The sequence below is a fragment of the Brachycentrus maculatus genome, unplaced genomic scaffold (assembly GCF_059751285.1).
Source record: "Brachycentrus maculatus isolate JH-2025_06_01 unplaced genomic scaffold, ASM5975128v1 h1tg000144l, whole genome shotgun sequence".
Lineage (NCBI taxonomy): Eukaryota > Metazoa > Arthropoda > Insecta > Trichoptera > Brachycentridae > Brachycentrus > Brachycentrus maculatus.
Genome location: NW_028280897.1, coordinates 4,497,593 through 4,628,043, shown reverse-complemented (window position 1 = coordinate 4,628,043; position 130,451 = coordinate 4,497,593). Strand labels below are relative to the sequence as shown.

Here is a 130,451-nt window from a genome sequence, read left to right as displayed (position 1 = left end):
GCGAAGAATGTTTGCAAAGACAAAGTGCAGCTGTCCAAATTTAAAACACAGTGAGGGACATTTTTTTTGTAGTAGGTTTTTTTTGCATTTTTGGACTAAGTAGAGTCTACTTAGTCCATAAATACAAAAAAAACCAACTACAAAAAAAAATGTCCCTTACTGTGTTTTAAATTTGGACAGCCGAGTGGTGTAGCGTTCAATTCTCCCTGACTACCCCAGTGGGGAAGCTGCGTGATGGTTAATTAGTTAGTTTATATATATTATATATTCAGTATATACATAAGTGATTTTTTCACTCTAACATTTATTCAATATTACCCTGGACTGGTACCTGAAGCGGAGGACAGATCACCTTTCCTTCGTGTGTTAACGATCAAGATAACACTGTATTAATATAATGCAGTGCCCTATGCACTATTGGGGTGCGGGATATATTCGGTAGACACATATATATTTGCGGAAGTCATGTTGCTTAGCTAGATTAATCTGTTTTACTTCAAAAACTACACGGTCCATTCAAGTTTAAACATTCTTAAAAAATAATGCAGCATTTTCTTTCTCAGCAATTTTCTGCTCAAAGAATGGCCTTTGTGATCCAACAACTTCTACAAAAGCTGCTTCTGCGGTGAAAATTAAATCAAATTTTAAAGCGAAGCGACGAGAAAACTTACATTTGATATTGCATTATTTATACCTTTTAAACTCTTCGCCTTATAAATAAGATTTTTGATAAATGTCTTGAGTACATCGAAAAGCTTTACCATACGTTTATCCACAATGTATGAGGTTTTGGTTTAATTTCTGATGAAGTTACTGCAAATATTAACCGACTTTACAGTATTATAATTAATATTTTTAGGCTGACTAGCACTTTTTTTTAATATTTATTTGTTGCTTTCGAAAATTCTCTTTGCCTGTTTTATGTAGAAGGATTTATAGCATATTTACGAATAGTGTATGTGTCTTGAAAATGATTGTGGATATGTTTAGTTAATAATAAATTAATAAGGTTGATCCCATAAAACTATACAGTAGACACAATGGGTTCAATATCTTATATCAATCAAGATTTGTCACATAGCTCATTTATTTGTCTTATTCGTCTTGTCATATCTTCTAAATAAGACACTTTTTATTTAGAACTGTATTTTATTTTTACTTAGATATTTTATTTATTGTTTCGGCATTTACTTTGTGGTAAGACTTGATGAAATTATTAAAGAATACACTTGTGTTTTACCACTTGAGTTTAAATTATATAAGGACAGGGGTAAGTTAGGGAGAAGGAGGGTAAGTCAAGTGGGCGGAGTTTGAAAATAAAGAAAAAATGGGAAGCAAAGGTGAAGAATTTTGAAACGATATATTTATTATTAAATTATTTTCAGAATTTAAGTTATTTTGGATTTCTTAATTTTCTAAATAATTCATAATTTGGCTTTTGTGTGGTACTAGACCAAATTATCAATTATTTAGAAAATAATTCATAAAATGGCCCTCCCCCTAACTTACTCCTCTCCTTATTTATATTGTAGAACAGTTAAAAATTTATTATGTTTTAGTTTACATTTAGACCTGAAGATGGAAGTATAGCTTCCGAAACTAGTCGTCATAAAATAAACTCAAGTGGTAAAAAAACGTAAGTGGTATTAAAGTGTTTTCTTTAATAATTACAGGATATGCCATTTGGACATTGTAGCAACAGAAATGGCGCCATTTTACTCAATTCTACAATGACCCTCGCGCCATCTCGCAGCATTTCACCACAAAATCAATTTTGTCCATGTTTCTCCCTATGCAAATAGTCTCTCCGCACATTTTGACATATTTAACTTTTTTTTAAATGGAATTACGTCATTGTTGTACCAAATGAGCGATATGTGAATTAATCGATAAATAAATTTAGAGCTAACTTTTTATATTTATTATCTTAAAATATAAAATATATGTACAACATTTTGAGTGTGTCCAAATACTTGTTCACAAATCGGGATTATCTCCAATTATAGGAGTTATTTACATTATAATAATTAATAATTTGAATAACTCCTATAGTTGGAGATAAACCAGATTTGTGAACAAGTATTTGGACACATTAAAAATGTTGTAAATAAATTAACTGGTCAAATCATAAGCTAGATAATAAAAATGAAAATGATGTTTTCTGGCGTTTCTCATGTATGTGATTATAATCCAGGATTCGGACCTCAAATACTAACAAAAGAGTTTCTGCTCAATAAAAAGCTCCTTTTCATCTCACCAATAGATGTCTAGTGAAATTCTAGTGATTCAAGACCAATGTTTCGAAATTGGATCATGTAAATATATATATATATATATATATATATATATATATATATATATATATATATATATATATATATATATATATATATATATATATATATATATATATATATATATATATTATATATATATATATATATATATTATATATATATATATATATATATATATATATATATATATATATATGTATATATATATATATATATATATATATATATATATATATATATATATATATATATATATATATATATATATATATATATAGAACTTCCAAGAAATTGATAAGTGTGGTTGTCAAACATGGTGAATCATAAAGTGATCACTTAAACCAATCTATGACGGCCGTAAGTCCCGTAAATACCCTGACGTCCATATTCTTCTTCATCTTTGTTGAGATTTCAAAAAATAATAAAATATACGTACCTACTTATAACGTCACAGTTACATTAATTTATGGGTTTCCACCAGGGCCGGGTATAGACAATGCGAATTTGAATTACTACCTTTTAACGCGATTAGCACCACTAACGGGACACACTTCCTTTCACCGGGTAGCCGGATACTTTACTTTGTCAAATGGAAACATTTAACTGTTTCCGGATTCCACCTTTGGAATTTTTTCTCGGATGAATTTAGTTGCTGGCGAAAATTTCAGGACGGTTTTATTACAATAATTGTTATTTGGAAAATGTAAGAGCCACATAAATAAAAAAGTTCAGAAATTGATAATTTCCTCTAATGATTTCTTTACTAACCGAATATAACTTTCTCAATGTGTTTCAAGTACTTAAATCTAATTCAATTCCACTTTTTACCTGATATATCGCTCACTCCTTTCAAGAACGACATGAATAAAAAAAACTTGATTTTTCAGGAGAACGTTTTTAAAGTTTAAAAATATAACACAATGTATAAAATATAAAAATCAAGCAACTTATTAAGCTTTTTACTGTGTAACAGATCTTTTTATGTAAAACCTGAAGGTTTTATCCATTTAAAATATATTGAGTGCATTTGAAAACAAAAAAAAATCAACAATACCTTTTCTTCAAAATGCAAAAACAACACTTTCTGCCCTGTAACGGGTAAATATTAAGTTAACAAATTGCCTCTTTTGCTGGTATAAAGTACATTTTCAGGGCATTCCGAAATCATGCATAACTGAAAATTAGCGATTTTTTATTTTGACGTTCTTGAAAGGAGTGAGCGATATGTAATGTGTAAAAGTAGCTTTATCTGATATAATGTCCTTTATATTTTGTATATTAAAAGCATTGTAAACATTGTGGTATGGTAATATAACACTCCCCTTATCATCCATCGTTCACTTTGTGTAATACCACTTTAATAAAAAGTAATTCGTAACTACCGGTTTCGGATTAATCATCCCATCATCAGGTCAAAATAAAATTATTACGGTGTGACATTTAGACAAAAATAAAATTTGAAAGAGAGAAAGAAGACAAATGAATCACAATGGGTATATTTTTTAATGTGGACTTGAAATTAAATTAAGTAAGTTATTTACTATTGGTAAGTCTTTATTTATTTCCATTGTGATCCCTTTCCCTTATCCACACCCAACGGTGCATAGGAGACTGCATCGTATCGATGCAGTGTTATCTTGATCGTTATTTATATGAAGGCTATGTGGTCACTCCTGCGCTGCAAGTACCAGTCTAGGGTAGTATTAAATAAATATTTGAGTGTAAAAACAGTAATATTTATTTTTACCCCTCTCCGGTAATTGAACCCTGGACCTCTAGCACGGTAGCCAACCTACCTTTGCATACTTTAAATATATTAACAAGATTCGCTCATGAATGTACAATAAATTAAATAAGCTAAGCGACCTCGGATTAATCCGTCTATAGGCAAAACACTACCCCCTTGCACAATTAATGCCAATTTTAGGGCGAAATATTGCAGGCTATTCGTGACATTTGTCGACAGGTAAATAAATTGCAAAAATACTCCTGTCCTGCTGTCAGTGCCTTCTAGATAATAAATGCGGTGAGTACTGATTTGGTACAAATCTCCATGTAGCTAAACCAGGGATGGCGAACCTTTTTGCGCCTGAGTGCCGTTTTTTAAATATAATATGTCACGTGCCACATATTATTAGATCCATTATGTATTTCTTTAGGTTAGGAAAGTACTTTATAAATCTGGTCACGTTTAAGTACAATATTTGTAACATAGCTTCAAATGCTTTTACGGTATGAAACATTAATTGTTTTGCCACAGGTGCTATAATTTTAAATATAGATAATTTAAATGGGTCATTTTATATTAAACTAACTAACTAACCATCACGCCGCTTCCCCGCAGGGGTAGGCAGAGAGAATCGAACACCACACCACTCTGTCTTTGCAAACATTCTTTGCCTCTTCTACATTCATGCATCTCCTCATACATACCCGACGATTATTACGACTCCTGACCCGGCCGCTTTCAAGTATTTGACATACCTGATTGTGCCAAGTTTTCCTCGATCGTCCTCTGCTTCTTTTTCCATCTACATTCGCCTCATAAATTTGTTTAACCGTTCTTTCTCCACTCATACGCTCCACATGTCCAAACCATCTCAACACACCTTTCTTAATTTTATCGATAATGCTTATCTCAGCCTTACATTCTTTCCTTATTTCATCATTCGAACATCTATCAAATATCGTTTTGCCACACATTCGTCTGAGCGATCGCATTTCGACTGCATTTGACTGCATTCGATTGCATTCGACGTCATTTTATATTAATTAATTTAAATATGCTTTGAATATTATTAAGAGTATTTTTAAAACTTTTTTGAATTTTTTGTATGATCACTTTTATTTTGTTTTCTCTTCATTCGCGTGCCATGCAAAATCATCTCACGTACCACCTATGGCACGCTTGCCATAGGTTCGCCATCCCGTTTAGATCTTTAACATTTAGGACCAACGATAAAGTTTAGGACCAATGAAATACATTGTGACAGAGTCCTCATTCAGTACTGTATGTTTTTATCGTACTATACTAACCAACCATCACGCCGCTTCCCCAAAAGGTAGGCAGAGAGAAAAAAGGGCCACACCAATCTGTATTCGCAAACAATCTTCGCCTATTTCACTTTCATGTATCTCTTCATACTCTTTTCATGGTGAGATACTTAACCAAGTTTTCTTCAGTCTCCTCTGCTTCTATTACCCACAAAATTTTCCCCCTTAAATTTTTTATACTACATGTTATTTATTATATCGATTTGGCGATAAAGTGGGTTATAATTTGTTATGCCGTATAACGGGGCTACTTGAACTTTGATGTGTTATTTGAGCCCAGTACAAAAAAATATTTAGATCTGTATTTGGTCTACAATAATGAATGTATCGATATGATTCATTTTTTCCCTGATTGTCACGATACGTTCATTATTGTGGACCAAATAAAGATTTATTTATTTTTTGTACTGGGCTCAAGTAACACATCAAAGTTCAAGTAGCCCCGTTCTACGCTACTATTTTTCTTGCTTTCACACATTCGATTCACATGCCCAAACCACCTAAACGCATATTTATTTATTTTGTGAATAATGTTTGTAAAAGCCTTGCATAATTTCCTTATATCATATCGACGAACATTTATCATACATAATTTCCTTAATATCTTGGAAAATCCTGAAAAAAGCATTTTAAAGTATATTTATTTCATCACAATCATGATTACAAATAACAAATTACAACAAAGTAGCCTCACTTTGTTCTCCTGTGTCGAAGGCACATTTCAAAAAATATTTAATTATAAAATGATAATGATTATGTTGAAAGAAAGTGGTTAAAGCAATCAAATCCGATATGGCCGAAAAAACTTATACTTTCACGTTTTCAAATATTCCCAATAACATACACTAATTCTTACTATTTGCAGATAATGAAACTCAATCAAACCCTCGGCCAATCAAGAGCATACTCCATTATGCATTACTGAACCGTCTCTGTGGTGGAAAATTTAGACCTATTAGGTCACCAGTTTATATATTTATAAATATAAACTGGTGACTGGTGACTGGTGGTTGTATATTGTAATTACTTCGTTTTGTCAGATTGCGTTTAAAAATTAAAAAAAAAAAATTCGTGAAAAAAGGTGGCTATATATTAAACTGGAAATGATATGGCATCTTACGATTAAGTGCTAAGTTAAGTGGAAGTTTAAAAAAGAGTTTAAAATTACATTTACGAAATAGCACTACTTTGTCGATTTAATTTAATGGCATAAATAATTTCTTGCGTAAGTTTTAATTTCCAATTACATTAATATAAAAGATTCTCGCCGAAATCTCATTTTCTTAAAGATTAAATTTTCCAGTTCTGTGGAATTTAATTATTCGTTGATATAACCTTTATTCATTAACGATATTCTTGTTTATTCTTTGAATGTTTTTGGTAGATTAATAAATTTTATTCCAGAAATGAACTAAAGATTTAATAATATAGGGTGGCACAAAATTAAACGCACTATCGGAAAATTATAATTTTTGCAAATGGTGTCATACGTCATTAATATTTGAAAATTGAAATCAAGACAGCTGCATTATAGAAATGAATTGATAAAACGGGCACAGCAGCTACTTGATGGAGATCATATTTTCTACTTAACAGAAAAAATTGGTCCAAACAAAATTTTTCAATCCCATTTTGTTTTACTTTTTAGATTTGTTTAGTTTTTTTAGTTCAATTATTAAAAGTTATTCATAAATGAAATCGGATGATTGCTATTGCACCACTATGAGTCTGTTTATATACTGCAGATGTCTACTATACAAATGTCACATATCGCTCACTCCTTTCAACAACGTCATATATAAAAAAACTTGATTTTTCAGGAGAACGTTTTAAAAGTTTAAAAATATAATAAAATGTATTAAAAATAAATATCAAGCCACTTACTGAACTTTTTACTGTGCAACAGATCTTTTTAGGTAAAACCTGAATGTTTTTTTATCCATTTGAAAAATATTTAGTGCATTAAAAAAAATAATAAACAATACCTTTTCTTCAAAATGCAAAAACAACACTTTCTGCCCTGTAGCGGGTAAATATTAAGTTAAAAATATGGCGCTTTTGCTGGGATATAGTACAATTTCTGGGCATTCTGAAAACACGCACAACTGAAAATTGACGATTTTTGATTTATGACATTACTGAAAGGAGTGAGCGATATGATTGACGTACGACGCCATTTGCAAAAAATATAACATCTTCCCATAGGGTGATTTATTTTGCGCCACCCTGTACATCATGCTTTCAATCGAGAGCAAGTTCAAAAGCAGTTTCAATATTCAGTTCGAATATTTTATTAATTTAAATAGTTTCCAAATAAATAAATACACAAAATATCAGTCTTCACTCGACAACCCGGTTAATAATTTCACCCGGGGGTAGAAAACATACTCTTGCAAATTAGGTCATCTCTCTAATATAATGATATAAGGCTTCATGTCATTCGAACGTAAATATTTTCGCCTGCAGTCATATGACAGAACGAAAATTTCGCCGACGAACATAATTTGAATATTATTTTCCAATCGTCGTATCCGCACCGCAATGGTTCATACGGCACTGCACCATATAAACGCAGTGTTATCTTCACCGTTAACACATGAAGTGTTTGAGTTACCAGTCCTGCGTAATATTGAATAAATATTTTATGGATAAAATCACTCAATCATTATTTGACCCCCCCTCCCTTATACTTATATATGTTACCTATAAATAAGCTACTCATTCATTATTCAGACCCCTAAAATGCGTGATGTTCTTGTGCTAAATTTGTGTTATTGGTGTTTGTTGTATAAGGTAAATGGTAAATGCAAAAGTTCATGTTTTATTTACCTTTTTTACTTTAAATATAATTATATATATATATATATATATATATATATATATATATATATATATATATATATATATATATATATATATATATATATATATATATATATATATATATATATATATATATATATATATATATATATATATATATATATATACATACATATATATATATATATATATATATATATATATATATATATATATATATATATATATATATATATATATATATATATATATATATATACGTTTATATTTGTATATATTTGTTCATATTTTACAAAAATATTTAACCATTCTGAAAGTCATGAAATAGCGCATATGAATTTTCCATTCATCGTATATTACGTTTTGATTAAAAACTTGTCTACTTGTCCATAGATTCATGCATGATCTCATAAATATGAAAGGAGTTTTTTCAACCCTTGAGAAAAGGTGGAATACACGAGCGATAATGGAACACATGTAGGTAGATGGATATATCTAAAAAATTTTAACTTTGTAGCTATCTTTTCACTTTAAAAAAAATTAACTACCACTTAAGGTCCAGTATTCGATAAGTGACCAATAATATGTCTCTAAATTCAGGTAACATAGTACATTATTTGTATTTACTTGAAACATTGTTTTTGTGTCGAAAAAAATAAGTTATTTTCTAAATAAGTATGTTTCTAAAAAGAAACGATTTATTGTCAGGTCATATTTAAATGGCGATAATTAAAAAATATTATTAAAATATTTAAAAATTTGTTTTCAATACATATTATGAAAACAACAAAAAATGTTATATATCGTAGTCGTACAGGAGAAAGTAACCAACTACCTAAACGTAAAATGTTCAGGAGGGTTATTTAAGTCACTTTTGCCTGGCAAGAAAATAAACACCAATGCAGTTAGTCGTTTTTAACAATATATTATACCTGCAATTTAAAATCACTTTGTTTTTTTTTTCATGGCAATATTAATCTAGTAACATATCAAATAGTCAATGATCATGTTTTTGCAAAAAATGCACTTGGTCACTTTCTCCTTTATGATCACGATATATTCTAAAAAAATTGGGTGTGAACCAACGACTAGCTCTATGCGTTGCCGGAAGGCAACTAAGTTTTATTAATGCGATTTTGTCCTTAGTATATCTACAAAATTATAAAAGCACAGATCTACAAAAATGGTAATGGTAAAAACTTACCAAATCGGGATTGCGCACTTTGATCTCAGAATCACGGCACGGCCGGCAATCTTCTCCATCATGACATCGGATGGAGGAGATGATCCCCATCATCACCACACAAAGCACCAACATTTTCACTGCTCCGGAAAGCATCTAAATAAAATAAAAGTCTAGTGTTATATTATACCTTCATAACATTTCTAGTGTGTTCAAATACTTGTTCACAAATTTGGAATATCTTTTATGATTAACAATAAATATATTCCACTCCTAGAGAAGACAAGATGTCAGTGTGAAATTATTAAGATTTGGGAACACTTTAAATGTGAATTATTTATATTGTTAAAATTCCATATGTATTTAGTACGCTCCATATATTATATAACTCTGAACAAAATTCTCGAAGTTCATCTTAGATTCTAGATACATATCTGTATCGCTGAGAAAGTTTAATTTATTTTTCTTACAATATTTTCAGTGTGTCCAAATACCTGTTCACAGATCTGGATTATCTCTAGTAAGGAGTTATTTTTAACATTATTTTTGACATCTCAACATAGATGAAGAAGAATATCTGTCTGGGCATTTAGGCACTAACGTGTGTAAAGTGATAAATTAAACCAGCCTATGACGGTCGTAAGCCCTTTAAATACATAGACTTCTATATTCTTCTTCTTTTATCTCATTACTCAAAGTTTAACAACATTTTGAGTGTGTCCAAATGTGTTGTTCACAAATCTGGATTATCTCCAATGACAGTAGTTATTTTTCATATTGTTTTTTTGGCATTTCAACAAAGATGATTATTTATATTTGTTGAGATGCCAAAAAATAATACTCAAAGTATATTCAATCTTTTTAAGTATTGAATCATTTTAAAAAGTCTTCCTTACATTTATACTGCGAAATTTTTATAAGGCATTCATTCTACGTATATCAAGCTTAGCCCTGCAATGCGTACTGACGCATTTATAAATTATCACTTTTACTTTGTATTGTATTTTGCATTAAAAAGTACAAATAGCAACTTAATAATGTTTCGATATTACATATTATTTTTTGACATCTCATCAAAGATGAAGAAGAATATGGAAGTCTGGGCATTTACGGGGCTGACGACCGTCATCAGCTGGTTTAAGTGATCACTTTACACACGTGTAACATTCACCAATTGTACCCATTATTGACAACCACACTACTCAAATTCTTGGAAGTTTTTTATATATGAACCAATTTAGAAACCTTGTTCTTGAATCACTAGAACTTCACTAGAGACATCTATTGGTGAGATGTAAAGAAGCTTTTTACTAAGCAGAAACTCTTATATTAGAATGTGAGGTCCAAATCCTGGATTATAATCACACACATGAGAAACGCCAGAAAATACCATTTTCATTTTTATTATTTAAGCTTATAATTTGACCAGATAATTTTTTTACAACATTTTGAGTGTGTCTAAATTCTTGTTCACAAAATCTGGATTATCTCCAATTACAGGAGTTATTTTCATATTATTATTATTATTATTTTTTTTTTTTTTTTTTTTTCGATATTACATTTTTTAAACCAAGTTTGGCAGTAAAGAAACCAGTTTTGTCGACTAATTTGATCGTTTTTGAGAATGCATTCAATATTAGTGCTTTTTGTAGTATATCGATACTACACTCAAAAGTTTTTGTTTGAATTGTGAATATGTAATATAAATACATACGTTTTTTTCACTAACATGATTTATTCTATGTTTGAATAAATAAATAAAAAATTTAAAATGCGTATCTTGAATTTATATTGGAGATAATGTATCAATTTAACAGAAGACTCTGAAATTACGCATTTGGCTCTAGCAGAGAATATAAAATTTCTACATCTTTCCGGCACACAATGCGTGCACATCAAATACATGATGTAACGATTTCAAAAAAAGTCAAAACATCCCAAATAATACCGCCTGTCTGAAGTCTTAAAAGTTGACGGCATGAGCCATCAAATGTCAATTCAATATTTTCCCCAATATTTTGGCGTATTTGCGTATTTTAATCTTCGGAGAAAAATGTTTTTTTCATTCGAGACTCATTTTATTTCATCGTATCAATAATCTTAGACTAGAAGTAGACTCGAGAGTGGCTCGATTATTTGGGGGCCACACGAGCTTAAGTACTCTCTTATGGTAGAGAAAGTCCAAAAGAAGTTTTTGAGGTATCTCTACATGAGAGAGTACGGCTATTATCCTTGGCTCTACCCGACCCAGTTTCTCCAGGGTATGCTTGGCTACAATAGTTTAGAGACTAGAAGGAATGTGTATTTGATTACGCATTTTTATCGATTGTTGCGCGGTATGATCGATAATCCTGAAATTATCCAGAGCATTGGTCTGTATGTTCCCGATAGTTACCTAAGACAGCGTCGGCATAGTTTGTTTCAGATTCCTATACACAGGACCAACCTGCCGATGGTTATGCCTGTAGGAAGAGCTACCGCTATGTTGAACAATATCACATTGGATATTGATCTGTTCCATGTGTCCGAAGGAGTTTTCCGAAGCGAGATTCTTCTACACATTTAACAAGAGTCTTCTTGCGTAATTTTTAATTTGTTTTTTTAATGTATACGCCTTAAATGTTTGTTTGTAATGTATATATTAATTATTGAATAAATTGAATTGAATTGAATTGAATTGAATTGAATCTTTTTCGGTAAAGGAAAGAGAAAATAGTGATTGGAACTTTCCCACGTCTTACTGATTTTACATATTCATTTCTTCATAATCATTAACCAGATTTTCTTCATAGATCTCCCCTTTCCTCAGATCTAAGAGAAATTAATTGATCAGGTGATTTTTATATATTTTTTTTAATAATCTCATAGGAATAATAATTTTAAATTTCTTTATGTAAAACATTTTGCTCGTACATATTTTATTTTTATGTTTTCATTTAGAAAGTTATATAAATATTCCTTGAGATATTTAAAAATATGAAGATAATAAAATGTTAAGAAACAAATTAAATTAATTTTTTACATGTTAATCTCAGAAAGTAAAAACACACTAAAATAAGTAAAATAAAAATCAATTATACTACCAACAAACATGAAAAAAATATATAAGTGTTCATCCCTCTCCAAGCACAAGACCTTAGTCTCTTTATTGGAGAGAACTGCGTTATTAATTTTAAGATTGTAAAAGTGAAAATGTCAAAAAATTAATTTTTTTAAACGTTTATTACCATATTAAATAAAAAACAACAGTTTTTTTTTAAACACAAATACGTCGATAATTACAGATTATCAATGGATTAATTTTATGAATGCCATCGTGTATTTACTGATTACGGGAAAGCTGAAAAAAAAATATATAAAATTGGATGCTTTGAAGTTTGATTAATATCAAACTCAGTTGAGATCTTTTATAGGAAAAATAAATTAGTAAATTTTCCACCGCATTTTATGTGACTATATATAACTGGTATACCCACTATGTATCTTTTAGCCAGGGGCGTGCATTCCATATAGGCAGAAAAGCAGTGCCTATCCTAACTTACCCGCGTGATATATAAAAACGCAACCAGTACCTACCTTACCTTACTGAGTAGTACCTAGCTCACCTTACTACCTACCTCTACTGCCTACTTTAGTAAGTAGTACCTAGATTACCTCACTACCTACCTCTACTGCCTACCCTAATTAATTCTCTGTGCACGCCAACGTATATAGCTAAGGTAATCGGATTTGTTTAAATATGATATCAAACATAAAGGTCTTACCGTTGGTGATATGCTGTCTTATGATTTCTGCCAAAATTCGTCGACCAATCGGTAAAACTTCTGAAGGCTTGTTGTAGTAATTCTGAAAAAAATAAATCCCCATCACACAAATCGTCGCAACAAAATAAGAATGAAATTAGTTGTGTTTCACACATTGTTGCTAATACATCGAAAAATGTTTTCAGAGCGCTTCGCAGATTAAATAAATAATCCTTCAAATTAAAGTAACTTTTCTGAATCTCAGAATTGATGAATCGTTAACGGCGCACAGATCTTTCAAAATAAAATCTCAAACAAAAAACGTGTTACAAAGTAAAACAAGGCAACGAAAGAGATAATGGTATGCGTATGTGAGGAAAATGAAACCATCTAGATTTTCTCACATTGCACTGTTCAGCCTACCTCAAGGTAGACTACTTCCGGACCAAAGAGACGGATCAACAGCTAGGAACCGACATCGCAGGATGCTTATCCATCTTGAAAACAGGCCACAAGGTTTACTACACCAAGCATAAGAAGAGAAGAAGAAGAAGAAAATACACGATTTTACCGATTTTTTGTAAGATTTTTAATGAATGATGTTGCATAAAGTTATAAACGAATATTTATACTAACATGAAAATGCTGTATATATATCGGTAGTGTAATGGCAAAGGGTTATATGTGTCAAATTTTTCATTTTCTAAGTTTGCTCCACAAAATGTCTAAAATAGTGTATTCCATAATCTGGCAAAAGGATAAAGCTGTAGTTGTAGATATGTACATATAAAAATACATAAAAGAAAGAGTTAATTTCACAAGTTTGTTTTTACTCTCATGTAAAATTTGGTTTGAGACAGATTTACCCCTTTGCCTTATATATAAATATTTATATAAAAAAATTATATATATATATATATATATATATATATATATATATATATATATATATATATATATATATATATATATATATATATATATATAACGTGGTAATATTTTCCTTTTGAAAATTAAGTGTAAATAATATGTAAAGTGGGTGTATAATAATAAAATAAACAATGTGTTGCTTTGTAATTAAAGAAACGACAATAAAAGTTTATTCTTAATTAATCTTTACAATAATTTTTATATCTATATGATTCTGACAGTTAATAATATTATCGGAAGTCTTTTGTTTTCTACTGAGCGACGCATGCGACATCTGGTGGTAGAACTGTTTTATGTAGGTACTAATTGTAGGTACTTAATAAAATGTATAGGTAGGTACCTAGTTATTTTATTACATCTCCCCCCTTGGGGATGAAAATTCATAGTAAAATTTTCACTCGTCCTCCGGATCATCTTCTTGTAGTGAAGGGACTGGTATAAGTTTAGTGATATGATAAAGGTTTGATTTTATTTTTTTGTGACCTGTATCAATTCTGTATATTGAGTTAGAAATTTTTTCAATAATTTTATAAGGTCCAATTTTTAGTTCATCCAATTTTTTTCTGTTTAGCTTGTTTCCATTTTCCACATACACCATGTCTCCTACGTTGAATTCGCAGCCTATTCTATTTTTGTCAAATAATGTTTTATTGTAATTATGTGATTTTATTGTATTTTCAAGCGCTATTTTCCTGTCTCTAATCCAGTCATTATTAGATTTTCCTTGTTTTAATTCGTTGGGTAAAATATTTACATCTGTACCATATAAAAGATAACTTGGGGAAAAGTCAGTGACTGAGTGATTAGTATTATTATATTTACTAACACATTCTTGAGCTATTGTGGTCCATGCTCTTCTTTTCCCTTTTTCATTTATTTTGCATCTGATTTTGTTCACCAATGTTTGATTCAGCCTTTCATTTAGGCCATTTGAGAATGGTGCATTTACTGCAGTGAAGATTATTGGGATCTGCTTGTCATTTAAGAATTCCTTGAATTCTTTCGAGTTTATTCCTGGGTATTGGTCGGTAAGAAGCATACCAATATCCTCGGTTTCTGTTATTTTCATGACTAGTTTTATAAAATCATTTGCATTCTGAGTTTTCGAGGTTAAAATAAATGCGTATCTTGTAAAGTGATCCACTAAGAGATGTAGATATTTTTTTGTTGATCTTGAACCTCCTAAACCTCCAATTGTGTCTAAAGATATTATTTCAAAAGGCTTTGTGGCCGGGCCTAGATGAGACATAAATCCAAATTTCTTTTGTCCTCTTGATTTATTTTTAATACAAATTTCACAATTTCTACAAATTGTTTTTATGTTTTTCGTCAAATTTTTGGCTGTGTAATGTGGACTAATAGTCTTTTGCATTTGTCCAATTCCAATATGGCATAGGTTTTCATGTATGTCTTTTATGATTTCGATGCTAAACGGTTCTGAAAGAATTATTTTTTCTTTTTTCTTGACCTTTTTAAAATAGACATTGTTTTTTTCAATCCATTTGTTTTTTTTCTGTTGAATTCTTTCATTTTTATTCTGATCTCTTAAAATATCTTCTAATTTAACCAAATTTACAACTTTTAATTGTTCATCTGCATTTTCACTCGATTCTAATACTGGATTCCTGCTTAGACAATCTGCTTCTAAATTCTTCTTTCCTGGATTATATTTTATTTCAAATTCATATTGCGATAAATAATATGTTAAATCACCTAACTCTTCATCGGTCCTAGATTTCAGATTCATATTTTCCAAAGGTTTGTGATCTGAATGAACCGTAAATGATTTACCTATTAACCAGTATTGCCAGTATCTTACTGCTTCCTTAATTGCTAAACATTCTAAATATATTGCTTTTTTTTTCTTCTGGGCTTCATTTAGTTTTTTTGAAAAGTATGCCACTGGTTTTTCTCTACCATTGGGCTGCTTTTGTTTCAAAATGGCCCCAACACCTTCTAAAGAAGCATCGGTATAAATGTTGATTGGTAAATCCTGATCAAAAATTTCTAGAACGGGCTGTGAGCAAAGCATGCTTTTTGTTATTTCAAATGCTTTTTGGCATTTATCACACCAAATAAATTTTTGATTTTTCCTTAGTAAGTTATGCAATGGATCTAGTATTATTGCACTCTTTGGTATGTATTCATGGTAAAAGTTTATTTTCCCCAGAAATTGTCTTACATTTTTTATCGTTTTTGGAACAGGAAAATTCTTTATTGAAATCAAATTATCCTTTACTGGTTTTATTGAATTATTTTGAATTATATGACCTAGATATTTTACCAAGTCTGACGCAAATGCGCATTTTGTAAATTTTAACCTGAAACCTTCCGTTTCGATCGCTTCCAGCAACTGTGTTAGATGTTTAATGTGCTCAGCAAAAGTTTTAGAAAATATAAGAATATCATCTATGTAATTAACGGTGAAATCTGTAAGTTTATACTTTCTTAATATGTTACCTAGTATCCTTTGAAAAATTGCTGGTGAGGTCTTCAATCCAAATGGTAGGCAAGTCCATTGGAAATGTCCTTCTTGTGTAACAAATCCCGTCTTTTTTCTGTCTTCGATTCGTAAAGGAATAGACCAAAACGCTGAGTTTATATCTAGTGTTGAAAAAAATTTGCAATTCCTGGTCTTTATCATTAGGTCTTCAATTAAAGGAAATGGTTGAGCTTGAGGTACTACTATTTTATTCAAGTCTCTGAAATCTATACACAGTCTGGATTTTTTGTTTTCCTCTTTTTTAAATGCCAATGTAACAGGTGCAGCAAATGGACTGTAGGATTCTTCTATTAGCTTATTATCCAGTAATTTTGCAATTTGTTTTTCTATCTCCTTTTTATCTTCTACAGTACATCTGTAAGGCCTCTTACTGCAATATCTGTCTACTAGTAAGTCTATCCTCGCTTCGTATCCACTAACAGTGCCGATATCATATTTGTCTTTTGCAAAAACGGATTTATATTTGCAAATCAGTTCATTTATTTTAGATTTTTGAAATTGATTTAAATGATTTATTTTTATTTCAAAATCTTCTTCTTTTACATGTTCATTATAATTTATTTTGCATTCCTTGCTGTTGTTATTTTCTATATTTTTAAATTCACTATTTTTAATTTTATATTTTGTAGAAATTTTTTCTACTTTCTTTTTATTTTCATTTTTCAAGCATTGTCTTTGTGTTATTTTTAAGTCTTCATTTTGGATAAGTTTAAATTTTTTTATCATATCTAATCCTATCAAAAAATCATATTTGAAATTTTCTTCATCAATAATATATACATCAACGTTTTTTTCCAATTCAAATATTTTTATTTTCAAAGTCGTCAAACCGTTTGTCTTTTTAACACCATTAATTGTTACTAAATCTGCTTCATTCATATTGTTTCCTTTTCCTTTTAGTTTTAATAACTTAGAATTTATTAGAGAAACATTTGAGCCTGAATCGTAAATTCCAAATATTTCAATTTGATCATTTAGTAATAGTTTGACATTTATTAATGGTGTTACTATTCGTTTTTTTTATCGGTTTCGTTTAACTTAGCTTCTATAACTGAATTGTTTACATGTCTGATAGTATTTTTATTATTAAACTTATCATCCTCCTTTGTTCTAAACCAGCACGTTACTTCAGGGTGATATCGAGTTCCCTTATTTAATTTTTCACAAATCTTACATGGACTCTTATCTTTAATTTTACCACTAGTTCTTAGATTTCCATATCTTCTTTGATCCGAAAACCTTTTTTTATTTACAATGTTTTCGTGTTTTTTTACTTCATTGAATAAATCGACTGTATCTTCTAATTTTTCTCTATCAATCTTATTAATTATAAATTCTGGTAAACCAGCCACAATAAGATCTACTAAGGTACCCATGTCGATCGTTCTTCTCATCTCCAACAAAAGTTTTTCCTTCCTTATGGCATAGTCTAACAAGGAACCGTCGTTATATTTAAAAGATAATGCAAACATTACATGGTTCCATCCCTTGTTTGTAAATGTTTTACAAAAGTTGTTTTTCCATACTATCCATTCTGAGTTCATGGAAAATTTTATCATCATCGAACTGTACCAATCTTCACAACTTTTATCCATAAACAATCTTAATATTTCAATTTTTTTCTCATCCGTTGTCACCTCAAAACGTGTACATTCTTTTTCAAAAATATCCATCCACTGGTTTGCATTAGGATTTTTGCTTGTAAATTTTTCAATGATGAACTTCTCTGAAATATCTTTTAAATTTTGATGTTTGCTTACCTGAGCATTTTGTATTAATTTTTCTAGTAAGTTTTCTAATGTTTGAGGAGCAGTATCCATTTTTTTTTATTTTGTTTCTTTATTTTTGATTAACAAAATTGTCGTTTTATAACGTGGTAATATTTTCCTTTTGAAAATTAAGTGTAAATAATATGTAAAGTGGGTGTATAATAATAAAATAAACAATGTGTTGCTTTGTAATTAAAGAAACGACAATAAAAGTTTATTCTTAATTAATCTTTACAATAATTTTTATATCTATATGATTCTGACAGTTAATAATATTATCGGAAGTCTTTTGTTTTCTACTGAGCGACGCATGCGACATCTGGTGGTAGAACTGTTTTATGTAGGTACTAATTGTAGGTACTTAATAAAATGTATAGGTAGGTACCTAGTTATTTTATTACATATATATAATTTTAAATTGGTTATTCTTTGCCGCAATATGTACTGTATGTGTTCTAACATATCAATATGAGTTTGATATTTGACGTACTAATATTTTGCGCGGATAATAGCATTATTTGCGAGTCAAACATTTCATACCCTGCACCGAAGTGGGTTTTAAGGATAATTAATGCTCTTAATTTGGTGGTTTATACATTAAAATTACATTCGCATTTTATAACTATAATTTTTTTAATTGGTTTGCTTTATCTTTTTTAATGTGTATTTATATACTGATAGTATTTTTTTGGGTTATTTTTGCATAAATCGTTAGCACTTATCGCTAAAATTTCATATCAGGGCTTATACCTATGACAAACATCAACCATGGCCCAGAAAAAGCTGGTAATGTTCGGATGGCCAAGAAATTCGTTAAATAAATTTATTTAGTTCAAGTACTTATATACTCGTATTTAAACTAAACACTTTATGCTAGATATTTTATTTTTAACAATTTGTGGTTTAATAATTAACTATTAATTTTTCTGGAAAGAAATCTGCTTTATTCTAGGAAATTATGGGAATGGGAATATTTTCATAGATTACCTTGCGAATTCAAGAACACTACAGAAAATAAATGTTCGAGAAAGCGGAAAATTTAAAGCGAAATATAATCAAATAATATCTCCTTGTTTTAAACCATTCGCCTGGTAAATTAAAAAATAAACCATTGACAAAAAATATATTTTTTAATAATTCGTAAAGTTTCCGCTCGAATCACTTATTCTAATAGTGTATCATAAGATAACAACGAATATTTTACATAGACCAGCTCGGAAAATATACGAAAATACAAAGGACAATTATCCACGAATATAATGCGTCCTTTGATAAAAAAAATGTAATAGCGTTCCAAACAACATAATAAGAGTTGAATATTTATCCTTTCTGCAGACTCCACTTTTTTGACAATCGTACATACCACTGGTTCAACGCCAAAGGTCTACAACGCAAAAAATAGCCTCTTTATTCCAAAAATGGTATCCAAATCGACAACATTTTCACATTTGAAAAAGACACCCGTGATTCTAGCGACATTCTAAAGACACTGTAAAAAGAAATGTAATAAATGACACTTAAATTTAAAATTTAGGTGACATAAATAAATTAACAAGCAAATATAACAAAATTATTACAAAACAGATTTTTAAAGGAAAACATAGAACACAGTTATAATGAAAATACACAAAATAATACTTAAAAAATAAATGAGACTGAACATGTTATGGCATACAATTTTTTTCCTTGGAAAAAGTCTAGCAAAATGCATTTAAATGGAAAAGACCATATGCATACCATATGTAAGTTTAAATACATATTTAATGCATGCAAATAATAAGGTGTTTATAAAACATTACCAATTTGTAATAGGTCATTTAAAAAGTCTTCCCGGTTTTTACCACTAGATGTAGTGATGGGATTCAAAATTTTCAAGAACCGGTTCGCCCTTTAGGCATTATCCATCCCTCCCCCCTTTAAAAAAATAGTTTTTACATTTATTCATTTATTTGTATTTTATTATGTACATAAACTGAACATTTACATAACAACTGAGAATGCTCCAAATGCTGAAGCGTATATCTTTCACGATATTCTTTTTAGTAAGTGCAATAACTTAACTGAATTTTTCTACTATTTTTTTTCATCTTTCGAATATTTTTTTCTCTTCGTGTGGTTCAAATATTTTTACAACGTGGCGGACCAAGTAACCGAGCGTGCTCCGATAAATGATCTCAATCGGAATATTGTGTGACAACAAAGGGTTTAGGACCGGTTCGGCGTACTCTAAAAATTTTAGGCACCGGTTCGCTAAAACCGGTGCTTAAAAATTTTGGCGAACTGGCTGAATCCCACCACTGGCACTGACTAGATGGTATTAATGCCTATATCGAGCAATACTCAACCGATTGTCTCAATCAAAAATGTTATTATAAGGTGACATTTTAACTTACATTTCTTGTCAAAAGAAGTTTTATTAATCGTTATTTATGTAAAAAGTGATATCGATTTGAAAAACTGTGTTTTTTTACTATAAAAAAAATTAAAACGCTGCAAAAACAGGCCGAAAATTTTGTGAAGTATACGGTAAAAATGCAGAGAGTGAACGAAGAACCCAGGAGTTGTATGCTCAATTCCATTCAGGAAGTTTCGATGTCAAAGATGCACCTCGCTCTGGTCGGCCAGTCACTGAAAAAGTCGATGAAAGGAGCAAGATTTGCACGCACGCTGTCAGGAAATAGCAAAAGCACTAAACATCAACAACATGAAGTTCGGAATCATTTTAAAAGACTATGCCGCAAAAAGAAGGTGCATTTTTGGATGCCACATGAATTAACGCAAAGAAATTTGATAGACCAAATTACCGTCAGTGAAATGCTGCTGAAACGCAACGAAATCGAACCATTTTTTAAGCAAATTATTACAAGCAATAAAACATGGGTGTAATACAAGAATATCAAACGTAAGCATTCATGGTCAATGGCTAGTGACCCTCCACAAACGACTTCAAAGCCTAGATTGTCAGCAAACAAGGTTTTGTTGACCATTGGGTGGGATTGGAAGGAAATTGTGCATTTTAATCTGCTAAAACTGTGCTGTACTGTGCACAACAAGCAATCCGAGCAATCCAGAAAAAAAATTACCAGAATTTCCAACAGAAAGAGATTTATGTTCCATCATGACAATGCGCGGTCATACACATATTTGATGACTTGGAACGAATTAACAGAACTTGGTTCGGAAATTTTGGTTCATCTACCATATATCCGGATCTTGCACCGTCTGATTACCATTTGTTTTGGTCTCTCCAAAACTCTCTTGAAGTTCTACACCGATAGAGTCCTGAAGCTACCAGTAAGTCAATATGTACCTACTTATTGGTAGCTTCTACAGCCAATATAATTTTTTGACATATTCTTCTCATCAAAGATGAAGAAGAATATGGAAGTCTGGGAATTTACGGGGCTGACGACTGTCATAGGCTGGTTTAAGTGATCACTTTACACACGTGTAACATTCACCAATTCTACCCATAAATGATAACCACACTACTCAAATTCTTGGAATTTCTATATATATATGAACCAATTTAGAAACCTTGTTCTTGAATCACTAGAACTTCACTAGAGACATCTATTGGTGAGATTTAATTTATCTAATTGTATATAATCCAGATTTTGTGAACAAGTATTTGGACACACTCAAAATGTTGTCTACAGCTAATAATTAATTTTCAATACAGTTTTTTTTTAAATGTACCAAATACCGCGGAGACTGTTTATATGATCCAATATTAATGTTATTATTTTTTTATTTATTGGTGCATGCACACAAATATTGATTTTAATTCAATAACGATCAGTGGCTTCAGATTCGCAAATGAAATAAATAGACTTTCAATCAAGTGTGGAATTGAAATACGTGTTCGAGATCTGTGATATACCTTGTACTTGAATTTTATTTACAATATATTTTTCACAATAGATTTACTAACCAGAAACAATTGACAATGCGAATCCCGGCTGTAATTGGAACACTTATCGAAGTAGAATTTTTCTCGAAATTGAAAATATTCACAAAAATCGAGACAGGTTGTCGGATAAAAATATGACGAACCATTAGAGTTGTATGCTTACCAAATTGCCAATTGGTTTAATGGTAATAAATGGACGAATCGGGAAAAAAATATTCATAAAATTTAAATATGGTTTTAAAATATAGGAGTACTTTTTAAACTATTGGCTACTAAGACTCTTGGGGTAACAATGCTAGAAATATCGTGATTTCAACACAAATAAAAAGTAAAAAGTAAAAAGTAATGCGTTACATATTTTATAAACATTCCATGTACCATTGTTGAAATAAATCTATTTTTTCGATTTGTCATTCGGTGAGACACGATAATAACCAAAGCCTATGGCAATCGCAAGCCCTGTAAATGCCCAGACTTCCATATTCTTCATCACTTATGTTGAGATGTCAAAAAAAGTTTCAGGTACATTTTGGATTGTGCAAAATTTTCAATTAAAAAATGTAAAAATAGCTTCTAAGTGGAGATAATTGAGATCTGTGAACAAGTATTCAAAAATCATCTGATACTTGTGTAAATCATGACGTCAGTCCAGATCCGGTATTTCTCGTTAGAAATACCATATATCGGATTTTAGCAGTCAAAGGGTTAAATGTCATATTTGGACATTTATATAATTTTTTACATGTACTAGTAGTATACTTTCTTTAAAATAAGAAATAGGTAGTTATTTTTACTGCATATACTTTTTTTTATAATATCGCTCACTCCTTTCAAGAACGTCATAAATCATACAAACTTGATTTTTCAGGAGAACGTTTTTAAAGTTTGAAAATATAATACAATGTATTAAAAATAAATATCAAGCCACTTATTAAACTTTTTACTATGCAACAGATCTTTTTAGGTAAAACCTGAAGGTTTTTTCTCCATTTGAAAAATATTTAGTATATTTGAAAAAATAATTAAACAATACCTTTTCTTCAAAATGCAAAAACAACACTTTCTGCCCTGTAGCGGGTAAATATTAATAAATAAATGGGATATAGTACATTTTCTGGGCATTCCTAAAACATGCACAACTGAAAATTTACGATTTTTGATTTATGACGTTCTTGAAAGGAGTGAGCGATATGTTTGCAAATATACTCTTACTACAACTTGAATGTATCCCCGAAAGTGAAAAAGTTACCCCGCCTGAAAGGGAGGTGACACGGTTTGTCAAACAATGACGCGCTAATATTTTTCACCTGATACGAGAACAAACATAGAAATAAGCTTTAAATGCAGAAAAGGGTAGAACGCACTAAATATATTGATTTTCGTAGTATAAATCAGTTCAACAAATCATAACGCTCACGTGTGACTCATACTTTTGAAGCGTCAAAGGCGTTCAAATTCAACCGAGTTATAAAAATAAACTGTCTCAATAATTAAAGAAAACACTTCGTTTTTTACCACTTGAGTTTAATTATAGACTACATGTTTCAGAAGCTAAACTTCCATCATTCAGGTCTGTATAATAACTAAAATATAAAATATAAAATTGTTCTATAAATAAGGATTATCTTGAAAATTTAGAAATACAAAAAAACCTGAATTCTAATAATAATTTATTAAATAATATATTGTTTCAAAATTCTTCGCCATTGCTTTCAATTTTTCCTTTGTTTTCAAACTCCGTTCCTTGACTAACCCCTTCCCCTTACTTTCCCCCTATCCTTATTTATAGAACAATTTTACATTTTATATTTTAGTTATTATACAGACCTGAATGATGGAAGTTTAGCTTCTGAAACATGTAGTCTATAATTAAACTCAAGTGGTAAAAAACGAAGTGTTTTCTTTAATTATTGTAACATGTCTTACCACAAAGTTAATGCCGAAACAATAAATAAAATAAACTGTCTCATAAAATTATAATTATTACTGTTTTAACAATAAATATGTCACATATAACTATTGCGCACGTATTTTATCGAGGGTCTAGATCAGAAATGTGATAAATTAACAAGAAAACTTGAAAAAATTACTCAGTAAAACATTATACCTGGGACAGGTGATTGAAATATCAACTAAAATCCATTAAGTTGACAGGTTTGAATTAATATTTTAATCAGAAGATAATTCTATCCTTACAGGGACATCTTTGGTGAAGTTCCGTTAATAATTTGCATAAAAAATAGAGAAAATAAATTAAATCAGTTAGAGCAAATAAAAACTTATCAGCGTAAGCTGAACTGGTGGAACATATCGGAGTCCTTGTACCAACCCTAATGTGCGGATGTAAAACACGTAATTGGCAAAAGATGGATGATGGAGTAGATTGAATGCAGTCAAAAAGCGATATCTCAGACGAATGTGTTTGAATGGTGAAATAAGGAAAGTTGCAAGCCTGAGGTAAGCATTATCGATAAAATTAAGAAAGGTATGTTGATATGTTTTGGACATATAGAACGTATGAGTGAAGATAGAACGGTAAATTGTTGAACGTTGTAGTAAATACGAGCAGAAGAAGACCGAGGAAAAATTGGCCTTATAGTTTTTTTCAAATACTTGAAAGTGTTCAGGTCAGGGGTCGGAATAATCAGCGTGTATGTATATAAAGAGATGCATGCATGTGGAAGAGGCGAAGTATCTTTGCAAATACAGAGTTGTGTGATGTTCTAGTCTCTCTGCCTACCCCTACAAAAAGGGGTGTGATAGTTAATTAGTTGGATGTACAGTGATTTAAAATAAACCTTTAAGTACACTGCCATTAATTAAACTACGGAAGCCTCCATAAGATACCAGAAATAAACTGGTTATCATATCTTCTTGAGAGTGCTTCGACGCTACTGCACCTTATTTGTTCCAATTAAGTCAGGTGAAAAAGCTAATCAAATTAGTTTTATTATTTTTACATCTCAACAAAGATAAAGAAGAATATGGAAGTCTGGGCATTTTCAGGGCTTACGACCGTCATAGGCTGGTTTAAATGATCACTTTACACACGTGCAACGTTCACCAATCCAACCCATGATTGAGAACCACACTATTCAAATTCTTGGAACTTCTAGATATATTGATTTCACTCGATACACAGTTCTTGAACTAGATAGACTTTACGAGAGACACCTATAGAAATGAAGCAATCTTTTTATTAAGCAGAAACCCTTTCATTTGTATGCGAGACCCGAACCCTGGATTATATTCACATACTTGAGAAACGCCAGAAAATACCAATTTCATTGTTGACTAAAGCTTATAATTTGACCAGTTATTTATTTACAACATCTTGAGTGTGTCCAAATACTTTTTCATAAATCTGGATTATCTCCAATAACTCCTAAATGGAGATAATCTTGATTTGTGAACAAGTATTTGGACACACTCAAAAGGTTGTAAATCAAATTAGTGTTTATTGAAAATCTAACTAACTAACTAACTAACCATCACGCCGCTTCCCCGCAGGGGTAGGCAGAGAGAATCGAACGCCACACCACTCTGTCCTTGCAAACATTCTTTGCCTCTTCTACATTCATGCATCTCCTCATACATACCCGACGATTATTACGACTCCTGACCCGGCCGCTTTCAAGTATTTGACATACCTGATTGTGCCAAGTTTTCCTCGGTCGTCCTCTGCTTCTTTTTCCAACTACATTCGCCTCATAAATTTGTTTAACCGTTCTTTCTTCACTCATACGTTCCACATGTCCAAACCATCTCAACACACCTTTCTTAATTTTATCGATAATGCTTATCTCAGCCTTACATTCTTTCCTTATTTCATCATTCGAACATCTATCAAACATCGTTTTGCCACACATTCGTCTGAGGGATCGCATTTCGACTGCATTCAGTCTGCTTTCATCCTTCTTTTGCCAACTCCATGCTTCGATTCCATACATAAGGGTTGGAACCAGAACTCCATTGTGTACTGCCAGTTTAGCTTCCGCTGATAGATTTTTATTTGCTAAACTGATTTTAGTGCACCATTCACTCTGTTCCCAGCATTCACTCTCCTTTCTATGTCTTTATTAATCTTTCCATCCCTAGAAAACATACTACCCAAATATATGAAATCATCTACCTGTTCCAAATTTCCTAATAGCGCAAAATTATTATCAATTTGACAATAAAATTTAGCAACAATACCTTATCATTTATAAGTAGGTAAGGTATTATTTATTGATTCGGCATTAAGTTTATGTGGATATGTGGATTGTTTAAAAAAAATAACATTTGTATTATACCACTTAATGTGTTTTATTTTATTATATTCGTCTAGTTTCGAAAACTACAGATGTTTTTATCTACAGGTAAATAGTTAAACCAACCTGTAGTTGGAAACATCTATAGTTTTCGAAACTAGTCGTGTGCAATGAAATGAAACTCATCAAGTCGTATTATAGAAGTGTGTGTGTTTTTTTTAATACATGTATGTATGTAAAATGTTTTTTTTTAAACGACTTACGCTGGCCCAGGGTGGTGAAGGTAAAGAGACAATATATACTAACTTACCAGTTTCGCCAGAGTTACGCATATTTATTCCTAAATAATTACATTAAAAAATATAAATATTACAAAACAAAGATAGTTTTTGAAAGATCTGTGGCGTGTAAAAAAAAATTATCATTGGACACAATAGATTCAAAGCAACGGAAATAAATATTTAATGTTATATAGTTTGAAAAAAATACATTAAGAAATTAATCAGCATGGAAAATTCACTTTAAAATAAGTTTAAGTTTTCACGAACTCGCTCGACAGTAGGAAACAGTGTATTTAACGTAGAGAACGCGACATACCTTTGCTACGCCGGGGCTACGACTGACGTAGCCAGAGCCGCAAACGGAATACGGTTTGCTGCTAGACCTCTACCCTTGCGCGCGCCTCTTCTCGTTTTGAGACATATAGAAAATATTTGCGGGAAATATTAGTTAAGAGGATATTCGCAAACACAGAATTCATTCCACCGGAGACCACGGGAGATGTCACATGACTATCAACGGCCGATTTTTTAAAATAATGTATAAAGGTTTTTTTTGTTTTTTTTTTGTATAAAAACTAGTACCACTACTACTACTACTACCATCACGCCTTTTCCCCGCAGGGGTAGGCAGAGAGGATGGAACGCCACACTCTTCTGTCCTGACATACACTCCTCGCCTCCTTCACATCCATACATCTAGTCATACATGCCCTCCGATTACGCAGACTTTTGACACCGCCAGATTTTAGGTTCTGTTTGATCTGATCGTGCCAAGTCTTTTTAGGTCGTCCACGTTCTGTTTTCCCTCTCACATTCGCCACATATATTTTCTTAGTCATTCTCTCGCTATCCATTCGCTCCACATGTCCATACCACCGCAAAGAACTCTTCCTAATCTTTTCAATTATTCCTCGTTCAGCCTTACATTCCTTTCTTATATCGTCGTTTTTAATTCTGTCATACAATGATTTTCCACACATTCGTCTGAGGGAGCGCATTTCAACAGCGTTCACTCTGCTTTCATCCTTCCTTTGCCAGTTCCATGTTTCGCTTCCATACATTAGTGTCGGTACTAGCACGCCGTTGTGAACCGCTAGCTTGGCTTCCATGGACATATTCTTATTCCCAATCACTCTGTTATATATTATAAGTATGTTATACATTATATTTTATCAATTAGTTTTTATATATTTTTTAAAACTCCTTTCCTTTCAATAGATCTTTTCTTTTCAAAACCATATAATTATTATTTTGAAGAAAGGCTTATTTTTTCAATGCAATAACGGTGTTTTAAGAAAAAAAAATAATTACGTAAAATGTTACCTGGATTTAGAGAAAATTAAGTTTTGACAACGAATACTGGGCTTTAAGACCTCATATTCGTTAAATAGCGATTTTATTTTCTTTTTACCCAGGTGACAATTGACGTAATTGTTTTTTTTGTTGTTTTTCTTCGAAATAAATATATGGTTTTGAAATGAGTTTACTTAATAAAATTCACTATTATGAAAAGTTTTTTTTGGAAATTTTTTTTTTTAATATTTAATAACTCACATTTCGATATCTCTTTACATTTCAAAACCATGTATTTAATTCGAAGCATACGTAAAACTGACTTTTTTAATACAAAAAAGGTGTTTTAATCAAAGAAAAACAATTTTGTAAAATGTTACTTGGATTTAAAGAATATGAATTTTTTAACGAAAACTATGCCTTAAATAATATCCATCATTCATTCTTTAAAGTTTTTTTTTATTGAACTTAAAATTATTTTTGCTTATTGTTGTATTTTTTCAATTTCCAATTAATGATATTTGAAATATTCATATTTTCTTTTTTGTTTAAAGGATGAATGAGAAACGGTATGGCATCGAAATAGGAAAACTTAATGTCACCCGCTTTTCAAGTAGGTACCTAGTCCGGAGGAAGATGACCAACTACTAAACACAAATATAATTAACATAACTTTGATTATAAATGTTGACTGCACAATACGGTAGTTAAAAGAAATAAGAGCTACTTGCTTCATGACAATTCCTATTACCATATTTAGCACAGAGTTAAATAGAAACTTTACTTACTAACTACTAACTTACCATCACGCCGCTTCCCCGCAGTGGTAGGCAGAGATAATAGACTGCCATACCACTCTGCCTTTTCATTTATCGCCTCTTCTCTTTTGCAAACATTATTTCGACTCCTTACCCGACCGTGAAAGTTAATCGTGAATTTTATGAATACCTCACCAAAAACACAGTTTTTCAATATATTTCTTCAGAAATTCTAAATTTATTCAGGGTTTATATCTACCCTGTAAAACAGGGTAAGTATTGTGCAAGTAAAATTTTATATTTTTAATGATATCGTTGAATTAATCAAATTTATTGATTCGTTTTCTGCATAAAACTAAATAATATAGAGAGTGCATTTTTTTAAATGATACCATCGACCAATAGCCACTTATGGGATTGAGACAAAAGTGATACTTCTAAAACAAAATCTCGACTTCGAACCTCCGAGATGAAGACTCTCCGATCCATAACCGGAAACACATTGCGAGACCGAGTAAGAAATACCGACATCCGGAGCATGTGTAAGACGGAGGATATCGTGAGGTGGGGACGACAACGAAGGCGATACTAGAATGATCGTGTTAACAGAATGTCAGATGACAGTCTTCCACGTATCGCCCTTAAAGGAATCCCTGGAGGACGCAGACCCCCAGGCAGACCTCCAAAAAGGCGGAAAGACAGCTGGGAGTCAACATCCCAAGAGCTACAAGCGGAGGCACAAACAGATCCTTAGGATCTAGAAAAAGAAGAAGAAGAAGATACCATACCTAAAAATACATTACATCTCTTATTTGACCTTTCTTTGAAAAGTGATAAAAAATGTATTTTGTTGTACAGTAAAATACTGTTATTTTTTTCTATGTACTATTTGTTTTTCAATGTACTATGTAGTACCTTGCACCTTCTACTAATGAATTCATATTTCCAAACATTTTTGTTGGATATATGAATTCAATGTAACTCAGACAATGCAATGGTTGATAGTTTTATGTTTATCTACGAAACGTTTTTACTAGAGTATTTAAATTTTGCAGCAAAAAAATATCAATCTGGGATGCAATTTTGATGTAAACATAATATTTCATGGGGACAACTTCAATAACACATAACCAATGTCCGTTTTGTTTGTTTGTATACATAAACAACATTTTATTTAAAATTATATTATATTCATGCATAAAACGCATGGTTTCTCAAACTATGGGTCGCAAGCGAGTATTCAATGGGCCCTCGCCACTGTATACATGAATTTAAAAAATAGGATGATTTTGATATGTTAACTTAAAAGGTGGGTCCCAAGTTTATAAATGTTCGTTAGATGAGTCCGAAGCCCAGTCAACTTTGGGAACCTATGATATAACGTATATATACATATATTTATAGGTATTCTTTAATTACATACACACAAAGATATTTACGTTATCTATTTGAAAGAAATGTTTTTTTCCGGGACTACACCACTTCCTGTTTGGTTGGACGATTGGATCTAAGCAATAATCCCGACAACGTTCCAATTTATTGTACTGATTAACACCAAAAATAAAGACAAAAGTTCAATTAAGGAAACCCATATATACCCGAGTAACGGGTGATTATGATAAAACTAGCTAAGAAAAAGTAATACCGTTAACTTTCAATAGAAATTATATTGAATTAATTATTTTATTTTATTTATTAATTTTTATCTGGAAATTTTACAGAGCAGTTCCATAAATATATTTACATTAATGAGTAATAAAAAATAAGTATTTGTAACATTCCAGTTACAAAATTTCACATATCGCTCACTCCTTTCAACAACGTCATATATCAAAAAACGTTTTTTTAGGAGATCGTTTTTAGAGTTTAAGAATATAATAAATGTATTAAAAATAAATATCAAGCCACTTATTGAACTTTTTAGTGTGCAACAGACCTTTTTAGGTAAAACCTGAATGTTTTTTCTCCATTTGAAAAATATTTAGTGCTTAAAAAAAATAAACAATACCTTTTCTTCTAAATGCAAAAACAACACTTTCTGCCCTGTAGCGGGTAAATATTATATTAAGTTTAAAATATGCCGCTTTTGCTGGGATATAGTCCATTTTCTGGGCATTCCGAAAACATGCACTTCTGAAAATTGACGATTTTTGATATATGACGTTCTTGAAAGGAGTGAGCGATATGTAATTTAATATAAATACCTGGAAGAGGGACGGGAGGGAGGAAAAGGGGAAAAGGGAAAGATCAAAGCTCAAGTCCAAGACAATGTGAAAATTTGGATAAACCACGATATGAATATCGACTTACTACTTAAATATTAAAAGTTTTATCAAAATTGCCAAAATAAAAAATACACAACATTTAGTTGATAACTCAAATCAAATGATAGCCTATACCAGTGGTCAGTAAACTCATTAGTCAACAGAGGTAATGTCCACAGCACAACGATTGAGGTATATTTTTTAGAATATCTTAATCTCCAAACACAGGGGCGTGCATTCCATATAGGCAGAAAAGCAGTGCCTGTCCTAACTTACCCGCGTGACAAATAAAATCAAACCAGTACCCTACCTTACTAAGTAGTACCTAGCTTACCTTACTACCTACCTTTACTGCGTACTCTAGTAAGTAATACCAGCTTACCTTACTAACTACCTCTATATTATTTGTCGTTTTTCTTCCAGACCAGCGATAAGTGGTTAGGGGTTAATAGACCTATAAATTCATATACGAGTACCCACCTACTAATTAATATCAAAATTGAATTGTTAATGCCAGTGTTTATACAAAATATAGTACATAGGTACCAAATGACTTATGGAAAGTTGTTTTGAAAATAAAATTGTTCAAGCATTTCTGAGAAACCTTCCTTATAGTGCAGTGATTCCCAACCTTATATGTATGCATGCTCCACTTTTAACGAATCAAAAATCTCTACGCCCCCCCTATAAATTTTTTATTTACCAAAGAAGTTCTGAAAAAATTTAATTATATCACAAAAATGCACACATAGAATACTCGTATTTTTGTTTAAATTTCATAAATAAATAATATGTATGGATATTATATTACATTACAACTCCAAAGAAATTAGTGCGATCCTTGGGCTTGGCTTGAGAAACCGAAATGCGAATAATCTTCTGAATACTGATGAACTTTTTTCATACTATTTATTTTTGCACGGTGTTGGAAACTATAATTAATTTAATTTTATAAACTTTACAAAATGCAAACGAGCGATCATGTCAATCACAAACATACGAAGTACCCGACTGCAATCTCAAAAAATTACGTTAGGCTAGTATTTCGAAGATGCTGTTAGGTGGGGAAGGCAACGAAGGAGGCAATGGTATGCGGATTTGAGGAGAATGGAACCACCCTGACTCCCCCCCCCCCCCCCACATCGCAATGTATGGCCAACCCCGAGGTAGACGACTCCCGGGCAGATCACCAAAGAGATGGATCGACAGCTGGGAATCGACCTCGCAGGAGGTTAATTCCTCTTAAAAACAGGCCACGAGGCCTGCACCAATAAGAAGAAGAAGAAGCTAGTATTTCCATCTGTAAAAATAATATTAGAAATGCAAATAAAACAAACAAACAAAAATGTGCTGCCATCATATTCCACAAAAGTCAGAGTGCGTTTTTCGACAACAATGTAACAAATATTAAAGAATTGCGAATTGCCCCCATAGACATTAAAATTGCCCCCGGTGGGCGTGCGCCATACGTTGGGAAACACTGTTACAGTGTATACGAGCATTTTATTCCGGTAATCTATCACTGAAAAGTCACGCAATCTACGTGTAATTCACCACAGAAACCCGTGCCACTACCGTCGGAAAATTTGTACCACGATTCATCTGTGAAACGGATGTTAGCTTCGAAAAAAATTCGCACGGTTTTTCTAAATACTCGTATGATATTAAACGTGGTAAATATTGGCTGTTTGTATTCTTAAGGGGATATTCGCTAACACAGACCACCGGAGAGGTCACATATCGCTCACTCCTTTCAAGAACGTCATAAATCAAAAATCGTCAATTTTCAGTTGTGCATGTTTTCAGAATGCCCAGAAAATGTACTATATCCCAGCAAAAGAGGCATATTTTTAACTTAATATTTACCCGCTACAGGGCAGAAAATGTTGTTTTTGCATTTTGAAGAAAATGTATTGTTTAATTATTTTTATAAATAAATTAAATATTTTTCAAATGTAGAAAAAACCTTCAGGTTTTACCTAAAAAGATCTGTTGCACAGTAAAAAGTTCAATAAGTGGCTTGATATTTATTTTTAATACATTGTGTTATATTTTTAAACTTTAAAATCGTTCTCCTGAAAAATCAAGTATTTTGATTTATGACGTTCTTGAAAGGAGTGAGCGATATCTGTTTACGCCCGATTTTTTTAAAGAATGTAAATTGGAAAAAAATTATACAGAAAAAATTATATTTATATATTTTTTTAAAGCCTTACCTTTCAATAACTGTATTCTATTCAAAACCATATATCAAAAACAATGTTTAAAGAAAAAAATCAATTACGTTAAGTGTTTCCTGAATTTAGAGAAAATTAAATGAGACTTAACGAATACTGAAATTATTGAGAGTACATATTTCTATTTTATCCATCGTTTTACCGACATCTTTTGTTGACATCATTAAGTTTTTTCACTTTCATTTCCAGTAAATATAATTATTGACCATAGATGTCAGTAATCTATGATGGTGTGAAAATCAATATACTCATGACAATTAAAAAATAGATCATGTTCTATGTCTATGAAACTCAATGACTTAGAACTACGGATGCAATGTTCAAAAAATTACTATTGAAGGCTAAACAGATATTTAGTAATAAAGTTCATCAATAAATAATAGAGAATAATAAAAATAATAAAAACAACAAAAAATCTTGAATTTCCTTTTATTTGTTTCAAAATGTAATTAATGCCAATCTATAAATAATACTAATGGTGATCACTTTTTGCCTTTGACAGTTTTATTTTAACTCTAGTGGAAGGGTAAGTTGGGGGGGTGGGGGGAGTTGTTGTTGTCTTTACTATCCAAAATGAATAATATTTTTTTTAAATGCTTAATATGCACATCAAATGACAAATCATAGATATGACTTTTTTATGTTAGAAAATTATTTAATTGAACTAATAAAAAAAACGAAAAGGTTCTTTTATTGCGCTTTCCTCATAAATACATTTCTTAAGATGTTTCAAGAGGCAAAAAAATTTTATGTTTCATAATACATTTAAACCAACCACTGAAATTGGATTTATGCACCGATTTAATCAAATAATATTGATTTCTCTTGATTTAACAAGGGGCTCGCCGGCCCAAGTCAAATTTAACAAGGGCCTCGGGCGAGCCCCTGCGAGCCCCCTGCAGCCCACCGCAGCAAAAAACAAGGACACTGATATATTTCGGGGTTAGGGAAAGGAGCGGACAGCCAAGGGTACGGACTTTTAAGGGGATACTTCTAGGGACCTAAGAAAGAATTCTGTCAAAATATGAAAAGGTTTTTTCTAGATCGATGCTTATATTGCCTATACTAAAAAAGTGCGAATGGCGGTGGATCTCACTTACATAACATTTAAAATAAATATGTATTGTCCTAATATTTAATTTATTTTTTTCACAAATTTTATCTTAATTCATTTCTTAAAAAGAAAAGTAACACAAAAATATTCATAACACTTCTTAACAAGTTGACTGCCACGGTAATTTTCAGAATTCCGGTCTAAAAATTCAATTCCATTTAATCGTTTTCAAAAACGCAGACCCCCAGTCAGCCCTCCAAAAAGATGGAAAGACAGCTGGGAGTCAACATCCCAAGAGCTACAAGCGGGAGCACAAATACATCCTTAGGATCTAGGAAAAGAAGAAGTAGAAGTGTTCAATAAAAATATTCTTCTTCTTCTTGATATTGAATAATTTTTTTATAATTATATTTTCTGTTCATTTATTAACAAATTGTCTGTTCATGTTATGATTTTTTGTTTTCCTTCCAGAAGCCATCTATCCATATTAGCACTAGTACACTAGGAATTTTATCATAGCTGCACGAATATGGCAAGTAAACACAGTTTGAGATAACTTGTAGTCAGCGTCCTAGTAAAGAACTCAATCTACGAGTTATCTCGTAGTTGGCAGTTGATGTAATAAATTTATCCTTTCCTGAGATAGACCCTTTTTATTTTCACCAAAGCAAACAAAACAGTGTGTTGTTTTTGTCAGCATATTTTAAATATTTCGGTGAAAATAAGGTAAAAGAAAAAACTTAAATATTATCTATAAAATGATGTATGACTCGTTAGGCACTCGAAGGGATGGGTTCAAATCAGCCTTTTGGTGATACACACCCATAGATTGGAGACGGGAAGTAATCATGTCTCTATTCAAGGATAAGGGGTCTTACGCAGAGTGTGGGAGTTATAGGGCATAAGCCTGTTTAGCTCTGTCGGAAAACTCTATAGTTAGATTATAATTTAAAAAGTTAGAATGGTGATGAAGAAACGGATTTAGGATGTACAAGGTGCTGTATGAGTGGATGATGTTGCACAGATCAAATTTTTGCACTACGAATGATTTGAATAACGAGAGAATGACTAAGAAAGTATATGTGGCGAATGTGCGCGGGAGAACAGAATGTGGACGGTTGAAAAAGACTTGGCACAATCAGATCAATCAGAACCTTATATTTGATTGTGTCAAAAGTCTGCGTAAAATCAGAGGGCATGTATAACTAAATGTATGGATGTGAAGGTAGCAAGGAGTGTATGTTAAGAGTGTGGTGTTCCAACCTCTTCGCCTACACCTGTGGAGAAATGGCGTTATGATAGTAGTAGTAGTAGTAGTTATTATTGTGGTTCATCTTAGTTAGTGGTGTTAAATATTTTGATCGCTTTTTATGTTTTTAATTAAATGAAAGATTTGAATAAAAAGAATCTTATTTAAAAGTTCAAGCGGGTAAGATAATTTATCACGTGGATAACTGCGTGACCCCTTGGTCCTTTGTTTGCCATCCCTGTCCTAGCATTTCTATTATTTTTTATTGTGAGTAGTTACAATGGCTCAACAATATTGTTTTTTTTTATGTAGATTAAAACCCTTGATCATCGACAAAAATCTTCTTCTTCTTCTTCTTCTTCATCTTATTGTAGGCCTTGTGGCCTGTTTTTAAGAAGAATTAGCCTCCTGCGATGTCGATTCCCAGCTATCGACCCATCTCTTTGGTGGTCTGCCCAGGAGTCGTCTACCATGAAGTGTAATAAAAAAAATTAATATATAAAATGTTTCTAACGAGATGAATAAATTGAAATTATTTAGAGGTTTAATCAAAAATTTGTGTTGAGTATAATATTCGTATTTAGAGCAGGCACTTTATTTTATATATTTTTTTCTCTGATTTCTGTGATATTTTATTAGCGAGGTACCTTTCTAAAAATACATTCAACAAAATTCAATTAGTTTAACGTTACTAACTAAAAAAAAATATAAAAAGTAGGTAGTTACTTACTTATTTTTTATAATAAAAAAAACGTATTATTTAAGCAATTAGGTACCTTTAAAAAAAACTTGTAGATATGACAACACTTCTACGTCATAGATATTTCCATTGTCAAGAAAATGCTTGGATTATTAAGATTACAAGGTACATAATCTTTGGTGTCGCCTATCGCTTTTTGCATTTCTGCTCCCGTGTTTGGTTGTTAATAGAGCTGTCGATCATCGAAAATATGGCGAATATCGCCATTCAGCGAATAAAGCGCGAGTTTCAAGAGGTTATCAAGAGCGAGGAGGTAAACTACTATATATATTCTTAATTTTAGTGATTATATGTTATTCCCCCCGTATTTTCCGTTTCGACGTAAAAGTGTATTGGCGGACACTCGTCTGCGTGCGTGAGTAGATTTTTTGTGCGATGTGATTTCCTCACTGGTATTTGACTTCATTGTGACGTTTTCAATATCGTGTCCATCAAAATGACTTGTCTTTTTGTTTGTTTTCTTCTCCGTACCGTTGAACTTCGGCGGAACGAACTTGTATTTGTCGAAGTTCTAACGATATCGAATATTTTTAATTGAACATACAGCTTTAATGATATAATTTAAATATTTTTTTCTTTTACACGGACATTATTTTTAATTAGTATTTTTCCGAGATTCGTTTATCATAATATCGATTTAGGATTTCATCTAATAGAGCGCATTGGAACATCCAGTACCCAATATAACAACAATAATTAATAAACATTTTTACCCAAGAACTTTGCAAGCACTTGAATACATTATTTTGTGCTGTAAATTTTCGGAATTTCAGAAATGACAAGCCCTTATAGACATTTTTAATTATTTGTCTCGATTTTACTCCAATGAATGAAAGTTGGCTTCATGTTACTTCAGTTTTGGTGATGTTTATTGTTAGACTCATTTTAATCAACTTCAAGAAATCTGCTGCCGAATCGCATAGAATGCTTGTGGAGATCCACGCTGACAATATTCCGTCACAACGGACTTATTTCATCACAGATATTGGTTCAGTGAAAATAATTTCCAGAAATGGTAAAATCAGCCAAGGACACTGAATTGCAAGCTCATTTGGATGAAGACAACACTCGCAAGAAATGCTTACCGTGCAACTGGGTGCTTCTCGCCCCGCCATTTGCAAGCGCCTTCATGCCATGAGATAGATTCAGAAGATCAGGCAATGTGTGCTTTAGGAATTGTATGAAAGATAGCAGGGATGACGTCGCAACACCCGTTACATGCTGCTCGCATTAACAAAATAAAGCATTTTAGCATCGAATTACTACTGATGACGAAAAGTAAATATTTTTCAAGAATACCAAGTGCATGAAATCGTTGGCTGACCCCTGCAAACCAGCGACATCGACTGACCCGATCGCTTTGAATAAAAATGTGCCCTCGGCACGGGAAAACTCAGTGAGGATACATTATTGTAATTTGTAATTGTGTGTTGATGTTTCAACATTTAAACAAAAAAAACTAAATGCGTGCCATCATCCTATTAACGCAGTGTTATCTTAATTGTTACTCACTTAAAGGCAAGGTGATCACTGCTGCGCTTCAGGGACTAGTTCAGGGTAATATTAAGTAAATATTCGAGTGTAAAATCACTAATATTTGTTATAAACCCCCGGGAATCGAACCTGGGACCTCCAGCATGGTAGCTAAGCCAGACATACTACCTACATATTTATATTTTGGACTGGTTGGTAAAAAAACATAAATCAATAACAAAACATAAAATTATGTTTAACATAGTTTTTATTGATTCAAACATTTGTAACAAATCATATTACAATAATTATTACAGAATTTTTATTGTTATGTGTATAATATTAAAATACTCAGGGTTTTTTTTTTTAACATAAAAGGTCCGGAACTGGCTGCTTTTTACTAAAACATATTATATTCTCTAAGAAGCATATCATGTAAGAGTCTTCGAGATGGAATAAGAAACGCCAGGATCAGGGAAATAAGCGAGATCGAAGATGTCGTTAGGTGGGGAAGGCAACGAAGGAAACAATGGTATGTGAGGAGGATGGAGCCATCCTGACTCTCCCACATCGCACTGTACTGCCATCCCCATGGTAGATGACTCCCGGGCAGACTACCAAAGAGATGGATCGATAGCTGGGAATCAACATCGCAGGAGACTAATCCCTCTTATGAACAGGCCCCAGGCCTACACCAAGAAGAAGAAGAAGAAATTAAATTAAAATATCATTTAAATTAAATATAACGCAACATTTACCTACCTACCATTTTCAAAAACTATATAAATATAATTATTGAATTACATAAGCGCAAACATTGTTACGTCTAATTGATTTTGAAAATTAAAAAAATATATCCGTGAAAAAGGGTGCCGGAACGCCGTTCCATCAAGTTACATGGAAAAATAGCCCGGGAAATCCTCCTTCATTTTACAAAAATAGCATTTTGGATGGCGTATCTGTACTAATATAGAAAAGAAGCTCTAGAAATAACACGATTGTTTTCAGTTGGGCGGTTTATCCCGTATCACGCAAACTGCCATCTCTGCAATTGCAGTGAAATCAGTGCCTCACTAACTACCTCTAAAATAGTATTATATCTTTTGTTCTTTTAGTGGGTGTAACCACTTTTGGTCACCACTTTTGGTGATCTGGTTTTGGTTGTGTAGTGAAGTTGGTGCACAGAAAGAAATGAAAGAATGTACTTGCAGTTTTCTCCTTTATTGACGCAAATAGAAACTCAACTTAATACTTGAATAAAATAAGGGCAAATAATTTATGAAAAGGGGAGATAAAGAAGTGAAGTTAAAATAAAAATAAAATCTAAATTAAGCGTGCGTTACCGAAGGTGCTCCAAACGATTCTCGTGGTTTTTCGTGTCCGCTATTTGGACTTCGGACGCGTTCGGCTCGGTGCGTTCGGACTTGTTCGGGCTTGTTCGGTTCGGCACGTGACGCGGCAATTTTGGCGCCACATTTTTCATATTCCAACCCTTCTGATTTGTTACTACCACATTGACGTTGATTTTCTGTATCTTGGCTTTCTGCTCGCAGACTAATGTTTTTTTTATCCAAGGGTCGAGATTTTTTTTTTTACGGCTTTCCATATAATGATATGAGACAATAATATAAGTATTTATTTATATAATTTCATAGCATTATGTGATAAATTGATAGCTACAAAAGAAGACAAACATACTCTAGTGCAGTGGTTCTTAAGCTGTGTTCGATCGAACCCCAGGGGTTCGGTAAGTTAGTGACTTGGGTTCGGCTGGCTCACACTACTTTGCAGGGAATATTCATTATTTTGTTTTTGGTTTTATGTGGAAATCATGTTATAACGGTTTTGTTCATTCCGTGCACCTATGTATAAATATTTACCTATGTTTAAAATTTAAAAAAAAAAACTATATTAAAGAAATAATCGAGCTATATGAACTATTAGATATATATGAAATTAGTGGTGTTCGGTACCTCCCAAATTGTTAAAAACCACTGCTCTAGTGAATGCAAACAGGGACTTGACATTTTTATGGCTTTCTCATAATTAGGTTAAAGTAATTAGGTTTTTTCATAAAACTTATTCTATATCCTTTTGTTACAATAAGAGACTGTTGAAAGATCTCAGGGCATACTATTGTGCCCGTATGGAGTACCAAGATAAAAATGCACCCGGTCGCTCTGGCTGATAGAATGAGGTTGAAGGTCAAAATCATTTAGATGTTTAAAAAAAAAACTGAAATTGTCTACAGTATTATTATTGAATGGCATCATTATTAATGACTCTTTCGGCTGTGGTAATTGGGTAGATAAACATTTGTACATAGTCTTTTTTTTAAAGTAGATATATGTGGAGTTACACAGATACAATGTAATAATGGCCAGTATTAAAGAGAAAATACATAGATTGTAAAAATAAATGTATTTATTACAATAACTGCTACAGATCAAGTTGCCAACATTTTTTTTCGTCGAGTTGTAGTAAATTCATATCACCGGAAGGGAAGGGTTAAGAAAGTAGATTTCATCTGTATTAGATTTATTATAATTTTTTAAAATAAATTAAACCATATCCGCTCCCTGTGTGAAGCATATGGAGTCCACTAACTGTCTCCAGGCTTTGTCGTCTGCCAGCTCCCTTGCATCCTCCCAATTCGGGTCCGCGTCCCGAAGTTCAGACGAGAATTTCCGACGAATTGTCAGCATTGGTCGTCCAGGGCGCCGCGAACCTGATGCCTTGTAAAAGACACAACCTTGATTAAAGCTCTCGGGAGGCATGCATATATATTTTTTATTATATCTAAAGTAAAAAAGTTAAATATGACATGAATTTTTGCATTTACCATTTACCTCATACAACAAACACCAATAACACAAATTTAGCACAAGAAAATCACGCATTTTAGGGGTCTGAATAATGAATGAGTAGCTCATTTATAGTGGTGAGCGGGTAGACAGAAATGCCTGAGGGGATGATCCTCCCACACCCCCCATTCATCGCCACCCAAATTGCTCTACTGTGCTTTGGTAGATATTCCACTTTGTAAAACCACTCTTCAATTAGCTCGCTATTCACTCACAGATATAGCATTTTTCTCTCTTGTAGGGTTCGAACTACTTTTCCTTCATTTGTTTAATTAGAAGGTGGCAGTTCAATGAAAATTCAACATATTGAGTTTTTAAATATGCAGAGAACATACTCTTTAAAATTATGTCTGTATGAACTTCATATGATATGAAATTTTAAATTATGATTCGTATTCATTCCTGTAATTTATTTGATTTCTCAGAATTTACTTTGCAAAATTATGTAATTTACTATCGACTTTCTGAGATCCAAAAATAGTATTTTTAGTTTCATAATTATCAACTGTTTTTTTTAATAAATATTTTGCTTTGATTTAATTTAAAATAAAATTAAACGTTACCAGTACCAGGAAAAATAAGACACAAATTAACTTGTTTATGATGAAAGAATATTGATGGTGATCAATGGTGCACTAGTATTCCTACCAAGAATTATTACTTTATTGCCTGCCAATTGTTGGAATTGATTCACCCATTTGCCTCTTTATAAGAGCGAAAGCTATTCTCCACGGCCCATTCAATATTAAGCTTATTCAATATATTTTCTAGGTCCCCCTATGAGTGATTTATTTTGCATACTACGCATAATAAAAGGAAATGATTGGAATTTTTTCTATTTTCACACTTTTATTGCAAAGGTTACCTGGCACATTATGTTTTATATTACTTAAAAATTACTTCATAAATACTAATACAGTGAAACCTCTATCTATCGTTCCTCGAATAATCGTTTTCCCGGGTGTGTCGTTTTTTTTCTTCTATCCCGAATTAATTTCATACTAAACTAAACCGCGTCGATCGTTTCTCTATCACTATTTACCGCATTTATCGTTCGAATAAAGCTGCATATTTGATACATTTTGTCTGTTTTTTACATTATTTTCAATTTTCTTACATTCAACGGCAATAACGTATGGGATAGAAACTACCGAAAGCTTGTGTAACCGATAGCAGGAGGGGTCGATATTGATGAAAAGGAGCCGCTGCCTGTACCTGCATTTCCAGAAGCGTGCATACTCTTTGAAAGAAAACTTTCTACCACGCACATTCAATAACCGATTCTGAAAAAAATACTATTTGCGAAGCCGAAAATATACTATTGACTTATGGAAATAAAACAGTTAAAAAACAAATTTTGATCAATAAACTTTAGTTTTTTTTTAATTCTTTTTAGATTTTTTTTTTTTTTTAATATTTCATTTGAATCTGAAACCTGTATTCTTCTTAGAATTTTAGCCTACGGTATCTTTACTCGGTCGTATCTACTTGCGTATTGACCTTTTAATCCCGCATTCATTGTTTTCCCGCATTCATAGTCCCTTTAAAAACGATAGAGAGAGGTTTCACTGTATTTTATATGCATCCCGCACCTTGTACGTATCACAGAATACCAAAAAACGGCTAGAATTATTTGTCAATTACTTTCTGATCAATGAATTTTTTAAAGTACAATGAATAAAAATTCAAATAAAAATATTCACCTACCTGGAATTTTTAACACTAATTCTCTATTAGAATTTGTAAATTTTACTTTTACCTGGTAAATATTACCAAATATTAAAATAAATTGTGATTGTGTTTTAATGTACTCAACATGTCTCCTAATAATGTCGAGTGCATTGTGGAACATTTATAACAATTCTATTTGAAAAGTAGCGGTATTTACCAATTAAATAAAATGTGTGTAAAATTACTTTTCATGTATATTTTACTTTTACCCTTTATAGCATGATGACAGAGTTTACTTTTTGTCCTAATACGTGAACAAAAGGAAAATTATCGGCCACGTATTTTCACGGGTACTAAGTATTACAAATGTATGTTATTGTTAAATTATTCTCTATTTTACAGACAAAATGCTCCATCAAAATTGAGGTAAAGGATAATTTGTGGACAGAGCTGTTGGGTGAGATTGTTGGACCCACGGATACTCCCTATGAGGACGGGAGGTTTATCCTCGAGATCACAGTCCCAGAAACTTATCCCTTCAATCCACCGAAGGTATGGTTTATTCCCTGAGGCACTCCCATTCATGAGTCATCCCCTTTTCATTTTACCTTACTGTGTTCAATAGGATAATCGATAAAATGAATGTTCATATCATTATACCGCCTTATAATATGAAGGAATGTAGAAATAAAATACGTCAAGTCTTATGAATTTGTAGATATGATTCTCTACTTCACCGACAGGGTAGTTCTGTAATTTATATCTTATCTTGAAGATATGCGAACATATATGCTTTACGGTTCCTTATTTCATACACCTGTTATTGAAGAGTATTCACTGAATTATTTTCTACTGTAGCAAACATTAAAAAAAAAGTAATCTGTTTTATTTTTCTTGATATTGGATTAAAATCTCTTATTTATTCTAATTAAGTATCTTAGAATTGTATATATTTGTTATCTTTCCTTTTATTTAATAAGATTAAAATAAATACTAAACAACAACTGCGTAACAGCGTCCAATTCAAAGTTGCTATAATAAAGATTACATAACATATTACATTTAATATTATTCAAATTCATTTTCTTCATTTAAAATAGTAATAATTTGCATTATTATTGTTACAAAGAAATGGCAATTATTATATATGAATTATTCTACGTATCTAATATTGGGATGATAGTGAAATGTCTTATTGACCCTAATTTAGCCTGGGTATGCGATAACATGCGACAACACTAACTTACTTTCCAGCAATTATAGAGCGTACTGCAAAATCTGACCATGTAATATTAAAAAGTTAATGAGTTGATACGACTAAATACTTATTGATTCTGAATTATGCTTTGAGGTTCAGCATATTTTGAATCTTGACCTATCCAGAAATATAGCTGCAACAGTGCGGTCTATGATTCATGTTTTTTCCCATCAATTTTTAAATTATTCCTTCTCAGTCCAATTTTTTGTAAAAGTTTCTATTTAAAAATAATTATATTTCCTATGATTCATTACACATACTAAGATGGTCCAACGACATAGCCGCTGTCTTCTCTAGCCTGGATATAGACCTCTTCCATATCCTTGCATTTCCTTCGGTCAGTTGCTGTTTGCAACCATATAGAAATGGGGTAAAAACTGGCTGCAAGCACCAACGGACCAAACGAAGTAGAAAAATAAAAATGAGGCCTATATCCAGCAGTGCAGGACAAAAGGCTAAAGAAGAAAGAAAAATTATACAAATTTAAAAAAAAGAGAAAATTGTGTCATAAACATAAAATACTCACTCTCTTGGCACCGTTTTGTTTGTAGAAACTCAATAATAAATAGGAAGTATGAGCTTTTTCAAAACTGAATATGAGAAGAAAAAAACTCAGGAAATTTCCATGGCTAAAATCATTTGTATGAGCTTATGTCTAAAGTAAATTAGTTGAGTCAGGTTTTATTACGATGCATGCTCACGGCATGTACTCCGAATCTAAAAAATTTTAATATAAATTTTTTATAAATTTTGCAAAATTATATATTTTTAAACTTCTATATGCGCCAAATTTACAGTGTGCAGTTTGAAATCGATTATAATATACTTTCAAAACAAGGGTTTCAATATTTTCTTACCTTGCTTAATGATCATGGAATGCGTATCATAATGTACTTTTTCATACTCGTAAGTTGCATGCTCTTTACAATAAAAACCTAATTTCTGATCTAACTCTTGAATAACAACTTGTTAACACACTAAAGACGGGAAAGGTATTTCTACCCGTTCGGTCGATTGATGCTTAAGGACGGAAAGGGTATTTTTACCTCCTGCGCCGGCCTCATTTCAAAGTCAGAAAAGAAGGAATTATTTAATGTTTTTATGTGAATATTATCTACCAACCTCTTTGTTAAGGTCTTAACTATATGTATACAATTATAGAGTCCCGTGGCCAGCGTTCCGCAGGCGTAAAAAACACCCATCCTTAGTATGTTAATTAATAACACTTTTCGCATTGTAAAATTATGAACTGACATAATTTCAGTTTTTGTTCGGTATGGTTTATTTATTTTTGGTAAGATTTTATATGGAACTTTATTCAATTGGGATATTCAAAAAATCATTTCGCATTTTAATACATAGATAATAATTTGAAGTTGTAGTTGGCGAGGGCTTGTAGTTGTTATCTAGGACACCTAATCATTTAAATGTGTTATCAACTAAATAATCATCGGGGGCATTTCACATTACAGTAAACATCGCGGTGTCTCGGTTACAAGAACGGTGACGTAGATTTTTTTATTGATTGCCTCTAAAGATTTTATGATGTACAAAAAATATTATCTGGGACTACTTAAAAGGGTCTTTCAAGCGTAGTACTAAAAAGGAGCAATAAAATTTCCCATAGCCTATATTGTAAGAATGTTATTGTAAGAAAAATATACTATGAAAAAATTACTCATTTTGAGAACATACTATTGGTTTTGTTCATAATTTGATATTTTGTTTGTTACTGGCGCTTGTAATCCCAGACTCCAGTGTAACTTTAAAAAAATAGACCCATTTTTTCAAACCCTTTTTTTTTCAATTAATTGCTTTTTAAAAATATGAAACATGTTGCGGTGGCCCAGTATCATGAAAGTATTAAATATAAGAGTGTAACATATTTATTTTAACCCCCCCCCCTCCTAGGAATCGAACCTTAGACCTCCGGCACGGTAGCTCAAGACGCTAACCATTACACCACGGAGGCGGACTTTAATTTTCTTTTGAATTAAATAAGACAATACTTATACGATTAATATTTTATTAATTAGATTAAGTATGAATATATTTTGAATATTTAAAGTACTAACTTTGTGGATCATTGTAATATTATTTTTTTTTTTTGATCCACTCACTTTATTATAAACCAACTAGTTGGTTTATAATAATAAAAGTGAGTGGATCAAAAAAGTTATTTTATTTCTCCAAATAATAATGTATTAATATTATTAGTCATTGTCACTAACTCATTTTACTAGCAAAAAAATTACTGAATATCGCGGATTGTTATATTTATATGTAAGTTGTATGTATTTATTGTTGTCTTTTATTTTAAGAAAAAATTGTTTCCATTTGTAAGCGGATTTACTAACCCCTTTCAATATAATGTACTCAATATGAATAGCGTGAATTCCAAATATAATATTGGTCGGGATGTTTTGTACCAAGACACTTTCCCAACATTTGCAGGTGAAGTTCATGACTAAGATCTGGCACCCCAACATCTCGTCCGTGACGGGGGCCATCTGCCTGGACATCCTCAAGGACCAGTGGGCAGCGGCCATGACGCTGCGCACCGTGCTGCTGTCCCTGCAGGCGCTGATGTCAGCCGCAGAACCGGACGACCCGCAGGACGCCGTAGTCGCCAAGCAGTTCAAGGAGAACCACGACCTGTTTTGTCTGACGGCTAAGCACTGGACCCACAAGTTCGCCGGAGGGCCTCACATCAACACTGCCTTCGAAGAAAAGTCCAAGCATCTCACCGATATTGGCATCGAAGAATCACGGGCTATCGTCGCTTTGTCCACTTGCAACTGGGACAAACAGAAGGCCTTGGAATTCCTTTTCAGTGAGTCCATTTTCTATACTTTCAAATGATTTAATACTTAAGAAACTCGTAAATCCAATGATTTGTGTAAGTTTAATATATTTTAATAATATATAAAATATTGATCGGACAGGTCACTCAGAAGTTCATAATTGCGATAACTTGACTATTAATAAGTTTTACGATTTGTTCATCACATTAAATGGTGTATTAAAGTACAACTAAGTTTATGTTATTTTGTATTTCAATAATAAATTTCTGTATGAAAAACCAACCAATGTGACATTTCAACAAAGGAAGAGCTTCACTTTTATCAATTCTTTGATATTTATAACTTCCACTTTGCTTTGCAATGTAATGTGTATTACACTGTATTTCTGTCCCCTCATAAAATGACCCAAGTGCTCTAGCTTTCTTTTCTTTATAGTGTCTATAATTTTTCCATCTTTTCCTGATATTTTGAGCATTATTCTATTGCACCACATTTCGAATGCTTCAATATTTCCATTTTACTTCATATTTTCTTTATAATTGAAATAACTTGTTCATTTTAAGGTATTTCATAATGTCCAATAAATAATTCAATTTGAATCAAATTCCAGTATTTGAGGGTGTGAAAATAAATTTTTAAATTTTCTTATGGAGTTCTATTAGAGAATTCTAATTTTGCCCCTATCGCTCAATTTTCTTCTCCCTTGTTTCTGGAGTTTAATAATTTGTGGATAAGGAATATTCTAATGTGTGTGTTTTTTTCTAGCTGGAGGCTGTTAATAAAATACTGCATCTGCACGCAGAAGGGATTTATTCACTGAATTCGCTGCAACTACCAACATTTCGTTTCATTTTAGCAATAAAAATCTATGTGCAATAAATATTTAACCTGTTAACCGCGTTGACTTTGTTTCCAAGAAACGCCCGTGCGCGGCGGTATTTTGTCATTTTTTAAATTATCACTTGTCTCATGTATTTAGTTAAGAAATGATTTATTTTACTAAACAAAAACGTTCAATGGGATTCATTGTGCCTTTTGGGTACTTTATAATGCACTTGAGTCACAACATTTTTGAAATATATCGTAATATTAACAAATAAGATAAAACCACGCATCGTGCGTCACACTTACCTACTGGCGGTGACGCATGTGTGTGTGCTGTAAGTATGTATGTGTATATTTGGTCCGTACAGACACGTTACAGTCACACTTCATCGCACTCACTTCAAAGATTTTTAATGATTTACACTTAACATATTGTTTTTATAATATAAACGAATACACTTTAAGTATACAGCCATAACCCTAGCTGAATAATTACTCTAAATATAAGGGATTAAAATTTATTACAGGTGTCAAAGGTGTTTTTTCATGATATGTGAGACAGATATGATATGAGTAATGGCGCAAACGAATAATTAACTTAAAGAAAAATCAGGGATCTGTTATTTTATTTACCCTTGTAAAGTTACAAATTATTAGTCAAATATTTCAACAGATGTTGTACGACCAAGGATTGACGTATTATTTTACCTAAAGTTCCACACCATAAACAATTCCCTCCGAGTTGAATTGAGGTTCGAAATTTAGAGTAAAGTAAAAACACATACGCTTATGAGAGCCGCGTACGGGGCTTGTTTTGTGAAAACACACACGGTTATCCCAAGACGCGGGGATTGAGTTGAGACTCTGTTGTCAACAATAATTATTGACCACTTTTACTACAAGCAATTCTATGAGCAATACTTCAAGTAATTCTACAAGCAATATTTTGATGTTCACTTAAATATGAAATTAATGTGTTGATCAACCGAATAGTTTTAATCATACAACCATTAAAAGGGCAAAAAGTTATGAAATAGTGTATTTTCTTCTTAACACTCTGCTATCTAACGTAACACTATCAACTCATTATCCACACCAGGTAAATAGAGTGTTTCGTTGCCAATTTTTTTTTTTTTTTTTATGTATTAGTCTTATGGTATACATGAAATATCCTTATAAATAGATGAATAGCTACAGTATGTTTCATCTATACTGTGTACAATGAGGAAACTTATCAGTAGCAATTTTATTTTAATTGTATTCTATTATTTTATTTGCCCTTTTAATTCTGGATTTCATATTTTTTATATAAAAAAAATATGTCCTCAGTGGTGGTGCCCATTGATGCAAAGCTATATCCTCTCAGTTGGTAGTGATGGAATTATGATCCCATGCGTATGAATGCGTATTTTGTGATGTCAATATGATGTTAAAAATAAAACGCATGCATAAGACTATTTAAAAAATAATTATTAATGTAAACATAACTGCAGATTTTCTCATCGACAGATGAAAATACAATATTTATATTTTCATCTGTAGTTCTCGAAATAGTATTGCGATTACATTGATAAACTTAAAAAGTGGTCTTATACAAGTGTTTTTAAATATTTTTTTTACTATTATTTAAATGGTCATGTTTTTTCCAAAAAAAAGTAATGCCAAATCGATATATAATATTTTTGTGTCATACTGTATTTAATATTTTAGTGTTACTTGGTTCATGCGATGGGCACCGTTGATATGTAAAATGTGACGATCTACTCTAGTGGAAGCTCTGTATGTAAATATCACCTCTGACCTTGACTGCTGTGCAAATTTTTTATTTTGATTTATAAATTCCAGTAAAACCTTATTTTTACATTTTTCCAACAACTGAAAAAAAATTGTGTAAAATCGAGGAATCTGTTAAAGTAATAAAATCTTGAAAATTGGAATTCTATAATTTTTATAGTGAAATAATGATTTAGCATCTCTTTGATTTGTTTTTTATGTTCATTTAATTTTCTTGTATATTTCATACAAACAAAACCCTGGTTTAATGCTATTAAAAGCCCCGAACACAAACATTTGAATATTTTTGTATAGTCACCTACTGTTACTATTCAGCAAAAGCACAATTTCCAGACCACCAAACCCATTATTTTCTTCACATCTGTTTTACCTGCAATAGCATCAAAATTGTTTAATTTTCCCCCAATTCCGCTAGCACTTTATTGTAGAAATTCAATAATTTCAAACTATTTATGTAAAATATAGCAAGTTACAAAATTACAATTTTGGTACCTCCGGAGAATCTTTTTTTTAATCTGCAATTTTTGTTGATTGTCTTTTATGGTATTTGTTATTTACCTAAAGAATGCAACATACAAACATCAACAAGGGGTCTGATCATACTCAATTTAGTATGTTTACCTGATTTTTTGGATTCAAATTCTTAACACATTTCAAACGGGAATTTTTTACGCTTTCGAATTTGATTATGTACATATAGTTAAGATCTTAACAAAGAGATTGGTATATAATAATCATAAAAACATTGGATAGTTCCTTCTTTTCTGCCTCTGAAATGAGACCAGCAAAGAAGGTAAAAATATCCTTCCTGTCCTTATACATCAATCGACCAAACTGGTAGAAATACCTTTCCCGTCCGAAGTGTGTTAACATAAGGTGAACGATCAATATTTTCAGAAACATTTTTCCCGGTCTTTTCAAAATTAGACTTGCGTGAAGATTAATGAAAATACGTAGAATTGTTCTGTATATGAAGCGGGAAAAGGTAAAAATGAGGTTTTACTGTAGTTCACAGCAGGCACTTTGACATACCCTTGAGTGAGAAATAAACTTTTGTAGGATAAGAAAATGTATTTTATTGTTGTGCATGACCCTCTATGATTCAAGAGCACAACTTCATTTGTAAAACCAGAATGGACATTATTAATGTTTAATCGAAATTTAATGACAAATTAAAATGTAGTATGTAAAATGACAACGTTCACTGATGTAAAATTTTATGCAAAAAGAATGATCTTAAATAATAAAACTTGTTGTTAAAAATGCTTATTTATATATCCAAATTATTTTCCCATAGTTGTGGCGAAGAAGGCAGTTGTCACCCGGCATCAATCTTATTGATCTAGTGACTATTATGTATGAACTATTATTTTGTTCATTATCCTAAATACTTTTTATATAATATTATTACTAACATTGTTTACATTGTGTTGTAGTTGAGAACACTTAATAATCAATTCATAATTAATTAATTAAAATAAAAAGTTTCATCAAAATTGTTCAGACAAAAACAGAAATTCAAAAGACAGAAAAGAAACTATATTTTTTATTACAAACACATATTGTAAATTATGTATTATCTGCTTATTAATTGAAACTTCATTTCAAATTGCATTTTGTTACGAATGAAATGAGTTTAAGTACATTGAGTTGTGTATAATTATTATTTAATAAACAAGGGAAAGAGTACTGAGAGCATTTTTCTATTATTATGGTTTCCATTAATTCACACATTCGGAGGCTATATGCAGTCCAAATAAAATGTCAGCACAAAGTTTTGACAACATATGACACCTAATAAGTGCTACCAACTCCTGCTTCTGAAAAGCCACTAGTCTAAGAAATTTTATAACAAAAAATATATTTAGTTTGAGTAATGGGTTTTTTATTAAAAAATATGTCTTAAGTGCATAGTTCAGGGCTCAGCAAAAAAACTGTTCTGTTCCAGAAATAGTTCTGTTCATAGGAAAACTATTAAAGCTTGGGTATCAAATTTTAGAGCTACGGGTTCTGCATTGAAAAGAAAATCACCTGTCTGATCTCAGACCGCATAACGACACTGAAAAATGTGGCACGTTTGAAAGTGTCCATCCAACAATCGGCCAAAGCATCGAGCACTTAAACAGGCAGTTGCCCTAGGACTTTCTAATAAGAGCGTAAGAAGAATCCTGCCCAGAGATCTTCACATGCATCTGTTCAAAATGGTGGCTACCCAAGAATCAACTGAGACAGATTTTGAAATTCATAGCTGTATATGAGGATACTCTTCATTGCATGGGAGTTCTCTTTGCCAGACCCTGATTGAACATTGACTTTTTTCTCTTAAGACTTATTAAAAAATTACAGTGATGCTTCACTTACCATACTAAATTCGTTCCAGGAGCAAGTTGTATATGCAAATAGTTTGTTATATGAAACGCGTTTTCCCATCAAAATACATGTTTAAAAAATAATTCTTTTGTACATAGCATAAAATATGGTACTTAACATAACAATGATACATATTTTTTTTCAAATCTTTTAGTCAGACTCAGATATAGGAGAATCTACTGAGGCTTGCAGGGTCAAATCCTCTTGTTTCATCTTTTGCTTCTTCACAAACTTTTCAAAATTGTACGTTTCTCCCTTTTCTTCATCACCTGCCAGAAATAATGGGCAAGGAAAAGTAGAGATTGTTGATCATGTTGGCCGTAGCTGAGTTTGAATAGCGAGTGTTGGTGAAGTCCTGAACCTCTCTCCATTTGACCGGTTGTCCTTGATGGCAGCAGATGAAATTGGTTGAATTGATTGCTCCTATCATTGTCAGATGAAGCTTACCTTTAAGCTTCGTCATGTTGCTGCACTGAAAGTACTTGGAGCTCTCAAGTTGCCAGCTCAATGTGTGTGCATTGGCTGCGAGCAGCAAGGTGAAATACAATACAGTCTGTTATGTGACATGAGGTTTGTTGTGTGGGTCGTGTAATGGACAAACAGCAAGTTTGTTGTACGCAGCGTTCGTTATACGAGGCATTACTGTCTAAAGGGTGTTGTTCCCAGATGAGCATGTGATACGCATTTCCGATTTTCACATGATATAACTTCTCAATTTTAAATCTACTTAATGAAATAGGTTAAAAGTATCGTAAGTTTAACTCTGTACGATGCACCAAAGACAAATTTTGTCACGTGTGAAATTTATTTTATTTAAAATGTAAATTCATTTTATGTGTTTTTAATTCCTCAGATATTTGCAACTATTCGGCCAGGGCATATATTTTTTTACTATAATACGTTTTGCTCCATTCTTATTCAGTAAAATATTTTCGATTCAAACTACACACTGAACTATAATGAACACATTAGCGCTGGGGAATGCAGACTCTACTGGTGCGATAAACTTTGTCTGGAAGCTGGGATTATGTGTTATATGTATATGGGATTTTATATGATAATATGGATTCCGCATGATCCATTTCTTTCACATTTATTGTTAATAAGTATAACTAATTACAATGAAAATAAATAAAACTTCGAAGTTAAACTAAGTTATTAAAATAATTAAAGGTCTATTTTATGCTTTGTGAACTTTATTTCTTTAATGTATGGTTTGAACATATAGATTTTTGTCCGTAAAATTATTATCAACCCGTCGAAAAATACTTTTTTTTGTGTTACCTAAAAGCTTCAAAATGAAGTTTGGATACATATATTGATTTTATTATAAAGATAGGTTTTTGAGTTATTTCTAATTTACGTTTGTATAAGTTAAATTTTTATAAAACCATCCCATCCCGAAGCATATTTTCCAATAATTATTTCCAGCTTTAATGTGTTAATGCATATATGTATACAATTTTAGTTAATGCATATATGTATACAATTATTAATTATTCTTTCTATCTTAGTTTCATATTTTATGGACAATTTTATTCGAGTGTCATTTGAAAAAGAATGGTTAATACACTTTACATTATAAATATGTATTGTTCATTCAATATGTAGGTATTATATTGAATTTTCAAATAATAAAATGTGAAAAATAAACCGTGTTTCATTTTAAAGTTTTTTAGCCGCAGCCAGCAATATAGAAAATCCTATTTGTATGGATTCAATAGTGAATAGCTCTTTCACATTCCTGGTTTGAAATTACAAAATTACTTTTTTTACTACTTTTGCCTTATTCAACAGCTGAAAATTTATTTTACCCACAAAAACCAGTTACCTTACACACGTAAGTCCTTAGAATCTTTATAATAATAATTATAGATAATTTATATAACTCGTAAAAGTGAAGTCTTAGTAGTTTCGTCTTTGTTAGACGGGTTTTGTTAAGATTTGTTCAAACAATCAAGTTACAGGAGATGGGGTGATACCTTTCAGGGTCATTTGATGGTTTTACAGGTATCAAGATCGCTATAACCCCGGCTTACAGCCAAGCCTTTGGAAATCTGCCATTATTGAGTGCCAGTGAAATGAATTTTGTTATTTCTTACCGAGATGAATTAAAATCTTTCTTCTCATGGGTGTTGTTTCCAAACGTGTTGACAATGGGTGTAGATAAATTTTACATTACAAATAAAATTATCACGATTTGAAATTTGTAAAAAAATTTAAAAAAATTAAAAAGAGAAAGAAAGCAAATGAATCACAGTGGGAAATTTTTTAAAAGTATACTTGAAGTTAAATTTAGTTGGTTATTTATTATGGGTAAGTCTTTGTTGATTGCTTTACTTATTATATTTCTAATTTAATAGGAAAGCAAAGACCAGTTTTATAGGAAAAACATCGCGTAAATTCAATATTATAATTAAAGAATATCGAAGGTGCCTTAATGATAATGGAATGATTTATATTACCATACCACAAAGTTAACAATACTTTTAATATACAAAAAAAGATATATTTATATTCTACAGTTAAACATTATGGAAATATTTGTATGCAGTTTTCCTACACCTAAGTGCAATCGATTCCTTATTAAGGTAGGGACTGATCGAAGCCATTTGGTCGTAACGTAAAACGTTACGATGCGAGCATTCATATAGTAAGTACAGGGGGCCGAGCGCTCCATCCATAGTCGGAGCGCCGCGAGTGACGTTACGACAAAATGCTCCAGAACAGCATACTGCTCCTAATTCAATCTGTTTTCTCATTATTGGCATTGATAACAGCGGTTATTATTTTGGTGTAATAAATAAAACGAAATTCAAGCAAATCAACATTTATTTACAAAGTTGAACATAACGCTTAGAAATCAATATCGCTATTGTAACAAATTATTCACATTTACTAAGAACTACATTCATAAATATGAGCCGCAAAATAATACTTTATTAGAAAAAATAATAATTTATTACCATTCAAGATACTACAGATCCTTTATTTTGATCGATTTGTCCCTTCATCCGCATAAACCAGGGTTTGATTTTGGAATATTCCATCAAATCTTTAAATGCATCGCACCCTTCAATACTGCTGAGGATTCCATATACAGCGAGGTCTGAAAGATCTGGAGAAGAACCTCCCATAAACGGAGTTCCATTTTCCTTCACATTTCGAGCCCATAAATTGCATTCATCGTATAGAGACTGGCGAACATCATCCTTCAAATTATGCCTGAAAAATTCAATTCATTACTTTTGTATTACAGACATGACTCATCATCAATCTGGCAAGGGTAGAGTGAAATGTTTATAATTTATATTTTATTTATTGTTTTGGTACTCACTTAGTGGTAAAACATATTGAAATTGTAAATGAAAACACTTGTATTATTTTTCAACATCTCATCAAAGATGAAGAAGAATATGGAAGTCTGGGCATTTACAGGTCTGACGACCGTCATAGCCTGGTTTAAGTGATACTTTACACATGTGTAACATTCACCAATTCTACCCATTATTGACAACCACACTATTCAAATTCTTGGAAGTTCTATATGTATGATCCAATTCAGAAACATTGTTATTGAATCACTAGAACTTCACTAGAGACATCTATTAGTGAGATGAAAAGAATTAATTCATTAAAAGAATTAAGAAATTATTTGGACACACTCAAAATAATGTAAAGAAAACACTTGATTTTTACCACTTGAGTTATATTTATTTTAACGACTAGTTTTGGAAGCTACAGATGCTTCCATTTTCAGGAACTATATAAACTTAAATGTTTATATTTAGACCCGAAGGTGGAAGCACCTGTAAGCTTCCGAAACTACAGTCGAACTCGGTTATTACGAACATGATTTGGCATAAATGTGTTGTGAATAAAATTTCTGGTTCAGAGGTGTTGGAAATGTTGCAGAAAGCCTACAATGACTCTTTTTATATTGAGGACAAGATCGTTTGGGACAGAATTTCATAAATTCTACATTAAATAAATATTTTGTATGAAATTACTTTCAATATCAAAAGGTAAAAAAAAATCTAACCCTTATCCGCATCCCAATGGTGTATAGGGCACTGCAGTGTTATCTTGATCGATAACACATTAAGTAAAGGTGATCAACCCTTCGCTTCTGATAAATATTAGCGTGAAAAACCCACTTATGTTTATTTTAACCCTCCTGGAAATCGAACCCGGGACCTCCAGAACGGTAGCCGAGCATGCTGATCAATACGCTACAGAGGCGGACAATTTCATGAATTTGAATTGGAGAACTTCTGTTTATTGCGGCCAATGTTAAAAATGTATTTTCTAACCTTTTTTTCAGAGTTTTGCTGATCATCCACATGGCGTATGCTCCCACATTGATCATCAAAGAGCACTCCCAAGATGGAAAATGCTTTCTCCAATCTCCCACTTCAGCAAACCAGTTGAATGCCTGATAGGCTTCGTCGACAGTGCGATAAACATTGGGAGAAAGAACATGGACGAGGACATCGTCGGACCACCTTCTCCAATGTCGTTCATCTCTGAAAGAATACATTTTACATCTTCTGACCCTGATCCACGCTGAGCGGTGTATGGGACATTAGACTGATGCAAGTTGATTGGTGTTCTCAACTTGATCTTTATATGAAACCGAGGTAATCATTCCTGCGCTTTAGACATAGGAATGTAATGTATTAAGGTGGAGACTGACCGGAGCATTTCAGCGTAACATAACATCGTAACATTGCTCGCGGCGAGCATCAGCGAGCATCCGAAACAATGGATGGAGCGCTCGGCTCGCTGTACTGACTGCCTGAATGCTCGCATCGTAACGTGTTACGTTACAACGAAATGATCCGGTCAGTCTTCACCCTTAGATGGGCTACAGATGACATGAGTGCATGAGTTTAAAATTAAGCACATTGCTTCTATACTGGAAAACAAATAGAGAACAAATAGTAAGTAGAATTACAGCCAAGTGGCTAAGTGACTCATACTGTGATGTTTTATACTCCACTGACAAGACACGTAAGGTGGCTTGGTGGCACTCCGCAAAAAAAATGCATATAAAACATTTATATATACATATATATATATATATATATATATATATATATATATATATATATATATATATATATATATATATATATATATATATATATATATATATATATATATATATATATATATATATATGTGTGTGTGTGTGTGTGTGTGTGTGCATTTATATGTATGCATGGATGAATGTATTTTTAATGTAAAAAAAAATTCTCAAAAAAAACTGCATACTTACTCTAGTTCTTCAGGTTTTTTGTTTTTGGGAACACTGTTGAACATAACGAAATATTTATTTAAAATTTCACTCCTATCTTTTCCATTATCGTCAACAAATGATACAGAGGGATAATACTTGATAATTTCACCAATATCTTGTGTTCTATCCAAGAGATATGAGGATAGAATTGATATAATAGCCGTGCTATCATTCATTTGCTGCAAGAGATAAAAGCAAAATTACATAACACTCTCAAATGAATAACGAAACCAAGTGATCGAGTGCATGAACGTACCATGTAACCTGATGCAGTTTTCACTAGTAGAATAGGAACTTTCTTATAATTAGACCATTTGATGGATTGGCGCAACACCGCGTCAACCTCCACCACGTCGTATGACAACCCATTGCCATCTAGGAAGGCCCGAACCTTGCAGCAAAATGGACATGTCTGGTATTGAAACAAGACAATTTGCAGATTGGTGGCATCGGTAGGGCTGACAATCTGCAACACATATTTAAAACTATATTTCCTAACAGTTTTTTGCCATAAATTTTCTTCCTGTAACGATGCATTCCCGTATTTTAATAATTTGGGACAATACAGTAACCCCCCATATCGTAGTCGTACAGGAGAAAGTGACTAACTGACAAAATGTAAAATGTTCAGGGGGGCCATTTAACTTGTCCGGGAGTATGGCCGTACATGTACGGCCATACCAAACTTTTCTCAAAGGAGTTTGGACGTACATGTACGGCCGATACAAAATATGATTTATGACACGATTTATATCAAAACATGTTAAAAACATGATTTATCGATATTTCGATAATTTTGATATAAATCATGTTTACTGGGGTAAATATCTTTGTTTATTCAAGAAAACATGTTGCTTATAGCATCGACTATAATATAAAAATTTAAAAGTAAAAAAAAAACCACAAAAACAAATTCACTCCTCAGATACAGTTTTGTCCGGAGAAACTCACACCCAGACAGGTTAAGTAACTTTTACTAGGTAATAAAATAAACATCAATGCAGTTAATCATTTTTTATACTTCTAATATATATTACTTTCATGTTTAAAATCCTTTGGGATTTTTTTCAGGGCAATATTAACCTAGTAAGATATCAAATAGTCAATGATCACGTTTTTGTAAAGAATGCACTTGGTCACTTTCTCTTGTATGACTACGATATAATGTTGAGGTAGGTACCGCATTACCACAGGGAGCATTATAGGTACCGCATTATCACAGGGAAAATTATCAAAGAGAAGATTGTAGGGGGTTAATGTTTTGAAATTGTATTTTAATTTTAAATTACTGATTTCATAGTTAAAATGTAAAAATACAATTTAAAACATTAACCCCTTATAGTGTTCCCTGTGATAATGCGGTACCTATCTCAACATTATAGGGGTGTTTACTGTAATGTATTAAGGTGGAGACTGACCGAAGCATTCCGTCGTAACGTAACACGTTACGATGCGAGCATTCAGGCAGTCAGTACAGCGAGCCGAGCGCTCCATCCATAATTTCGGATGCTCGGTGATGCTCGCTGCGAGCGATGTTACGACGAAATACTCCGGTCAGTCTTCACCTTTATTTATTATACATAGAATGCTTAATAAAAATTAATGACTTCATAATATGTGGCCATCGACCATTTCTCATGCTATATAGCTTCATGTATCATACGAAAGCTCTTCTCTTTATAAATTTATCCCAGCAAATATACGACTATTACAAATAGACCAGGTGATTTCTTACCTTTCGGGTAGGTGTGACATTTGGTAAGCTTTGCAGAACCACAGGGTGGTTATTATCTGTTTTGGGATTTCGTATGCGGGACTGATTTATCTGATAATGCGTGTACCCAGAATATCCAGCTCCCAGAAGAACTCCTACGCTCGCGCTCACCAGCGTGAACTTAACCATTCCCTTCGATTTTGGAGCCCTCGAAGAGTAGAACGCAACATGCTTCACAATAGTAGCTGGTCTGACAAAAGAATGCGGAGGATTAGCTGCTTTTGCTATTATATGAGGACGTAATAAGTTAAACAGAGACATTGTTATCAACTGATATCGAGTAAAAACCAATATTATTTAACGCTCTCGCATAACCATAATATAATACGTCAATGCACTTCGCGGGATAGATAAATTAGGTAGTCTGTGGGATAGATACAAATAGAGTATAGAGTAGAACAAAAATTAAGAAATTGGAAACATATTTTGACATACTGGGTACCTACCTATTTAACTATTTTACTAAATAACTAACTAACGCCGCTGCTCCACAAAGGGCAAGGGTGGAAAGAAAAAAAAGAATGCCACACCAACCTGTTTTTTTAAAAAAACTTCGGCACTTCCACATTCATGCATCTCCAATTTTTCCAACTCTTAACCTGACCACTTTTTGTTATTTTTCTGTCCCTTTTTTATTGTATACAATATATTTTTGTCACGATATTGGTTTATTAGCTAATAAATTAAATTATTATTGAGATATTAAAGTTTAAACTTTAGATATTTGAATAAAACGAAAAACGTGCGTTCTAAAGAAATGTTATAAACTCAAAACGAGTCCAATACAATCCTTTATAGGTTGAGTATGTTAGATTAAATATTCTTCCCGTCTAATAATGATCGATTATTAAACCCGATCCCTTGTAAAATAGGAAAGCTCAATTACGGCTCTCAGTAGGCATGCCAAGCATGCTTAGCTAAGAAAATCACCTATTCTTGACGACAGTTGTGCCATGGAGTCCCACACCTTATTTCCTTGTTCTTTCAATTAAATCCCAAAGCTAAGTGAATGGCCCCTCTAGGTGGTACCATGTTTCACAGCCGTTTGAAGAAATAGGACCAATGCAAGCATTTTATTGGCAGCAATAGGTCTTCCATTTCTTTGGGAAAAAAAACCTACCACCTTAATTTTCAGTTTTCATGTTTAGTTTGGGATTTATAAATTTGGAAAACCAGAATAGAATACCGTAGACTGATTAAAACGTAAACGATATTCATTGTGCCTCGAATATTATTGAACGAATATGAATAAACGATTTTTTTTAATTACTGATTTTTATAGCTGGAAACAATTTTGACTAGAAAAGAGAGAACAGTAAAAAATGACCAATAAAAAATGAAACAACATGGCATTTTATCTTTGGGAAATTATTTATAATGAAATGATTTTTCGTTTTTCAGGTTTGTATTGAAAATAAGTAGGTAAATGCCAGTTTATTCAAGTTTGCCCATAGATATTGTAAAAAGGCAGAAAATAAGGTTTGGCATACTAATTACTTAGTCTTTGGAGTATAAAAAAAAAGTATATAATTTTTAGTCTTTGGGCTCGGTCTAGGATTTGTCTTTGCATTTGTTGCTTGTCAAATGAAAATTTGCCGATTTTGGATTTTGACTTGCCTGTTGATATCTCTTATCGAGTTAATTTGATTTATAACAATAGTTCTAAATATACACCTGAAAAATGGATAAAAACAAAGAAAATGATGAACTCAGCATTATGGACAAATCGATGCGGTCGGTTTTTGGTATGTACAAAAAAATGGTATTTACTCGTTTGTAAAAGTATATTTCGTTATTGTTTCGGCATTCATTTTGTAATATGACATGATTAATTTAAAGAAAAAAACACTTGTTTTGTTACTAATTGAGCTTTATATCTTATTACGACTAATTTCGGAAGCTATGGATGCTTATCTACATATATATATATAAATATAAACAACTTCCGAATATGGGGTTAAATTTATAAAACAAAAGTGGTAAAAATAACAGGTGTTTTATTTTTAATTTAAAGTATGTTTTAATTTTATTACTTTTATTCAATCTAAGTTGTTATTGTTCAGCTGAAATAAGTATACAGTCTCAGTCTAATAATTTAAACAGTATTGGCATGCTGTTTCGATGAGAAATACCGGGATTTTTTTTGTACGTCATCTTTGTATTGTATCATTGTATTTAAAAAAAAATATTTATGTAAACGAGATATTTCAACTATAAATGTTGACTTTTGAAACCGTCAGATTTTAGGTTTTGATTGATCTGATCGTGCCAAGTCTTCTGTTCTCCCGCTCACATTCGCCATATATACTTTCTTAGTCATTCTCTCGCTATCCATTTGCTCCACATGTCCATACCACCTCAAAGAACTCTTCCTAATATTTTAAAATATCTTATGTTCAGCCTTACATCTTCGTTTTAAATACTGTCATACATTGATTTTTCACACATTCGTCTGAGGGAGCACATTTTAACAGTGTTAACTCTGATTTCATCCTTCCTTTTCTAGTTCCATGTTTTGCTTCCATACATCAGTGTCGGTACCAGCACTTTGTTGCGAACCGCCAGTTTGGCTTACACGGAATTAAAATTTTAGATTAGATTCATATTTTTATTGAGATTGATATTTTTATTTGCATTCACTCTATTCAAAGCACCACTTATTCTATTCCCTGCATTAACTCTTTCAATATCTTGTGTTATTTTGAGGAATAAAATAACAACTATGTATTTTTTCCACATGAATTTTATTTGACCAGCAACCATGTTTCCCGCAACCCGATTGCTGGTCAAATAAAATTCATGTGGAAAAAAATTACATAGTTTTTATTTTATTCTATAAAATGCAGTTCCACTGCAGAAATGTCAGTACAAAAATTAAAAAATTATTTTGAATGAATTTTTTTCTCTTTTGCAGTTGGCAACATTCCTTACGATGTGACAGAAGAAAAGTTGAAAGATATATTCGGGGAGGTTGGTGCGGTTATGTCACTGAAGCTGGTATTTGATCGAGACACAGGAAAACCAAAGGGCTATGGTTTCTGTGAATACAAGGACCAGGAGACAGCTCTTAGTGCTATGCGAAATCTCAACGGATTTGAAATCAGCGGACGCTCTTTAAGGGTCGACAATGCTTGTACGGAGAAGTCCAGAATGGAAATGCAAGCATTAATGCAAGGACCATTGGTAATATTTTTATTAAATTTACATGCACATTGTAAACTTTCCTCTCTATTCATGCGATTGTTCCGATGCAGTTTTATCTTGAGTGTTAGGTACAAGAAGGCCAGGTGATTAGTCGTGTGCTTTTAGATATAAAATAAATATCACTATGGACTGGTACCTAAAGCTTTGAGCAATAATTATTTTGACTCCCTGGAGACCACTACGCTACGGAGGTGGAAAAAATGTGCTGAGATAAATTGATCACAAGACAATTGTTAGTATTCTTAATGAACTCTGTGAGTTCATAAAGAATACTCAGTTACTGAGATATGATGAGATATGAAGGCTTGAAAAATTAAAATTGCAAACAGTAGGAAACACTGCAACTGGCCTACATCACTATGTGACAACATTATAAAAAAATCCTTTATTTCCTGTTGTGAACTTTGACATCTTTATATGATTGGCAATCGGGGAAACTCGTTTTTAACATATTAATCTCTGGGTGAAAGTAAATTATTATTTTGTATCACCATCTAGGTATAAATTTTGTACAGAGGTTACCCTGCTTATTTGATCATCAAACGGCTTAAACATTTGTTTTGCTACAATGAAGTATTTTTAAATGAGCGTCAAGTGTGTCCACCCAACCTTTGTCAAATGTGTCAACCCAACAGAGGCCACCCTGCTTATTTCCTCATCACACGGCTTGAATATTTGCTTTGCCATAATTTAGTGTTGTTAGATGAGCGTCAAATATGTCAACCCGACCGTTGCGTTTTTTCACAGGACACGATCCATTTCAAGCCACAACAGGTTTGGTGTTAACATAACATTTTACTTTTGTAAATTTTGCGACTATAATTTATGTTTTTATTAGAAATAAAGGGTTCAGATGTAACGTTATACCTTTTAATAAATAACATTGTTCCTTAATGGGTGAAATACAGTATCCTTGCAATCTTAAATGACAAAATCATTATTATTTACTTTTAGGTTGAAAAGCCTTACGGAGCTGCTGTAGCACCAGAGAAGGCACCGGAAGCCATAAGCAGAGCCGTGGCTTCCTTGCCACCGGAACAATTGTTTGAGATCATGAAACAAATGAAGGCTTGCATCAAGGTTCGTTCAATACTGTTTACTCTGTGTTCATTGGCAGTGGAAGTACAGTGAAACCTTTATCGTTTTTAAAAGGACCTATTGAAATAAACTGTGAATGCGGGATCAACAGAGACATAATCATGAGGAGATATGATCGAGTAAAGATACCGCCTCCCAATCTGCATAACTATTCGTAGGTTAAAATTCTAAAAAGAATACTAGTTTTAGATGTAAATAAAAGTATTTATTAAAAAAAAAAGTTAAAATCTGAAAACAACCTAAAAACATTAAAACTTTATTGCATTGTATTTGTGATAGGCATTTGGTTTTTTTACTGTTTTCAATTCTGTAATTGCAACAGCATATTTTCAGGTTTGAATGTTTTTCCGCATCAGTTATTGAATGTGCGTTGTAAAACGTTTTCAATCTTTCAAAGAGTGTGCATGCTTCTGGTAAAGTCAGCGATTGCTCTTCATCAATATCCGCTATTCTTCTGTCTCCGTCAACCTTGCATCACACAAGCTTTCGATAGTTTCTATCCTACACATTGGAATATGTATTGTCGTAGAATGTAATAAAATTGAGAAGAATGTAAAAAACTGAGATAAAATATATCAAATATGTAGAGTAATACAAACGATGGAGATAGAGAAATGATTGATGCGATCTATTTTTGTATGAAATGAATTTGGGATAGAAGAAATAAACATCCGGGAAAACGATTATTCGAGGAATGATTGATAACGGTTTCACTGTATTCTCATTCTTCCTGCACTGAAATCATGCATGAGTTTCTAACTTTATCAATATGGAAGTGTCTATACAATAGAAAATGTGTAATATTTTCAGAATAATCCTAGTGAAGCAAAACAGATGCTGCAGCAGAACCCGCAACTTTCATATGCTTTACTACAAGGCCTCGTTGTCATGAAGGTTATTGACTCTCCAACAGCTGCGGTAATATTCTCATAGTTTTTAAATTTATTTACTGTATTTGCGATATTTATCCCCAAATTTTGAAATCACTTCAGCAACCATCATTCAGATATTCAAAATACATATCACCGAAACGCACAGAAGTTTTTAGTATTGTAAGGGAAGGGTTAACTACTGTACGTCACTCTTGAATGGAAGTGAGAAAGCAATTAAGAACTGCATTTTCCTGATCATTCATGCCACGATTCTCCCAGTCGATCTGTGAACATGCTTCTGGCTGCACTTGTTTGTCACAGACTTCATATTATTATGACATACAGAGGCGTGCATTTTATATAGGCAGAAATGCAGTGCCTACCCTGGATTACTCAGGTTCAGGACCAGTGCCTACTATACCTTTTCTTTATCCAACCCTACTGTCTACCCTGATTAAAACCTCTGTGCACTCCACTGATTGTATACAGTATTTTATGGATACGAATGAGATCTTTCAAATACATACTCTCTTTCGGAGCATGCTTAATTTTTAGGGACTTCAGGTGAAGAAAGCTAAATAATCTTGAAGCAAAGCAAATCACATTGAACTAAAATAATATGGGAAAGCTAAAAAAAACAGAATTATGAATTAGATTAGTCATTTGACAAATCAGGCATTATTCTTTTTACTTTGAAGATAGTATTTCTTATTATATAATAAGAAGTAATGTCTAAGTAAAGTCTTCTTCAAATCATTATCCGCACCCCAATGGTGCATAGGGCACTGCATCATATAAACGCAGTGTTACCTTGATTTGTTAACACATGAGGCAAAGGTGATCAGCCCGCCGTTTCAGGTACCAGTCCAGGGTAATATTAAATAGAGTGAAAAAATCACTTATATTTATTTGACCTCTCCTGGGAATCGAACCCGGGACCTCCAAACGGTAGACGAGTGTGCTGACCATTATACTGCTGAGGCGGAGTAAAGTTCTTCTTAGTATTTATTATTATGTAAGATAAAATCAAGAAAATAGTTACAATGAATCCTTTCTATGTAGACAATGCTGCAGCCTGTAACGCCGACACCTTCTGTACTTCAACCGTCGGACAAGCCTCCCAGTATGGCGACTGCCCCCCCCACTGTGAGAGGGGCTGCGGGCCCCATGAGCATCCCACCTCCAGTTCAACCGACAACTCCATCATTCCCTGGTAAGCAATCTATGTTTTTCCAAACTAATCTAAGCTTAAATGTTTTTATTTTCCAATTCAACAAACAGACTTTTAAAATTTGTTTGTGGCCATACTGTTGTATTATGAAATAAAAACATACTATATTTAGATGAAATACTGCCTGAACCGTTTAGCTTTTTCTTTATATGTAGTACATTTACAGTTTTCTACCATGTAGGGGCTCACCTGTCACTTACAGCACCTTTTAGGTATGGGACAGCTTTGCTTATGAACACTATGCATATATCATAAACTAAAAACTTAAAATCGGCTGCATAGTATTTTCCTACCTAGAAAAACTATATGTATTTATATTTATATATATTTCCTACATAGAAGTTTTGCCATATTTTTGACAACTGACAAAAAAACTGTCTAGTGTCAAATTCATACCCTACATTTTTGTACTGCTGAAGTTTACTGATTATTTTTTATACACGATATAATTAACTATTTGATGATTTTCTTTTATACGTAGTAAAAAAAAATATACATATTTTTATTGTCTACTTCCAAACTCTTCTTTAATCCGTACTAAAAGGTGCATAGGATCCTGCGTTGTATTGATGCAGCATTATTTCCTGCGCTTCAGGTACCAGTCTAGGATAATATGAAATGGATATGTATTAGTGAAAAATCGTTAATATCTAATTCTATCTCTTGAGAATCGAACACGGTGCCTTCATTATGGTTGCTGAATGCGCTAACCATTACATTACAGAGGTGGAATATCATTTCAGGCTCAAAAAAAAAACAATTTTTGTAAGCTAATTTTATCTGTTGGCTGTACATATCTAGGTAGACTAGAGAACTAATTTTTTGTCTTGATTATCAGGGCGGGGAGTGCACGACATGGATTTGCGTTTCCTGGAGTCAAGAGTCCCCCCAAGGCCTTCTTTGCCCATGAATCTGGAATGGGATATGAGAAGTCCTCCGCCACCAGTGGACAAGTTAGTTGACATAGTATTTATATTATTTCGAGAAATAAAATACTTTGTGTTCTGATCCACTCACATTTTTATTAACCAACTAGTTTCGGCAACAACCTGTTGCCCTCTTCAGGGTTACATTAATTACAGGGTAATAAATGTAACCTTGGGGTTTTCGAGATTGAAAGTAAATTTCTTGTAGATGTATTTTAAGCACTCAATAGTCCTACATATATAGCAATAATAATATGTCATTGATAAAAGTAAAACAAGAATATATCGTGGGTACACTGGCAAAAAACGTTAACTCTATAATCCCTGTTTGAATAATCCCCGTTATTTAAAGCTTGTAGCCTGAATTAAATACCCGCTATTAAACTTAAAGTTGAATTTGCTTTTAAAACCACATACATATATATATGACATTTCAAACGACTTAGTGTATTTTGCCAGTTTATAGAACGTTGAAAACTATATGTAATATTCATCATTAAGTCAAAATAGCATATTTTCTAGTTAAGCTTGTTTACAACATTTTGAGTGTGTCCAAATACTTGTTCACAAATCTGGATTATCTCCAAATATAAGAGTTATTTTTCATATTATTTTTTTGACATCTCAACAAAGTTGAAGAAGAATATGGAAGTCTGGGCATTTACGGGGCTTACGACTGTCACATTTTTTGCCAATTCACCCACAATATCATAAGAACAAAACATGTAGTTCATCATGCTGATTTAGATAACTTCAATCTCGTTTCCAGAGATTTATAGATATTAAAATTTAGATTTTTTATTTGTGTATAATTTTTAGCTAATATATATTTAGCCGTATGTCAAAAAACCTTGTTAATATGCAGTAAGAAAGTTATTTATAGTCTATTTTACACTCTTCTGTAACATTTAACTGGCTTTTGCTGAATAGAATCGTATATTTTGTTGTTTTGTAATTTAAATTTAACAATAAGTTACCTAAATAAAGAAATAGCTAAAAACACATACAATACAAAGTTTACTGTTGATAAAATACTATAACAGTTCTTTGTTTCAGTTGTTTAAATCTATTTCTTTTAATTTTTAATTTTAATTTTACTTGGTAAATCCACTATTTCTAAAAGTGTATTGTGATTGTGTTTGAAAATGATGCGGAATGCATCGAAATATGTGCCACAATAAATTTAAAGAAAAAGTGGTATGTATCAAGTAAAACTTAAAGTTAAAATGAATAGATATTACCATAAAGAGACAGCAGAATCAATCAATGAAAGTATTCATTTTCTTTTGAAGGCACTTAAAGAAATATTTTACTACCAACTTATTATTAGCGGAATACAACACAACTTCCGGGAGTGTGATTCTAAATTTATGTTGATTTACTTTACGCACATGTATATCTATAAGAGCAATTGCAAAAGCAAGTGAAAATCGTTTCTTAAGAAAATTGATAATACAAGCAATATTCTTTTTTTCTGTCAAATAAAATTTTCATATTTATAACCATTCAGAGGCTGGCTTTCGCAAATGTGTTTTCGCCTTTTACTTGCTGTCCAATATATAATTTTAAAAAATAACTGTAAGATCTTTATACATCATTTATAATATTCGTCATCTAAAAGTTCGATGATGCAATTTAAAAGCCATACTGTACCATGAATATGCTTGCCATGTGTATATTTAAATAAAAACTTATTTTAAAATTTGTAATTACTTTCAAGCATGGCTTTTCGTCCGTGGATTGTTTACGAAAAGTAAGTTATTTTGAGTACTGATATTGTTGTATCGTTTACAAATAAAACCGCTTCTCTGCAATGGTAGGCACAGAGAATAGAATGCCACGCCACTCTGACTTTGTAAACAATCTTCGCCACTTCATTTTCATGCATCTCCTCATACATACTTGCCGATTATACTGAATCCTAACCTGTTTCAAGTATTTCACGGTCGTCCTCCGCTAAAATATATATAAAAATATTATTCTCCAATTTAACTATGTAGATTCTTTATCACTGGCTTTACCTGCTGAGATTCAATATATTTTTAATAAGTTTTAATAATTTCAATTAATTTTATAATTCATTTAAGGAATAATCCAATAGGTGCCATAAATAAAAAAAATATGTGTAAATGTTACCATAACCGAATAAAGCCTTGGACGGTTATGTGATTGAAAAATTGTTCTTGTGTTTAAAAAAAAAAGAATCATTTATTCGTAGGTATTTAAAAAATAAAAGTTTTATGTTTATTTATAGAAGCTTCAGACTCAGATGCACCAAAAATGTTGAAATAATAATAATTTATAAATTTTTTGTCTAGCTTTAATCGCAATCCTCATACACAAATGGGCATGCCATTCCCACCAAACCCGAGACAATGGCCGTACAACCCTTGGCACGCCAAACCACCCCCGCCAGGTAAATCAACATTATTTTACAATTTTTAATTTTTTTTCCGAATGAGTTAAAACTGAAATATAATGCAACATTTTTGCTACATAGTATAGTACAGTATCTGTCCGCTTTCGTAGTGTAATGGTCAGCATACTCGGCTACCGTTCTGGAGGTCCCAGGTTTGATTCCCAGGTTAAATAAATAAAAGCGATTTTTTCACTCTAATATTTATTCAATTATTCCCTGGACCGATACCTAAAGCGGAAGCCTGATCACATTTCCTTCATGTGTTAACTATCAAGATAACACTGTGTTTATATGATGCAGTGCCCTATACACCATTGGGGCGCAGATAAGGGTTTAAAGAAGAGAAGATGAAGATAGTACAGGGATCAGCAACGTATGGTTCGCGAGCCACGTGTAGCTCTTTAAACAATTTGTGTGGCTCTAATTCAAAATGAATTTTTTTTACAGAAATTTCGATATTTAAAAAAAAAAATATTCTGTGCATATTCATTTTTAGTTTGGTTGGGAAGGAGGAATGGTGCCGTTTAAGTAAATATGAGCCCTCATGAAACTTTTCTCCTGTAAAAAAACTGTTTATCTTAATAGAAAAGGACGTCATCAAAATCTTTTTTGCGCTGTTTTATACATCTATGATAGATGTATAAATTTGCGCTAAAAATATCTCTGATTGAAAATCTGTTACTTAAAAAATACTCGTATGTTCCTTTTTATATTCAATAAATTAAATTAAATTATCGTAAATAAAAAATGGCTCCCTGAAAATTTCCAAACTGTTTTGATACATATTTTGGTCCAAAACGTTGCCGACCTCTGGTAGAGTAACTTAACTAATTGGTTGGGATATTCAGTGTGAGCACATTTAAGTAGTCTACTTGCAAACCACATTATGTTAAAAAAAGCTTTTTAGCCAATGGAGGCAGCCCGGTAGAATATTAAGTTTTTTACCGAATTGAGCGTTTTTGTTAGTTTGTATAATTTGATTTTAGCTCCCGTTCCTCCGATGCCCCCGCAGAATTTCCAGCGTCCACCGGTCGCAGTACCTCCTACAGTAGCTCCTACGGGTGCTTCAGACCAAGAGAAGGTAGGTTCAAGATTATTGTACCCGGATATAAGTGAATCAAACTATGACTATAAAGGAACTGACCGGAGTCATTTTGTCGTAATGTATAGTCAGTACAGCGAGCCGAGCTGCTCGCCGCTCGTTCTGAGAACTCCATCCGATGTCGGATGCCATCCGCGAATGTTACGTTAAAATATGGAGGTCAGTCCCCTTTATGTGGCTAATAGAAATGCTCTGTTTGGTGTTTTGAAGTTGGTCATTGCGAACATAGAGAACAGTCCTTTATTGTCAAAAAAATAGAAAGTTTTAATTTACATAGAAGTACCATAAAACGATCCAAGTTTTACATTCAAATTGCTTCTATAATGTTTATTACAATATGTGAAACGACCGACAGTCGAAATGCGTAATTCCTTTAATACTTAGTTTTACTTTAAGATTTTTCAAGTAAACGCTTTTATATTTATCTGAAAAACGCAACTACGAAAATTGAATGATTTATTTCATTTTACAGCATACACTTTAAGTTTATTGGGTCAAAAAAAAAACATAATTTTTTATCTTCAAAATACAATTCCATGAATATTATAATAATGCGTATTAAATTTATGCTTACTGTAAAATTTTATGTATCTTCTTTCTTTCACATTAATAAATACCATATTCATCTTTATAGGGTGTCCTTTATGTCCGCCTCCGTAGTGTAATGGTCAGCACGCTCGGCTACCGTTCTGGAGGTCCCGGGTTCGATTCCCAAGGGGGGTAAAAATAAATATAAGTGATTTTTTCACTGTAATATTTATTCAATATTACCATGGACTGGTTACCTGAAGCGGAGGGCTGATCACCTTTCCTTCATAAGTAAAACGATCATGATAACACTGCGTTTATAAGACACAGTGCCCTATGCACCATTGGGGTGCGGATAAGGGTTTTATTATTATTATGTATTATAGGGTATGTAATTATATGATTGTTTTCCAGGCTGCCTTGATTATGCAAGTGTTGCAACTGTCGCATGAGCAGCTGGCGGTTCTTCCTCCGGATCAGAGAAACAGCATCCTCCTTCTGAAGGAGCAAATAGCCAGGAACGCACCGCGTTAAATCGTTTATAAATATTTCCGGCTTTATTAGATCTTATGGTATATTCAGGTGTCATTACATGTTTGTGATGACTTCTTACTTTTATAAAACCTCTCAGTTAAGAAAAATTTTGTTTTTCCTCATTATATAAATGTGCGTTTGGTGTCATTACATGTTTGTGATGACTTCTTACTTTTATAAAACCTCTCAGTTAAGAAAAGTTTTGTTTTTCCTCATTATATAAATGTGCATTTGGTGTCATTACATGTTTGTGATGATTTCTTACTTTTATAAAACCTCTCAGTTAAGAAAAGTTTTGTTTTTCCTCATTATATAAATGTGCATTTGGTGTCATTACATGTTTGTGATGACTTCTTACTTTTATAAAACCTCTCAGTTAAGAAAAGTTTTGTTTTTCCTCATTATATAAATGTGCATTTGGTGTCATTACATGTTTGTGATGATTTCTTACTTTTATAAAACCTCTCAGTTAAGAAAAGTTTTGTTTTTCCTCATTATATAAATGTGCATTTGGTGTCATTACATGTTTGTGATGACTTCTTACTTTTATAAAACCTCTCAGTTAAGAAAAGTTTTGTTTTTCCTCATTATATAAATGTGCGTTTGGTGTCATTACATGTTTGTGATGACTTCTTACTTTTATAAAACCTCTCAGTTAAGAAAAGTTTTGTTTTTCCTCATTATATAAATGTGCATTTGGTGTCATTACATGTTTGTGATGACTTCTTACTTTTATAAAACCTCTCAGTTAAGAAAAGTTTTGTTTTTCCTCATTATATACATGTGCGTTTGGTGTCATTACATGTTTGTGATGACTTCTTACTTTTATAAAACCTCTCAGTTAAGAAAAGTTTTGTTTTTCCTCATTATATAAATGTGCATTTGGTGTCATTACATGTTTGTGATGATTTCTTACTTTTATAAAACCTCTCAGTTAAGAAAAGTTTTGCTTTTCCTCATTATATAAATGTGCATTTGGTGTCATTACATGTTTGTGATGACTTCTTACTTTTATAAAACCTCTCAGTTAAGAAAAGTTTTGTTTTTCCTCATTATATAAATGTGCATTTGGTGTCATTACATGTTTGTGATGACTTCTTACTTTTATAAAACCTCTCAGTTAAGAAAAGTTTTGTTTTTCCTCATTATATAAATGTGCATTTGGTGTCATTACATGTTTGTGATGATTTCTTACTTTTACAAAACCTCTCAGTTAAGAAAAGTTGTATTTTTTCTCATTATATAAATGTGCATTTGGTTAAATCTTTAAATTAATAAATATTTTTCCAGCAAAAAATGTTTTCAATCATTGACTTTATATAACCTTTAAGCAACTTATCCGCTCATACGACGGTGACCCATAAACCTACGCAAGACAAAAACGCAAACATCCACATCATTTTGAAAAACTACAAAATTAATTCAATGGAAAATTAACATTTTTGGCCTCATTAGATCTATTGACACATTCAAGTGTCATTAATACTTGTGATGACTTCTTACTTTTATAAAACCTTTCAGTTAAGAAAAATTGTGTTTTTCTCATTATATAAATGTGCTTAACTCTTTATAGTGTCTTGCGTAGCTTTGTCGGGGTGAATTAGAAGAAATATAACATATTTTTCTAAAAGCATGAATTCATTTTATGTATTTATGAAAAATAATGATATGGTTATATCAAAGTGAACATAGTATCCCTCACACATTACACATGATATAAAAAAGAAAACTCTTAATAGAGTGAGACTCAACATAACATGATACGCACCGTGACACGCTCTGGAAGATAGTTAGTTAACTGTGGCAACAGTGTCCAAATGGAAGATTGAAGAAAAATCATTTTTGGTATATGTTTTACTTGGTAAATACTAATATTTCTTAAAATCTGTTGTGACATGTATTTCGATGCATTAGTGTAGGGTACTGTTAGCATGATGTACAGTGCTTATCTCAGTTGTAGCGTCTTCTTCGTTTTAACCAAATCGTTTGTCTTTTACTAAAGAAGCTATGAAACCGCCAAAACTCATTTTCATTTCTTCCACTCCAAAGAGACATCTGCTGCCACACTCAACGCAGTACTGCATTTACCCTGAAGCATGGAATTATTTTTTCTGAATAGTCTTTAAAAAAATACAAGCTTTTTGAGAACACGGTTTACTTATTTATTTTCTATACATGAAGTTTAAATAAATAAATAAATAAAATAAGTTTTCCTTCGAAATAAATTATTTGTTTTGTTATGAAAAGAGCTATTGAAAGATATAGAGTATAAAAAAATATTGTATCTAAACGTATTCTGAAATACAAAAAAATTCAATATGTATTCTAATAAAAAATAGGGCGTGACCTGACGACCAGCTCTATGCATTGCTGGAAGATAACAATTTTATTATTGCGAGTACGGCCTTAACTCGCTTCAGATGGGTGTTTTTTATGCCTGCGGACCGCTGGCGACGGGATTTGACAATATAATTTAAGACCTTAACAAAGAGATTGGTAAATATATAATATTTATATAAAACATTAGATATGTAATTCCTTCTATTCTAGATTTGAAATTAGGCCCGCACAGAAGGTAAAAATACTCTTCCCATCTTTAAATATATATCGACTGAACGGGTGAATCTATCCCGTCCAAAGTGCGTTAATGAACTATATCTTTAAATTTACTAGCCTAATAGTATAGCCGCGCGAATAGTATGAAAATTTCATAATTTTTTTTATAACATCACTCTGATACAACCTCACAATTTTATTGGTCCTTTCAATGCTGTTATAACCGAGTAGTTCCACTGTGTTTTGTAGTTATTTTGGAATGGGGGAAATTGAAAAAGGTAATATTTTCTCAATTTTATTTTGTAAATCTAAACAAATGATCGATAAATATGTATTTACAAATCAAAAATATGAATTTGATGAAAACAGATTTAAAAATCACATACTTATATGTAAATTATTCCAAATATATAATATTTCTATAAAAAAATACAATTAAGTACATTTTGAATAATTGAAATTTCCTTCCCAAATCCACATTGTGTACATTTATTTTTGACATAAATGCAATTAGATTATTCCTACTTGTATCCATCCATTCTTTTCATTCCCTAACAAATTTCTAAACCAGTCATACACATGTATACTGTTTACAATTTTTTATACATACTGTTAGTTCAAATAAATAAGAGACTGTAATTTCTGGAATAAAAATGAACAATTATTTTATGACACAAGTAATTAATTTATATAAAAGTTTTTAACTCATAAATTCTAAGCCTTTTTATGAAAAACTTTTATAGTTTGTTGGATAAAACAAAATTTATTTGAAATCAGTGATTGTCAAGAGTTATATTCTCTAATGTAAAAAAGTCAAGTGCATGCACCATTCATTATTATTTAAAGATTAAAAGAAAAAACCCACCTCTTATGTAATACTACTAAAAAAATCTCTGTATGGTGGTTTATCTAGGCAGATAAGTATGTAAAAAGTTTAAGCATAAAGTACAATAGTAGAAGAAAATATTTAATGTAAGAGTAATGAATGTAAATTATTTTTCATACACAGCAGACTTTCGATTTGACAGAATGTATGAGAAAAATAAATCCCGATTAAAAGAACGTCTTGGTAAATTCAATTGTTTAAATGACCGAATGATCATTCTCAATTTTTTTCAAATATACAAACCATGCAATCAGTTTTAAGATTTTTTGCATTCGTGCTTTTTATAACATTGTATTGTTAATATTGCATTGAGTTCTTTTCTGAAGCTAATAACTTTACAATGATTTTTTTTAATCAGGCCAACATTAAATTTTTTTTGTATTTTATATTAATTTCTGGTCAAGTCAGCCTCAGCGTATCAAAAGCTAATGTACACGTATATATTTATAAAGAATAATAATCTTTTTTACATTTTATTATGTAAGAGTATTTTGAATCCACTTTACGGCATTCCGCTTTCTCACTTTAAGTCCTTTATCTGGTATGGACAGGCGGGTAACTTTTTTATTAACGTTTTTACTTTTATTTTAAACACAATATAGGAATTATAAAAGGTTTTTGATGCAGTTTACATTTTGATTATTTCCATTTAAAGGATGGTTCCTGGTTTTCTGTTAAGCCGTCTTCTTCCGGCCAGGAGAGAAGAGAGACCTCGTGGTGCTTCCGTGGCTGGTTCCTCGCTCGCTTCTCCCGCCTCCTGACTCTCCTCAACCGATCCCGAGCTTCCCTTCTCGGTTGCTCCAGCGTCATCTGAAGATTCAGTTATCACCTGACCTTCTGTAGTAGATGATGCTTCAGCCTGAAAAATAAAACAAATAGCATCTTATTTCACTTTTCTCTGGGTCAATTAGCATGAGGGATTTTTACTTTACCTTAAACAATATGTGAAATTCAATTCTTCGCATAGATATGGTAAACTTTAGCGGGATCATAAAAAAATATCAAGTAGTTTAATTATACCTGAATCGCATACCTAAGTTCTATAAATCTTAATTTATTTTAAACTGTATAAATGAAATTTAAACTTATGAATAGCTTTGATTTTAAATTAAGATACACAGATTTTTTTTCTAAAAAACTGGGGAAATTTTGTTCTGAATCTTTAGCATGGTGAACGTTTGAATTTTGAAGCATTTTATGAAAAAGGGCGTTCAAATCAGAATGCATTTTGTGCATTTCGTGGTGTGATTTAACACCGTTGGACTTCTTTCTTTGGTGGTACAATATTTTCAAGAAAAAGTGTACGTTAATAAGGCAAGAACAATTCAAGAGCTAAAAGATTAGATAATTCGGCGCATTTACGACATTGAACCTCCATTATGCCTCTGCGTCACTGAAAATATGGACCATTGGATAGAGATATGCCACCGAAGCCTTGGCGAGCATTTAGCCGATATTTTGTTTCACACATAATTGTGATAGATCTTTCTATCATAATAAAGAAAATTAAGATAATTCTCTGAAAATTTGTTGTTTTATTTACAATTAACGTTGTGCGCTTTAATAATCTGCATTGTGGTTGGACCACCCTATATAATAGTGTCGTATATACCTCTGGATGCAGTTGCTGCCTTCTTGCCAGGAGCGGACTAGGTCTGCGTGCCGCTGGAGCAGGGGTGGACTTGGGCTTCGCGGCGGCTACTTGGAATCGAGGACGTCCCCTCAACCTAGTTAGGGGATTGCTGACTGTGGCTTCACCAGTCTAGTCAATTTAAGAAAAAAATATTGTAATATTTAAACATTTATATCATTGTAATATATAGTATAAATGAAATTTGAATCATTTTGGATTTCTTTAATTTTTAAATAATATTAGGTTTTATTATTTTTTGAAATCTCATCAAAGATGAAGAAGAATATGGAAGTCTAAGCATTTACGGCTGACGACCGTCATAGGCTGGTTTAAGTCACTTAAGTAAATGGTTTATAAAAAATAATATGAAAATAACTCCTGTAATTGGAGATAATCCAGATTTTGTGAACAAGTATTTGGACACACTCAAAATGTTATAAATATTAAGTTATATTAAAGTGATATAAATCACATTCAATATATATTTTTACTGTATTTTTTATCTTCAGTGTTATTTAAACCATATCCGCTCCCTGTGTTGAGCATATGGAGTTCACAAACTGTCTCCAAGCTTTTCTGTCGGCTGCCAGCTCCTTTGCATCCTCCCAAGTCAGATCCGGGTCCCGAAGTTCTTACGAGAACTGCCGACAAATTGTTAGCAGTGGACGTCCTGGGTGGCGCGAACCTGATGCCTTGTAAAAGAGGCAAGCTTGATGGCGACTCTCGGGAGGCATGCGGAGTACATGACCAAACCAACTGAATCGCCTTTTCTTGACGGCAGTTATTACTAAGATATGTTGCTTAATTGCTAATTTTAATTAAAAATTAGTGTAATTGCTAATTTTTAAGTAAAAATGAGTGTAATTGCTAAATTTTAAGTAAACATCAGATGTTTCAGAGGTGTCGGAAGATCCCAAAGGAGATGGCCTGATGACATAGTCGTTGTGGGGGGTAAAAACTGGCTGCAAGCAGCAACCAACTGGAGGAAATGGAAAAAAGGGGAAGAGGCCTATATCTTTTAGAAGAAAACTTTTTTTTATATTTGATTTGTTAATTTTGTTAAAATACCTGTTGAGTTGTAGCGTCAGACTGTTCTCCGCTGGATGGCGCTTCTGGTGCGTCAGGGGTATGGTCGGCAGAGGCGCCTGAAGCCTCGGTAGTGCTACTGGACGTCGAGGGGCCTAGGCGACCTCCCAGAGCCAGTCGAGGGTTGGGCCTCAGAGGTCTTACGTTTCCACCAACTCGACGCCTACAGTATATTTTATTATATTTTAATAAAAAGAGTGAAAAAATACTTAAATCTCAAGAAAAGTTCATCTTCCAGATACCAACATGACATTACAATACCAAAATGCAATACAAAACAATTCCAACAAAACTTTAAATATTTGAGAACCAAATACTTCAATAACTTTATATGTTAGTCTACTACTACTACTACCACTACCATCACGCCGTTTCTCCTCAGGGGTAGGCAGAAAAGATGGAACGTCACGCTCTTCTGTCCTGACATACACTCCTCGCCTCCTTCACATCCATACATCTAGTCATACATGTCCTCCGATTACGCAGACTTTTCCCCATTTACTCGTATACTAGCTGTGCTGCGTCGTGTCGTATACTAGCTGTGTATAAGTTTATTGTCTATTCCATATTTTTCCAGCACGTTCCATAATTTCATCCTATCAACCTTATCATACGCTTTCTGTAAATCCACGAAAGCACAGAACAGTTTCTGATTTTTAACCAAAAACTTTTCCGTCAGCATTCATAGTGCAAAAATTTGATCTGTGTAACCTCGTCCACTCATAAAAGCACCTTTCACATCCCAAATCCGTTCTTTCGTCACCATTCTAACTCTTTCAATTATAATTTTACTATAGAGTTTACCGACAGACCTTAACAAGCTTATTGCCCTATAATACCCACACTCTGCGCGAGACCCCTTTCCCTTGAATAGAGGCATGATTGCTACCCGTCTCCAATCCAGAGGTGTGTATCCTTCCTCGAGACACAGGTTTAATAGTCTGTGCATCCATGTGAGGGTGGTTAGTCCACCACATTTTAAAAAACTCTATATCAATACTATCATACCCAACAGCCTTACAGTTCTGCATTTATTTTAAGGCATTCGTTATTTCTGACATACTTATCTCACAAACCATACCCTTATACATCCCTCTATTGGTACCTCGGTGGAAACGTTTCCATTAAATTCATAAATTTCCATAATGTGCTCTTTCCATCTTTCTTTCACTTCACTTTCATTCGTCAATATTTTGCCATCATTTGATTTAATAACTTTCAAACCTGCATTTTAGTCTTGTTTTTTACGTTCTTTACCTCTTTCCTGAAAAGCTTAATGTTATCTTGAAAGTGGGTTGAAATTTTCATACCTTCTTCTTTCTTTAGACGATCTTTCTGATCTTTCAGTCCCATTTTTACTTTTCTCCTACATTCTTCATTATTTTAAAAAGTTCACTCCTAACATCGTTAACTGTTAACATATTTAGCCAAGCATTCTTCATTTTAGAGACAAGTTCTTTCATGCCCTCATCCTACCATGCATATCCTTTTTTCCTACCTTGGATCGCAACTCCACACACACTCTTTGCCGACTCATACATACATGATTTGATGTGTTCCCAGGTATCGACTTCTTTCATATCCATATTCTTTAGATTCAATCTTTCACTCACTTCCTTTGCATACGTCTTGCTGACCTGACCACCCTTGGAATCGAACCCAGGACCTCCACCACAGTAGCTATAGAACAGAATAAGTGCTAATCTATTTTTACCCTAAAGAGGGTCTCGCTGTTGTTGATGACGGCTCAGATGAAGAAGAGGAATCAGGGCTGGACTCAGATGGAACAGGGTCAGCCGAGGCAGGGGCGGCTGCGGTACTGGCACCTGGAAGAGGCCTTCGCCCCCTGGGCTTCAATCCTGGTCGACGCAACCTAAAATATATTAGGAAAAACTATGTCTTTGTACTCTCACCTCCACGCACAAATAGTATACAATAATTTGTTGATTTTCTACGCAGATATAATAATAAAGCAGACAAGATATTATACTTCCTAAAAAAATTATCACTTCTGATCTTTTGGCATTTTGGATTTATAATTTTTTACCCCACACCTGTAGGTGTTGCATATTATATAAATTGACAAATATACGCTCGAATATGACTGCCAAAAATAATCAGATGGTGCAAAATTCGGGCTATACGGTGTATGCATCAAAACATCCAAACTATGTACGTTCCGTCAATTTGTTCCGAGTAATCAAAAATGTGTGTGGCTGCGCATTGTCTAGTGTTTTTTTAGCCTGGTACCTGAAGCGGAAGGCTGATCACTTTTCCTTCTAGTATTTAGCGATCAAGATAACACTGCTTCTATGCGATGGAGTGCCCTTTGCACCATTGGGTGCGGATAAGGGTTAGAATATGTATTCAGATAAATATAATAAAAACTGCATAGAAATATGTTTATATGTTATACGGTGTATGCATCAAAACATCCAAACTATGTATGTTCCGTCAATTTGTTCCGAGTAATCAAAAATGTGTGTGGCTGCGTATTGCCTTGATGGAACACAACTCCCTTTCTGTTGGCCAATTCTGGTGACTCTTTCTGAATTACTTAGTTCAAATGGCCAAGTTGTGCACAGTACCGAACCAAATTGATGGTTTCGCCAGGTATCGGTAGCTCATAATGGACAATTTCCTTCCAATCCCGCCAAACCTCAACATAACGTTGTTTGCCGACAATCCAGGCATAGAAGTCGTTTATGGAGGGTCACCAGCTTTTGACCATGACCGTTGCGTTTGATATTATAGTATTTCACCCACTTTTCATCGCTTTTCATCATTCATTTTAAAAATGGTTTGATTTCGTTGCGTTTCATCTGCATTTCACTGGTGGAAATTTTATCAATATAATATCAAATTTCCTTTTGTTAATTCATGTGGCAAATATTGAGCTTCTTTTCGTAGCCTCGTCTTTTCAAATGATTCCAAACTGTCATGTAGATGATGTTTAACGACATTTTGAGTGTGACCAAATAATTGTTCACAAAATCTCCTATTACAGGAGTTATTTTCACATTATTTTTTGACATCTCATCAAAGATTAAGAATAATATGGAAGTCTGGGGATTCACGGGGCTGACGACCGTCATAGGCTGGTTTAAGTGATCACTTTACACACATGTAACATTCACCAATTCTACCCATTATTGACAACCACACTACTCAAATTCTTGGAAGATCTATATTTATAAACCAATTTTGAAACATTCTTGAATCAATAGAACTTCACTAGAGACATCTATTGGTGATCAGCGTGGTTGCAAAATATACATATGTTTATAAATATTTATATACAGATATATGCTTTTCTCTAGATTGTTGCCAAATTATGCGGTATATAGTATGTATTATATATATGATAATATGCGTTTCGCGTGACAATTAAATAATGATGACACTCACTGTACTCACTGATGACATTCTCTTTAATTACCGCTATCCAGTTACCATTGCCAAATTATGAATGTTTAATTAATTTTATTAAAAAGAAATGCACCTTATATCGGAATCGGCAAGTGCGAAAATAAGACACCTTGAAATACAGTAAAACCCCCTATAACGCTGAGATAGGTACTGCATTATCAGAGGGAATGTTATAAGCGGTTAATTTTTACATTTTAACCAGTGGGATAGACTGAAATTAATAATTTAAATTAAAAAAACATTAACCCCCTACTAAACGCGGTACCTATTTTAACGTTATAGGGAGGTTAACTGTAATCGACAATTTATTCTCAAACGTACCCACGCTGTTTTTCTAAAAAGAAAATAACGTCTCAAAAGGCTCGTCTCGTATGTGAATTTATTTACCAGTCGAGAATTTTTTACAGCACCCAAATCCCAAATTAACTTGTATTAGGGCCATTTAAGATGCCTTCAGCTAGTGAATTTCTAACAATACTGTATTTCCAAATGTTTCAGACCATAGACATCATCAAATAGAGCGGCCAATAATTTAGCAATGTCACCAATATTAAAATATGTCCATTGTTTCTGGGACCTCATTCATTACCAACTTACGAAAACAACGTTTTTACGAACGTGAATTTCGCAAAAGATAATTATGAATGAAAAAAATTATTAAATCGGTTGTTATAAACACAAAACGAGCCTAATAGAATGCTTTATAGGTTGAGTCCCTCTGCAAATGATCCATTAGGAGTAAAAATGAATGAATTTCATTTACATCTGTGTATATCATACCTTGCTCCGACAGATTCTGTGGTAGAAGATACGTCATCAGACGATGGTGATGATGTGGTGGAGGTAGTTGGGCGGGAACGGCCGCTAAATCGGTTGCGGGTCAGCGATGGCTGAAATACAAATTTCGAAATACTTTTATTCTATGATTTTTAATTTTTAATTTACATTATATATATATATATATATATATATATATATATATATATATATATATATATATATATATATATATATATATATATATATATATATATATATATATATATATATATATATATTTATATATATATATATATATATATATATATATATATATATATATATATATATATATATATATATATATATATATATATATATATATATATATATATATATATATATATATATATATATATATATATATATATATATATATATATTTATATATACATATACATATATATATATATATATATATATATATATATATAAAGTCCCTTTTTTAAGATTCCCAAGAGGGTAAAAAAAGTGATTTTTAGTCTGGTACCTGAAGCGGAAGGCTGATCACTTTTCCTTCGTGTATTTAGCGATCAAGATAACACTGCTTCTATGCGATGGAGTGCCCTTTGCACCGTTGGGTGCGGATAAGGGTTAGAATATGTATTCAGATAAATATAATAAAAACTGCATAGAAATCTGTTTACTTGCTATTTGAGAATTGATACTGAAATGATTAAAGAAAACACTTGTTTTTTACTACTTGAGTTTTATTAAAGACTACATGTTTTAGAAGTTAAACTTCCATCATTCAGGTCTGTATGGTAACTAAAATATAAATTATATAATTGTTCTATAAATAAGGAGAGGGAAAGTTAAGGGGAGGGGGTTAGTCAAGGGGCGGAGTTTGAAAACAATGGAAAAATGGAAAGCAAAGGTATAGAATTTTGAAACAATATATTATTTAATAAATTATTATTAGAATTTAGGTTTTTTTGGATTTTTAAATTTTCAAGATAATTCATAATTTGGCCTTTATATGGAACAAGGTGTAATAATTTTAATTTATGAGAGTGAAATGAGTGATTAGCATCTATCATGTGATTTGCATATGATCCATATTTTATGTACTTCGATTACATCCATAATTTATTATCCAACAATCCCATGAAGACAATGCAATATCATTCTTATAAGTCGTTAAACATGTTTCAAAATTTATACTATTATAAATTTCGAAGTAAATAAATAACAACGTCAAAAATGCGAACATACTGTGTGAATATAATGTTATTAGGTTGTAATATTCGGTACTCGATATTACAATATTACAACCTTGGATACTTGAAATTCTTTGTGTTTTATTTTAATTTTCAGATTAAGCAATTGTTATTTGGTTTGGCATTTTACTGATATCAACTTTCATTTCACTTTTCTCGGTTTTAACGAGATTTCAACCATCAGGAATTTATATGAGATTTCCAAAGAATAAAACAAATGACTGAAGATAATAAAAATATAACTATGTATAATATTTACTTAAATTCCAGTCAATGGCTGGTATTTTTAATAAATGAAGGATAAATTACTTATTACTATTAAGGGGGTATTCGTAAACACAGAATTCAATCACCGGCCGACCTATATGTAAAGTATTTTTATAATTTTATCGACATCTTATCCTTCAACAACTAACTTTGAAAACCATATAATTATTTCTAAGAAAAACTTATTTTTTTAAATGCAAACGATGGTTTAAGAAAAAATCAGTTATGTTAAATGTTGCCTGGATTAAAAGGAAATTAAGTTGCCACTTAACGCATACTGGGCATTTCGTTAGCAATATCTACTTTCAATATGAAACTACAGTCGAACTCAGTTATTACGAGCACGGATATAGCGAGATCTCGAATATAACGAGGAAACATTCGTTGACATATCGCTCACTCCTTTCAAGAACGTCATAAATCAAAATACTTGATTTTCAGGAGAACGTTTTTAAAGTTTAAAAATATAATATAATGTATTAAAAATTAATATCAAGCAACTTACGGAACTTTTTACTGTGAAACAGATCTTTTTAGGTAAAACCTGAAGGATTTTTCTCCATTTGAAAAATATTTAGTAAATTTAAAAAAAATAATTAAACGATACCTTTTCTTCAAAATGCAAAACAACACTTTCTGCCCTGTAGCGGGTAAATATTAAGTTAAAAATATGCCGCTTTCGCTGGGATGTAGTACATTTTCTGGGCATTCCGAAAACATGCACAACTGAAAATATATGATTTTTGATTTCTGACGTTCTTGAAAGGAGTGAGCGATATTGGTTTATGATTTTCTTCATACATTTATTTACGGTTATAACGAGCAACTTCTCGGCTATAGCGAGCAAAACGAGATCGTCTTTTTTCAAAAATGTTGTAAATACATATATAGTTTATCATACCTTAGCAAGGCTTTGGGCAGGCGCTGCCTCAGTTTTGGTGACCTTTTCTTCCTTGACTTCAGGTCCGCTGGTGGTACTGGACGCCTTATTTCTTCCGAATGATGGTCTGGAGTTACTATAACGCCCTAGTGACAAAAATGTATTTAACCAAATTAAAAAAATAGTCGAATTTTTTTGTGTTTAAAGCTTACCGATGGACTGTGAGGGAATTCTAATAGCTTCTTAGCGTAGTTTTTTGTTGTTTTTATATTTGTGATCGAAATTGGTTCGAAAATAATATATGTATTCTTATTGGCGCAGATATTATTATATTTTATGTAGATGATCATGATGAGAATGTTTCCCCCTTTAAAAAAAGCATATGTGTATCACAATTGCGCAAGTTTTTTTTTCTTCAAAATATTATAGAAAAATTACATATGATGTGAAAACCCCACGCGTTAAAATAAGTTCGTCCAATTCTTTATGCTCGATCCACACTGGTCAAATAAATTCGCGGGAAGGGGGAGGTGTATAATTATGTTTTAACTACCCAAAATACATAATAATTAAAAAAATACGTAATATACGCGTCAAACGACAAGATATAGATATCAATTGGAGAGAACTGCGTTACCAATTTTAAGATTGTAAAAGTAGAAATGTCTAGAAAAGAAATTAAAATTATAAATAATAAAAATTTTGTAACCATATTAAATATTAATAAAAAACTTACCTTTTTATGCTAAATGTATTCTTTTATGCATTCTTATGCGATTGCAGGCAATTGTTACATTATATGGACAAAAAACGGATAGGTCTCTTTAATTGCGAATCCCTAATAAATATGTATATTTCTCGAGAAATTTCAAAAGGCAACAAAGTTTGATGTTTTATAATGCATTTAAACCAGCCACTAAAATTGCATTTATGCACTGATTTAATCAGAGAATATTGATTTATCTTAATTTAACCAGGGGCTTGTCGGTCCAAGTCGAATTTGACAAGGGGCTCGCGCATGCCCCTGCGAGCCCTCTGAGCTGGTTACGGTCTTACATAATGTGCGATCCAATAAATCAGGAATTGTGATCAAAATGGCGGGATGCTGGCAAGATATGCGGATATTCGTTAGTTCCCGGATGGACAAACGGCAGTCTGGGGCAGGAACACTTTCACAATATTGCTTTCACCGCAGAAAGCATCCAAGAGTTAGAATGATACATCTCGAATGTGTTGACCACTTAGCGATTATTGACTCTGAGCATAATTTAGTTACGTAAAAACCATTACGACTACGTCAAAATAAATTAAATTCTTAACTTTTGCAATTATCTGTAAATATTTCGTGAAAATATCGCGCGAATAATATATGCATTCGTGACATTTTACTATTTCGCAACCGTCTTGGTAATAATTATTGTTATTTAGGTACCTACTACATTAGTATTATGTGACTTGGGATTTTCGTTTGCGAAATTAATTCTTATGTATTATATAAAACACATGAACTTGTTTACTGTATTATTGAACAGGGTTATTGTCGTAAAGAGAATGCGTACTTCTTACGGCGCTTGTGCACTACACGGAATTTTACTGTCCGGCAGTCCGGTTAGCATGATAAAAAGGATGATTGGCTTGTCTGTCCGTCTTTCTTCGTATCGGTGCGCTCGATCGGTGCGTGATCACGGTGCGTGTGAACTCAATAACGCTAAGATGTCGTAGTCGCATTTTTTTGAAAAAACCGGACTGCCGGACAGTAAAATCCCGTGTAATGCACAAGCGCCCTTAGGGCGTTTGTGCACTACACGGAATTACACGGAATTTTACCGTCCGGCACGTCAGTTAGCATTTTAAAACGATGATCGGCTTGAATTGGCTTGTGCTTTTGTCCATTTTTCTTCAGATCGGTGCGTGAACACGTTGCGCCTAAATCGATCGGCAACTGTCGTAGTAGCTTTTATTTTTCAAAACTGGACTGCCGGACAGTAAAATTCCGGGTAGTGCACAAGCCCCCTTAGTCCAGTGGTCAGGTCCTGATAAGAAGGATACAACGCACGAATAGGATGCAACGGACATCCAAAATTGCGAGTGTTGCATAATGATATGCAGTAGATACACCTTGATCGTTCAATTATATAATTAAGTATCACGAGAATGAAGAAAAATTGATTGTGAAACTTCGAGGCGCCTCCGCGACGCTCGCTCGAATGGCTCTTCACTTTTACACTGGTTTATGTGATACAATTACTTTATATCACGAATTGTATCATGTCATCGCGCTAGAATCATGCAAACTTACTAATACCCCAGTGAAATATTATATTACCAACATTTCTTAGCAAACACTAATTCTTTAAAAGTATCAAGACAATTCCTATTACTCTGAAATTAGCAAAATGACTTCATCACAACGAACTATTGTAGGTGCAACCTGCAAGTAACATATACCTAACAGCGCTTGTGCACTACACGGAATTTTACTGTCCGGCAGTCCGGTTAGCATGAAGAAACGGATGATTGGCTTGTGTTTTCATCCGTATTTCTTCGGATCGGTGCGCGTGAACTCGATCACGCTAAACTGTCGTAATCGCTTTTATTTGAAAAAAAAAACCGGACGGCCGGATAGTAAAATTCCGTATAGCGCACAAGCGCCCTCAGGCTCTGTTGGTTGGATATTTACCTTTTCCTTTAGTCACGGCGGACGTGGGGGGCTCGGTAGAGGTAGTGGAACCCGATCCGGCCCTGATCTTGGCGCCTCCGCGCGTCTTGAAGCGGTTGCCGCGCACCGTGCTGCTCGGGGCTGGGGCGGGCGTGGTGGTAGTGGTGGTGGTGGTGGTGGTGGCCTCCGTGGTGGTGGTGGTGGTGGTGGTGGTGAGGTCCTCGGTGGTGGTGATCAGCTCCGTGGTGGACATGGCCTCGTCCTCGGTGCTGGAGTCCTCGTCCTCCTCAGCGGTGGTGGTGATCTCGTTCTTGAGGTTCTCTCCAGCCAGGATGGCGTACAGCTCTAGAGCTACCTTATCCATGGCGGCCATGGTCGTGTACTCGGTAGTCTCTCTCTCCGCGGGCACCGTGACCGCCTCCTCGCTATCCTTCTCTTCCTTTTCCTCGGAAACCTTTTGTTGTTCCGCAGATTGGTCGGCCTTGACTCTCGAGTGAGTGGAGTCGGAAGAGAGAGTTGACTTTTGGGATTTTTCACTCTCTCTGTCTTCTACGCTGTTAATTTTTGAACGAACTCCTTTATTTTGAGCTACAGCAACGTCACTCGAGTGGGTATTGAAGCTGGCAGAGTCTACCAATTCTAAGCTTGGTCTTCTGAAATATTGGAAACACACGTAAAATTCTTGAAATAAAACCAAATATAGAGGTCTTCGCCATAAAGTTACATTTCCAATATTGCACAAAAATGCTTTAAACGCAAATCTGTTCTGTTTACTGTATTCTATCGAAACATTAACTAAAGATACGACAAGAATCCTTTGTGAAACCAACATGAAATCATTGAATCCCACCAAAACATAACAATTGTAGAAGCTAGAATTCTTGATAACTTAAAATCATTCATAATGGAAATGTAACGTTTTAGTGAGGACCTCCACAAATAGAGATTAAAAATATCACTACATTCTGAATATAAATATACAAACATTCCACTAACCTTAAGTTCGATACAGTACAATTTAAGTATGTAACTAAATCAAAAAGAATGATGGGGCCATGCCCGCGAACAACCTGTGACTCATAGGTAACAAACAACAGGTTTTTGTATACCAGCTGGGAATCGATCCCGGGACTTCATTCAAGCCTGTTATTATATATTGAATACAATACAACGCCACGAAAATATAATTATTTAGCTTATTATTATTTTCTACGTATGGTATTTTTAATAATTTTCAATAATATTTATGGCATTCCTACATCAAAAATAAAACCAGGTAAGTATTATGGTATATTTTTAGCATATTTATTTGCAATTACAATATACCTATACCTTGAAAAAAAATCCTTGGTTTTCATTTTTTAAATTCAATTTAATTGTGTTAAAAGATGTTTTGTAAAAATTCAATTTTGTGCCTTAAAATTAATTATATTTTTTTATTATTTCAAAACGATTAATATTGAAACCATATTTTTTTAAATTTGTTTATTGTGATTTAAAAAAAAACATAATTATATATATATATATATATATATATATATATATATATATATATATATATATATATATATATAAATATGTATATATATATATATATATATATATATATATATATATATATATATATATGTATATATATATATATATATATATATTTATATATATATATATATATATATATATAAATATATATATATATATATATATATATAATATATATTAAATTTGTTTATTGTGATTTAAAAAAAAACATAATTTATATATATATATATATATATATATATATATATATATATATATATATATATATATATATATATAAATATGTATATATATATATATATATATATATATATATATATATATATATGTATATATATATATATATATATATATATATATATTTATATATATATATATATATATATATATATATATATATATATATATATATATATATATATATATATATATATATATATATATATATATATATATATATATATATATATATATATATATATATATATATATATATATATATATATATATATATATATATATATATATATATATATATATATATATATATATATATATATAAATATATAAATATATATATATATATATATATATATATATATATATATATATATATATAAATATATATATATATATATATATATATATATATATATATATATATATATATATATATATATATATATATATATATATATATATATATATATATATATATATATTTATATATATATATAAAGATATGTATTTATATATAAATATAAATATATACACATAAAAGTGTTTTGGCTTTGTCTGAAGAATCAAAATACGCATTTCAAAAGATTAGTGTAGCGTGTTATTTATAATATACTCATAAATATATTCTAACAATTAGCAATGAATTAAATACTATAGGAAATGCATCCATTCAATGAACTTGAAAATGAATGTTAAAATATGATTAAGAAGATTATTCTTTCTATTCACTTGCATTGACATTGCGGTACATCTTAATTTGAAGAGCTTGCTTCTTCTCTATAAAGCAGATTTCGTTGCTCGCATTAGATTTGTGAGGTCTTTAAACGAAAAGATGCTGCCTTCTCTTTTATCCGTTCCAAATATATTGAAAACGTTAAAGTTTGTACACGTAAGTTAACCCACGACTGCCCCTTGGGTCCATATGGGTCAGAAATTTTTGACTGCTTAACTGCCCAGGTTTTTTTTTCTATTTTCAAGTTTTTTTTTCGTTAACGAAAAAAAATATTGGAAATTAGAAATAACGGAATAAATGTAAACTGGTATGAAGCAGTATTGTCAGTGTTTCAAAAGAAGTATTGCCAGCCCAAAAAAAATAAACGGTAGTCGAGAAATAATGAATAATATAATATGTTTTGAATATTGAAAGCATTTACTTTGTGGATCATATTCATATATTATTTTGAGAAATAAAAAGACTTTGTGTTTTGATCCACTCACATTTTTATTAACCAAATAGTTTCGGCAACTACCTGTTGCCCTCTTCAGGGTTCAATTTATGACTCATAAATTAAACCTTGAAGAGGGCAACCCTGAACAGGTAGTTGCCAAAACTAGTTGGTTAATAAAAATGTGAGTGGATCAAAACACAAAGTCTTTTTATTTCTCAAAATAATATAATAATATAATACTTTACATTTGGGCCCATATGGACCCCGTGGGCATTGGAGGGGTTTCCATGGCCCGGGCAGTTAAGAGTTAATGTAGGTTAACACTATTATGGCACCTACCGCACGTTTGCCCTTGTTCTGCTTTTATTGGCACCGGTTGTTTCTTCCGCGCGGTTATCGGACGATTTAGATCGATGCCTCGATGACTTCTCGGAGCTTTCTTCTTCGATCTTATCGTGCGCGCTGGGCGTTGTGTTACTCCTGGATCTAGGAGGGAATCGTGTATTAGCAGGAAGTCTGAAATATCACGGTAAGTTGCCGTCAGTACCTCCAGTCTGTCGTACTAGCGATGCCTAGTAACAAGTTACATCGTCCGTCAGATTATTCATGTTTCAAGTTAATTGTGTTTCAAGTTTTGGAATAATCAAACAGTTTTTCTTACCTTTCGTCTGCGGTGTCGTTATCAGTGTTAGTAGAGGGAGCCAAATTCCTGCCGCGGTAACGGCCGCGAGAGGACCCAGGAAGGATTTCATTGTTCTCTGGAGCGGCTGTTGTCGTCGTGGTGGACGACGTTCGTTCGATGGAGTTGTAGCGGTTCTTGCTGCGATTGCTCGAAGACGTGATTTGGTTGGCCGTAGCATGGTTTTGTGGTCCATCGTGGGAGTTCAGTACCTGCGTTGCCTCCTCGGAGGAAATGTCGGTTTTATCGAGTTTCGCGTCTTCCGAGTCGTCGTCCGAGTAATAATATACGTATTCGTACTCGTATTCCTGTCCGTTGGGTCCCTTCTTGATGGCAATTTTGGAGTGCTGCTTTTGCTCGGAGCCCGCAACCTCGAGGGGCATTCCGGAATCAGCAGATACGGCTAGTAAGCCAGTATTGATGGCATCGGCTGACCCCAAATTAACGGGTAATACTTCGAATGACCTCGGCGTGGAGGGAGCTCCGGTAGTAAGTACTGGCCTCTGGGTAGTAACATCGAGTTTCTCAACCAGTTTGCCCGAAAGTGACATTGGCTCTAATTCTACTTCCATTTGTGCATTCACTTCCGAGTTCGAAGACTTCTCCGATATTTTGATATTTTCGATCTTGGAGAGCGGTAGATCGATTTCGATTTCCGTAGGCTTCAGGGGCAGAGAAGATGCTTTTTTCTTGTTTTCTTTTTTTATGGCTTTTTTGTCTTCCTCGATCTCGATAATTCCTTCGCCACTTTCCCTCTTAACAGGGTTTTTGGATAAACTCTGACCGGATTTAAAAGCATCTATAAGTGGGCTGTATTCGGGCTTCGTTTTAATTTTGCTAAATTTGTCAGTTCTCTCTTCGGTGTCTCTGCTCACGTGGTGCGTAGGAAGCTTTTCTGGGATTTTGTGAGCGGTTTCGAATTGGAGCTGCCTCGCTTCCTCGAGCTTAGGTTGCCTCACCGGGTGGGGCTGCCCGCCGGACACGAATACGTACTCCTCGCCATTTCTCGGCTGGGTAATGATTTCCACCTCAGCCTTGCAAGCCACCACCAAACACATCATCGCGAGTCTGAAACCAAACATAACATGACGCCATTAACAAAATTTGAAAGCATTTTCTAAGGGGATACTTTTATCAATCGAAATTTAAAATGTTTATTACAAGAATTCTCCTCAAAATTCAATTCATCGCCGCTTTATTATAAGAATTCTCTTCAAAATTCAATTCATCGCCGCTTTATAATAAGAATTCTCGTCAAAATTCAATTCATCGCCGCTTTATTATAAGAATTCTCTTCAAAATTCAATTCATCGCCGCTTCATAATAAGAATTCTCGTCAAAATTCAATTCATCTCCGCTTTCATTAAAATATATACGCATGTTATCAATCAAATGTTCGAGTGATAATTGTTCTCAATTATTTCTATGTCGAGTTCAATTTGTGTACAAAATACAAAGCGCACATTATGCTACCTATAATTTAATCACTTTCCTTTCTTGGTGTAATTGGCAAGTGCAAATATTTTTTGTGAACTTATCAATTACAAAAAATATCTGCCATCAATGATATAATTCGAATATTTACTAATTAAAATATAAATCTCTTATTCATATTTAACCTCAAATTATTATGCAAAATAAAACTTCGCTATACGCACTTCCACTTTTTCAGGCACGTTGCGTGGTATTATTGAAGGTAAACTGAATAATTTTTATTTTAAAGGCCACGGGCAAGTTATTATTCGTATTAGAAAATAAAAATTCTGTATGATCAAGGTGAAAAACGTTACTGAGCGTGTTTATGCCAATAGGTTATAATTATAAAGAAAGTTGTAAGATTAATTGGTTCTTCTGGTTTAATAGGACGGAGCATTGATCTGATCTGGGAATGTACCGTTAAATGTAAATGTATTTTTTGTGAAATACATCAAGTAAACGTAAAATTATCCTTCAAAATAAGATTTCGGAAAACAAAAAAAAAATAAACTCACTAACTAACTTACTAACAGGGAGTTAATAAACACTGTGTCTTTGCAAACATTCTTCGCCTCTTCCACGTTCATGCATCTCCTCATACATACCCGCCGATTATTTCGACTCCTAACCTGACCGCTTTCAAGTACTTGGCATACCTGATCATGCCAAGTTTTTCTCGGTCTTCCCCTGTTCCTTTTTCTAAATACATCCGCCTCATAAATTTGTTTTACCGTTCTTTCCTCACTCATTCGTTCTACATGTCCAAACACACATCTCAATACACCTATATGAATTCTATCGATAATGCCAATAATAAAAAAATATTTATTTATTTATTTTTATTTATTTAAACTTCATGTACAGAAAATAAAAAGTACATTGGCGGGCTTATTGCTAAAAAGCAATATCTTCCAACCGACCAAAGACGGACTAGTGATATTGATCAAAACGTTTGATACCATATATAGCCGTTTGCAATCAATCAATATATAATAATTTTTATATTCTTCATATTAAATTAAAGTACTTTTTTTTAAAATTATAAATTATTCAAATAAATAGGATGATGGGGAAGGTCAAAATACTTAAAAAAATAAAAAAAACGAAACAAATTTATGAGATGTTTTACGTATTTATAAATTTTATTCGAATAATGTTGTGAAAATTATTATTGGCCTCCGTAGTAAGGCCATATTGCAACGAAATGGGCTGAGAAAAAATTAAAATAAGCTTATTGCGCATGTTTACTATATGCACATAAAAACCTTTTTAGTAGTTAGGTAAAAACAAAACAAAAAAGTCGATTGCTACAATTTGTCGTAGGCGTGGAATGATATTAAAATATTGGTAAATGCATTTTTATATTCACGATACATGATTTTCTACTTTCATTAGAGAAACGAATTAAAACCATCCTACAATTTGATACCTATTTTTAATAATGAGCCGCTTAGGCTCACAGAAATATGTAGTATGAAATTTAAATATTTGTGTAAATAAATTATTTTTTTTAATTAAATTAAAGAATTAAGAAGTCTTACATATAGGTACTAAATCTATACTGTCATATAATCCTAAGAATTTGTTTGTATGAACACGTAAACACTTATACAGGGTGGCGCAAATTTAATAATCTTATTGAAAGGAGTTATAATTTTTTTCAAATGGCGTTGTACGTCGATCATATTTGACATTTGTGAATAAGACAGTTTCAGTATACAAAAAATAGAGTATCGCAAACTTTATCATCCAACTTCGTTATTTAGTAATTTTTTTACTAAGTATGAAAATATGATTTTGAGTGATGGTCATCTTAATTTGGACGTTCACATTTTTTTCTGTTAAGTGGAAAAGATGACATCCGTCAAGTGGCTGCCGTCTGTGTTGGTTCGTATTTGTGCCCGTTTTATCAATTTGTTTGTATACAGCCTCCGTAGTGTAATGGTCAGCACGGTCGGCTACCGTTCTGGAGGTCTCGGGTTCGATTCCCAAGGGGGGTAAAATAAATATAAGTGATTTTATCACTGTCATATTCATTCAATATTACTCTGGACTGGTACCTGAAGCGGAGGGCTGATCACCTTTCCTTCATGTGTAAACGATCAAGATAACACTGCGTTTATATGACGCAGTGCCCTATGCACCATTGGGGTGCGGATAAGGGTTTTATTATTATTATTATTCTATACAGCAGCTGTCTTATTTTCAATGTCAGATATGATTGACGTTCGACGCCGTTTGCAAAAATTAATACATCTTCTCATAGAGTGATTAATTCTGCGCCACCCTGTGAATGGAGACATTTAAAAGCGCAGAGAAGCACAGCTACTGCATGCTGTCCGGAATAAATTTATATAACGTTAAATGTGATATACCACATACTAAAAACACATCGTCCATCGTATATTGAAGAAACACTAAGCTTCATTTGAAAAACAATACTTGAGGATAATCACACTGAAAACTTCAACTTTCATTTCAATAAATTCTCTGTCTGCGATTACCTGGTTTGAACGTACATATATAAACTAAGTAATGAATAATTTAAGATCACTTTCCTTAATATTCTAAATACTGGAAAGTAGATAGTGTATCTATTGTTAAACAGTCTTTATTCTCTGGGCATCGATTGCATATAGTGGTAAACGTTTTAACTAAGTCGTGTAGAAAACTTTAATTTACTTCTAGACTTAAATCTTCACTACAATTAATGGAATCGAAACATTGTACTTGATCACTAGAATTTTCACTAGAGGCATCTATTGGTGAGACGAAGAAGCCCGGTAAATGCGCAGACTTCCATATTCTTCTTCATCATTTGTGTTGAGATGTCAAAGAATAATATGAAAAAATAACTCCTTTAAATGGAGACAATTCAGATTCGTGAACAAGTATCACACACTCAAAATGTTGCAAATCACTTATTGTGTTACACATAATGTTCTACGGCACACTCTTCTCTCATACAGGTAATAAAAATCATAATTCGTCTAATCAATTACCATCTCTTTGTACCACATTAAAGAACAAAAAAATATGGCCTTCCAAACGTTTTTGAACTTTATTTTCAAATAATTAAATATTAATTACGATAGTTTTCCGCTTTTTTGTGCTTTCGGTCATATATATATATTAAATATCAATTAGTTTTTGTCGTTATATCAAGTAATTACTCTCTATTCTCTATATTATGGCATTTTTAAAATAAAAAATTATTTTTTCTGTATGAAAAATTGCGTTTGATCCCTAATGATATTACTGGGATGCGTGTGTTGACGGTTTCTAGCCTAAATTCACAAATAATATATTCAAAAATAAACTCTTGGCGATGTGAAAATGGTATGAAAATTTGATTGAGGCAGGTCGTTTAGCGGTTGATAACTATACCTACGATAGAACCGGCAATTCAACATCAAAATATGTCATCAAATTGTTAATCTTACCAATAGATGTCGCTAGTGAAGTTCTAGTGATTCAAGAATAATGTTTCAAAAATAGGTAATAAATATTTTTTTTTTTTTGAAAAGAATTTGAGTAAGTGTGGTTGTCAATAATGGGTAGAATTGGTGAATGTTACACGTGTGTAAAGTGATAACTTAAACCAGCCTATGACGGTCGTCAGCCCCGTAAATGCCCAGACTTGAATATTTTTCTTCATCTTTGATGAGATATCAAAAAATAACATCAAAATAATTGAAAAGTTTTAAAATAATTAACATTTTGTGCCAATACAAAAGTAATAAATTATGTCCCTCTTGAAAGATTTATAGTAAGTATATGCTTTTGTAAGGAGAATACATAATACATGGTAGGTATGGTATACACTGAAATCAAGTACGTAAGATCATTGTCCGACCTTCGAGTCTGATTTTCACCATATTTTTTGTAACTTATTCATGCAAAATGGTCAAGTGAAAATAACTTCTGAGTAGAGAAAACCCCGCATCGCCTCCATAGTGAAATGGTCAGCACGCTTAGCTATCGTACTGGAGGTTCCGCGTTCGATTCCCAGGGAGGAGTCAAAAAATAAAAGCGATATTTCACTCTAATATTTTTTCAATATTTCCCTGGAGTGGTACCTGAAACGAAGGGCTGATCACCTTTCACATCATTTTGTTTTAAGTATCCTAAAAACATAATAATTAAAAATACTTAAAATACCCATCAAATGACAAAACCTCGGCAATGATTTCGCGGACCATATCGATATCTGGAATATCTCACTTCCTAACTTCTTCTTTTCCGTCTTATTCCAGAGAAGAAGAAGTTAGGAAGTGAGAAGAAGTCCTAACTATAAAGCAATAATAATAAAAATATTTCAGGCTAATGCAAAAATCCTTTTTTTTATGTTCATCCTGGTTTAGAGGACTTTTCGAACCGATAATATAAAGAGAAAATGTATTATTTTATTATAAAGTATACATGTAATGTAAAATTGGCTGGGGCCGTTGATAAAGAATTTTTTTTAGAAAAACAAGCGTTACCCTGACTTGGTACAATTTTTTTTCTTCTTACATTTATTGAACAAAGTTGCAGTCATCTCAGGATGCCTGAAAAATGCTCTATGGAAAAACCTTGAGATGAAATAATATAAGATATAAAACTTGTGTCCGACCCATCATGACGTATGGAATCGAAAGTAGAACAGACACCACTGCCACAAAAAACGCGCTTAGAGAGTCAGAAACGAAGACTCTAAGAAGCATAACAGGCAAGAGTCTTCGAGATAGAATCAGAAATGCCAGGATCAGATGTCGTTAGGTGGGGAAGGCAACGAAGGAGACAGTGGTATGCGCATGTGAGGAGAACGGAACCATTCAGACTCCCCCACATCACACTGTACGGCCAACCCCATGGTAGACGACTCCCGGGCAGACCACCAAAGAGATGGGTCGATAGCTGGGAATCAACGTCGCAGGAGGCTAATCCATCTTAAAAACAGGCCGCAAGGCCTATAAAATTAATAATACGAAAAAGAACATTCATTAACGATAGGGGTTGCAAAAAATTTAAATAAACACCATCCTTCTTTTACTGCCTGTTAAAAAGCAATTACGATCAACCATTTCTATTGTGCAAAAACTTTTGGAATTTTATATCAGGTAACATATAATTAATGTGTATTTATGTAACAAGCATACTTATGATTCATTAATGGGCTTATGTTATCACCCATACACGTATTTTGTCACTTTTTTATTCACACATTTAAGTATCAAGTTAACCTCAAAATTAATATATTTAAATTACTTCAGAATAAATTATAAATAAGTACTTATATATTGCATTTTTTTTCAAAGAAATTTGATTTGTTTCCTGAAACTGTAAAACAAGTAAATTGTAAAAGGCTTTATTACATATATATGTATATATATGTAATAAAATAACTAGGTACCTACCTATACATTTTATTAAGTACTTACAAAAAGTACCTACATAAAACAGTTCTACCACCAGATGCCGCATGCGTCGCTCAGAATAAAACAAAAGACTTCCGATAATATTATTAACTGTCAGAATCAGATAGATAGATAGATAGATATAAAAATTATTATAAAGATTAATTAAGAATAAACTTTTATTGTCGTTTCTTTAATTAAAAAGCAACACATTGTTTATTTTATTATTATACACCCACTTAACATATTATTTACACTTAATTTTCAAAAGGAAAATATTACCACGTTATATATATATATATATATATATATATATATATATTATATATATATATATATATATATATATATATATATATATATATATATTTATATATATATATATATATATATATATATATATATATATATATATATATATTTATATATATATATATATACATATATAATACAGGTCCCAGCAATAAATCCCTGAGAAACACTAATTACATATTTATTGGTTTTGACATTGACTTCTATTTACTGAGATTTACATTTAAACCATAATATATTATCATAAAAAGAAATAAATATCGGTTTATTTGATGTTAATTAATTAAATTGTGAAGAAATTGTCAAACAATGATGTCATTTGCAGTTATGACCCTTAGTTCCAGCTGTGTATGATAATTTCGATTATTAACTTTTTCGTAAAATCCTCTTTTACATATTTTCATACGATCATCTCTCACATACAATATTATGCTTGCCACAGACTGGTTTGACATTTAAGTAACATAACAATATTCTGATGAAATAGTTCGAAATGATCGGCTATGGGAAAGATATTACTTTTGAAAAAAACTACAGTTTCAGAGGTCGGCATAACGCAGTGTACATGTATTTATATATATATATATATATATATATATATATATATATATATATATATATATATATATATATATATATATATATATATATATATATATATATATATATATATATATATATATATATATATATATATATATATATATATATATATATATATATATATATATATACACATATTTATACCATATATCATACACCATACACAAAAGCATACATCGCAAATAGCACTTTTTCCTGAGGTAGGAAACAATCCAAGGCGACAAGAAAAGTCAAGACCAGTCGACATTAATCCTCGATAGGTGAATGATATGGTTAATGGCGACCACACCTAACCTAGCCCAGTCGCCGTGTACCACGAGAATGGAATTAATTAATGGTAATGTCATGTGGTGTGTCACAAAGTAACAATCAGTGAAATGACTTTCAGCTGACTGATATTTGTAATTTAATGTTTTGGGTAAACGGTAATAATTTTATATAAATGTAAAATAAATAATGATCATGTACGTATGTACATAAATGTAAAAAAACGCATACATAAATAAAATAAATAAAAATATTAATTAAATGACAAACAAAGATCAATGGTTGCCCCCAACGACTACAATTGATGTACTTAATTAATTCAATTTCAAATGAATAAAACATAGCGACTGGCCTACGCTTGTAGTGTAATAAGACATTTCCCAATCATCTGTGCAAGTACTGGTACGCAAAACACATACATAGTTCATGCAACACGGTTCACCTTCATCTCGACAAAACAGTGAATGAGGAAAAGGTGAGGCGATTGTATTGTAATAGACTGTTAGGTACTTAAACCTCATTCTCTTGCTATTAATTCTCTCGGCTAATGCCATAATACTTCCATTGTAACTAAGCCTTATAGACAATTGTTTTTGTATATGGTGTTTAAATTTTATTAAACAAGAAAAATCTATTGGGGTCTTTTGGTAAAAAACAATACAATGTGATTTGCAACGCTGGAATATATATTTTTAATGAAAAAATAATATATTACGTATAAAACTCTTATAAAACTGTGAATAGAATACTCTATCTCTAGACTCCTAGTGTAATTCTCACAATTTAATGATTGCAACGAAATTCAATATACAAATATAAACTCTATATATATATATATATATATATATATAAAAACAATATATATGTATGTATGAGTATATGTGCAATAAAGAACTACCTCTGAAAAAAGTCGCATTGAACATTGTTCAGTTTACTTAATTTTGACACAATTACTTTTTATGTTACAATTAACGAAGTTTTGTAAAGAAATCATTACCAAATATTGCTACTTTTATGAAAACATCGAATGGGAAATAGTTTTGCAAGTAAAAAAAAATATTGTGGCAAAAGTCTGCTTGATAGGAATTTAATTCTAAAAATGGCAATAACAGAACGTGATTAACCTCTACAAAAAAACCTAACATTTCTAGGGCTTTTTTTATTTCCTGTAGTTGAAAACAAATCAATAGATTTCTGGAAATGTGAGCATCATTTTATTCTTAAATTGAGACATAGAACTTAGTCTTCTAGATAACTTATTTTTTTCTTTTAAACTGCGTTATTAAAAAAAAACGATAATAATTTTCACTTACTTTTACATGTCCGTATTGTTTAGTGCGTTGAGTAACGTATTATACAGGTATGTGAAATTTCCTTCCAATCCCGATAATCCCGATCTTGAAAACTTGAGATTCTGGGATTTTCAGATATGAAAATCGTTCAGGATCCCGGATTTGTGTTTTCTTGTCATAAAAAGAGAGGTGTTATTACACCTGAAGAAAGATATTTTATGAATGATCGCAGAAAATCAGCAGATATGATCTTCTTTTATAGATTGTTAGACTCATACATTGATTCGCTGGAGTTGCTGGAACGTAAAAGTTTCAGATCACCAGGACAACTGACACCTTAGCGCACCCCGCGAGTAGAACAAACTCTAAACAAGGTTCCTTTATTTACCGTTCATTAAAATTAGTCGACGATGAATATGTGAATTAAATTAAATTAAATCTACTAGACATGGTCAGCACTGAGATCGCGTACATAGTTAGTCGATATACATATCGTGATGTGTCCCAATTTTCACATAATTTGTCTTGGCTTTGATCATTCCTTTTTCCTCCTTTCCCCTTTTCCTCCCTCCCGTCCCTCTTCCAGGTATTTATATTAAATTACATATGTGAAATTTGGTAAATGGATGATACAAATACCTGTTTTTGTTACTCACTAATATAAATGCATTTATGTAACTGTCATGTAAAATTTCCAAATAAAATAAAATACAAATAACCCATCATGGAGCAATAACCATCACTGTGGAGTCCTTGGAAATGTAATAGTATGTTTTATATGTTTCTTTTTCGTATTATCAAGGCTGATTAGATGTTTTACGAGTGAGTAATTCATGTTCATCCAGTAATTATGAAATTACTTCGTGTAAGCCACCCACAGCGAGTTCCCTGGCATAGAAAGATTTATGGAAATGTGTGGCAACAAAATGTCGTAGGTGAATTATTCATAGTTGCAATGTCACATGTCAACTCAGGCTAAATCATTTTACTGTTTTGAAAATCTTTAATTTATTACAATTTGTCATAATTTCAATGAAATTCTAAAAGAAGGCGTGGAATAATTTCCAATTTTTTAAATGTAATAAAAAATAAGTAAATTATATTGTAAAGTATCTCTCCACTTTTAAAAGAATATAACATATTTTAACAAGCTTTTCATTAGTCAGACTATCGAGTGTCGACCCATCACCAAAAAATGACCGCAATATTTACTTTCTTCCATGCTTTGAATCGATATGAAATATACTTAATTATTTCGATTTGATTTTTAATGACTAAAATTATCGAGGTAGTGATAGAAAAAATATCGCGAAAACCCCGATTCACAAATACACTGAAACGTCAATCCTAGGCTTGCCAACGTACTTTCGTTGTTTGATACAAGCCAAAATAGATTTATTAATATTTTGGTGTTATAAGTATATCCATTATATTTTTGTTTGTATTGATCGGCAAATATTATAAAATTACTTATATTTTTTATGATTTGTCATTTAACATAATAATATCAAGAAATAAAAACCCTTACCGCACCCCAATGGTGCATAGGGCACTGCTTCATTTATGCAGTGTTATCTTGATCGTTTCCACATGAAGGAAAGGTGATCAGCCCTCCGTTTCAGGTACCAGTCCAGGGTAATATTTAATAAATATCGTAGTGAAAAAATCACTTATATTTATTTGACCTCCCTGGGAATCGAACCCGGGACCTCTCGAACGGTAGCCGAGCGTGCTGACCATTACACTACGGAGGCGGACAAGACTTCATTTAACATAAACGAGTATAAAAAGTTTACTATTATTATTATTAAATTCCTTCTTGGGTTTAAGGTTAGTTAGTATTTAGTAATTCTAAATGAAATTAAGAAAACTCATATTATATATATATATATATATATATATATATATATATATATATATATATATATATATATATATATATATATATATATATATATTTTTTTTTAATAAAAAAGCTTCTTTACATCTCACCAATAGATGTCTCTAGTGAAGTTCTAGTGATTCAAGAACAAGGTTTCTAAATTGGTTCATATATAAAGAACTTCCAAGAATTTGAGTAGTGTGGTTGTCAATAATGGGTAGAATTGGTGAATTTTACACGTGTGTAAAGTGATCACTTAAACCAGCCTATGACGGTCGTCAGCCCCGTAAATGCCCAGACTTCCATATTCTTCTTCATCTTTGATGAGATGTCAAAAAATTATATGAAAATAACTCCTGTAATTGGAGATAATCCAGATTTTGTGAACAAGTATTTGGACACACTCAAAATGTTGTTAAGAAAACTCCATACCGTTGTTTGTAATAATACACAACTACTAAACATCATTATGGTTACGTGTTATTTAACAGCGACAGATTCGGTTGTATTTGCACAACGAACTCACCCGATTACACCGTAAAATTATTGTAAGTACCTACATATTTATGTGTTGCGGTCTAATGTAATAGCCAAAAATAATAGGAAGTACATTCATGAATGAATATGCGCATACAGTAGCCTTCTACTGGCGTTTAAAATTTTGAAACGAATTTAACAAGTATTATTTATAACGCCTACTAATAAATTCATAAGTGTACTAGGAAATGATTTTTTGTTAAATTAAATTGAATTTAAATTTTAACTAGAATTTAAATAGAATAGTCAATATTGTGTAGTTTAGCAATTATATCTCTAAGTTTAATATCTGTATCTATAAGTATTCACTGTGTTCAGTGATATCGTCAAATAACGTAATATCGGTATATTAGTTCATTGTTCAAATCGGGTCTAAAGGCATTATATCTAGTAATAATCGGGTAAACCTTATGAAGCATTTGTTTGTTCTGACTAAATCGTAATCATTGAGCATTGTCAATTATTACGTACATAAATTGAACCCACACCTTTTTTACAACTCAAGTAAGAGTGGTGCAATACTAATATTGTTCCCGCTGTAATGTATTGTATTGAAATATCCGTACGCTGACAGGGTAAGCCGATCGGTGAAACAGTCTGAGAATACTATGACGAAGAGCTGGTTAGACATCTCTCGTGTGAAAACACTTTTTCGGAGGTGTGCTTGCTCAATGCCCCGCGCCATTACGTTGCAATTGCACTCAAAAACAGTAGCTGCATACCTTCGGCATTCCTATCGAAGCACGCAGAGCGTGGCTCGATATTAGGAAGCTGGCCCATTTACCGACTACGCATACTATCCACGTAAAACTGAACTGGCTAGACGAGAATAATGCCCTCGAGTTTGAATCGGTTTTCGCAGACGTACTTGAATGTCTGGCTGGTGCGGTGTTTGGTCGTCACTTTCACGACATTTGCGGGCAGGATGGAGACACGAAATTATGCGCGAATCGCTTTTTGCTGCCGATTAGATAAAAAGCTGTAAAGATTTCCTTAAATTGAGGAATGTGTATGCGGCGATTACTAGGTAAAGTGGCTGAAATGTAGATACGGGCACGTAAAGTTCAGAGAACCGACTCGATCCAACTCACATCCGCATACAAACGCCAACGAAAGCACCGAGAGTTAACCTACCGACGCGACGGCGATACACAGTTACAGGTGTGTGAGTATACCTAGCCCGATAAGCAACTTTTCGTCATCTTATTAACACATCTGCACGACCAAGCCACTTTCATTTTCCATACTTATACGTGTATGATTTGAAAGTATTTTCTGGTTTGACCTAGACATTCTTTTGTATGGGAGATAAATTATCACCAAATTAAAAAGTTGTCTGATATTTAAGTTACAAGTTGATATGCGGTCTCGATATAGAAGTTTTCTTATTTAGTTGTGACTTATTTGCAGCTTCTTCTATAACAAATATCTACGGTGACTCGATAGTAGCTGTATTTATCTTTCCCGTAAAATAATAATACTTATAAAATAAAATAACAACCTTGTAGTTTTTTTTACATTAATTTTATTTAATATATTATTAGATTAAAACCAATATTTTTAGCTTTTCCACTTTATTTTTATTTGACCAGCGACCGGGTTTCCCGGGAAATAAAATAAAGTGGAAAAGCTAAAAATATTGGTTTTAATCTAATAATATATTAAAAATGCAATTCCATCACGAAGTGTCAGTAGATAATATAAATCTATTAATTTTATTTAACCGGGTTTTGTCGAAACCGACATCATCAGACTGGTGACCAGTCTGCTGATGTCGGTTAAGACAAAACCCTGTTGCTGGTGAAATAAAATTAATATGGAAAGAAACTACGTAGTTATTTTTTTAGTCTTTAAAATGCAGTTCCACCAAGAAATGTCAGTACAAAACTTAAATCTAATAAAATTATAAAAGAAAAACACCTGTTTTTTACCACTTAAGTTTATTTTATTATAACGACTAGTTTCGGAAGCTATGCTTCCATCTTCAGGTTTGAATATAAACATGATAATAAAATAAATTCAAGTGGTAAAAAAACAAGTGTATTTCTTTTACAATTTCATCATGCCTTACCACAAAGTGCATGCCGAAACAATAAATTAAATCTTATAAAAAGATTTAATCTAAAAGGTGAATTGGTACAATTATTTAAGGTTTTATGCGGTAAAGGAGATAAATTTGTGATTCAATGTGTTAAAAATCTAACACCTATATTATTTGCTTCTTAGAAGTTTTTTTCTAACCCAATTACTAAATTTGATACCGGCTGCAGTAAATGTGTTGATAAAGAAAATATATTGAGATTAAATTACCAATTGAATAAAAACAAACGCAATCACATAATAACTGTCTATTGTCCAATATACGTAGTTGAGTGTCTAGTTGCTATTCGTGTCGTGGGATAAATATTGCAAATGCAAGACCTTACAAACATTTTACAAGATTTTTACTAATTAATTCCTCAGTCGCTTTGCAGTAATGTGTATACATTTTTAAAATGAAAGTTCTTAGGCGGCGATTCGATAATCGAACGAGAATTGAGATAAATTTCAAGGACGCGTCACTTTTATTAGGCACATTTCGTTACATGAGAGAGAAGGATAAAGATACTTTTTGAGATTCCATGGGAACAAAAGAGAGCGACGTACGAGTGTTAACAAAGCGGCTAATTTAAACTATGTTTCACATACGATGTTTGATGACGATATTGAATGCATCGAAACACGTGTTGGAGTTTTTAAACAAATTTTATAATGTTGCAACAACTAAATGTGACATTGGTAAAATCGGTGTTTTTAGATATTAAATAATTTCCGATAAGATAAAAATTATAATTATATAACGACTATGTAATCTTTTCCACATAATATTTTTTGACCAGCAATTTGGTTTCATCGTAACCGACATCATCAGACTGGTCAGACCATGATTTTATATCATTTTTGTGACAAAATGAATTTAAATTGAATGAGTCTTAGTATTGTATTACAGTAATAATTACATGTACCTAAGTTATGGTAAAGGTTTTAGGCATGATTTGATATAAATATGTAAGAAATGGATTTTGATGAATTTTGTCTAGCTTCACACTAGTCTGATGATGTCGGTTACGACGAAACCCGGTTGCTGGTCAAATAAAATTCATGTGGAAAAATTACATAGTTGTTATTTTATTATATAAAATGCAGTTCCACCAAGAAATGTTAGTAAAAACTTTAATCTAGATAAATATTAGTATGAAATACGTAGCTGTAGGTTATACATACTACAAGTTGATAATTTTGTATCACTTCATAAGTAGAATAGCTAAGGAAATAACATAATCCGGATAGAAAGTCCAATTCGCTTACATTTGACTCTCAAACGATAGCTACATAATTATATTATATGTATGTATGTATGTATAAAGTACGTATTTATAAATATGTATATATTTATATATATATATATATATATATATATATATATATATATATATATATATATATAAATATATCTATATATATATATATATATATATATATATATATATATATATATATATATATATATATATATACATATATATATATTTATATCTATATATATATATATATATAAATACATACATAAATACATATGTAAATACATATATAAAACCCCCTTATGACAGTGAGATAGTTCCACGTTAAAGGGAGTTAATGTTTTAAATTGTATTATTACATTTTAACTAGCGGATAAGGCTGAAATGAGTCATTATAAAATTAAAATACGAACTAAAAACATTTACCCCTTATGACCTTCCCTCTCATAACGCAGTACCTATCTCAACGTTATAGGGGGTTCACTGTACATAAATATAACATTAAAATGCGTGTGTATTATTAAAAAGAGGTGAACAGTGTTAATTAAATCGTTACTACACGAAGTCTTCTTCTAACCCTTTTCCGCACCAAACGCAGTGTTATTATTGACTGTGACCAGTCCAGGGTAATGTAAAATACATATTGGAATGTAAAATCGCTAATATTTATTTTCACCCCGCCCGCGCCCTGGGAATCGGACCCTGGACTCCAGCATATGTAGCCAAGCGTGCTGACCATCACACTACGGAGGCGGACAAGAAGGCTAGTCCTTATTAACTTTCCTATCAACTCGTCAAAATACATAAATTACGACGAACTGGAAAACGAGTGCAGATTTTAATGGCGACCAGTGTAATTAACAAATTATTTTCCGGTACAATTAGTCTACATCGTTGGATTTCTTTAGAGATATAATCATTGGTCATCGTTTTATTAATTATTACAATGACTGTTGATCTAGTTTACCTTGACAAGCGGTTACCTACACTCACTCGCATGTAGGTAGTCGAATTATCGACGATAAAATAATTGGTTACTTGGCATTTAATACATTTTAACCTGTCCGGGAGTATGGCCGTACATGTACGGCCATACCAAACTTTTCTCAAAGTAGTTTGGACGTACATGTACGGCCGATACAAAATATGATTTATGACACGATTTATATCAAAACATGTTAAAAACATGATTTATCGGTATTTCGATAATTTTGATATAAATCATGTTTACTGGGGTAAATATCTTTGTTTATTCAAGAAAACATGTTGCTTATAGCATCGACTATAATATAAAAATTTAAAAGTAAAAAAAAAGCACAAAAACAAATTCACTCCTCAGATACAGTTTTGTCCGGAGAAACTCACACCCAGACAGGTTAAGGGACCGCAGCCTACAGCTAAGTAGTAAAATTACAATTTCATTAGTTGGTTCGGTAGTCAATTTGTAGTTAAATCTATCAAATTTTAATTTATGTTTTACTTACTACTGGTATTTACTAAGTAAAACTTAAATTAAAAAAAGTAAAATTACATTTTGAAGTGCTCATTATAAACTTTATAAAATTAAACAACTTGGTTTTACCCACTTTTTCATTATTATTAGTACACTTTAACCTACCGGTTTCAACAAGAAGCTTGTCATCACCAGGGTTTATTAAATTCTAAAACATTAAAAACATTAAAATACGCATAATTAATTACATTTCATTACCAAAAACTTCCACACACTCCATAAAAAATGTAAGGGTAAGGGAATGTAATTAATTATCTTACGTATTAATGAGTATTTTAATGTTTTTTTATTATTTTTTAGTATTTAATAAACATTTGATGACAAGGTTCTTGTTGAAACCGGTAGGTTAAAGTGTACTAATAATAAAAAAAGTGGTTAAAACAAAGTTTTTTAATTTTATAAAGTTCATAAAATGTGCCACAAAGTATCTGCGAAAACATTCGAGAACTGTTCATTATAACAAGATAACTACCCCTTTTTTCTATGTATTGTTGCTACGCACATTAGGGATTGCATATGCACATATATTGTTTAATCATGGAATTGTATGCGTCTTTATTGCAAACGCGCTTGGAATTTCAATCAGAATCACAGAGAGAGTGCCATTGTATAAGTAATGAAAATGCATATAATAAATAGACAGGTACTTGTAAATGTCAGTTTTTTTTTAATAGGCACTTTCGTATAATTTAGAAAACACGAACATAATAACAGTTTTGTTAATTGATGGGTCGATTTTTATTAGGTATGCCAACCGTTTAATAAAATAAGAAATGTATTTAAGTGTTTTATACAAAACTGGTCCAGTAAATATTGGTTACGAAGTAGACCCAAAAACGCAGTTGAAAATTGGCCAAAAAAATAATACTGAAAAACAATTTATTTCATATTCTAAAAATATTTTAACATGCGCATTCATGCAGGGGCGTACATTCAATATAGGCAGAAAAGCAGTGCCTATCCTAATTTACCCACTCGCGTGACATATAAAAACGCAACCAGTACCTACCCTACCTTACTCAGTAGTACCAAATTACCTTACTACCTACCCTAGAGAATAGTACCTGTTTTACCTTACTGCTTACAACCTACCTCTACTGCCTACCCTAGTAAGTAGTACCTAGCTTACCTTACTACCTACCTCTACTGCCTACCCTAGCAAGTAGTGCTTAGCTTACCTTACTACCTACCTCTACTGCCTACCCTAGCAAGTAATACCTAGCTTACCTTACTACCTACCTCTACTGCCTACCCTAGTAAGTAATACCCAGCTTACCTTACTACCTACCTCTACTGCCTACCCTAGCAAGTAAAACTCAGCTTACTTTACTACCTACCTCTACTGCTTACCCTAGCAAGTAGTAACCCAGCTTACCTTACGACCTACCTCTACTGCCTACCCAAGCTTACCTAACTACCTACCTCTAACCTACCCCAATTAATTCTTGAAGTTGACAGAAAGATGGAAGAAAGTCATTTAAAGTAATTAAAATTATGTATGTAATTAACTAAATTAGTAAAGTATATGCGAAGAATTTTTTTCTTATTGAAAAAATATAATACAACGTTACTTGTGAATTTACCTAATAAATGATTGATACGCATTTGAGTTTCTACATGAAATTACATTATTGATCATGAAATAATTTAACAACATTTTGAGTGTATAAATACTTGTTCACAAATCTGTATTATCTCCAAGGGACTGTAGTTACCAATAGTTAGAGATATTATTAATGATCTTGATAACAATGCATTTGACTACAGGGTGGCGCAAATTTGATCACCCTATCGGAAGATGGGATAATTTTTTCAAATAGCGTTGTATGTCAATTATATTTGACATTTGTAATCTCCACAACTGCACAATATTTAAAAAAAAAATCAAGCACAAGTGCGTATTTAACACTTTTATCATACGGATATCATCTTTTTTACTAAACAAAAAACAATTGTAAAGGTTTAAATAAAGATTTTCTTAACTCATTTTTTTTAAATTTAGTTAAAATGTTGTTTAAAAACAAAATTGGATGATTAATTTTGCGCCACTTTAAGTTTGTTTTTATACTGCAGCTGTCTGTGTTGTTACAAATATCAAATTTGATTAACATATGATGGCATTTTTCAAAAATTATAATATCTTCCCATTTTTTGACATCTCATCGAAGAAGAATATGGAAGTCAGGGCATTTGCGGGGCAGACGACCGTCAAAGGCTGGTTTAAGTGATCATTTTACACACGAAGATAATCCAGATATGGACACACTCAAAATGTTGTAAATAATATCTTCCCATAGGGTGATTAATACCCATGGTAGACGACTCCCGGGCAGACCCCCAAAGAAATGGGTCGATAGCTGGGAATCGACATCGCAGGAGGCTAATCCCTCTTAAAAACAGGCCACAAGGCCTACAAGATGAAGAAGAAGAAGAAGAATTGTGGTTAACTTTGCGCCAGCCTGTATTTAAAAAAAACTCGAATATGATATTACTTTCACGAATCTTTATATCGCTCACTCCTTTCAAGAACATCATAAATCAAAATTGCACAGCATGTTTTCGGAATGTCCAGAAAATGTACTATATCCCAGCAAAAGTGACATATTTTAAACTTAATATTTACCCGCTACAGGGCAGAAAGTGCTGTTTTTGCATTTCGAAGAAAAGGTATTGTTTAATTATTTTTTTAAATATATAAATATATAGAAAAAACCTTCAGGTTTTACCTAAAAATATCTGTTGCACAGTAAGTTCAATAAGTGGCTTGATATTTATTTTTAATTAATGTTTTACTTAGTAAATACCACTATTTCTTAAAATCTACTGTGACACAATCATTTTCAAACACCGTATATGCGGATGATGCGGAATGCATCGAAACACGTGTCACAGTAGATTTTAAGAAATAGTGGTATTTACTAAGTAAAACGTTAATTAAAAATGGATAGATTTTACGAATCAATTAATGAAAACATTGTATTATATTTTTAAACTTTAAAAACGTTCTCCTGAAAAATAATTTTTATTTTATTTATGACGTTCTTGAAAGTAGTGAGCGATATGTTAAACCCCTATGCACGTATGATCATCAACCTCGAGTATTGTGAATGCAAACAACGTAAGGCATCTTCAAACATGTATTTACCGTCGTAATGAGATTCAATTGTGCGTGTTGAATATTCAATGTGAACGTTTTTAAACTACAACATACCTACGCATAGCTTCTCGGAGATTATTTTTTTATCTATGCAGCGAATGCAAAAGAGATCATTGGTATGCATTCAAATTTATCACTATTCAAATGCACTTTTTTAAAGAGGTATGAGAACGTAATATTATAATATTTGAGTATTCTGTGTCCGCCTTCGTAGCAAGTATGGTTACCCCAATGTTCCGCGATCTTGTACCTACTAACGGGTAATCACAAGAACTTACATTTTTAATACGGATTAGGCCCAAGCTGGTTTAGAGATCGAAATTAAGTTTCTTGTATGTTTTCCGCAGATACTTTGTGGCACATTTTGTAAACTTTATTAAATTAATTAACTTTGTTTTCACAATTAAAACAATTTAACCTACCGGTTTCGACAATACCTTGTCATCATCAGGGCTTATTTTAAATCAAAAACATTAAAATACTCTCACCAAAAACTTCCACACACTCCATAAAAACCCTAAATGTTATTGTTATTATTCATTGCAATGAACTTGACTTTCTCTAAATCCAGGTAAAATTTTTTGAAATAGATTTTTTTAAACACCTTTTTTGCATTGAAAAAATAAGTTTTTCTCCGAAACGATTATATGGTTTTAAAAAGAAAAAAGTTTTTAAAAGGTAAGGAGGTAATTTTTGTTTCTATATATGTATTAAAAAAAAAACAGATAAACATTCTTTAAAATAAAATCGGTCGTGAAGAGCTGTGCGACCTCTACAAATTCGGCCGGTGATGGAATGCTGTGTTTGCGAAAAAAGCCTTAATGATGTGGATACAAAAAAAAACTAAAATCAGTGTTTCCATTCTTTCACGTTTTTTCATCATTGTCTTCTTTTCTTCTGGAGTCTGTCCAATCAATTAAGGTCAGCCTCCATTCTGGAGTTCCGGTCCTCTCCTTCACGTTGAAGATCCAGGACTTTCTATTTCTATTTCCATTTACGCTTCATCTACCCTCCACTATCTCCATCTTTATTCCTGGTATCGGTCACGTCTCGCAATTTTTCTTACGAATCCTGGCAGTTGATTTTTCTTAGCGATGGTCAGTAATTAACGAGTTTTCCAACTCTACCACCTCATCATTGAATCCTCATCATCCTTCGGTCCATCCAAAATATCCGATATCTGTGCTAGAGCTACATTATTTATGTGTTTCTTTTCAAGATAGTTCAGGCCACAAATCCATCCCTAAATTATTATTTGCCAAATGTATGGTTTTATGACTCATCATCTAAATTCTGATTACTACTGAATTCCTGATTACTTAAAATAATTTATAATGGAAACGTTACATTTTGGTGAGGACCACCACAGTTATTTTTGACATGTCGCTTACTCCTTTCAAGAACGTCATACATCGAAAATCGTCAATTTTCAGTTGTGCGTGTTTTCGGAATGCCTACAAAATGTACTATTTCTCAGCCAAGGCGGCATATTTTTAGCTTAATATTTATACGCTACAGGGCAGAAAATGTTGTTTTTGCATTTTGAAGAAAAGATATTGTCTAATAATTTTTTTAAATAAACAATTTTTTTTCAAATGGAGAAAAAACCCTCAGATTGTACCTAAAAAGATCTGTTGCACACTAAAAAGTTCAATAAGTGGCTTGATATTTATTTTTAATACATTGTGTTATATTTTTAAACTTTAAAAACGTTCTCCTGAATAATCAAGTGTTTTGATTTATGACGTTCTTGAAAGGAGTGAGCGATGTATCACTCAATTTTGGGTGTTTTGCCAAAAAAACATTTACTTAAAGTACTTACTTACGAGACGATATATCAACTGTACAAAACTACGACCAGTGGGTATTTTACTAGGCCTATTAGTGATATCAAATATCGAATTTTCTCTTCATTTTCGCATTATTTTTGTAAATGATAAAAATATAAATATTTACGTTTTTTAAGTAAAAAAAAAAAAAAAATGCTCGAATGATAAAACGGTTCTGGTCCATCGCATTCCTGGAGCAGGGCCGGGCCGGGTGTCGCAACGCCCTCGCCTCGTGTCTCTACCACTCTCACCGGTGACGCGGCCACCCAAGGTCACGTGCATCGCGTCCAGGCTCGAGAAGAGAGATTTTGAATACATTTTCTTATTTTCACCTCTCTGGTTACGTCATGGGCCCGAGTAGCACAATAACAAGTGAACATACGAGTATTTCCCCGCCTGGCCGCAGAGAAAGTGATTGCTGAAAAACTGCACACATATCGCACATCTACTAGAATACTGGCGTCGTAAGCCGGAATACCTGATTTTGCGCTCCTAATAAACATAAGAATTCGTTTATCGTCTGAGTTTCTTCTTCTTCTTCTTATTCTTCTTCTTCTTCTTAACCTTCTTCTTGGTGTAGGCTTTGTGGCCTGTTTTTAAGAGGGATTAGCCTCGTGCGAGGTCGATTCCCAGCTGTCAATCCCTCTCTTCGTCTACATCTTCAATCGTCTACCTTGGTGTTGGCCGTACAGTGCGATGTGGGGGAGTCTGAATGATTCTTTTCTCCTCCCATGTGCATACCATTGTCTCCTTCGTTGCCTTCCCCACCTAACGACATCTTCGATCTCGCATATTACCCTTATCCTGGCGTTTTTTTATTCTATCTCGTAGACTCTTGCCTGATATGCTTCTTAGAGTCTTCAATTTAATTTTATTCGTCTAGATTTAAATAGTAAAATGTTACCTGGGTTTAAAGAAAGGTAACGAGAAAAAAATATCGATTGTAGTTTCGGATTTTGGTGTTGATTCGTTGGATCTGTTTAAACACAATGATAAATATAACTTACACAACGCGTGGTATCTCTCTGTTCATATATAGCGTCTAACGTTTACATCTACAACACGCGCATGTGCGTCACTATCGTTGTGTTAACGTCGCTCTCCAAGCATAGTATCGAGAGTTTTCTCTCTAAGTTATATCTTTCTTCTCTCCCATGTAAAGAAATGTGCCTGAAACGTGACGCGTCTTTGAAAATTAACTCTCCATTCTCGTTCAATTAAAAAATATACAATTACAGACAGCAAGTGTCTTGTTTGATGTAACTCCGGTGTGAACTACTAGTCTTTACTTTGCGTTCAAGTGCAAAATTGTCAAAAATATCCAAACAATAAATTTCTATCGTGTAAGGTGACCTATCTTTGAAGTTTCAAAGAAGAAATATTACTCTCTTTGTAAAAAACCATTTGAACTTTATTTTGGGTGTTATATCCGTGATCAGGACTAATCTTTATTGTGTCTTGTGTAACATTACTTAGTGGTTGGCTTAAGTGCTCAGGCTGCATGGAGGTCTTTTAAAAATGTCGTAACTGAATTTCTCGGCAATATAACTTGGAACAATTGAGAACTAGTTTGAGAGCTACTTAAAAATTATAAAGCTTTTTTCTTAAAAAATACATTTTCTGATTTCACACTTGGACTTTTATCCTGAAAATCTCGGCGCTGTGAGCTATGAACACGGTGAGAGATTCCTTCAAAATATTTCAATAATGGCTCAACGTCAACAGAAAAAATGGAATTCAAATACCATGTGTTTGCAGACTATTGCTGAACACTAAAAAGGAATAATTCTCAATCAAAATATTGTAAAAACTTGTTAAATACAATATCTTGACTTAAATTAATACATACAAGTAAATTAAACCACTTTCTGATCGTTTTAATTTTCCGTATAAGCAAAAAAAAAAAAAAAACAATTAAATACGATTCTAATTAATTTGATAGACAAATTTTAATAGCAATCAACACGTTGGTTGCTCAATACACAACGCATCAATGATATCTCGATAGCTAACATATAATAGATTAACAGCAAAAGGATTAATTTTTTAAGTATTTCGTTATTGTAAAAATTTTTCATGAAATTTAATTTAAGAATTTACCTATCAGTACATAATTAACAATAGATGATACTACATATCTTAACATTCAGAAAGACTTTATTTTCGTATACTTATAAGTTGTTCTCCGTATTTCATAAGACAACGTAAAATTAGGAATCCATACTATCAGTGGCGTTCATTTATAGGCACATAAGCAGCGCCTACCATAATTAATGGAAAAAATTGTGATTATATTTATGATTTAAAAAAAAGATTAAAAGAGCGAAAAAACAAGTATTATCGCAGAAAAAATATGTAATAATGTGATAATAATAATAATAATTAATAATTTTTTTTTAAATAAACCACAAGTTTTCTCGGTTATTTCTCTGCGACAAAACACGCATTATCAGTTATGACAGATAAGTTTTAAAAAAATAATAAAACGGTGTTTTTCCTACCCTGATCAAAACTCTATACGATCATATACTAATAAGTTATTTTTGAAAATACATTGGATGGATTTAAAAAAGAATATTTTTTGTTAAGATTCTGCATTCATGGAGGTGTATTTAAATGCCTAAACACTATCTGGAATTGTCGTGAATTACAAGAATATAATTATTTGTCGCTAATACAAAAATAAGAAACATCAGCGCAATTAAGATTTCGATGCAATACTGTTATATTATATGCCGTCATATTTTTTGGTGTTTCATAAATATGAAATTCTATTAAAATTTGTGGCTCTCCTTGGCCGAAGACGAAGGAATCCATAAAAAAAATACATGAAAGTTGACTAAACATTTTAACTGTACATCTCGTGTCTTACGCAATCAAATATAATTTCCTATATATGCATATGTATATGAACATAAAGACAAATTATTAGTTGGTATAAGACTATATACACATTTATATATATATATATATATATATATATATATATATATATATATATATATATATATATATATATATATATAATATATATATATATATATATATATATATATATATATATATATATATATATATATATATATATATATATATATATATATATATATATATATATTATTTAATTATTTAAATGAATTATAAAATGGGTTTCAAAAAAGTTATTCAAATAAGTAGATATTTAAAAATATATGAGAAGCCATTTACTGAAAAATAGTTTTTTTTTAAAAATAAACCTAGTCCTTTACAAATTATTTAATTTTACGATAAACTTAAAATATTGAAATGATGGATGAAATATTATATTATATGAAATGCTGAATTTAACACTCTTTTAAAAATAAGTTTTTCCTATGTTTTTTCCGTTTTGTTTGCACTGAAAGCTGTTTTTTGCTTGAAAATGTTCACAATATTCTCATAGTCATGTTTTTTGTATTTTAAAAATAGCACTTATATATGATACACTAAAATTTACTCAGTAAATATAAACACAGTATATCTTTAAAATATCTACGATGTTTTAGACTGAGGACTATTATTTGCATGCATACTGCATAAACACTAAAATTATTTAACTTTTTATAACCTAATAGTTTTTTTTAAATATTTAAATATTTTATGTATAATTTTAAGGAAACTGTTTGGTAAAAAAATCGTATGTACATATTCGTACGTATTCGATTTAAAATAATTGCCAAAAACCGAAGACTAATTTTACATCCAAAATTGTATTGTCACATGGAAGAATAGAGGTTAAAAAACAAAAACAAAAATGCTCACGACACACTGTGCATACCCTGAGGGATTGTTATAAATTGTCGGTTGAGAATATAGCTGCCTTTTGTTAAATGGATTCAAGGTGAATGCATGCAAAAACATGTTTTTAAAAGGAACAGATTGCTTTAAAATTCTTTGGAAAACGAGTCATCTGTACTCGGGATTCATTTGATTTATGTATTATAAAAAAATCCCTGTTTCACGTGTAACTTCATATCCTTCTTGACGTTTTTGCTAAAACAACGAGTCATAAACCTTGATCTCATTTCGCGACCAAGACACTTGATCTTTACGCCAGATATTTGATATTTGTATACAAAATTGCCAATACGTACAGTGGAACCTCTCATAACGAGATTCATTCTTTCCAGAATATTACTCATTATGTGAAACACACGTTAAGCGAAACAATTTTTATCATATAAATTGATGTAAAATACGGTAATGCATTCCTTACCAAAAAAATACGCATTTTTAAAGCGTGTATTCAAATAAAATTAGATACTTTTAAATTGTTAAAAAATCGTTAAAACCTGGAATGCGATTTCGATTTGCAAAAAACAGCAACAAAAAGTAAAAAAATTAATGTTTTCATTATAATATAATATAATAATTTTTAATTAGTATAAATTATTCAATCTTTTGTGCTAGAAAGTTAATTGAAGACGGTAAAATTGTTTTTTTTACGCTTAAAAATTTGTCGAAAATGTGACTCCATTATCAATAATTAAATTTGTAGATTGCATAGCCACATTTTCATGTACGATGCAACATATTCCCATGCTTTCGGAATTTAACTTATTGCGTCAGAAGATTGTTCCTTCCTCTCGGAAAATGTCGCTCGTTAGGAAAGCATTTTTTTAGAATTTGTTATGCGAATCATGCGAATTGCTCATTATAATAAGTACTCGTTATGAGAGGTTTTACCCTACTATATTCGCGACGATTCACATCAATTAACGCGTTTACAGCCATGATTCTACACTTATCATGTGTTGGGCGCCAACATGCCACCGTTCATCATGCATACGATATTTAAATTATGCATAATATTTACGGTTTCATAATTTTAACACGCCAAATAAAATAATTACGTGTTTATTTTGCCATTCTCCATTCTCGTGAAGCTACATAGTAACTACGTATCACGCCGGCTCCACGAAATATGCATTAGTAAAAAATTCAATTAAGTCGTTTATATAAAAAAGCTGTTTTTGTTATTAAGGCCCAGTATTCGTTAAGTCGCAACATAATTATCTCTAAACACAGGTATCACTTTACATCCTTTGAATTTTTTTCTTCTCAAAACACCGTTCTTGCATTGACAAAACATTTTTTTTCGAATCAATTAAATGGTTCAAAAAAAAAAAGAGTTATAGAAAGGTAAGGAATTTTAATATCTATGTATAACATTTTTTTTCCATATACTTATGTGTATGTATATTCTTAAATACGGGCGTGAACAAACATGTGACTTCTCCGGGTGTCTCCGGTGGAATGATTTCTATGTTAGCGAATATCCCCTTAATATGCACTAATGGAAAATGCAATTAAGTTGTTCATATTAATTTTAAAATAACTGTTTATAATGTTAAGTAGATTCCGCATTATGTTTACGTGGACATACGTAAAATCATTCGACTATTATTGTGTCTATCTTTTTGGAAATGATTTACCCAGTCCGGAATTATGGCCGTACATGTACGGCCGATACAAAACATGATTTATATCAAAACACGTTTAAAACATGATTTATTGATGTTTCGATAATTTTTATATAATATAAATCATGTTCACTGGAGTAAATAAAAATTTTCAAGAAAATATGTCGCTTATAGTATCGAGTATGAAATAAAATTATAAAAAGAAAATAAAAGACCATTTCCATATTCTTCTTCATCTTTGATGAGATGTCAATTTTTTTTTTTATAAAAATTTAAAAAATCTCACTTCCCAGATACAGTTTTGTCCGCAGAAACTCACTCTTGGACAGGTTAAACTAAGTTTGTTTAATTTTATATACTTGTGTATACATGAGCGGTTCATTTTCACTTAAAAATTCACGATTCGTGATTACTTTTGTCTATCCAAAATAAGTTGTTAGCCTTGCTCTTAATTTAAACACAAGTCTAAATGGATTAAAATAGGAGTCAACCTTTCATAAGGGAGTCGTGTTTCACGTTTTACATCGGAATTTAATTAATTAAAAAAATATTTCGTATATAAGTGCTATTATAAAATTATACGTGTTATCAAAGTGCGATAAGTATTTAAAGAATGTATTTTCTAGGTAACCAAATATTATAGGTATATTTACGTTAGATACCAAAAAAACAGTTACCTACGCAAAAATGGCTGTCTACATCGGAAAGGAAGTTCTGTTTAAATATTGTATTTATTAAATCATTAAGAATCAATAATTATTATAGTAACCATCACGCCGCTTCCCCGCAGGGGTAGGCAGAGAGAATCGAACGCCACACCACTCTGTCCTTGCAAACATTCTTTGCCTCTTCTACATTCATGCATCTCCTCATACATACCCGACGATTATTATGACTCCTGACCCGGCCGCTTTCAAGTATTTGACATACCTGATTATGCCAAGTTTTCCTCGGTCGTCCTCTGCTTCTTTTTCCTAATTATTATTATGTTACATAATTATTACATAATTATTATTATGTAATATATAACAGGGGCGTGCATACCATATAGGTAGAAAAGCAGTGCTTACCCTAATGGAATGGAAAAATGTGGAAAACTGTGATACTAAAAATAATTATTAAAAAAGATTTTAAAAACTGTAAGTTTTCTCGGTTATTTCTCCGCGACAAAACACGCATTATTTGAGTGATGACGGATAAATTTAAAATAAATAAAATATTTTGTACATTAAAAGCATTGTTAAAATTTGTGGTTATGTAATTGAACACTCTCTTTATATTATTTTTAACATATCATCAAAGATGAAGAAGAATATGGAAGTCTGGGCATTTACGGGGCTGACGACTGTCATAGGCTGGTTTAAGCGATAACTTTACACACGTATTTCAACATTTTCGACAACCACACTACTCAAATTCTTGGAAGTTCTATATAATGTACCAATTTTAAAACATTGTTCTTGAATCACTAGAACTTCACTAGAGACATCTATTGGTGAGATGAAAATAATAAAAATAACACTGTCTTTATCATCAATTGTTCACTAAAAACATTACTTCGTGACTACCGGTTTCGGATTACTCATCCATCATCAGGTCGAATGTAGACTAAAGTAATTTTTTTACGATCTGGCATTCATACAAAACTAAAATTTGCAAATAACAAAACGCTGTTTTGCCTATTGTCTACCCAGATTGAAAGCTCTGTGCGCGCCACTGCAGTGCAAGCCCTGGATACCTCGAGGTAAACCTATTGTGGGAATGTAACATTTCCAATAGCGATTAATATCGTAACAAGGATACTGAGCGAGGGTCTCTTTCTCTATTGTGCAACTTCTTCGTCTGCCACATTAACCTTTTATCATTCTTATGTTCCTCGTCCAAATATGCAAATATTAAAATAAATCCGACGCGTTTCAAAACGCCGCATGATGAAACGAGCTTTACCGATTACAAAAATATGAAGATAAAAGTATATAATAAAAATAATAATCTTTTGTTGTTCAGCGAACCATCGAGCTTAATCGACTTATCCAATATTTATGTAAAAACCCAATTATGTACAATATTTCAAGTGTGTCCAAATACCTGTTCACAAATCTGGATTATCTCCAATTAGTGATAAAATGGAGATTATCGAGATTTTTTTGACTAGTATTTGGACAAACTCAAAATGTTGTTAATAAATTAACTGGTAAAAATTATGGGCTAGAATAAAGTGTACCTATGTGATTATAATCCAGGATTCAAACCTCACATAGAAATGAAAGAGTTTCTGCTCCATGAAAAAAGTCTTTAACCTCACCATAGTTGTATCTTGTGAAACTATAGTGAATTCAACCCCTATGTTTCGAATTAGAAGTATATATATATAGAAGTTTCAAGAATTTGAGTAGTCTGATTGTAAGCATGGGTAGAATCGGTGAATGTTACACGTATTTAAAGTGATCACTGAAACGAGCCTATGCCCCGCAAATGACTTCCATATTGTTTTTCATCTACGTTGAGATGTCAAAAAATAATGTAAATAATTATGTACTTAAAATATGTACGTAAAACGCGCATAACCAGACAGTTTATCTGCATGTTTTTGGAAAACAATTAAAATAGTGACTTCACTTCTATATTCAATCTTTAATATTAATTTTTATTAAAAATTGTTATTTAATAGGGGTAGAATGAGGTAATATGAGATCAAATACTCACGTTTTTCAGTAAAAAAAAGCAAATGAATTAAAAAGCGAATGCGAGATAACCGTAATCGTCCTTGATATTTGATACAAAATTAAGAGTGGCATTTTAATGCTTCCTGAACGGCTATAATGTACACAACCATACATATCGATTACCCAATATTAAAAACCAACAACTGAACATTTGAGAAATTAATTTTTTCAATACCTCGTACTCTTCCAAAAATATTATTTCAAGGAAATATCGATTTTGAGGCATATTAACAATCAATTGGTAGACCTAAAGGGAAACAATTACGAAGAATATCGCATTTACCGAGAATATAGGTCGAAACGAGTTTTTTTTACTGTCGATGCTTCTGACTGACAGAGCTCATTATTAAGATTTTTTTAACAGTTCACAGGGTACAGAATTAATCTGTAAACCTTTGTGACAAAAAAAAAACTACACTATATTATTTATTGATTTGGCATTTACTTTGTGGAATGACATGTTGATTATTAAAAAAAAATAAACACGTATATAATATCACTTAATGAGTTTTATTTCATTACACACGACCAGTTTCTAAAACCAACAAATGTTTTCATGTTTTACTTTTCACCTGTAGGTGAAAAAATCTGATAATTTTCGTAACTAGTCATGTGTAACGAATTAAACTCATAAAGTGGTATTATATTATATGTACAAGTGTTTAATTAAAAATAAAATAAAACTACACTTGTTTAGATTGTATGCTGGAGTTGAACTATGCAACTGAGCTACAGTTTATGGTATGTACAATTAGGAAACAAAAACACGTTTTTGTGCGAATAATTTTGAATGTAACATTGACCACGATCAACAAACAGCTCCACCTCGATACAAGCGAACACTTTTATTTTCATCTCAAACAGTGCTTGGAATGCAATATTAAAATGAAATAGAAAGTTTGTTATTACGTATACGCAAAACAAAGTTTTCTATGAAATAGCAGTAAAGAAAGAATCGACTACCAATGCCCTAGATGTTAGATATTACTATTTTCGCGGTTTCTAATCTTACATAATATCATATTTATTGCAGCATGGATGAATGAAATCAAGAAATAATAAGTAACTCAATCGTAAACAAGTGTTTGATCCGATCGAGGCCTACTTACTGATACTATCGTGGTGCGTTCACATTGCACAAAACGGGTCAAATCGTTACTAGGAGAAAAGTTGACAACTTTACAATGTATGATATACCTTTATTTCTTCTTCTGAACACCTTATGTAATTCTATAACGTCACATGAGATAAATATGTAGTTTTCTCATTTCTCAATACCGCTCGAAAGCAAACGTTTTCACATGCATCCAATTCAGGGTACGATTTAAAACATCTCCATTTTTATTTAGTCAGATATTTACATAAAATAATCAATGCACACAATAAAGTATGAATAATATTTTTATTATTTTTAAATTAAACGCTTGTATAATACCACTTAATGAGTTTCATTCAGTACACATGAATAGTTTCGAAAACTACGGATGTTTTCATCTACAGATGGAAAGTAAAACTGTCGATGAAAACGTCTGTGGGTTTTCAAAACTAGTCGTGTGTAGTGAAATAAAACTCATTAAGTTGTTTATTATGCAAGTGTTATTTTTTTAAAAATAATCCATATATCATTACACACAGTTAATGCCGAATCAATAAATAATATAGAGGAAAAATTATTCAAATTATTATTATATGAATCCGTCAGATGCATGTTATATTTGTACGCATTGTGGCAAATTTTAACGTTATCATATGCCTACTAATTTCAGATGTGTCAAATATGTGCAAACAAAACTAAACGTTTAGAAATATATATATATATATATATATATATATATATATATATATATATATATATATATATATATATATATATATATATATATATATATATATATATATATATATATATATATATATATATATATATATATATATATATATATATATATATATATATATATATATATATATATATATATATATATATATATATATTTATATATATATTGTATATATATACTATATATATATTCTGAAACAATACAATTAAAATCAAACAAACTTGCCTACTTTTATAAACGTACTATTCGGATCATTTACCATTTTTTTAATTAGTGGTCGAACGTCTAATCGCGAGATTATATGTTTTTAATTTTGATTCAGAAATATTTGTCGCAACTCTGAATTCAAAAAAAGAACTAACTAACAGAGGCAGAGAAAATCGAACGCCACACCACTCTGTCTTTGCAAACATTTTTCGCCTGTTCCACATTCATGCATCTCCTCATACATACCCGACGATTATTAGAACTCCTGACCCAGCCGCTTTCAAGTATTTGACATACCTGATTGTGCCAAGTTTTCCTCGGACTTCCTCTGCTTCTTTTTCTAACGACATTTGCTTCATGAATTTGTTTAACCGTTCTTTCTTCACTCGTACGTTCCACATGTCCAAACCATCTCAACACACCTTTCGTAATTATTTTTATTCAAATGAGAAAAATTACGAAATTTAGTCATTCATTTTAGATCTTTTTACTTATTATTAAAAAAATAAAAACTCAGTTTAGCATATAAAATAGTACCCTAAGACTAACAGTAAAAATAATCCAATGACAAGATTTGTTTTGTAGAAAATATTGTTATGTTATGTTATGTTGGTATGTAATTTCACCCACAGGATAGTGGGTGAAATTAAATAAAAAAAGTTTATATTCATATTATGATCATTCGAAAGAAGGAAATCGAGTGGAAATTAGGGGATGCCCATATTTCATAAGGATGTATATTGGTGTTCAATATGACCCAATTTACTGGTGAATAATTTAATCACAAAGCAATGTTACCAATTTTTATTTTTTAAATAAAAAAATAATGTAAGTAATAATAGTATATAACTACTCACCAAGATTTTTATCCACTGGTTTCAAGACGTACCTACTTGTCTCTTCGTCAGGACAATCACCACTACATCATGAAAACAATAAAAAACGTCGCCACCATAACACTATTTACACACTAACAATGCACTTACAATGCTCTTAGTGCATGTTTCTGCAACCTCTAGTACATGTTGGTCCTCGGGTCGACCAAAATCGCACGTGATAACATTTTGTGTAGTTGTAAGTATGTGAATAGTGCTATGGTGGTGACTTTTAGTATTGTTTACATGCTGTTGTTATGATTGTCCTGACGAAGAGACGGGTACGTCTCTAAGCCAGTAGACAAAAATCTCGGTGAGTGGTTATATACTAATATTACTAACATTTTTATTTAAAAAAATAAAAATGACTAACCACAAAGTAAATGCTTTAAATATTAATAATATTAAGAATACATCGCTGTAAGTATTTGATTGTAACTTTTATAATAATAAAATAAATCGTGGGTTAACTGGTAAAATAACTCTATGAAATACTTATATTTATAACTGTTAGCCTGAATAAAATACCCGCTATAGAAAATAAAGATGAATTTATTTTTGAAAGCACATAAATATGACATTTCAAACTGTTTAGTGTATTTTTCCAGATTATAGAGCGTTGAAAACTTTATAATACTGCATAATTTGTCAAAATTGCATATTTTCGAGTTAACGCTTTTGGCCAGTGCACCCACAAAATATTGTTTAAAGTTGCCTGGATTGGCTGGAATAATTTTACTTTCCAAAATTGAAAAAAATCATGTATTGCTAGTGCAGTTAATGAATTCGTTAATGGTCGTACGCATTTCGTTAAGTACGTAGCAATTATTAAGTAACACACGAGTATTTATTTCACGAAACCTGCCAGTGATGTGATGTGTTTCGCAATGAGTAAAATAGGATTTCGTATTATATCGAAGTGTATTTATGCACATGGACCGGTTATTAAAGGTCAACGCATACAATCTGAGAACGCCACTTACAAACATTTTAACGTCTGTATTCACCTTGGGTCCGAAAATCGATATTTTAAACCACCACAATGCTTCATTAAAGCGATATGGCATTTATATCATCTATTAAAGACATAGAAAGGAGAGTGAATGCTGGGAACAGAGTGAATGGTGCACTAAAATCAGTTTTAGCAAATAAAAATCTATCAGCGGAAGCTAAACTGGCAGTACACAATGGAGTTCTGGTTCCAACCCTTATGTATGGAAGCGAAGCATGGAGTTGGCAAAAGAAGGATGAAAGCAGACTGAATGCAGTCGAAATGCGATCCCTCAGACGAATGTGTGGCAAAACGATGTTTGATAGATGTTCGAATGATGAAATAAGGAAAGAATGTAAGGCTGAGATAAGCATTATCGATAAAATTAAGAAAGGTGTGTTGAGATGGTTTGGACATGTGGAGCGTATGAGTGAAGAAAGAACGGTTAAACAAATTTATGAGGCGAATGTAGTTGGAAAAAGAAGCAGAGGACGACCGACGAAAACTTGGCACAACCAGGTATGTCAAATACTTGAAAGCGGCCGGGTCAGGAGTCGTAATAATCGTCGGGTATGTATGAGGAGATGCATGAATGTATTGTAGAAGAGGCAAAGAATGTTTGCAAAGACAGAATGGTGTGGCGTTCGATTCTCTCTGCCTACCCCTGCGTGGAAGCGGCGTGATGGTTAGTTAGTTAGTTAATCACGTAAACATCTGCAGTGATGGTTATTTATTATCAATACGTACTCAGTATACTTCTATGCGTGTATGAAAAATTTCATTTTTAAAAATAAACTAAATAAAGTGGTGCAGTACCAGATAAAAAAGGAGCTACTCATTTTACGATTACGATTTGCTTTCGATCTGTTTGTTAAATGATTTTTTGAAAGGTATAAGGTGATTTTTAGAGGTATGGTTTTTGAGCTAGCAACATTGTTTCTACAGACTGTAAATTTGACAGTTGACAGTTGATTTGTAGTCAGTACGTTTTGCCATTTCACCATAAATGAACTGAATGACCATATGCGCGTCGTAGGTTCGGTAAATGGGCCGAAAACAATATTTAGCTTGATCCTCTTTGTCAACGCAAAGTTTTGGTCACCGATGAGCCACATTTTTGGTTGAATGGCTACGTAAATAAGCGGAATAGCCGAATTCGGAGTGGAGAAAACCAAGACGCCTTTGTCGAGACGCCCTTACATCCATTAAAAGTCACTGTTTGGTGTGCTATATGGGCAAATGAAATCATTGGGCTATATTTTTTAAATACGATGCGGGCCAGAATGTTACGGTCAATGGAGAGCGCTACAGAACCATGATTACTGACTTCTTCGTAACTCAGTTGAATGGCATTGATGTGACAGAGCTGTGGTTTCAACAAGATGGCGCAACATGCTAACATCAATTTGTTCCGGGAAATTTTAATTTATATAACTCTAAAAAACCTAAACATTTATTAAAAATAAATAAATAAAAATTAATTCATATTAAATCTTGGGAACGATATTAATCTAACGGAAAAGTGTTCTATTTTTATCAAGGTAAAATCATAAGGCATGACAAAATTACTTAAAAATTAAAAAAAATGAAAACGTACATTTTAAATAATGAAGTATAAAAAAACATTAAAATAAGGATGGTTTAACTTCGATATTATATATGGACTTTTGTAACTAAATATCAGTCAAGTAGTAAAGAAAATCTTATTCAAGTATTTAAAATATATTTCAAGATATTTATTCGCACATCTTAAGAGATTATTTTTCAAAAAGAGATTACGGGTGAAATGATATATGTTTATATCTACGCGAGGTATAAATATAATATATAAAATAAGAGACAGATCAAAAAGAGTTTATACTATATATTTCTACAGTAAGTCTAATGAATAAATGCATTCATTCTATGTTTTATTCCGTGGACAGTTTATTTCATAAAATCCCGTCCATTCCTTTGAATACGGGCCCATTAGTTTAAGTTTAAGTAGTAAAATGAAAGTTATTCATCATGTTATTTACAACACACTCATAGTCGGTAAATATAATATACGTATACATTGTACAGATATACAAAACATAAAGACTAAAAAAACAAACATACAATATATATATATATATATATATATATATATATATATATATATATATATATATATATATATATATATATATATACATATATATATATATATATATATGTGTGTGTAAATGTATAAAAATTATAGCATATTCGCAAAAGTGGGCAAAATTTAAATACAATTCTTTAATACAGCATAGAAAAACAGCAAAGACAAGTCGCATAAAAGTATGAAAAAAATAACAAAATGAAATTAATTAATAATTTAAAATGTTAAGATAGTCGCAATACAACGTACAAAGTAGGTAAATGAAAAGTTGATTTGTACAAAAACACTTAAGTATATGACATATTTAATAGAACCTCAGGTGTTCATATATGGAGTCTGCCGTGTACATCTACAATGCGCACATGTGCGAAACTATCTTATTCTATCATTATGTATACGTCGCACTCTTTTGCTCCATTCCCGTGGCGTCGGAATGTATAGCTCTCTTTCTCCTTTTCTCTACGCTATATATTTCTTCTCTCTCATGTAACGAAATATGCCTTATAAATGTAAAGCGTCCTTGAAATATCACTTTCGATTATCGAATCACCTCCTAAGAAGCTTCACTTCAAAAATATTATTGTAATTATCATAACATATTTCATTAAAAAATTTAAAAAATAACATTTTATTAAGTGATTTTAAGTATTTTTGGGTTTAATGACTGAGATAAAATAATACCTTTATTATGGCAGCTTGTATAATATAACAAAACTTTTGAATGGATTTTTTTCCATACATTTCTAAAGCAAAGCGTGTGGAATTAGTGAACAGACATTTTGTATGATTTCATCTGATCTCGTGATACCGACTGTACTTAAAAAAATCTTAATTTAACGATTTTAGATATCTTACTATAAATGTGTTTTAATGCAGTTTTGCAGTTGTTATTCAATGTATTGAAATAAATAAAAAAAAAATTAATAGCGTACATTTTTCTTTTCTTCATTTTTCTCACAGGTTTTTATTTTCACAAATCAATGGCTTAAGGCGGAATCATGTTTCACTCCACTCTAAACCTGTCTTTTCATATTACAGGTATGAATACCAAATATACATGTACATAATAATGTATGTATTCATTAGCAACAGGTGCGAATCGGTTATTAGGGCGTTTACGACAAATATTTATTTGTACCAAGAAAATCATGTATTTATCTAACGTGTGTATTGGAGATTATTACATAATTAAATTACTAGCGATTTTAAACTACAAATAATAAAATATGGCTTTAAAAATTAAGATTTGTTTTATAAAATTAAGCGGCAAAAAAATGTCGAAGCGTAAGACTGATCGCTTTGCTTTTCATATAATTCAAATCAACTTCAACTTAAAGATCTGCTTAACACTTTTTCGATTTGATACGGTGCTCTATGCACCATAGGGTAAGAAGAAGAATTAGAAGAATCTGATTTTATTGTTACTAAAAACATTTAAGTAACTGTAATTTTTTTAAAGTAAAATATACTTTTCTTCTTCTGGGCTCTGTCCGCAGTCAAGTGGTGTACAGGGCACCGCATCGAATCGACAAGGTGATAACTCGATAGTGATTATATAAAGGTAGGGTGATCAGTCTTGCGCCCCAAAAAAATGAAATAGTAGGAATATGTATGTTAGGTGGGATGCAGAGATGTTAGGGAATCAATTCGAGGTAAAAGACATTACTGGTATAGAATGGAAATTGCGGAGGAATAGTAGGTTTTTACAATAGAGGATAAATAAAATAGTAGCTATGGTAAGCATAGCACTTGGAGTCGCATACTTGTACTCGTATTAGCTTGTATAATTATTATTTGTACTTGTTCCTTAACAAAAAAGTGATGTTAAAAAAGGTCAATAATACAAGATTAATATACTTTTACTTTTTCTATCAGTTGTTGGGGGAAAAATGTAAGTGTTCGTTAGAAACGAAAATTGAAAAAAAAATACAAAGAAAGTAATTGATTTTTAAAACGTTATTTATAAAACAAAAATGATTTATTTACTGTTGAATTAAAGTTTTGTGAAATATTTTGCAAAGGATTTGCAAAAATAATTTTCTATAAAATAAACTGTATTTTGTAAGTGTGTAATGGCAAAAATATAAATAATAATTGATGATTTATATGACGGCGTTTTCGGGAAATATCCACTTAGCGGCGCTTATACGTTTATTATATATTAAGTAAATAAACAAATTAAAAAATGTACTATTTATCTGAAAAACGTTATTGGCTAGAATACTTATAGATGAAAGATATTGCAAGAGTAATAGATGAAAGATATTGCATGAGTAAGTACTTGATGCATATCTTATGTAAGCGCCCTTGAGGTAGTATTGCACGAAAATGACGCTATATAAATTAACCAAATTTAGTATTATTATTATATGCATGAAATGTCAATATTTTGGACATAAAATCTTACAATAAGTATCGGTAGCGAATTATTTGTGTATGAATATAACAAAAAATGCTTAGTGAAATTAATAAAAATTATATGATAAATGTATAAAAATGATATGAAAACATTGTTTTAATTATCACCATATAAAGTAGTACACACAAACATACAAAATAAATGTACAAAATATTTATTTTCATCATGAAATTGATGTATATTTCATTGATTATCGAATTTCATACTTGTTCCATACAATATCTCAAAAGGATAACCACTGAGGATGTTGCAAATTTGATACAAACGTGTTTTCTTGATTTTTCATTGTTAAAAGTTTTTCATTATTTTTTTTATTTATTTTTCCTTGGATGTTAAGAGTAAGATACAAAAGATTTTTTTAAAAATTTAAAAAAAAAAGTCATGCAATGAAGGGTTAATTAATTGTCGCACAAGCGCAATATTGCAGGATTAAAAAAATACATCTCTAATTAATAGTTATTTAATCGAATAACATTATTAAGGCCCAGATAACAGTTATAGCGCATTCCTTTAGTGGCATGTTCTTCCGGGAAGAGCTTTTCATTGTTTTCATAAAGCTTCGGCTAACTTGTGATTCCCATCACGCCCGAGTAGTGTAAATGCCAAATCGTGCGCCACCTTTCCTGTGAAATGTGATATAGCACCGAGGCGATGACGAATAATTACTTGCTATACATATTTGGCGGTAAAAAAATAATTGCATATTTGTTATTCAAAGTTATTCCGTGTACGGTAATTGCAGAGAGCTTAATTCTGGTACCAGGAAGCGAGGAAGCTGAGAAGGACACAGAGTAATGATCGTCGAATAATAATCATAAGAACTTTTATGTACTAAATGTTAAACCAAAAACCCTGATCTTTTGAGTCTTCTAAGTTGTATTTTATTGTTGAAAAAACACAAAAAAATTGTTTCTTATAGTTATGGCATTTTTAAACGAATTTCATTATTTTCATATCTTTTCATACCTCTAATAGATGTCTCTATAGAAGTTCTAGTGATTCAAGAACAATGTTTCCTAATTGAATCGTATATATATACATATATATATATATATATATATATATATATATATATATATATATATATATATATATATATATATATATATATATATATATATATATATATATATATATATATATATATATATATATATATATTATATATATATATATATATATATATATATATATATATATATATATATATATATATATATATATATATATATATATATATATATATATATATATTTATATATATATATATATATATATATATATATATATATATATATATATATATATATATATATATATATATATATATATATATATATATATACACATAGAACTTCCAATTTGAGTAGTGTGGTTGTCAATCATGGGTAGAATTGGTGAATGTTACACGTGTGTAAAGTGATAAACTAGCCTATGACGGTGGTAAGCCCCGTAAAGGCCCAGATTTCTACATCCTTCTTTATCTATGTTGAGATATCAAAAAAATAATATGAAAATATCTCCTAATTGGGGATAATCCAGATTTGTGAACAAGTATTTGGACACACTAGAAATGTTGTAAATTTCATTCGTTCAAAAATGCCATAACAAGGCGATACAATTGGTACAAAATTAATTTTTATGCAATCAAATACAACTTAGTAGACTCAAAAATCAGTGTTTAAATCAAAGATGTAATACAAAAATTAAAATGGAGTTTTGCAAATTGTCACCAAATTGATTTTAATGTGTCTTGTTCAACAATAATTTACAACTTTGTAGACTCAGAAGATCAGTGTTCAAATAAAAAATCCAATACATAAATTAAAATGGAGTTCTACAAATTAAACGCCAAATCTATAAATAATAAGAACCCCCGAAGTAGTGGAGCGAGTTCCGCCGCGGCCGTGGGACCGCAGAAAAAAGCGAAAGTTATTTCGCTACTGACCTTTAACATTACTCTCGTTTGGTAGTCGTGAAATAATACGAAACAAAATGAAACTTACAGCGCTATCCTGAGAAGCATGATGTCCACAGAGATGTTCTTCTTAAAGTCACCAATGCGAAATGTCTCGGGGTGCGTTTAGGGATTTGTCGAATTAGTTTGGATTTCACTCGTTACTACTACACATTCGGAACAGGGCACATAGCAGTGGGCGGCGAGAGGTGCGGAGCGCGGAACGGGGAGCGACGAGGAGCGCGAGTGGTATCCCCAGCAGGCCGACTGTAGCGCGGCGGCCTCTCTCCGGCGCATGTTATATAGCGCCGCCCCTTCCAGCGGCCGCCGAGCCGCGAGCTGCCGGCCCATCACTCCCGACACATTTCTCAACTCGCCGCCCTACCTATCGTCACATATCGGCCGCCTTCTGGACACCACTCGCATCTCTACGACTAACCACAAAATCCCGTGATTCATACTTGTCTTATTTCTCCTAGCTGGCGTCCAAAACCCATAACTCCCGACACATTTCTCAACTTTACCGCCCTACCTTTCATCATATATCGGCCGTCTTCTGGACACCCATCACTTACATATTTACAACTATCTTAGTAATTAGTAACTTTTTCACATATTTGTCTAATTTCTCCAATCCGGCGGTCCAAAACCCATAACTCCCGACACAATTCTCAACTTTATCGCCCTTCCTTTCATCATATATCGGCCGCCTTCTGGACACCCATCACTACACCTTTACAACTAACTTATTAATTAGTAACTTTTTCACATCTTTGTCTAATT

General features: G+C 32.0%; 4 protein-coding genes across 5 annotated transcripts; 2 read left to right on the top strand and 2 right to left on the bottom strand.

Annotated features, from left to right (window-relative positions):
- Window positions 1-36,464: 36,464 nt before the first annotated feature.
- Ubc4 (ubiquitin conjugating enzyme 4) lies at window positions 36,465-50,316 on the top strand. The gene is made up of 4 exons (XM_088260850.1): window positions 36,465-36,617; window positions 42,775-42,924; window positions 46,085-46,463; window positions 47,200-50,316. The coding sequence occupies exons 1-4, from the start codon at window positions 36,555-36,557 to the stop codon at window positions 47,211-47,213; spliced, it is 606 nt and encodes a 201-aa protein (XP_088116976.1). The 5' UTR covers window positions 36,465-36,554; the 3' UTR covers window positions 47,214-50,316.
- A 3,921-nt stretch (window positions 50,317-54,237) lies between these two features.
- Su(P) (prostaglandin E synthase Su(P)) lies at window positions 54,238-58,860 on the bottom strand. Its single transcript, XM_088260882.1, has 5 exons — window positions 58,461-58,860; window positions 56,982-57,191; window positions 56,705-56,904; window positions 55,737-55,949; window positions 54,238-54,648 (listed from the first exon to the last, which is right to left on the bottom strand). The coding sequence occupies exons 1-5, from the start codon at window positions 58,758-58,760 to the stop codon at window positions 54,393-54,395; spliced, it is 1,179 nt and encodes a 392-aa protein (XP_088117008.1). The 5' UTR covers window positions 58,761-58,860; the 3' UTR covers window positions 54,238-54,392.
- Window positions 58,861-60,065: 1,205 nt separating this feature from the next.
- Window positions 60,066-71,710, top strand: LOC148308950 (cleavage stimulation factor subunit 2-like). The gene is made up of 9 exons (XM_088260924.1): window positions 60,066-60,244; window positions 61,414-61,682; window positions 62,658-62,783; window positions 63,612-63,719; window positions 64,736-64,886; window positions 65,743-65,857; window positions 68,149-68,246; window positions 69,236-69,330; window positions 70,294-71,710. Exons 1-9 carry the CDS (start codon window positions 60,181-60,183, stop codon window positions 70,411-70,413), a joined length of 1,146 nt encoding a protein of 381 aa, XP_088117050.1. The 5' UTR covers window positions 60,066-60,180; the 3' UTR covers window positions 70,414-71,710.
- Window positions 71,711-73,251: 1,541 nt separating this feature from the next.
- LOC148308949 (uncharacterized) lies at window positions 73,252-129,944 on the bottom strand. Of its 2 annotated transcripts, none has more exons than XM_088260931.1 (10): window positions 129,718-129,944; window positions 89,461-90,546; window positions 89,139-89,315; window positions 85,870-86,501; window positions 83,211-83,335; window positions 80,784-80,893; window positions 78,289-78,447; window positions 76,557-76,737; window positions 75,468-75,617; window positions 73,252-74,714 (listed from the first exon to the last, which is right to left on the bottom strand). In XM_088260931.1, exons 1-10 carry the CDS (start codon window positions 129,735-129,737, stop codon window positions 74,505-74,507), a joined length of 2,850 nt encoding a protein of 949 aa, XP_088117057.1. In that variant the 5' UTR covers window positions 129,738-129,944; the 3' UTR covers window positions 73,252-74,504. The 2 variants fall into 2 exon arrangements, with proteins under 2 accessions (XP_088117057.1, XP_088117058.1); XM_088260932.1 differs by having other exon boundaries at window positions 89,139-89,285.
- Between the last annotated feature and the right edge of the window lie 507 nt (window positions 129,945-130,451).

Excerpts from the sequence above, each read along its gene's own strand:
- Ubc4 (XM_088260850.1), top strand. The coding sequence starts at position 36,555 with ATGGCGAATATCGCCATTCAGCGAATAAAGCGCGAGTTTCAAGAGGTT. Across the intron at positions 36,618-42,774 it reads AGGTTATCAAGAGCGAGGAG|ACAAAATGCTCCATCAAAAT; the intron begins GTAAACTACTAT and ends TCTATTTTACAG. Across the intron at positions 42,925-46,084 it reads ATCCCTTCAATCCACCGAAG|GTGAAGTTCATGACTAAGAT; the intron begins GTATGGTTTATT and ends CAACATTTGCAG.
- LOC148308949 (XM_088260931.1), bottom strand. The coding sequence starts at position 129,737 with ATGCTTCTCAGGATAGCGCT. Across the intron at positions 78,448-80,783 it reads ACAGAATCTGTCGGAGCAAG|GTTGCGTCGACCAGGATTGA; the intron begins GTATGATATACA and ends AATATATTTTAG. Across the intron at positions 75,618-76,556 it reads CTGACGCTACAACTCAACAG|ACTGGTGAAGCCACAGTCAG; the intron begins GTATTTTAACAA and ends TAAATTGACTAG.
- LOC148308950 (XM_088260924.1), top strand. The coding sequence starts at position 60,181 with ATGGATAAAAACAAAGAAAATGATGAACTCAGCATTATGGACAAATCG. Across the intron at positions 60,245-61,413 it reads ATCGATGCGGTCGGTTTTTG|TTGGCAACATTCCTTACGAT; the intron begins GTATGTACAAAA and ends TCTCTTTTGCAG. Across the intron at positions 63,720-64,735 it reads TTGACTCTCCAACAGCTGCG|ACAATGCTGCAGCCTGTAAC; the intron begins GTAATATTCTCA and ends CTTTCTATGTAG.